Below are 144,179 nucleotides of genomic sequence, written 5' to 3'. Positions count from 1 at the left end.
AAGGAGATGTGAAGTAGATGTCATGGAGCATATTAGGATGTAAGTAGATTAGATTTCATTTTGTAAATATTGCTTTGTAGAATGTAAGATAGATTAGATTTTCATTCATGCAATTTTAAGTTTGCTTTGATTTCATAGGTAGAAGGGGCCCCTGCCTTGTACAGTTTGAATTATTGCATTTTATTTTCTCCCGGGATTTGTTTTTATGTTTATGTATTTGCTTTACAAACTAATGGTATTTGAAGTTGACAGGTTCAAGCTGCTGCCTTTGTTTTTATAGCTGATTTTTAATTTTATTTCTCAAAGAGCTGCTAACACATAAATGATCTTCATCATAAATTGTTATATTTTAAGATCAAAATATCACTAACTTGCAGCTGGCTTTGAGTGCTTTTCAGACTGTTCTTTCACTACTTTCTAACCATACTTTGCATAGTACATATGGCTGAAGTAGAGAGTTAGAAAGAGCAAAATATTATTACTAGTCTTTAAAGTAGATTTTTGGTTTTAAGTGCTTCTTAGACTAATCTTTCACTACTTTCTAATCATACTTTGCATAGTACATATGGCTGAAGTAGAGAATTAGAAAGAGCAAAATATTATCATTAGTCTTTAAAGCAGATTTTTCTCACTTTTCTAATTCAACTTAAGCTACTTTCTATCCGTGCTTTACACAGTACATGTGCTTAGAAGCATCGAGTTAGAGAGAGATAATCTTTATCTTTGGTTTTAAAAGTGACTTTCTTTTCTTTTATTTGCAGCAGCATGAATGGTGTCTAGTGCCATTGGAAGTGGTCATTTACTTTCAAGTCATTTCAAGTTCTTTGCTTTCAGTTTCATTTTAAGTTATTTCTTTCAAGCTCTTTCTTTACAAGTTTAAAAGTTTGATTACTTTCTAGACTTATTTCTAACTACTTCCTAATCGTGCTTTACACAGCACATGTGTTTGAAGCAGAGTTTTAGGAAGAGTTGAACATTATAACTGGTCTTTAAAGTGGTTTTTCTTACTTGTCACCTTAGAGCTTGACTACTTTTTGGACTTATTTCTGACTACTTCTTAATCGTGCTTTACACAGCACATGTGTTTGAAGCAGAGTTTTAAGAAGAGTTTTAGAAGAGTTGAACATAAACTATAAAACAACGAAGTAAGAGAAAGGTTAACTAAGCACATATAGTGCACCACACTTCATCAGTTTACGATACCCGGATTGATAATTTATGTAGAGCAATTTAAGACATTAAATTGACTAAACAATTTGTCACTGACCCTGCATTCCTTGATCCTGGACACTGTCGGTCCGTGTTATTGACATCTGCCTTGTGTCATGTTGCAAATTATGTGTCAATGTCTTCCTTGTCATCTCAGGAAGAATACCTTAGTTCATTACTCCTGGAACAAACCCTTTTTTACCTATGTTTTTGGGTCGTCGTGGGTAAGCAATTGTTCCAACCACGAAGATGGTCAATATTGAACTAGCCCTAGTGAAGTCATCACTCTGTCTTTGTGTTGCACTCACGACAAGCTAGTTTTGGCAAGTTTTTTTAAACAATTCATCAAAGCTTTGAAGTGTAACAGCTTCATGGGTGGTCCTAGGGTTGGTTGTTGGATCAAATGAGCTCGCCTCTCTCCTTTGGGATGGTTGTTCCACCTTTTGTGCAACCTCTCAAAGGGATAAGCTCTTTCTCCCATCTCTTATGGAAGCTCCTCCTCCTATAAATACCTCCTCCATGGCTGAGATCAGCTAGCTTCAGAGTTCAGAGAGTTGGAAAATAGCTTCAGAGTTCAAGAATTCAACAGTAGAGGTAGAGAGTTTTGCTAGAGTGTGGAAGTAGCCTCTTATGTAACTTAGCTTGGGATAGTTTTGAGTGGAGTTGGCTTGATTGTAAGAGTGTTCTAGCATCAACCTTTTGGGTAAGAGAGAGAGTTATTCGTCCTTTTGGGAGACATTTCATGTGTGAATACTTGCAGAGACATGCTGACAGGACCCTTCGAGGAGACTTACGACATCAAGGCGTGGTTGTAAGTTTTACTTCAATTTATATTAATACAAATCAATGGCTTATTTCCTATATCTTATGTCGAATTGCATATTGATAGCATGAAGCTCCTTGACTCTTTAAGTAGATAGTTTTTGTCATATTCTATTATGTTCGTTGTTGTTCTCTGTATGTTGTTTTCAGGTACAAGTGATTAGAAGAACGAGAGATGGAGCAACACAACGGGGACTTCATCAAACGAGGATTTGAAGGTAGGCTTTCATGACATCAAATATTTAAGGAAATTTGCTTTGGTATTATCTTTGATGTGACTATACCCACTCTAGGGCTAGAGTGGTTGCCTTTGTCCACAGAGGGAACTTGCCTGCGTCACAGCATTAGCCATCGATCGCTTTCCTTCTTAGTGCGTCATGTCATTCCTTTATTCATGGAAAGTGGCTTTCTTGGTACATATCTGGAACCTTCTTCATATGACTACTTCTTTCTCATCATGCTTCTTCCATCCACCATATGAATGCTAGATGTACTTTTACTTACAACTCTTGTTCGAGTAGCCCTGCGTGAACTCATCGAGATATTATTCAATAAATAAAAACATAGTATTAAATCAAATCATACCTTACGAGATGGATTTTCGTCATGACATTTTCCTGTAGGTATCAGCATCCTGCTTACATGTTGACACATCTCCCAAGACATTCATTGTCAAGGATCTTCATCTTTTCCATCAGAGTTCATATCTTTCCAAGAGATTTCCTAGTCAAGTCTTCTTAGTCTTTTGTATGTTGATCACCTTCATTGGGGTTGCATATCTCGCGATCTCTTCCTTCCTCACACATTCCATTCCAAAGAGATTTCAATCAGAGTTTCTTAATTGTAGTCAACCATCTCACACTTCATATGAGGACATATTATGTTGATTTCATCTTAATGTGATTGTATGTCTTTCTGCATTATTTTAGAGGAGGAGATCATTTTTCTCTTTATCATGCTTCTCAAGATAGAATTAATGATCCATGTTACCTGCAACCATATGACATGACATTCTAATATTAAACATAAGCATACATACCTCATTAGGTCATCTAGGCTTCTTTCAATAGCTTCCTTGATTGAAAAGATCTCCAATCCCTTGATCTGCTTCATGTCATCACACCATCATCTCATGAATTCCATAAGTTGGAGTTCCCAATGAAACACTTTCTTCCTCTATAAATTAGTGAACTCTCTAATGAAGATTCCATCAAAGAATCTTGGGGATCTTGCATATCCCCATCTGGCATATGTTTTCCCTTTTTGATTTGATGTATTATGAGCCTTGTCTTGGATGACTTCTTCCTTTTTTGCAATGTCCAACGAGGTTCCCAAGAGTTATATGCTTCATGTTTGATTGTCATGGATTTTGTCCTTCATGATTCCCATGGTGATGTTCCGAGCTCTTGTTTCTAATGCTTCCATGATTCCACAATGCATCTAATTATCATGGTCATATCTATAACATAATATTATGGTAGGACCCTTTTGTGAGGGATACCATTTTAATCATAGTAGAGATCTATTACTCCCTCTTTCCTTGGCCCTTTTTTTTCATCTTCCTCCAGCTTTCCGTTGATATGATCATCTTTCCATAGCATTGAATCTTAGATATACAATTATGTCTTGTTTGAGGACCAACCTTCCCTTTCCTTTCTGCACATGTTTGAGTCCTTTAATCTTCAACACTTTTTCCCACAACTTGTCCTTTTCTATTTAGCTTAGAGACCACAAGTTGTCGAATGAGGTAACCTTCTTGTTCACGAACATTTGTTACCTTTCTTATTAGTTAATGATGATTATCTTCTTATCATCTCCCCATATCTCCCAATTGAGATCTTATGAAGATATTACTTCATTATTTGATACCATCAATCAAGTCTAAGTGATATGACCTTCTCTACTGCATTTCAAAGAGTATGTCTTCTAGCATTTCATATCTCTCTTTTATGTCACCTCTCCTGCTACATAGGGATGAGAGGACCTAAGACTAATTTCATATGACTTCTCTTCTGGGGACTATATATATCCTCCTTTCTTATGCAAGGAATCTAGATGACCCAATTGATTTATAAATCTCTTTGCAAACACAAAATCATTTAACCAAACTTGATTATAGAATGAAAAGATACTTACTTGACAAGTGAAGATGAACTCTTCCTCTTCATCACTTTGATAATGGTTGAAGAAGATGTATTAGGGCTTCTTCTTGGATGATATTCTTCTAAGGCAAGGAGATGATCCTTGCTTGTTTTTATAACTTTGAAGATGACAATGCCTTCTGTCCTTCAATATGATTTGCCTTCTTTTGTAGTGTAGATCAGACTATTTCTACGGTTTCAACATGTTCCAAGATTATGTGATCTTCATTTTTGAGGTCCATTGAGCTACCTTGCTTTGTAGACAACTTGATGAGGGTCTTGATGGCATTTTGATGATGACTATGGAGACAAAAGCTCTTGATGTTGTAGATTGCTTTTATGGACTGATTTTTGTAGATCTTGATCCCTTTCTTTGATATCATTCTTGAAGCTTGATTTTTGAGTGTCTCTTTTTTTCCCTTCCTTTGACTTCAACACCTTAGCTCTAATACCATGTTGAATATTCTAGGGAAAGTGAAGTTAATGAGATTCTTCTAGTCATGATAAATATTTGTGAGGTATTTTAAACTTTTTCTTCTTAGCACAATCTTCACTTGTTATTATTAGAGTGTTTCGTCTTATATTCATCAAATAGTTACCAAAAACAAAGAGACAAGAACACAAGATGTTGGCTTTCTGCCAGGGCCAAAACCTCTCACTTTTTGATAGGAAAATAGACACAAAATTATTCTTATAGAGATTCGAATTGACGAATACCAAGACCATGACCCTTGACCTATAGGCCACTCCAATACCATGACCCTTGACCTATATGCCACTCCAAGACCAAGACACCAATCCTCTTCTTTGTCACTGTTGAGATCATCATTATCATTGCTCCTTCACCGAGGTCATCTTTACTACACCACAGAGCTCATCATATTTGCACCATTCTTTTTACTTCACCTAGGTCATTTTTGCACTCCTCACTAAGATCGTCATCATGTCTTCATTGATGCACTGAAATCTTCATCGTGACCTTGTCTTCATTAGGATCATTATGCTGAGATCATGATTGTATATAGTATGTTGAGAGACTATTATTGTGGGATCACAATTATACCGAGATAGTGATCAATGTCTAGAGAGTGTATTATCTCCATCTTATTCACAAAAAATATGTCGAGATAGTGATCAGCACTGAGTTCTTTATCATCACATCTATACCAAGATAGTGACTGTGTTCTTTCCTTGTACTCGAGACTGTCACCACCGAGGAGGATAAGACTGTAATTTTCTCACTGAAATTATCCACGAAATTGTAGAGGTATCTGAGATGTGTCCTCCTGTAATGCAGATTTCAGACCTGTACCCATCCGAGAGAATCTGAGGTCCTGTACTTATCTGAAGTTTCAAAGATGTCCGAAAATTATATGCCTGTAATGTTGATCTTACACACCTATTTATAGTGGTTAGCCTTGTATATAAGCCGACATGAGTGAGGGAACTATTGTGTCTTTTATTTAAGCTGACATGACTACTTTTTACATTGTTTTGTTGGTCGACATGACGAAGAGGATTGTGCTTGTCATTTGGAGGGTTCTTGACATTTTGACTTCTTTACAAGTGTAACAATACTTCATATACATGACTCGAAATCATACATTTATGACAAACCCCTAAAGAAATCAAGAAGAAGTCTTTGACCTATAATAAAAACTCCTTGCTCATGAAACCCATGATGCAAGTTTTACAAAATTCTATCATTTTTATTACGCCATCTACATCAGTCATAATTACATGTCATTATGAAGACCGAACCTAGTTACACTTTCTTCAACAATGGGGACTTTATTGTAGATGTATGAATTGATCTATTGTAAGAATGTTGTATATATGCCATATTTTCATCCCATGTATTTGGATGCTTCTGGTTGTATCCCCTTAGAATATGCACCAAAGTCTTGTTGACTACTTTTTTCTTCCCATCTATCTACGGATGGAATGTTGTAGATCTCTTCAACTTTGTGTCCATCTTCTCCCATAGTGTAGTCTAGAATGTAATAAGAAATTTTGTGTCTCTATCTGAAACGGTGCCCCTTAGTATCCTAAAGTGCACCCATACCTGTCTAAAGAAAAATTTTGATGCTTCTTGCCCATTGATGCTCTTTTTACAGCACATCAAAACACACATATTGCTAAACCTGTCAACTACCATGAACAGGTAGTCATGCCCCTTCCTAGTTGTTGGTAAACCTCTCCAAAAGTCCATGGAAATGGTTTCCCAAGGACGAGTGGGTACAGGTAAGGGATAATATAGACCTCACTTCCTATTACTAGGCTTTATAGTACAAAAAAGCATGCATCATCTTATGAACCTAGCTACCTTCTCTTGCATCTTAGGCCAATACACATACCTCTGCAAGTTGGCCATGGTCTTCCTTACACCAAAGTGCCCTGTAACCTTGGAGGTGTGAGCCGTTTTAATCAGTTGCAATCACTTACCTTTAGGAACACATAGCTTATCCATCCTGGAGATGGTAGTCAATGGTGTTGTCACTGTCATGCACATGACTCTGAATCTACAATTGTTGAATAACCTCCTTGAAGTCCTCTTCCTCTAAATATCCCTCTCTATATGTATCTCTGGATGTATTAAATAATTACATGCATAAATTGTAGCTTAACATAGAAATTTAATGTGCACATGAGAGAAGAGGAGAAACACATAAAGCATGAAAGAAGACAACAAGACTTGATAACGAAGTTCGTCTGACTTGGATTACGTCTCCGGGCCCTGCTCGATCAATGGGGAGGCCTTCATTCATTAAGTGGCATGAGAAAGAAGAGTACAATCATCAATTATAAAAAAGGAGTTTTATACCTCCATACTGAAAAATGGCCAAAAAATGCAGAACTCTGATGGAGAAACAGATAGCGCCATTGCATTCGTGGCGTCGAGAAATGCTGAAACCATATAAAATTTGTCAAAATCTGACAAAGTGAAAATTCAACCCTCCCTCAAAAATATGCCTCGAACTGCGTGCACTACCTCCCTTCCTGGGCGCATTGGTGAATTGAGTAGAAATGATAAAAAGGTGGCGGATTTCTCAATAATGTCATTTGGTGAGTTGGTTTCAAATGCGTTTGTTATGGAGGAGGTTGGGCAGTCAAACCCCGCCTCCTCCTTTTTTTACACAACGAATTTCTTAAAATAAAAAAATAGGTTGGGATGGGCCCGCCTTGGGTGGCTTGCCCACCCTACCAACCTCGGCCCATATTCCTTTTTAAGTGGTTGGGTCCGTGCCCCAAGGGCCGGCGCATGCTTAATGTGACGGTTCATTCGCTTTTGTGGGTCGTTGTTTCTTGGATCTGTGCCCCAAGGGCCGACCCACCAAACTCCTCCGCATTTTTATTATGGGTTCCATGGTGTGGGGGAGGGGCCGGGGGTGGTGACCCGCCCCTCCATTAACAACTACCTTGAACAATTGGGGTGGCTGGGTTGGTGGCCCGCCACCCTTTTTTTAATATCTTTTTGTTTATTAAAACAACATGGTCATTTGTAAAAATTCTGATTTTAAGCCGAAGGAGTCATTTTAACGAGGCAACAATTTTGCCCAGAATCTAGCCAGAGTTGGCCAGATTCCGTCTGCCGGAAAAGTTCAAAGCATGTCTTTGTTAATCCTGCCTAGTCAGCAAAAAGTCAACCCAACTTTGACTGCCTCTATCTCCTTCATTTAGACTCGGATTGGAGTGTCATTCGCACCGTTGGAATCAGGGCGACGAGCACTTCGATTTGATGTCAATTTCATTGTCTTTCCACCACTTTGAATTTTGAGCCTTTTCCATGCCACTGGTGTCTGGAGATCCACCTGGATCAATCCTCCCCATTGAGGAGCTTTTGGACCGCCAAAAGCTTTATCATTCAATTGGCAAGTGAGCGAATTATTCCCTCACTCTTTCTTTTTCCAGCCATTTTGCCTTGCTAGGGTGCATCCCCTTGAAACCAACTCGAAGGTATTCCACATCTCCACGTTGTGAAGTCCCGGTTCTTCTGTCAAGGATGATGTCTTCAGGTAACTCATTGAGATACTCTGGTGCAAAGTCATTAACTGTAGGAACTGTGCCCACCTCTTCAGTGTCCATAATCAATGGTGGCTCATACGGCTTTAAGTTCTCCACATTCACTATGGAGTACATTTGCATATGTATCGGCAAATCGAGACGAAAGGCATTGTTTCCAATCTTCTCCAAGATAGTTAATGGACCATACCAGATTGGTTGCAACTTATTCCCTTTTCCCTTCATCCTGTCCTTGCTGATATGGAACCACACTTTGTCGCCCGCTTGAAATTGATGGTCGACTCAGTGTTTGTCATATCGAGCCTTGTACCGGGCTTGACTTTTCTCCAACTGCTCATGTACTGCTCGGTGAATCAACTGGATCTGCTGAATGAACCGTTGCGCTTTGTCCCTGTCATCATGTCCACTAGAGTCATCTTCCCTTCCAAAGACCATATCAAAAGGGTCTTTGGGTAGGTAGCCAAAACACGTCTCAAATGGTGAACGATGCGTAGATGAGTGCACTGCTCGATTGTAGGAATGTTTCACATATGGAAGATGCTCATCCCACAACTTAGGATGTTTCCCACAATAGCCTCACAACAAGTGTACCACGATGCAGTTGACAACCTCTGTTTGACCATCAGTCTGTGGATGGAATTTCATGCTTCTTTTCAACTTGGTGTCTATCATCTTCCACAAGCTGGTCCAAAACTCTCCGAGAAAGTGAGAGTCCTGATATGACACAATCGATGTGGGCAACCCAAAATGGACCCAAACATGCTGAAAGAAAAGATAAGTAGTCTGCTCTGCAGTGATCTGCTTTTTACAAGGCATTAAAATACACATCTTACTAAAACGGCCAACGACGACATACAAATAGTCATGACTTTTCCTAGACAAAGGAAAACCTCCTACAAAATCCATTGACACACTTTCCCATGGACAACTTGAAATAGGGAGTGGTGTGTAGAGCCCGAGTTTTCTATTAGAGGGATTTGAAACAGAACACGTCACACATCCCTTTACATAGTGAGTCACAACATTCTTCATAGGAGACCAAAAACAAAATCTTTGTACATGACACAAAGTTTTTTCAACACCAAAATGACCAGACACAAGGGAGGTGTGGGCCTCCCGGATTACATGTACCCTTTCTCCTATGGGTATGCACAATTTTCCAAGGTGATACAATAGTTTCCTCTGCAAGTGATAGTTTTCCACCTGTGAACCATGGGTTAGTTTTGCATAAATCTCCTTAAAGTCATCATCATTAGCATATTTTTTAGCATAACTTTCAAAAGATAATAAATCATTATGCAAAATAACAGAAGAAGAAATAGGAGGGTGAGATAGAAAATCGGCCACTTTGTTGCTAGTGCCCTTCTTATACTTTATTACCAAATGAAACTGCTGAAGAAATCCCATCCACCTGAAATGACGAGATTGTTGCAACTTGGTTTGTGACTAAAGATACTGCAGGGGCTAATGATCCGTATGGATGATGGTCTCCTTGTCGATCAGGTAGTGTTTCCACTTTTTCACACTCTAGACCAAGGCATATAACTCCTTTTCATAAGTGGGATAGTTTATCACAGCCTGAGAGAACTTCTTTGAATGGTAACATATCGGCTTCTTTTGTTGCATCAGTACACCTCCCATGGCATATCCACTGGCATCTATCTTGATCTCGAATGGCTATTGGAGATCTGGTAAGGCCAAGATCGGTGTGGTGTTGATCTTTTCTTTCAATGTTTCGAAGGACTTCTGCTGCTTTCCTCCCCATTAAAAGACTCGCTTTACACTTGTCAATGCGTGTAAAGGTGTTGCAATAATAGAGAAATTGGCAATAAATCTCCTCCAATACTGTACTGCATCGAAAAAGTTGCGAACCTCGGTTACACTAGTAGGCTTAGGCCAATTCACAATTGCTTCAACTTTAGAAGGATCACTTTTTAGCTAACCATGACCAACGTTTTCCCAAACTCACACTTTGACAATTTTACATAGATTTTTTCTTTTTTCAATACATCAAGCACTTTCTTCACATGGCATACATGTTCATTCCAACTTTGACTAAAGATAAGAATATCATCTAGATATACAAGAACAAATTCATCAATGAAAGGCCTAAAGAGATCATTCATGACCCTCATGAAAGTGGTTGGAGTGTTGCAAAGTCTGAATGCCATCACCATCCATTTGAACAACCCATGTTTGGTCTTGAACGTAGTTTTCCACACATCCTGCTCTGCAATTCAGACCTGGTGATAACCACTATGCAAATCCAATTTGGTGAAATAGATAACATTCTTTAACTGATCTAGTAAGTCATCAATGCAGGGAAGAGGGTAACAATTTTTCACTGTGATTTTGTTTAGTGCTCGATAATCCATGCACATCCTCCATGTGCCATCTTTCTTCGGCACTAAGACAATTGGTGAACCGCATGGAGAATTGATCAGTCTGATGATCCCTTGGTTCAATAGTTCTTACACCTGCTTTTTGATCTCCTCCATTTCAATGGTCAACATCCTGTACATGCCAATATTTGGCAAAGGAGCATCATGCTGCAAATGGATCTCATGTTGGATTTCCCTCTTTGGAGGTAATCCCCTTGGTTCCTGAAACATCTCATCATAGTTAGAAATTAATTCACATAATTCCTTTTTATGCACATGATCACAACCCTGGAAAGCATTGGATAATTTTACATCTTTTCCCCTTACAACCATAAGCATGCAACCCTTACTGGAATTCACCAACCTCTTCATTTGTCCTGCACTTACAAGGCTGGCATTGATTTTAGTTTGGTGAGCCCTTACAATATATTCTACTCCATCTTTTGTGATCTGGTATTTGTTTTCATGACGGAAGAAGATTGCCTTTCTATCATATAGATATGGACTCCCTAACACCATGCCACAGATATCCAATGGTATCACATCAAGTTTTACTTCATCCACTAACTTAGAAGCGATCACAAATTTAACCTTGTACTGCTTAGTTACATTCAGTTTTGCTTTATCATGTATCCATCCAAGTGGGTAAGGTTTTGGATATGGTTTGGTTTCTAAGCATAGCTTCTTTACCAAGGACTCTGAAATTAAGTTTGCTTGGGATCCGGTATCAAATAGAGTTTCCACTTTTGTATGATTTATGATAACTCTAATATGAAATAGCTCAATTCTCTTTCGTTCATTAGGAAGAGACTCATCTATTGAACTAGTGCCTTCATGTGATTCAGAATTAACATGAGGTGTAAGAGTACCTTTTGTTCCTGCTGTTGTGACCAATGCTTCATCTCCGGAATCGGATCCAAGGTCTTGCTGCACAGTTGCCATTGTCTTCTGCTTGCCTTTTCCTCCATACTTCTTTGGTCTCTTTTCCGGGTACAGTTTCCAACAATGATCATCGTCATGACCTTCCTTTTGTAGTGAGTGCAATAAGGTCTTTCTCCTTCATCTTTCTTGGTTGATGTCATCCTCTTCTCCTTTCTGTTTCCTTTCACTTTGGGTTTGCCATTTGGAGGTTTGAAAGGTGGTTTCTTGAAATGATCATCTCTTTCATTTTTGCCCCTGTTCTCAAGATGGATGGCCTTTACACTGGCCGAGTCAATAGTAGTTGGTTCAAACAATAATAATGAATGTCTAAGGTAACTATGTAATGATCCAATATACTTAGTTACTACTTCAGGTGAGTCAAGTGTAATGCCCAAATTAAGTGCCTGTTTTCTAAATTCCTCTATAAAGATTTGAACATCCTGACCTCTACCTTGCCTTAAGTATTTCCAATCCATTAAGGCTTTTTGTTTGTAACCCAAGGGATAAAATTGTTCCTTTAATGCAGAAATGAAACTAGGCCATGAGGAAAGAAGATTACCCACACTCTTACTGCTTCACAATTTTCTCTCCCGCCAAATGAGAGCGGTGCTACTCAGCGGAAGAGAGGCCAGCCGCATCTTTGCCTCGTCCTCTTCAATTTGTTGAATCCTGCAATAGATTTCAATCTGCCTAATCCAGTTATTAAGCTTTTTTGCATTACTTTCACCGTTAAACATGGGAAGTTCAAATTTGACATCTAATTTAAAGAAAGGTTTCTTAGATGCTTCCCTTGAATTTCTATGATGATGGTGATGAGAGGAAGAAGAACTTTCACTCATGGTAGGAGAAGGAGGGGTTTCTTCTCCACCATTTCCATGCACTAAACCTCTTTCTTCTAGATTTCTCTCTTCTGCCTTCTCTAGCCTTGAAAGCAATTGACCAACATTTTCTGCCATTGTATAGAGGGTTTTGCGGAAATTTCACTCCTCTTCATGATGAGCCTCTTCATCTGCCATGTTTCTCCTTCGATGTGCATGCCCCGCTTCGGGATCAAAAGTCTTTAGTTTCCCTTCGCCTCCTCGGAGCCTGTTTCTTTTTAGCATACAAACATGCAATTCACATCTAAAAAGACCTGCTCTGATACCACTTGATCCAAAATATTTTGCTTATAGATGTATTAAAGAATTACATGCATAAATTGTAGCTTAACATAGAAATTTAATGTGCACATGAGAGAAGAGGAGAAACACATAAAGCATGAAAGAAGACAAAAAGACTTGATAACGGAGTTCGTTCGACTTGGACTAATTAGACTTTGGACATATCTTTGTTTCTTGTTCTTCGTGGACCAAATTTGCCCAATTTTCCCTTTCTCTTGGCCATAGTAGCAAATGCTTGCTCCTTTTATCCCACATCATCTTTGGCTTTTAGTTTAGTCTCTTCAATTTTGCATAGAGCCCAATGTTCACTTAGTGGGGTAGCTTCCTTCTTGGCATATATGCTTGATGTGAAGTTGCCCCAATCCTCAGGTAGAGCATTGAGTACAACTATTGTTATTTCTTTGTCAGACATGAGTTCTCATAGTTCTTGAAGTTGATCTCTCATCTCAAATATCTTCATGAAGTAGGGAGCTATTCCTTCCTTTTATATCTTCATCTTGTACAATTCATTGTGTAGTGATATCACTTCTCCAGTTGTGCTAATGAAGAATAGCTCTATCAGTTTATCATAGATTTCTTTTGACGTTTCAAATTTGGAAACATAAGGAATGAGAGAGTCCTTGATGGATTATATTAGAATCCTTTGACCTCTTGTTTCATCCTTATTGTACTTTGCTAAGGCTTGAGTTTGTTCCTTAGTAGGGATAGTGATATCCCCTTTGATGTGGTATAGAAGTTCATTCTCTTTGAGAAGTAAATCAATCTGCTTCTTCCATGCAAGGAAATTAGTAGTCCCAACCAATTTGTTGCTTTCCTTGCAAAAATACATTGAGATATGATAAGAAGGGGACATACAAATACTTACTTGATAGTGTTTTTGATGTAGTGGTCTTGCTTCCTTCTTGAAGATTTGATGACTTTCTTTCTTGGATCTTGATGGTCTTTAAATTTCCTTCTTCAAAGAAACGTGCTTGATGATGAATACTTCTTGAAGAATGAGGCTTGACTCAGAATGTTCTTCCTTTGAAGATGTAGGTCCTTCTTTGAATGGATCTTCTTGTAGGTGTCTTTATATGAAAGGTTTCTCTTCTTGCTTTGTAGTATTCCTTGGTGGATAGTAGATGGTAGACCTCCTTGTCCTTGATGTATTTGAGACTTTTGGCTTGATGCTTCAACCTTGTGAGTCTTCTTGAGATGTATTTCCTTGATGTGTCACCTTATGTGTGTTCTTGAGATACCCTTCTTTGGTGTGTCACCTTAGATCTGATACCATGTTGAACAATCTAGGGCAAAGTAGTTATGATAGGATTCTTCTATGAATGATAACAATTTGTGAAGCACTTTTACTTTTTGTTGTTAGCTTGATCTTCTTCTTGTTATTAGTGTATGTTCTTTTACTTCATCAGATTGCTACCAAAACACAAAAGACAAGAACACAAGATGTTGGCTCTCTACCAGGGCAAAACCTTTCTCTCTTAGAGATGAAAACCCTTTCTCAAATTTCTCTTATTGAAGCCTTCTATTGAACAATGCCAAACCCTAGACCCTTGACAAGAATATCTTCCAAGCACAAGTCAAGCCCTTTTGTTCTCCTTCTTCCAGCACTTCACCTTGCGGTACTTCATTCTTCTTCTAGCAACTAATGATAGTCCTTGTTATTCTAGCTCTAGAAGAGATACTTCTCCTTGGTCCTTAGTAGACTCTTTCACATATGAGGAGGACCTTATCTCTTACCCAATCGCGATCTTTCTTGAGATATAGTTGCAGACTTGATATGACAACATTGCAACCCTATTTCTTCACATGTGTAAGAGGATTCCTTATGTGATTGTCCTCTTCCTTCTTCGCTTAAATGGGAGGCCTTATAGGCCTAGTTATCTAGCCCAAAATTGTGAGATATGGATGATTGCAATAGAGGGTTTCTATGACAGCAGAGAGACCCTGTATATCTTCACACGTGTGGCTATAGTAGGCCTTAGGATAGTCCTCTAATTCTCGATATATTTCCTTCTTTCTTCGCTACACTATAGGCTCCTTTCGATGCTTCTTTTCCACCCTTAACTCGTCTTATTATCTCGCTGATTTCAAAGATGATTTCACTTATTGTTAGAGGAGTGGAAAACCTCTATATATAGAGGTTTGTTCCTCCTTTAGGCCAACTAGTAGACATGAGGTTGACTTGACATTTAAACTTCAAATTAATTCCTTTAATGATTCGTTGCATGGAAGAGACTTGTGACTTTGCTTGGAGGAACATCTTTGACTCTAATACATATATATATACATGGTGTAACATGCCCTTAAGGGCCTTCAACATTTCTTTTGACTCTTTGACTTTCCTATAGAACTTAGACATGTGCTAGACCTATCCAATGAGCAAGAAACTCATTGATATAAATAACAAAAATAATATTTCTTTTATTTTATAAATACAAAGATAAAAATTATATTTATGAAGACCGAACCTAGTTACACTTTCTTCAACAAGGATGAGGGTCAAGATCAGTCAAATGATGAGTTGTCTCAGGGGTTAATCACCTAAAAGGGTTGGTTGTCTCCTAAAGGTTCTGTAGGATGTGTGGAAAGTTAGATTGGTTGTGTTTTGTGGGTTCCACTTCCTTAAGGTGATCTAGGAGGGTTGAATCACATCATAGTAGCCTCTCGTCACATGTTTACCCCAATGGACTGGGTAGCTTGGGTAAATGTGGGAGGAGGGGGTTACAGGGTGGTATCATAGCATGGTTCACCCCTTAGACTGGATGGGTGGTGTGTGTTGGTCTTGCATACATGTCGATTACATATGTGCTCCTTATGATTGTGGTCTATGTGCATGTTTCATATGCATGGCGTGGTCATAGTTGTAGTGGTGTTTCCATGTGAAAGTTGATGGTGTCGTTGATTGGATATGGTTGTCATGAATGTATGTCAGTTATGCATTGGTTATTCATGTCATGGTTTATGTGTTGTTATACATACATTGACAAGGTGATAGTTGTCGTGCATGAGGTCACAGTGCATGGTTGGTATGGTCATGCATTGCTAATTGGATAATAGTTGAAATGACGTTCATGTGTTGTTATGATTATGATTATATATGTATCACGCTAATCTGGTTGATCTTAAAGTCAAGATATCCTTCCTTGAACTAAACTAAGGTACGTTGGTTTGTTTATGATTTGGTTTAGCTGACATAATATACCTTATAGGAAGAGAAGAACAAAGATCACTAGCAGAATGGTAGACTACAGTTCACGAGATTCTCCTTATGGATCAGATGAGAAACATGGTGATGAGTACTCCCCTCACATAGTAGGCATTTTGAGAACCTTGAAGGTAGCTTTAAGGAGTTGCAAAGAAGACAATGACGGAATCGTTCAATCACAAGAGAGACTTGCTAGGGCACAAGAGAAACAAGTAGAAGTCAATGCAGTTATCCTTCAGAGCTTGTCAGACTTGCAGAGATAAGGACCACTTAGGATCACCCATGGGTAGGAGGATATGGTTAATGGGGCATATGGAAGTAGATCTCATGGTGGACATAGGCTGGATAGATATGACATGATCAGAGATGGCAGATTCTTGGATACCCCTGATAGATGAGGCAGTGGACATGGGCGTTACTTTAGTTCTGGTTCAGACATGTATCATGGTCATCATCATTATCATCCTTATAGGAGGAGTAGCAGGGTATATTTTCCAGATGAGTTCAAGAAAGAAATCCACCTACATTTGATGGATAAATGAAGAAGTCATAGGATGCATAATCATGGTTGCTTAGGATGAACAAGTTCTTCAGAATGCATGATTACTTAGAGAACATGAAGGCCAAAATAGCTACAGTCAGTCTTAAAGGTAAATCAGACATTTGGTGGGAAGATGTAAATAATGTCAGAGGTATTCATCAAGAGGATTTGACTTGGAGTGAGTTTGAGAGATTGTTCAGGAAGAAGTACCTATTGGACAGATACTATGACGATAGGGAGAAAGAATTCTACGAGCTAAAGATCAGATCTATGACCGATGAGGAGTACACTAGCAGATTTTTGGAGTTATTGAGGTATGTGCCTTACCTCAAGCAGGAGAAGGCCAAGTTTCAACGATTCATCAGTGGCTTCCTGATAGCATTCAAAGGTAGAATTGAGTTTGATGAGCCTAGATCATTGGAGGAGGACATCCAGAAGCTAAAGCATGTCAAAGCGCATATTCGAGACTAAGCCAGATTGGAAAGGTAATGCAAAAAATAAAGGAAAATGAGACAAGAAGTGAGAAAGGCCTTAAGGCACAGGTAACAAAGAGAATGTAGCACCACCTAAGAATTTCAATGCATTTGACAGAGGACCGAGATTTCAGTATGAGGAGCATAACATGGTTGCAGGGCGAAAGCCTTTACATTGTTGGACATGCGGTAAGGATCATTGTAGGAGATATTGTCCACAACATCAGGGAGGTAGGCTGTAGATTTATAGTGCTCAGGAGGCACAAACAATGGGGGATGTTGGACATAATATTCCTCAGATTTATGCATCATTGGATAAAAGACAAGCAGATCATTAGGCATCTATCATTGAGATGGATGACAATCTTTCTGATCAAGTTGTTTCTATTTTGATTGGTCCTAGATCTAATTATAGTTATGTTAATCTTGACTTGGTGGATAAGTGTGGTTTGAGTAAGGAAGTGCATGCAGAGCCTTGGTTAGTGTAGTTGGATACAAGTACAAATAAGAGAGTTCATCATTGGGTAAGAGCTTGTGCATTTGAGTTGAATGGCATGCCTACATCAGCGCATTTGAATGTAATGTTGTTGGGATCAGATAGTATGCTTTTGGGTATGGATTGGTTGTATCTTCATAGGACCAATGTGGATTTTTATAACAAGGATAGTGAGTGATTGAATGACAATGGAGAGTAGAGAATCTTGCAGGGTAAGAAGAAGGAAATATCAGTTAGAATGGTGATAACTATGCAGGAAAAGCACAGTTGGAGGAAAGGGTGTGTGTTATTTTCAGTGCATATTTCTAGTGACAAAGGTATGGAAGTTGAGGATGTGGATGTCTTGAGCAGGTACCAAATTCTACAACAGTTTCAGGATGTGTTTCCGACAGATATTTAAGAGTTTCCACGTCACAGGGAAGTGGACTTTTCTATTGAGTTGGTACTAGGGGTAGCACCATCATCAAAGGCACCATACGTGATGAGCACTCTAGAGTTAGTAGAGTTGAAGTTACAGTTGAAGGAAATGCTTGACAAAGGATACATTAGGCAAAGTGTAGTTCCTTGGGGTGTACCAATATTATTTGTAAAGAATAAGGATGGTACTCTCAAGTTGTGCATCGATCACAAATAGTTGAACAAGGTAACCACTGAGAACAGGTATCCGTTGTCGAGGATTGATGACTTATTTGACCAGTTGAAGGGAGCAACAATGTTCTCGAAGATTGATTTGAGATCAAGATATCATTAGGTATGCATTAAGAAAGAGGACATATGCAAGACAACTTTCAGTACTAGGTATGGGCATTATGAGTTTGTTGTAGTTCCATTTGGTTTGACTAATGCTCCAACTACCTTTATGTGCTTGATTAATAGTGTGTTGTGTCCTTATTTGGACATGTTCGTTATCGTATTTATTGATAATTATCTGGTATATTTTAAAAATGAAGAAGAGCATGTCGAACACTTAACATCAGTATTGAGATTGCTGAGAGAACATCAATATTGAGATTGCCGAGAGAGCATCAATTGTATGCTAAGCTCAACAAGTGCAATTCCTTTCAAACAGAGGTACATTACTTGGGACATGTGGTTTCCAAGGAAGGAATAGCAGTGGATCTAGAGAAGATAAGGGCTATCATGGAGTGGGCGACTCCTAGGAATGTGGATGAGGTAGATCATTCATGGGGTTAGCAGATTATTATAGGAGGTTCATTAGGAACTTCTCACCGATTGCTTATCCTATTACATCGCTGCAAAAGAAAGGTAAGAAGTTTGAATGGATAGAGGAATGTATAGTTAGTTTTGAGCAGCTGAAGCAGATGTTGACAAATGCTCTAGCTCTAAAGATTGCAGATTCGGACAAAGAGTTTGTGGTATGTACAAATGCTTGCAAGATAGGGCTTGGTGGAGTCCTTATGCAAGAAGGACTAGTAGTGTGCTATGATTCACAGAAACTAAATGAGCACGAACATAATTATTTGACACATGATCTTGAGTTAGCAGTGACCATGCATGCATTGAAGATGTGGAGGCACTATATTTTTGGCAGGAGGTTTGTATTGATGAGTGATCACAGTGGATTGAGGTATCTATTTGACCAACCAAATATGAATGCCAAGAAAGCTAGATGGTTGGCCACGATTAGTGAGTTTGACTTTGAGATCAGGTAAATTAAGGGTAAAGAGAACAAGGTTGTAGATGTTGTTAGCAGGAGGATATAGGTGAATCATATAGCAACTATGAGCTCTTATGGGTGTTAGGTCCCTATACTACTAGTGTAACCCCTTATTGTTATTAGTGCAACCCCATTAATGTATTGTTGTGTCCATGTAGTCCCCATATTATTATTATTGTGCCCCATAAAAGCCCACTATTGTTATTGTTGTGCCCTTACAATATTATTGTTATGTAGGCTCTGATTATATTGTGACACATTAGACTCCTATATATAGAAAGGAGGTATTGTCATTTGTAACATCCAAGAATTGTTAATTTATGTAATGTAAAGGAGGTTTCCCCCTTGACAATACTTATTTTTAAGTCGTTAATCTATCTCTTCTTCTATTTTGTGAGCTAGTTGCATAACATTTGGTATCAGAGATTTGGATTCTAGGTTTTCACTGCTTTAAATAGGCCATCATGGAATTTTCGCTATAATTTTTTTTTATGCGAAGCTGAAATTAAAACCCACTTGAGCCAAAATCTTAGTAAACCTCGTGTATGGATTTCAGATCTTGTCTCTCTACATTTTCGGATATATGATCTGAGGAAGTTAGGGTTTTTGCAGGCTCCAGAATTCGATCTCAAACAGGTGACCTTGGGAAATTCGTCATAACTTTCTCCCTAAGCATAAGATTTAAATTTAATAAAAGGCGACCCAAAGAGGATGAATTTTATTTTGTTGGATACGTTTTCAGGGCCGAATATCAAAGCAGTGAAACATGGCATGTCGTACAAGTTCGCTCTACTGAACTAGTCTATAATCATGCCATCGTGGGAGATTGTGCATAACTCTTCCTTGGAGAATACAATCTAGATCAGACTTGTAGGGTTGGAAAGAGGACTCAGTGGGATACCACAGGACGAAATTTCAGAACTTGGAGATCTGAAATTACAGAGTTACAACCATTTCAAGATAGAGCTCCTAAAAGCAAGAAAAAGAATGACTCGAATCAAGAAAATAGAAATGCCTAGTAAGAAAAATTGGATGGATGATTTGAAGAATGTGATAGAAGCTAAGATAAATGGTTTTATCTATACAATGGAAGCTAATATCGATGATATATAAGCAAAATTTAAAGGCAACATGGATGATTTGAAGAAAGATAGGGAAGGTTTGAAGGAAGGTTGGCCAAAGTTGCTACAAGAAAGGCTTCCTAATGACAAAAAGGTAGTAGAGGAAACTCATGATGAGAACAAAATAAATTTTAATCACGATTTCATAGAATCTGATGTTGAATTGAAGACCCACCATATTCCAAAGATTGATATGAGGAAGTTTGATGGCAAGGACCCCATAACATGGATACTACAGATGGAGCAATATTTTGATATCCATAATGTGCAAAACACACAAAAGGTACGTATTGCATCTTTATATTTAGAACTGAATCAATTTGTATGGTATAGAGGGATTTTTTCTCGTAAACCACTTGTCACCTGGTCAATTTTTATAGAGGAAATGATAATACATTATGAAGATACAAAGAGCAACACCTTCTTTAGCGAAGTGATAAATCTCAAGCAAAAGGGTTCAATGGCAGAGCACATTGAGGACTTCCAAAAAATGAATATAAGGGTAAATGATATTCCAGAGGAGCATAGGATTGATATCTTCATAGAGACTTTAAAGGATAAATCCAACATGAGGTTCATCTTTGGGAACCTAATTCATTGGAGAAGGCATTCAGGTTGGCAAGAAAAGTGGAAAGCAAAATTATGGCAACAAAGAAGTCTACCACTCATAACTATAAAGAAGGAAGTGTTGTTGCTACTAGCCTTCCACAACCTATAATGTTGACACCACAATAGTTGGAGGAAAAAAGAGCAAAAGGACTTTTTTTACAGTTGTGATAAAAAATACACTAAAGGTCATAAGTGTGCTGAGAAGAAATTATTTTACATGGATTGTGAAGAGAAAGAAGAAAAGGATCAAGAAATGTCAAAAGAAGAGGATTTTCACCAGGAAGAAACCCCAGAGAAAGAAGAGACGAATCTAACCATATCTTGTAACGCATTGGCAGGAATTACCACTCCTAAAACTCTCAAGATAGATGGACAAATGAGGATAGTGAACAAATGTTTGGAAGGATATCTTCGTTGCTCTGTATCTGATAAACAAACACAATGGGTCAAGTAGTTAGCTTTGACTGAATGGTTTTATAACACTTCCTTCCATACTGCAGCAAAAATGACCCCATTTATGGCACTTTATGGATATCATCCACCATCCTTCACATCATCTTTAAGAGAAATTTCTAAGGTTTAAGCAGTGTAAGTTCACATCGAGCATCAACAACAAGTTCTCTAACTCTTAAAAGATAACCTCACTTTGGCGCATAATCGAATGAAACAACAGGTATATCAACATCCCAGTGAAATAAGTTTTCATGTAGGCGACTCGGCATTTTTACGGCTACAACCATACAAACAAATGTCCCTCAAGCAAGCTAAGAAGGATAATAAATTACCACCAAAGCATTATGGTCCTTACAAGGTGCTGCAAAAGATTGGTATTATGGCATACAAATTGGAGCTTCCTACATCTTCCCGAGTGCACCCAATTTTCCATGTTTCATGCTTAAAGAAGGTTATAGGTTACAAGCTCTCAGTTCAAACGATATTGCTACAACTTGACGAGGAAGGAAAAATCATATTGGAACCTGAAGTAGTCACAGAATCAAGAATCCGACAGCTACGGAATTGATCAATTTCAGAGTATCTCATCAAGTGGAAGAACTTACTCGCTGAAGATTCCACATGGGAGGATGAGAATTTTATACAAAAGCATCCAAAACTACTCAAGCATTGAGGACAACAGTTTTTTGGAGGAGAGGGGCATGTTAGGTCCCTATACTGCTAGTGTTGGCCTTTATTGTTATCAATGAAACCCCCTTATTGTATTGTTGTGCCCATGTAGTCCCCATATTAGTACTATTATGCCCCATAGAAGCCCACTATTGTTATTGTTGTGCCCTTACAATACTATTGTTATGTAGGCCTTGATATATTTTGACCCCATAGAAGCCCACTATTGTTATTGTTGCGCCCTTACAATACTATTATTAAGTAGGCATGATTATATTGTGACCCCTTAGACTCCTATATATAGGAAGGAGGTATTGTCATTTGTATCATCCAAGAATTGTTCATTTGTGTAATGTAAATGAGGTTGCCCCCTCAAAGAGGCTTATTTCGAAGTCATTGATCTATCTCTTCTTCTATTTTGTGAGCTGGTTGCATAACAATGGGATAGACTTATAGGATCAGATCTTGCAGGTAGGACAATAGGATGACAGGTACATGGAGCTTATGTATAGGTTACAACAGGGTACAAGTGATCAAGATGTGGACTATCGTCTCACACCAAATAGCTTGGTCAGATTTAGGGACATGATCTATGTGTGAGATAACAGTGAGTTCAAGAAGCTTATATTGAAGGAATTTCATGCTAAACCATATTCAGGTCACCTAAGATATTAAAATACATTGACAGCAGTGAAGAAGTTTTATTATTGGTCGAATTTGAAAAAGGAAGTGGTAGAGTTTGTGGCGAGATGCTTAGATTGTCAGCAGGTGAAAGCATAATGTAAGCATCTAGGTGGATTACTTCAGCTGATTCCAATTCCAGAGTGGAAGTGGGAGGTCATTTCCATGGATTTCATCACAGGGTTTCCAAGGACATCTAGATAACATGATTCCATCATGCTTGTGGTAGACAGGTTGACAAAGATATCACACTTCATTCCAGTGAAGTCTGCTTATTCAACTAATGATGTAGCACAAGTCTTCATTAGAGATGTAGTGAGATTGCATGGTGTTCCAAAGAATATTGTGTCAAATAGAGATGCTAAGTTCACTTCCAAAGTTTGGAAAGAGTTGTTTGCAGGTTTGGGGAGAGAGTTTGCCTTTAGCACAACTTATCATTTGCAGATAGGTGAATAAACATAGAGGGTCAACATGATATTGGAGGACATGTTGAGGATGTATGTGATGCATTAGTAGAGGATATGGGAGGAGTACCTTCCATTGGTGGAGTTTGCTTCCAACAATGGGTACCAGGAGTTATTGAGGATGAGTCCATTTGAGGCACTCCATGGGCGGAGTTGTAATACTCCTATCAATTGGAGTGATCTAGTGAACAAGGTGTTGATAGGAGCAAACATGTTGGCAGAGATGGAACATGAAATGCAAGTAATAAAAAATAATATAAAGACGGCACAAGACAGACAAAAAAGTTATGCAGATCATAACAAATTATTTAAGGAGTTTTTGGTTGGGGAACATGTGTACTTGCACATCAAGACCAAGAAGAGATCCTTGAGGATTGGATCATGTGCCAAGTTAACACCTTGGTATTGTGGACCTTTCAAGATTCTTGAGAGGATTGGACCAATATCCCATCGAATTGCACTGCCTCCAATAGTGAAAGTCCATGATGTTTTCCATGATTCATTGCTTAAAAAGTATGCTAAATATGCTAATCATGCGATTGACTAGTCTGTATTGTAGGTGGATCCAGAAGGAGAATTCCAGCCGGAACCCAGTACATTTTGCAGAGAAAGATGCTAATGCTTCATAATCGAGCAATCGAGGAGCTTAAAGTGTAGTGGAAGAAATTTGGGCCTGATGAAGCTACATAGGAGATGACAGATCAAATGCGGGATATGTATCCTACTCTATTCGCTGGTTGAGTGAATGTTTTTTGGCATATGTTTTGATGTGATGTTTTGGTATATGTATATATGTATATGGATGTAAATACTACCACGAGATGTGTTATAAAGCTCCAATAAGCGGTATGGCTGTCATGTCATTATAGTTGTCATGTTTTTATGATGCCATGCTGGTTTACTTTTAAGTAGGTTGATCATTGTAGATACTGCAACGAGCTAAGTTATAAAGCTCCATGGGCAGTATGTTTTGCTTTTCAGTGGTCTTGTTGGTTGTATGTGTCATTGAACACCAGGGATGGTGTTCCCCCAAGGGGGAGGGTTCTGTAACAACCTTGGTCAAAATTCCATGTAAATAAAGTTAATCAAGACAAAATAATAACCAAGGTCATGAGACACTTATTCCAAGCTGAATTTTGGGAAAAACATCGTAATGTGAGTGTTCATATTGTTTATTATGGCTAAGGAAATTAGCAAAGGAAATGACAAAGGCTTTGGAAAGACAAAGTGGCATTAATTGGCATTTTATTTGTGAAAAATGGAAATTAGGAGAAAAGGAAGGTGAAGGGTCACAGGTTGCATGCGAGGAGGAAAATGAAGGAAAATAATGGAAAATGAAGAAAATAGAGGCCTCATTAATAAAAGGCTTATGAGGATTAGTTCACAGCTTTTGTCAGTTCAGTTTTTGGATCTCTCATTCTATTCTCTCTCTCTCTCATATTCTTGGACACTTAGAGTTTTCTTGGAGCACTCTTAGAGGAGTGTGGCATACTTGGGATTTGGAGCAAGAAGGCAAAGGAAGAGTAGGAAAGCGCAAGAGGACATCAAGATCAACAACTACAACAAGTTTTGCTTGCAGGTATTGAGTTGCATGTATGATTTCCTTGCTAGTTTTGGCATGCATGACACATGCATGTGGTTTCTTGGTTATGATCTATCATTGACATGGAGGACTTTCTGGACTGATAGTGATGGTGTTGTGGGTTTCTTCCCTTTTGTTTTTTGGTTGGTTCTCATGTTCCTTTCGCTGTGGGTTGAGTTACTAGTTCTTAGAAGCCTTGGTTGGACAAATGCTATGGAAGCCCTGTAACAACTTGGGTTGAGTTACTAGTGCTGGAAGCCTTGGTTGGAAAAACACTCTGGAATCCCTTGGTGGGTTGAGTTACTAGTCTTGGAATCCCTGGTTGGACAAACGCTTTGGAAGCTTGACAACAACTGTGGGTTGAGTTACTAGTCTTAGAAGCCCTGGTTGGAACAAATGCTTTGGAGCCTTGGATATCTTGGGTAGAGACCGATCTAGTGATGGTTAGTGATGTCCGACCGTGAGGTGGAATCAATGTTTGAGGGTTGAGGTGGTTTGGTCTCTAGAAGCCCTGGTTTGGTTTTGATTGATTTGTTTCATGAGATCCCACATTCATGCTTGGAATATGGCATGGGGGTGATTGGCTGAAAGAAAGATTTGGTTCACCCAATCTATGGTCGAGTGGTTCGTGGAAGTCCCAAACTTGGTTAGCCTTTTCATTCATTAATAATTTTTTTTTATCCTTGGTAATTCATGGGTAAATGTAGTAGTTCATATGTGGATTTTCTTACTATTATATCATGATTATTTCTGTTGTTTATATGCTGGCTATGAGCATGTTTTATGACAATGATGATGTATGGCTCTCATCATGTTTTGATTAACAAATGAATGTACAATGAATATATGACCTAATATATGATAATGCAACTATTGTGATAAGGCATCAATGCTTCTTTGTGAATCTCAGTATGAGACCCTTATGCTCATATATATTATTATGACCTGTAGATTACGTATTTGTGACATGTTTGACGAAATGCATGTCATGGCTAATAGGGGTCAAATCAAGTACTTGTATCAATGTTTGCATTAGTACCTTTGTTTCCATGTTATTTATCATTCCTGAAGTTTTCATGAAAATTCTGGGCAGTGGCCTGAATCCTGGCCCTAAAAAAGGGGCACAGAATCCGGGGTCGCTGGCACAAAACTTGCTGAAAATGTCGACAGTCGCTGGCATGCCTTGTTGTGGGAGCGACTGAAAGGCCTTAGTCGCTTGCAGGGCTTGTCATGGGAGTGGTTGAGGGTCAAGATCAGTCAAATGATGAGTTGTCTCAGGGGTTGATAACCTAGAAGGGTTAGTTGGCACTTGAAGGTTCTGTAAGATGCATGGAAGGTCAGATTGGTTGTGTTCCGTCGGTTCCATTTCCTTAAGGTGACCTAAGATGTTGAATCACATTATAATAGCCTCTCGTCACATGTTTACTTCAATAGACCAAGTAACTTAAATAAATATAAAAAAAGAAATATTACATAAATAATAATTTAATACAATAACTATATCTAAACACACAAATTAAATTAAATTATTAAGATATAACTACTATAACTTTTTTTAATTTTTTAATAATTAATTAAAATAAAAAAAAATTAAAAAAGTGTATGCAATATCCAAAAATTCAATAATGATACACTCCATACATACTTATCCATCCCTACACTCAATTCGTTATTTACCGCAATAACAACCTAAAACCTCAACATCTATGTTGTTGTTACAATTATAATCATTGTTACATGGCCTTACAATGTGAATAAAGATATATGTATCCATGCTTTGAATATATATAAATATTTATAAAGATATATAAATATAATACATACATACCATGTTCATTAAATATTGGGAACCTTTAATTCTCTAAATTTTTTGATTATGGTTATTTTTTTTTTATTTTTATTTTTTAATTTTAGTGTTAACTTTTATTTATTTATTGATATATTTTAAATAATATGTATATATTAATAAAGAATTACTAATCTGGAAAAATAAGATATTTGTCTTTATTATATTAATACAATTTTTTATAAATATTATATTTCATATACAATATTTCCACAAATATGGTATATTTGTTTAAATTTCTTTTAATTTTTTAAACAAATTAAATTATAAACTTTTTTTTAAACTTTTTAAACAAATTATGTTATAAACAATTTTTTAATATTTTTTTAAATATTTTTGAATTTTTCTATTTTGTTAAAAAGACATTTTAAAAGCTATTTATAATTGTAAATTCTTTTCATTGTAATCATGAAAATTTTAAGGATGAAAAATTATCTTCAACTTTAATAACATTGGCAAATCTCACTGGTCCCTAATATGCAAACTATAAAATGTTTATTGATATATTTGTAAAATTACTCAAATTTAGAATAATTTTATATATATTCTTGGCGATTTATAAGGTAAAATAATTTTATATTGTAAAATTTGAATAAATCATTATAAAAAAAATGAAAATTGACGAATCTTTTTTTAAAATTTTTTTGATAGCCGACTGCAAATATCAACCCTTAAACTTTTTATAATTATAATACACAAATATTTATTTAAAAAAGTATAAAAATATATCACGAATGTGTAAAATGTTCATTTAAAAAAATATGAAAATATATCACCAATCTGTAAAAGGACTTATAACACTGCGACTCAATGTTGTTATTATTATTACATGTAGCAAACAACTAGAAATAATTAGGGCCGGGAGAGTCTCTTTTGAAAATTTATAACATTGAGACTATCAATAGTTCAAATAAATTTTCGGAATTCAAATTTTATTAGCTGAAATTTAATTCATGAATATAATATAATAACACTCATTTTAACCCTGAATCATATTCAAACTAAGAACGTCATATTTTTCGTAAAGGAAAAATAAAGGGTTTTTTTTTTTTTTAATTGAAAGTTTTGACCTAGTAAAAAGAAAATCTATCCCAATTAACATAGAGAATTTTCATAAAGGTTAAAATACAGACAAAATTCATGAAACTGTAGATTATGGATTCCGACTCCCACGGAGAATTTGAGTTGGTTTGTTCCACTGCTGGCTGCGGAACTACATTTTCCTTGTTTATTTTAGTATTGTATCTCTTCGATTGCCGATTTCCAGCGAACCCAAATGATAGTTAGCAGGGCAGGGAGATATCACGCATTTTCAACAATGCAGCAGTTGCCTACCTGGAAAGGTAAACTGAACTGCATTTTTTCCTGTGTAATCTAAGCAGTTTTGTTTGGACGAAAATATTGAGGAATTTTCCTGAAATAATTCTATACGCAAATTTGCATTCCTTTTTGAATTACTCTGCAGTGGGATATTTTTTTTTTCTGAAAGTAAAGCCGTGGTTTGCCAATTCGCTCCTATGACCTTAAAGATAGAAGTAAGCCACTGTGTTGATCATTGAATAATTGTGGCATTTTCCTGCACTTATATTTCAAATGGTACATACCACTACAGACCGATCTAAGTCCGATGTGATATGTAGCCAATGCAATATCTGGATTCAATGCACAGTTACACACATATAAACACGAAGTGTTTGATGGATTTCCTATCTCCACTGTGACTGTAGATAGTCATAATATTTACCCACAAGAAAATCCTCAACCAGGAATAAGCCACTTTGGTTCTGTGTAGAACATGCCGTTTCTCTTGGTGCATCCAAAATATGAGTTCTCAAGGGTATTAAGGCCCTATTTCCTTGTACTCAGTTATCATTCACCATTGATATTTGAATCTGCACTGAGGATTGAACAGATGACCACCATTGACATTTGAATCTGCACTGAGGATTGAACAGATGACCACCATTGACATTTGAATCTGCACTGAGGATTGAACAGATGACCACCATTGACATTTGAATGTGCACTGAGGATTGAACAGATGACCACCATTGACATTTGAATCTGCACTGAGGATTGAACAGATGACCATTGGTTGGTTGGCACCCATGATTATTAGGCACCCACATTTCACCATGGTTTTAGCTATTTGCATGCAAATTTTTGATCATGATGTTTTATGTGTATATGATTTTACTTGTAGCGATACAGTGACCCGGGGCATTCTCTGAATCACCCTCACTAAAAGGATCTAATAAAGCCACAAGAATTGGACCAAGCTTCTCGCTGGGAAGGAGGCGGGGTTGGTGGTAAATGTTAAAACCTGATTGTCCTGTGTAATAAATAGCCCACAACCTCTGTCATGTGACCCACGGTATTTGATCCTTCGCTAACCTACAAAAAATCAAGTTATGGTGCCCAAGCCCATCCTGGCAAGGTTCAAGATCCACCTCATGTCACGGCACATAGAGGATATAGTAACACGTTTACGGTTCCACTTACGTGGTGCTTATAGAGATGCGCCATAGTGTCACTTAGAAAAATGGTGCATGCATTTGAAGAATATAGGGGCCAAGGTGGCTGAGGTTAGATCAATGGACCTGTACTGCCACAGTTGTTGATGGAGATGCACCCTCCATAACTTGAAATAGTGGTCATCTGCAATTTGTTGAGTTTCTCAGGTCACCCAGATAGCTATGCCTGAACTGAGAGGTCTAAGAGGCCGTTGCATATCCTTTAAGCCCTGCTAGAATGTGGAATCTAAAAGTTGGCAATACATACGTTTGAACCCTAAGTCTTACCAACTAACAAGTTAAAACTTAAAATTGGAAGCAACTGATAATTTATAGAATTACATTTCGTTTACGATTTTTTGTCTTTTTTTTTTGAAATTGTACCATGATATGAGAGTTCAGTATGGATTTTCTCAGCTTATCATCCGTTGTTGTATGGATTGGCAGAATTGGTAGCTGACACTGCATGCTGTAAAAGTAACAGCCTGAAAGTTGTATCTAGAATTTCAACCCATTCATTGCACTCTCTTGCGCTCTGTCATCAAAGTACCGAAAGTGTAGCGAGTCAAGAGAAGACAATAGTCAGTCTTAATTCCGAATGCTTCATTGGAAAGCTGTTTCAAAGTGCAGTCAAGACTTTTATCAGGTCTCAGGTATGCTATCCATCTCTGCTTCCACCAGAGGGAAATTTGAAATATGAGTCGTTTCTATTATTTCCTCACTATTTGCATGGACTTTGCCTCGGCAAAAGAAGATTAGAACCACCGATTCATGTACATCAATTGCATTCCACCTTTTCCCCGTCAAATTTAAGAGAAAAGATTGGGTCAGTTTTTTCCTTTTTAGCGTTATTTAAGAAGTTTTATTAATGTTGAAGGAATGGGTCAATGGGACTCAAAAGTACATCCAATTTAAGTACAAGAGGCTGAGAGTGTGAAAGCATTTCTCATGGTTACTTAGCCAAAAACAGAAAGGTAGTAAAAGCGCGAAACACCTAGCTAATAAGCTGGAAATAGAGGCAAAAACAGAATGAGGGGAGATAAGATAGGATACTTTCATTAATGTCCGACGAATGACCACAAAAGTAAGTCAATGGGACTGGGGAATACAACCAGTATGAATACAATGTGGGAGTGCAAGTGCAGCTCCTAGAAAATGCTGAAAATAATATAATGAAATATAGTCTTAAAACACATGTATATAAAAATGGCAGTAATTCAGTCTCAAAACACATATATTACTGTGACAAAGTTACAGTGATATAAAATACTGAGTTTGTCCAACACTGAAAAAGTGGACAAATCAAGAGCAGATCAAGAGAGAGAGTGAGAGAGAGATCTGACAATGAAGGCAATGAGAGAGAACTTCTCAGGAGCCATCAATTGCTGTGAAGAATCGTCTGCTGAAATGGATTTATACTCCGAGCTATTTTTGAGTTGTCAAAGCATTAATTTTTGATTTGTTTGTTTTAGTGTTCTATTGATAGCGTGTTAGACTTATTGTATACGTATTTTGATGCTCATGGGTTGTATTGATGAAATATTTGACATTGGTGTTATTTTCAAGATTTAATATCATTGTTAACATACAAGTCTAGATATTGAATTTGTGAGTTTTTCAAGTATAAATGGTTAATTTATCTTTTTGCATGGCAGGAACGTTTTGGTGCCTTCATGTATATGTGCAGAAGCATTCATGTGCTCTTGTTTAGGTCCATTTTAGGCTTTGGCATATTATGGTCCTGTTACTGTTCAATTTAACAGGGGTCCTAGGAGAGCTTCCAAAGGGACTACTACTAGATCAAGTGGCAACAACGGGACAAGGACCCACTGTCACCTTAGTTAATGTCCTCTGCTCTTTACGGACTTTCACCGATGGGAGGAGTCCTGGTATAGGGAAATCGCTAGAATGATGAGGTTAATAACGATGCACAATATGATGTTCAAAGCTCATTCAAAGGAAAGGCTTAGATAATAGGCTGCTTGTTTTAGAAGCAAAAGAAGGGCTTTCCATGAAAGGCTTGAGGAAAGGATGACCTCGGGTTTAGGGATATTAAAAAATGATGAATGCCTAAGATCAAAGCTTCCAAAATATCTCACTTGTGATTGATGTGTTTATACTAGGGTTCAAAGTGAGGCAAGGATGGCTCATTCAATGGAAAGATTCAATTAAAGTGTGAGCTTTGGAAGAAGCTAGGGTGACTTTCCATGAAAAACCCCTTGAGAGAAATACTATAAGAGACCAAGGGTTGAGAGATATACCGTGGTAAAGGCTCATCCAATGATTACCTATAGTTAAGAGAAAATGTTTTGAATGATGAACTACAAAGTGCAAACCTTCAAGAGATCCCCAAGTCAAAGCAACTTCAAGGGTTCCTCTTGGTGTGATAGGTAGGACATCAATTTATTTGAAATTCCACCATTGGAATTCGTTCAACACTGGAGGATGCCTAGAGGAGACATAAATGAAGAAACTTATCTAGACAAAATCCTAAAATTCCTCCTCCCTAAAATTTTGCACCAAGCCCTAGAAAGTCTCCTTATCCTTAGGGACGAACAAAAGAGGAAGAAAAGAGGTGAAAGAATGATATTTCATTAAGTTAATGTGATCACCAAGGATCTAGGACTAGTGCCTAGTCTATTGGGAGAATGGAGTCAAGAATGAGATTGATTTAGGGTTTTGTTCTATCAAGGAGCCTAATTGCAGCTTCACATGCCCTAATGAAGCAACTACCCAACTACAACAAGGATTTATACTTTGACTTGTCAAATAATGGAGTTTTAGGGTTAGGTTTTCAAAGACAACCCCTAGGAACATTCACTTTTTCTTGCCCAATGAATAACGCATGCAATAGATCAAGACTACCAAAGTGATTCAAGATTTTCACCTAATTTAGAGCACAAAGTTCAAACAACATCATGATGCAATATTCCATACATTAAACATATAATGAAAATTTCGCATAAAAGAGAAACCTACATGGCAGAAAAGTGTATCCATCCATCACATTTGCAAAAGAGAATCTCCAAAAATAGAAAAGCATTAACCCAAACATCAAAATGCATTAAAGAATCTCCAATTCGTCCTTCAATAGTGATAGCGAAATTCTAAAAGAAACAATGATCCAAATCCAAGTGATGATGAGTTACAAATGAGGCCTTGTATTTAAAATTTATATGAGCATCTAATAGTTCAATGGGTCTAATTAGCCTAACAAACCCCTAAAAGTGTCTCTAATGTGCAAGGAGGTGAATCAAGGACCCTATTAAGTGGTTTCAACCTCTAAGAGAGGACAGGTCCATGGTACATTCGTTAAGTGGCAAGTGTCATGTGATATAATGATGAAACAGAGTGGGACATCAGGGGAAGGCTTCAAGCCACATGCCACAGTACAAGGGTAGCCATGACGAGGTAATTTCACATTTGAGTGTATGAATGTAGGCGAGAGCAATCGTGGTACATGAGTTACCTCGACCTTTTTTTTCCACCCTTCTTCATATGCCTTTTGCCTTTTATTGATTTTTCTTTTATAACTGCTCGGGGCTCCAGGGGATGAGAGCATGATGTGAATGATGTAGTAGTGAATACCCCCTTAAGGTTGGGCAGTTCATTGCCCACCAGTGGTTGGGACAATCATGGGTTCCTTAATGATGCAGGGGGCTCATATAGGGGCCCTAGGAACCAGGGTGATGGCCATAATGATAGAGGGTAGAGCTCATGTTGGCTTTTTCCCACGTGCTAAATTTGTATGTCCCGACCATATTTTGCATCTTATGGTACATTTCCTGTTGTGAGTGGCCAAATTATGCTTTTTACTTTCTTTTTAGTTGCAAACCTTTGGGGCATCGTTCTAGGCCCGACCCAAAGTGTGGAAAGGCTAAATCCTTTTGGACCCAATGGAAAAATGTGGACCCATATGGGAAATATGGTGAAAGGGGTTATAATAAGTGAAGGGAAGTGATGTATGTGGCGTTGGGAATGTTGATTTGGGGTAGCATCGGATGTGCTCTAGCCACGAAATTTGGTGGAGAGGTTGGGGCACATGAGATCTCCAATACCCAGAAAGAGTTTGGGTAGATTTTAAACATATCAGGAGATATTAAAATAATTAATATTTTTAATGGAGTGTATTAATATGAATCTATGTTAGAGTGGTCCAAAAGACATGGATCAAGCCAAATCTAATCTTAGCCGTTGATTAGGGACTTAATCTCGGCGGTTGAGATGTCAACAGGAAAAGTATAGGAGGAGGCTTGAGGGTCACTTGGAGAAAACACCAAAGTGATCAGTCATTCTATTCTCTAGAGTTGGGTTTGCTAAGAGAGATAGAATCAGTGATCGGGAGAGCCGCTGAGGGGCATTGAGTACAAAGAGACAGAGAGGCAGAGATAGTGCCAGAGAGATGCAGAGCAGCCAGAGAGAGAGATGCAGGAGCAGCTAGTGCTCACGCAGGGCCACGCAGAGGCAGCTAAGCGCTGCGCAGAGCACCAAAGGGGCCAGCGTCGCTGACGTACAGGCTCAGAGAGCTGACGCAGGCCAAGATAGGCTGATGTAGGGCCAGCGCTGGGCTAGGAGAGGCTGACGCAGTCTAGATTGGGCAGACGTTGGGGTTTCAGAGGCAGATTGGTGCTGAATAGCTGTCGGAAGGATTATCTAGGGTTTCAACTAGTAGATTTGTCCGAAACTGAGAGGTGTTACTGCCAAGGAAATTCTTTGTTGGGTAGGCCAGTTTCGACACCCAGATTGTACTTTGATATTGCTTAATAAGAAAACCCTCAGATAGCTGCACCGGTTATCCCACATTGGGTTTTTCCGGGGACATAAGTCCAAAAACAATGGTGTCATATGGTGTGTTTGTTCTTGTTTTTTTTAGTTGCTGATCTGTAATATGTTGAGCATGCATTGGTGCTTATTTTCAGTATTTACATTGTAAATAACTTGTTAAGGAAAAAATAACAAGTAGGTAGGAATAAATCGGATAAAGTGCATGGAGGGTTTCTAACTAAGTAAACTTAGAAACTTCAACAGGGAAACGGGATCACGCAACCAAAATTGGGATTTCCTGTGTAATGCCATTCCTAAGGCTAGTAGCCAATAAAAGAGATCCCACGGGACTAGGATACAAGGTTAACCACCAAGTTGGACAGAGGAGGCAAGAGTACAAACCAAGCCCATTCTTTCCACTGAATCCCCCCACTAATCCATGCCCAAAAGTGTCCATGATAAGTAAGCCTACCCAACTACATAATGAAAGGCTATACCTTTGGGGTTGGAAGGCCCACCTTCAAACATATGATCATAACAAATGGGTGAAGGAGCACAATGGTTGGCTCAGGTGGTGGAGATGGTGGAACATTGAGCTATCTGGTGGCTACAAGGGGTTACTGGTTGCAGGTTGAGGACCATCTAGGAGAAAAAATTCCTCCTATGGATATCACCCACAGGTGGTGGGTAACATTTAGCTCCAACTGGGACATGATCTCTCAGAAGAGTGCAGGGAAATACTCGAACGGGGAGGTCATGAGGACTCCAACAATCTCTTGGGACCGCAGACCTGCTATCTACACATAAAAAAATCAAGCACAAAGGTTAACATGTTTTTGCAGCGTCTCATGATCTCCCATGCTTATATCAGGCCATAAAAATTGACCGGAAATAATATTTATTGTTAAATGCAATTCTAATCTAAATGCATCTAATTTAGCATGATAATATCATATGACATTAGTTCTGATGTTGAAATCAACATGCAATGCATCTTATTCTAACATGCATATGATATTAGCAAGTACCAAGTGTAATCATAGACCCAATGCAACCAACATATCATCCAATCAATATTGGAACACCTGCTCCTTTGCTTACTCATGCAATAGATCCAAAGGTAAGGGTAGGAATGGCCATATGGAAGGTTGCAAGGGCGGGAGGTGGGAAAACGAAATGACCACACATGGGGAATCATGGGTGAAAAGGGAATGAAGGGATGCAACCTACTCCATATGATCATCTTCTTTAACCAAAAGATAGAGATATCAATAATCAAGCTTATAAATCTCTGATGAATGGCAATCTCAGGCATATCATCTTCGTTATGGTCCCTATCATTTATATCGGGCTTTGTGGCCACCAAAAGGTCATGATCAGAAACAAAGGGAGACTGATGGCATGGAGAGATACAACAGGCAAGTTGCTCATGATGATCACACTCAGGAGAGAGAGAATTTCTCCTTATTAGTGATAGCGCATGGAGGGTTGAGGAAAGGGTCCACATAAGACTCAACTATAACCCCAGGATTGTGAGGAAAGACAAAGATCCTATTGATATTGTCATCATTGGTGTCATAGATAGGGTCCTTGTCAAAAGATGCTCATGAACTTCCCATTTCCCCTCTTCAATATTTTAGTACTCATTGATGTCAACGCCCGAGGGGTTAGCAGGGCCATTTTCTTCAAAGGAATCCCCTTCTTCATGATTTTCCTCATGCTTATTGAAGGCATACTCTTGAATGTCATTTACTTGGAAAAATTTGAAATGCTCGAGGAAGCTATCAAAGCTGTCCTCAATAGATGAGATGCTCCGAGGTTTGCAACTATGTAACCATGAATTATGACCATGGAGGGATCTCATGAACAACATCATGAGGACATTGTGATGAACCAACTTAGCTTGTGAGGCATATGTGGCAAATTTTACCACATGATCAACTGCAGATAGTGGATCACCATCAAACTTGGGTACACCATGCATGATAGTCCAGGTAAGACACTTAGGGCGTCCAAGAATGCGAATGATGTCCAAGGCAGGGAATTCATCAAAGAAAGACATCTTATTAAGATATATATGTAAATTATGTGGGAGTTGCCAGGGTGAATTTAGAGATGCCTAAAGAAATGCTTGCCTCACCCTACAAACATTAACCTTAAGGTTCAATGAAGAACTAGGGTTTCGTTCTTCCAATGGAGTCGCCAAGAATGATATGTCAATATGTCATATGGGGAACAAGAAACACGTCTCATTTCCCCGACAACGACGCCAAAAGTGTTACCGCTCAATTTAGCAGGGGTCCTAAGAGGGGTTCCAAAGGGACTACTACTAGATCAAGTGGCAACAATGGGACAAGGACCCATTGTCACCTCAGTCAATGTCCCCTGCTCTTTACGAACTTTCACCAATGGGAGGAGTCCCATATAGGAAATCACTAGAATGATGAGGTCAATAACAATGCATAATGTGATTTCCAAAGCCCATTCAAAGGAGAGGCTTAGATAATAGGCTACTTATTTTAGAAGCAAAAGAAGGGCTCTCCAAGAAAGGCTTGAGGGAAGGATGACCTCGGGTTTAGGAATATTCAAAAATGATGAATGCCTAAGATCAAAACTTCCAAAATCCCTCACTTGTGATTGATGTGTTTATACTAGGGTTCAAAGTGAGGCAAGGATGGCTCATTCAATGGAAAGATTCAATTAAAGTGTGAGCTTTGGGAGAAGCTAGGGTGACTTTCCACGAGAAACCACTTGAGAGAAATACTATAAGAGACTAAGGGTTGAGAGATATACTGTGGTAAAGGCTCATCCAATGATCACCTATAGTTAAGAGAAAAGGTTTTGAATGATGAACTACAAAGTGCAAACCTTCAAGAAATCCCCAAGTCAAAGCAACTTCAAGGGTTCCCTCTTGGTGTGATAGCTAGGGCATCAATTTATTTGAAATTCCACTGTCGGAATTTGTTCAAAACTGGAGGATGCCTAGAGGAGACATAAATGAAGAAACTTGTTTGGACAGAATCCTAAAATTCCTCCTCCCTAAAATTTCGCACCAAGCCCTAGAAAATCTCCTTATCCTTAGGGGACAAAGAAAAGAGGAAGAAAAGAGGTGAAAGAATGATATTTCATTAAGTTAATGTGATCACCAAGGATCTAGGACTAGTGTGTAGTCTATTGGGAGAATGGAGTCAAGAATGCGATTGATTTAGGGTTTTGTTCTATCAAGGAGCCTAATTGCAGTTTCGCATGCCCTAATGAAGCAGCTGCCTAGCTACAACAAGGATTTATACTTCAACTTGTCAAATAATGGAGGTTTAGGGTTAGGTTTTCAAAGACAACCCCTAGGAAGATTCAATTGTTCTTGCCCAATGAATAACACATGCAATAGATCAAGAATACTAAAGTGATTCAAAATTTTTGCATAATTTAGAGCACAAGCAACGTCATGATGCAGTATTCTATACATCAAACATATAATGAAAATTTTGCATAAAAGAGAAACTTACTTGGTAGAAAAAATATATCCATCCATCACATTTGCAAGAGAGAAGCTCCAATATAGAATAGCATTAACGCAAACATCAAAATGCATTAAAGAATCTCCAATTCGTCCTTCAATAGCTATAGCGAAATTCCAAAAGAAACAATGATCCAAACCCAAATGATGATGAGTTACAAATGAGGCCTCACTTGTATTTATACGAGCCTCTATTAGTTCAATGGGCCTAATTAGCCTAACAAACCCCTAAAAGTGTCTCTAATGTGCATGAAGGAGGTTAATCAAGGACCCTCTTAAGTGGTTTCAACCTCCAAGGGAGTGACATGTCCATGGTACATCCCTTAAGTGGCAAGTGTCATGTGATATAATGATGGAATAGAGTGGGACATCAGGGGAAGGCTCCAAGCCACATGCCACCATATATGGGTAGCCATGGTGAGGGAAGCCCACACTTGGGTGTATGAATGTAGGAGGGAGCAATTGTGGTACATGAGTTACCTCGACCTTTGTTTTTCCACCCTTCTTCATATGCCTTTTGCCTTATTTTTATTATATAACTGCTCGGGGCTCTAGGGGATGAGAGCATGATGTGAATGATGTAGTAGTGAATACCCCCTTAAGGTTGCGCAATTCATCGCCCACCAGGGGTTGGGATAATCATGAGTTCCTTATTGATGCAGGTGCCCTAGGAACCAGGGTGATGACCATAATGATAGAGGGTAAAGCTCATGTTGGCTTTCCCCACATGCTAAATTTGTATGTCCCAGCCATCTTTTGCATCTTATGGTACATTTCCTGTTGAGAGTGGCCAAATTATGCTTTTTACTTTTTTTTTAGCTGCATTAACCTCTAGGGCATCATTCCAGACTCGACCAAAAGTGTGGACAAGGGGAGAGGGAGGTTAACTCCTCGTGGTCCCAATGGAAAAATGGTGGGCCCGAATGGGAAATTTGGTGAAAAGGGTTATAATGAGTGCAGGGGAGTGATGTATGTGGTGTTGGGAAACAGGACCACACAACCAAAATTGGGATTTCCCATGTAGTGCCATTCCTAAAGCTAGTAGCCAATAAAGGAGATCCCATGAGACTAGGATACAAGGTTAACCACCAAGTTGGACAAAGGAGACAAGAGTACAAACCAAGCCCATTCTTTCCACCGAATCCCCCCACTAATCCATGCCCAAAAGTGTCCATGATAAGTAAGCAAAAATACCCAACTACATAATGAAAGGCTATACCTTCAGGGTTGGAAGGCCCACCTTCAAACATATGATCATAACAGATGGGCGAGGGAGCATAATGGTTGGCTCAGGTGGTGGAGATGGTGGCACATCGAGCTATCTGGTGGCTACAAGGGGTTGCTGGTTGCCGGTTGAGGATCATCTAGGAAATTTTTTTTCTCCTGTGGATATCACCCACAGTTGGTGGGTAACAGGTCCATAAGGGCGTTGCAAATGGATTCAGTGAGCATAAAGTGACTTCATAGTAATAAAATGGTATAGATGTCTGAATGGCATCAAGAACTTCACAATACCTGGTCTCACAATACATTTGTGTGAGTTTGGAAAAAACCACTTTTAATTGCCTATGTTGATTTAAATTCCCACTTTACCATTTGAATAATTTTTGTACTTTCCATTTATTTTACTTAAATATTAAGAACAATAATTTTTTGAAAATAGTGAATGGGATAAGAGTAGGAGTGTGTCAAATAGACTTTATGGATATGTCATGGGTTAAAAAAAAACCAAACAATCTTTGTCAAATTTGATGTTGATTGGGGTAGAGAAGTAAGGGTTCTGCTTGCCTATGTGCTAAGGCTAGCAGAGGGACCCACAAGACAACCACTTTAGCAGAATAATAATTTAATTAATTATTTCCTAAAGTTGGACTTGGGAAAAATGAAAAATTCCTAAGTTAACTTATGATTTAACCTTAGCTTTTTATCACGATTTAATCTTAGCCATTGAGAGAGATGTTAGGGTTGAGGTCGAAATTATAAGAGGAGATAAAGCAAGTAAGTGGCAAGTTAGTTGAGCACAAACAATATGTTAGACCAGCATGAAGAAAAGGCTAGGGTTTAGCAGATCACAGTGGTTCAACTTCTAGAAGGAAGAGATTGAGTGAGGCTGAATTGCCTCAGCTTAGACATCATTTGCACAGTCTCCAGTTCGTATGTGTGTGCAGGGAGGAGAGATTTGTGCTTGCATGTGTGCGCAAATAGGAAAATCTGTGTGGTCTTTCAGCAAATCAAGTGCGCAAAAGGAAGATCTAGTTATGTTGGAGGTTGATCAGTTGTTTTCCTATGGTGAAAGGGAAGTTCTCCCTTGCTGTAATTTTCTGAAGAAACCCTTTTGCTGAAGATAATAAAAGTCACACAAAGTTGTAGGTTTTCCCTGGAGTTGGGGTTTCATGGGTATATCTTGTGTTTGATGTGTTGAATGTGTTTGTCTTATGATTTATTTATTTTCGGCCGCGCATGCTAAGTTATAAAACTCAATGTATTTGCAGTTTAAGTTTCCAGTGCAACAATTGTTTGTATTTCTGGTTTTACACTTAGAAAATTGCGAATTAGTTAATAGGTTTTAAGGAAATCTAACATGGTATCAGAGCAAAGCCTTTGATTGAATACCAAAAATAGTTTTATCTTTAGGATTAGGTTCTATGATTAAGAGGTAGCGAGTCTATCATATTGATTTGGTAACTAGGGTTTTTGAGCTGTGTGATTTGGCGGTATGACATATTAGGGTCTCAGATTTGAAGACAAATTGGATGGTGTGTGCAACTTCTGTTCATGGCGTGAAAGGATAACAATGGTGTTGGGGGAGCAAGATGTGTAGGAATTTGTTGATAATGTCCCAGTTGCACCCATTGACCCTTAACAGTTGGCTCAGTAGAACAAGAAGGATGCCAAGGTAAGGAGAATCATCTTTGAGGGAGTCAAAGACCATATTATTCCTCACTTGACAGGGAAGAAGACAACCAAAGCCATGTCGACATCAATAATTGGTCTCTCTCAGGGTTTGAGCAAGGCAAAAAAATTGATATAAAAGGACAAGCTCAATAATATTAAAATGTCCAAGTCAGATTTTGTGGTGTCTTATCTCATCAAGTTCACCCAAGTGTGGGAAGAATTGGTTGGTGTGGGTGAGACAATTCTGGATAAAGAGCTAGTGAATTTTGCTCTGTTGGGTTTCACCAAGTCGTGGTAAGCCTTTACGGATGGGATTTGTTCTAGAGAAAAGCTTCCAGATTGGGAGTGATTATGGGGTGACTGTGTCCAAGAGGGGATTCATAGACAAGCTGGGTCTCATGTTAAGACCGAAGAAGATGAAGAAATTTTTTCCCTAGCCAACAAAGGGGTGTTGCTGCCTATCACACACACCTACGTTAGTGAGAAAATCCCTTAACCCCACAAGGTGTGGTTGGTCGCAAATTAAAGAGGTGGGGTTGTCACTTATTCCCAACTCTCTTCGTTTAAGCTCTCTCTTAGGTCAGCTAAGGGGGGTGGTCCCTAAATGGAAAAACTAAGTTTAAAGAATGTGAGGTCTCTAGGAGATGTTAGAGTGAATTGGATTACTTTTAAGATTATGAGCAAATATAATGAGCAATATGAAATGAAATAAATAATCATCAACACATGAATCGAAAATTTGCATACATAAAACCAATGACTTCAAATATTGCTGAAAATAAAATATACTTGCTCAAGAAAAATGAAGTGCCTCAAATTGAAACACTAGTAATCCTGTCATTCAAACACAAGATGTTAGCAAGATATGCAAGATATAAAGTTTTCTTTCAAGAAATGATTTCAAAGTATATAATCATTCATAAATACAAAGCATGTATGGAAGCAATATAAAGTGACTTGCAAATGAAAAAATTGAACTTTACTTGCAAAAGTGAAACATGATGATACTTGCCGAAATAAGGTAATCAACACAAGATATTTGCATCAATGGCAAGTACATAAAATAATTTGCGAGTAAAATAGCAAGATGTGTTAGCATGAAATGCACTTAAACTAAGATTTAATGCAATTATCTTGGTAAATTTTAATTTAAATGCCTAGTCTAAATGTGACCTTTCTATCGACTGTTTTGAAACAAGTCTCTTATGTGAGTTGTGAAAGGGGTCCAAAGAAAGACAACAAGGGTTATATTAATGATACCTCCCTTGGATTACCCAACACACCTATGCCCTCAGCGCTGTAGAGACTGACTCTAATGACTACAAGGTCACCATTTTAACCACATAAGAGGGTATATGTCCCTAAAGTTGATGAAAGGAAGGGGTCCCTAAGAAATGTCTTTCAACCAAGCTTATGCTTGGAGGTAAGTTAAGTTAAAATGCAACTATGCTAATATGCCTAGATGAGATGCAAGTAAATTTATTAGTGCTTGTATAAAGGGAAATGCTTCAATTAAATGGAAATATGCTCAACAAAATAACTTGGATAATTGTTCAAAATAATGCAAGATACAAGAACATAAACTTCATAAACTCAAGATTTCAAGTTACTCAAAGTAAATGCTTTGACAAATGATACATCGATAACCAACTAAAACAAAGAAATGAAATGAAGCTTTTAATGTATGATATGCTTGCAAAATGAGCAAATGACTTAAAAATAAATGAGCATGTAAACAATGAGTCTATTGTGAGACCAACATGAAGCAAATTGTCAAACTAACTAGATCAATTTTGCCACATGAAATGAAATGCTTTGAACGAAATAAAATAAGTTGCTTCAAAGTAAAATTCCAAATTATACTTAAAAACAAAGAAACTTGAAATGCCAAGCATAAAAATGGAAACTAGTAGCAAAATTAAATCTAGAAAATTAGATTGTGATGGTGAGATTGTGTTAATTCTTAAGATATGCAAAATGAAAACTAAAGAGAAACATGCAAGATCAATCCACCCAAAATCCTCTTAAAATAAGGAGCAAAGGATGCCTTGGGTGAAAACCCAGGTTCCCACAAGAAAAACCAAGCTTTTATTAGATGGTTACAAAGATGAGAAACCTTCAAGAGGATCTCAGCTAAAGCTTCAAGAGGGATCTTTACAATATATGAGGTTTCTCAAGCACTAGATCTCTTTCTTGAAAGTCAAAATCAAAAAATAAAATAATAATGCTCTCAATGAAGGTGTTAGGTGTTACTTGATGTCCAAAAGATTAGCCTCCAATGGGTGATGAATTCTTGCAAAGGAAAGGAACTATTTTTCAATGCCCACGACCTTCCCAAGTAGCAACCCTCTCTTTGCCCACAACCTCCTCAAGAAATCAACTTTGAAAAGGGGTTGAAAGGTCTTACAAGAAAATGGTTAGTATTTGAGTAATCTTTCTTGAATCCCCTTGTCACTAACACTCTACCTATGGGCTGTAAAATCAAAAGACAATTAGTGTAGGGAGAATAAGTAAAACAACTAGATACAATACAAATAGTATACAAGTGACCAAATCAAGTGACGAGAGTGAACCCCATCATTTGGTTCAGTGTAGAAAAACTCTCAAATAGCTAATATAAAATCAATGAAACACTATTTCAAAAGATTTAAATTTTAAAATGATTGCTTGTATACAAGCTATGCCGAAACGAATCTTTGCAAGACACTTTTTCGTAAGATAAACTATGAAAAACCAAATAACAAATGAGAGTTCCTTTGAAGGTGTTTCAAGAGTGGATTGGCCTCTTAAAGACTTCTCGTCACACTTGATCCAACAAAAAATCTTCTACAATACTCAAATACATTAGTCCATATATATTTAGATAAATAAACAAAATTGAAGCTTCTAGAAATTTATTTGAAAATAAACTAGAACTTTCAACATTTAGAGCCTAGCTTCAAATCAAATGCTAATACAAGATTGTTAAAATTGGCAACTAGGGCCAAACTCCATGTGGGTCATCTTATTTATGGCAGCTGATATTTTTCTTGGATCCCTCTCATCGAGAGGTGTGGGATTGACCTAAAAATCATCCGATTCCGATAAGTATTCATGGAGTTATGAATTTATTTGTGTTATAAGATAGTTCGTCAAGGTCGGCCAACAACCAAATAAACCCCACATGTACTCAACGTTTTAGTATAAAAAGAGATGACTTGAGAGTCATTATACACACACTTATATCTTGATTTCTCTCCACTTGTCGTGGGTTTTAGTGGAAGAGAAATCTAGGAGTGGAAGCCCTAGATGTTGGAGGAAAAGAGGCTGCCCTAGCCGCAACAAAGAAGACAAGCCAGCGTAGCTATGGAAGGGTTCTATACGCTGCCTAAAGGAGTCAAGCCGCAGTCCATGGATAGAGAAATATCATGTTGGAGGAGGCCCTACTCAATCTGCCCTAACCGCAGGTCTGCCCAGCCCTAACCTAGCTGTCTAAAGCCTAGCCGCAAAAGAAGACTGAGGAGATCTGGACAGCGTGATGTGGAGGAGATTAAGGAGGCCGAGGGAGGCCTTAGCAAGCCCTAGCCGCAGTCCTAGCTAGAGCAAGGAGAGGCCAAGACAACGAGGAGAGTAGGGACCGTTTTAAGGGCTAAAACAAGGCAAGTAACCAGGTCAAGGAGAATAGGAGCAATACGCTGCTGTGGGCATCATTCTGTGAAGGCAACTGCTATAAGATTGCTATTGTACTTGGTCGCAGGCCTAAGCACACAACCGTGATTGCGTTGGGGGTGTTAAGGGTTGACACACATCCTAAGGAGGCAACGTTGCTAGGGAAGAAGCTTGCCAAGGTAGGCCGTAGTCCTTAAGGGGTTGTTTATGGACTGATAGCTAGGTGTGTAAGGGCTGCCAGATGCCCTAACCAGTCACCATATAAGCAGCAGTGAAGGCAACTTTGGAACAACAGTGTTTTGGACAGCAGTGCTAGTAAATAGGACAACAACAAGGTATGCTAAGACATATGGGACAACAACAATGTATGGCAAGGCAAAGTGGGACAACAACTATGACATGGCAGCAAAGGCACATGGGAAAGCAGCAAGCATGGACAACAACAAGCATAGACAACATGGCAAGCATGGTGCAGCATGGCAAGCACGGACAACATGGCAAGCATGGTGCAACATGGCAAGCATGGACAACATGGATAACAATGGCAAGCATGGCGCTGCTAGCACATGAGACATGCTGTATGACAACATGGTTCAACAATGACACATGGAACAACAGTGCAGCATAAGGTGCAGCAGTATGATGTGTTCAACATAGTCATGAGGTTCAACATTGTGATGATAAGTGCAACATGGTGCAACACGGTGAGGTGCAACATGATGACGAGATGCAACACAATGATACGTGAAGGAGTCATGTTGGAGAATCAATTGAAGCATCATGTCTTCAAATAATCTCATGTATCATCTTCTTAGAGATGATCTATGCTCTTATCTAGATAAGTCAAAGTGTTGACTTCTGTTGTAAATGTACTATCTCTCTCTCTCTTTGCTGAACTATTGAAGAACATATAAGAAGAATTGATCAAGGGTTTCCCCACATTAGGATTTGTCCCTGGCTAGCGCTACATCTTGTGTCCTCTTGTCTTGGCTTGTCTTCTGTGATTTATGTTTATGTTCTATTTGTAATTTACTTTCGCTGATGTGATTGCTAATATGGAAAAGATATTGAGCTAACTGTGAAAATTGAAATAAATTGCTCTAAGCATAGAACATACCTAAAATTAACAAAGATAGCTTTGCACTAGTAAGTTTACAAGAATACATGGAAAATGAAATAATTCAAAGCATAGAAAAGATTTTACCAATAGCTCACAATGCACCATCATCCAAAAGAAGAACACCCATGAATAAACTCCCAAAGTTTTTTATTAAAGATTTTGAAAAGTGTACAAAGTAGTAGTGCTCCCACAAGCACAATAACTAGTAACAAAAGATACAAAATGAGAGCTCAAAGCTCTATTATATAGAGAGATGGGAGCAAATCCCAATGTAGCAACCAAGTGACAAATGGCCATGGAGATGATCCCAAGAAGGGAATTGAATTCCAAGTGGAGGGGTGAAGTAGACACCAATGTAAATCGAATTCCATATGTGGCACCATGAAATCCTCAAGCAAAATCGAATTCTTCAAGTGTGAAGATGAGCAAATCCAAGTGTGAATCAATCAAGGAGCTAACTCAAGTCAAACTCCAAGAACAAACCATGTGATGCCACCTCATGTAGATGCTTCCAATGAGCTCAACGTAGATCCCTTGGGGAATTGTGTGGTCCCTCCTTGAGGATAATTCGATGTGCCATGATGATGCCAAGTGTGAAGGAGAGGGAACATAAGTGGAGACAAACTCCCAAGAATATCTCAACCAATATCTTTCAAATATCTCACATGTGCATTAACTCCCCAAATAATTCAATTTTCCATGTCACCAACTGCTGCATTATGCCAAGAAATTCGATTTCCCCGAGTGGGCCATGTATTTATGAAGCAAGGGGCCAAATCATCCTCCAACTTGTCCTCTGACTCATTCCTTTGACTTGAGATAATTTCCAAGTCATTTTCATGTCACATGGAGCTATTTATTTCTAACCATTTAATTTATTTCTGGTTTAATTTATTGCCAAATTTCTCACTAAACTTAAGAAAAGTGGGTTTTGAAGTTCTAGATCAAATTTTTTACCTCTCAAAGTGTGCCATAGTAGAAATTTGAGGGTGAGAGGTCTAATTTTGAGCACATATACCCCATACAACTTCTTTAATAATCACTTAGTACATATTAAATTCAGAATTTATTCCAATTTCCACCCTGCGGGAAATTTTAAAAATTAAGAACTGACCCCCTAGACCTGACTGAATTCCACGAAATTTTACGAGTGATCTAGTATGGTAATATACAATGACTTTAGACACTAAGTCTCACCCAAGGCCTCACCATCAAACTGTACTCCGACTTTGGGGGTATGCTTGGAGGAAAAAGCTCAATTAATTATTAAATTCTTGGAGGAAAATGATAATTAATCAAGTGAAAAAAACCTCCCAGAGTAGAATCACTTCATGACAAGGTCTCAAGCTACCTAGGCCTGTTACATGACTCAAACTTATCATATTAGCATCACTTTACATCATCCCCATACGGCTTGTGGAATCTGAGTACAATAGAAGATGAGAAGAAGAAATAGAGTTGAAAAACTCTAGTGATATGGTGATCTTTGATGGTACAAGCAACCTTTGGTATATCCTTGGGCATGGAGTCTTCAGAAAATCTTCAGGTGCCACTCCAGTGATCAACATTTGGCTCCACATGGGGATGCATGCTAGATAGGAAGTGATAGTATGCAAGAACCTAAAATCTGCATCCACCAACAAAAGACATATATCAGCTGTATCCATCCAAAATATCATCATATGGAATCAAGTACAAAAATGAAGAAATGGAAATTTATTCTAAGAGCATGAATGAAAATTTATTGATGAAATGAAGCTACTTAACCGAAATTACAAGGGATAAGGTTAGAAATATAATACAGAAAATTCCCCATGGCATCATATATTCTCTTTGTAGAACAATTTAAGCAGTTGGCCATTGATAGGTAGCTCTAGTGATTCTCCGTCCAAGGTGCTCAAATGGTAGGAATTCTGTCCAATTGCTTCTCGGATATTGTATGGTCCAAGCCACAAACTATCAAACTTACCATGGTTACCTGCATTAGAAATTTTTTTATTCCTAGATGATTTGTCAAAATTTCTTTTAACCTTCGATTGATTTTGACAACAATTTTCGAAGACTCTTCTCCTAGTTTCATCCTATTCTACAATTTGGTTATTTCTATTTTGCACATCATCTTTATCAGATGCAAAACTTTGTAGAAGTTGGTAAGCTAGTAGCCTCAAGTGCATGGGAAGGGTGACATCCAAGCCATAAACTAACCTAGAGGGACTCTTTCCTGTTGAACTCTTCTTTGTAATCCTATCAGCCCACAAAGCATATTTAATTTTGCTATCCCATGCCCTTTTGTTATCCCCTACTATCTTCTTGATGATGGTGATCAAATTTTTATTGCTAGACTCAGCTAGGCCATTACCCTAAGGATAGTAGTTTTATGAATGGGATAAGACAATACCATACTTAAAGAAAAATGATGAGAATTCAACAGAGCTAATTATTGTCAGTTGTGATCTTGGCAGGGACACCAAAACGAGTGATAATCTTATCTTCAAGGAAATCCATCACTACTTTGTCGGTGGCGTGTCTTGTAGGGATGTCTTCTACCCATTTAGTAAAATAATCAGTAGCAGTCAAAATCTGGGTCTCATCATAATTTTTAAAGATTACTTTTGGAAACAAAGTTTGATTTTGGGCGCATAATTCTGGATAACAATTTGTAAGACACATTACATAGTGAGTTTGGTTTGAATCTAGCAAAGTAAGAAGGGTTTGCATCTTTTGGTACCAATGCCAGAAAGGAGGAATTGATACCACCCCCAACGTAATTATGTTTATAACATAATCAATCATTTTGCAGAGTTCAAATTTGATAGCATCGCAACATTGTTGATAAAGCATGCCAAAAAACTATTCAGACTAGGGGCCTTGCCTTGGTCAGATTAAAGGAATTCATCTTTTGAGATGTGGAGAATAGAATCATTATCTTATGTTACCAAATGAGGAATGTGCTCCAACATATAATGCGTGGCTTTCTCATCCTAGTTACCTGGGTTTTTGTAAAGATTGTTGAAGTGTTGAATTGTCCTTTCTTTGATTTGGGAGAATTAAAAGATGATTTCCCCATTAACTGAAATAGATTTAATGTTATTTCTCCACTGTCTTAGTTTGGCTTGATTATGGAAAAACTTGGTGTTCTTGTCCCCTGTTTGGAGCCATAAGCTACGTGATTTCATTTGCCAGAATTCCTCTTCTTCACGCAAACCTTGTGATATATATCAAATTCATGTTTTTCTTCCTTTAAAATCTTTACTGACATTATTTCTAGTTCCATTCACTATTGTATTGTTTCGAAATTGATTTTGTGTTGAAGAACTATTTTGTGCAAGTCATGTTGATTTTTTTTGGATTGCTTTAGTGCAATCTTTAATTCTTTTATTTTGCTTCCAAATAAAGACTAGGGATCGAAAGGTCCATTTTCCCCATTCTTGAGAGACTACTTCCATACATCCTTGCTTCCACAACTATTGAGGGTTAAAACAAAATGGCAATGAACCATAGTCTACTTTAGGGAAAATAGCCAGTGAGATCAGACAATGATCTGCTTCGCTCTAAGGGAGGATTTGAGAAGAGAATAAGAGATGCTGAGCCAGGAAGGAGTCATTGACAAGAAATTTGTCCAACCTTGCCATAATATGCCTAGGGCCAACTCGCTTATTACTTCATGTAAATTTGTTTGTAATTGGTTTGATATCAGTCACGTCCATATTTGCTATGAGGTCTTCCAACTTCTCCTGAAAGGGATCTCCAATTGGGGAGCCTCCTTTTTTTCCTAGGGATGGAGTGTAGTATTGAGATCTCCTCCAATAATACAATTTTGTTTGAATTCTAAATCTCCAACAAGCACATTTTTCTTGATAAATGATCAACATATGGACATTTAAAAAACAACAAATCTTTTGGCCTAGAATATGAAGAAGAAGAAGAACAATCTAGTGAAGATATCATTGATGGGAGAGAAGCTGAAAACTAGAAGAAGACCACATGATGCACAAAACCTCCTGAGGCACCCTTGATATCTCTGTCTTCAATGCTTTGGTGGAAGGTGGCCCTTGTGTATAACATACCAAGCCAACTCGATTTGCCAAAAAGGTCAATAAAGTCACCAAGATAGCAATGCATGCCAGCTAGTTCTGTGCGATGGCAATAATATTGGTAGGTTAGGGTTTAATAGGGCACTTTATGTTGACTCGGGGTAGCATTGGGTGTGCTCTAGGCCTCAAATTTTGCAGGGAGGCTTGGGCACATGTATTCCAACGAACCCATAAAGAGTTTTGGGAAATTCCACCCAGAGACAATTTTATTAAAATTATTAATATTTTTTAATGGGACCCTAAGTCTAAACTTATGAAATTAAAAATATTAATGGGTATTAATCTAATTGTGGGTGTAACTTTTAGAAGAAGACGAGGATGAAGCTAAAATGATCTTAGCCATTGATCAACTTTTAATTTGGGCTGTTGAATGTCAACGAAAAGATTATTTAAGGAAGCTTGAGGGTCATTTGGAAAACACACCGAGAGACCAAGAGATCGAATTTCTTAAGTGAGAAGTTCTCAAGAGGAAGTTTTGATCGAGGAGATTTCTTGCTGTTGAGGGGCAGAGATAGCATTTGGAGAGAGAGATTTTCTTAGCCGAAGAATCATCAGTAGAGAGAGGCAGAGAGTGATCTAGTAGCCCAGACGCAGAGGCTGACGCAAGGCCACACAGAGGCAGCGCAGAGGGTGAGAGAGAGTCCGAGATTTTGCTGGGGTGAGTCAGTTTCAGAAGCCAGGAGCTAGTCGGGGTGTGAGATTGGGAGGCTGAGAGCAGAGACTCTAAGCAACAAATCGATCAACAAACTAGGTGATTCAATGCCTAGAGAGATTGACGCAGGGACTGCGTGAGGACTGCGTAGAGGCAACGTAGGGCCTGCAAGAGGCACTTCATCCAGAGTCCGGATCAGCCGGGATTTTCTCAGTGATTGTGTGAGGTAATCTCACAAATCTTTTTGCTAGTATTTCTCTTTGTAACTGAATAACCAGAGAGGTAATAAGAGATGTATTCAGAATTTGCTACTGCTTAATAATAATAAACCCTCAGATCCGCTGCATCGGTTTTCCCGCATTGGGTTTTGCCGGGGACATTTGTCCAAAAATAATGGTGTCCATTGTGTTGTATTTTCTTTCTTGCACAGTCTCTTGTTTCTGTATAATATTAATTAAGTGAAGGTTGCAGTGTATGTATTACGATATTTGCTATAGGAAATTGCAAGTAATTTGTTTAAAGGAATTTAACAAATGGGGCAATATGATCAGTTGTTGCAGTAGGGATTCCAGTTGAGGGATTTTCACATGGTTTCAGAGCATTGCAGGTGAAGCAAGAAGAGCAGAGCCGGTAGATCCAGCGCTGAGCAGAAGAGGGAGTTCGAAAAAGTTGCAGGAGGCAGCAGTTCAAAACCCTAGAGGGTTTGCGTAGTCCAAGCCGGGAGGGCAGATTTTCGAGGCAGTCTCGCTTTGAGTGAGTTGACGGAGAGGACTTCCAATTCGAATTTTTGCCAGGGCAGAGGGAGCAGCGTTGAAGCCTCAGCGTGAGGAGAGCTGGTGAGACGCAAATTTTTTTGCAGGCAGTTTGCCAAGCGGAAGTTCGTCAGAAGAAAGTGGAGAAGCACGGTCGAGGGAATTTCTTCCTCACAGAATTCCTAGCCAAGGAATTCAAATTCTCTAGAGCTGAGCAACAACTGTTAGTTTTTGGTAGCATAGGAAGTGCTTTAGCTTTGAAATTTGGTGGAGAGGCTAAGGCACATGAGTTCTAAAGAACCCAGAAACCATTTGGTGAGATTGTATTTTATTAAAATAATTAATATTTGTAATGGGGTTCCTAAGTCTAAACTTAGGAAAATTAAAATATTAATGGATATTAATCAAAATATGGGTGCGAATGATCTAAAAGGTGGATCAAGTCATGTTTTAATCTTAGTTGTTGATTAGAGACTTAATCTCGGTTGTTGAAGAATCAACAAGAAAAGTATAAAATGGAGGCTTGGGGTTCATTTGGAAACACACATGGAGAGAACGAATTGATAAAAAATTTGATTCCTAGGGTAGGGTTTGCTAAGGATTTCGAATTAAGTGATCATTTTGCAGCAGAGGGGCAGTGAGAATCTGGGAGAAGGACTTTTCGGAGTACAGACAGAGAAACAGAGATTGCTAGTAGAGCAGAAAAGTTGCGTGTCACGCAGAAGCCAGGACTGCTAGGAACAACCGGGAAAGCTGATGCAGAGGGCAGAAGCCGGAACTGCCTGAACCACTGAAAACGCTGATGCAGAGGGAAAAAGTCGAAACTGTCGGGAAAGCTGACATAGAGAGCAGAAGCCGAAACTGCTGGGAACTGTCGGAACAACTGGGAAAGCTGACGCAAAGGGCATAAGAGGTGATGTAAAAGTAACTGGGGTTAGCCAGTGTTGTGCCGGATCAGTCGAAATTCTGCCAGGTGAAGTGAGGTAAAACTCACTCATATTTTCCGCCGGTATTTTCACTGTAAAGGATTGCTCGCTGAGCATCCTAGATTTGTATTAAGATATTTCTCCTGCATAATAATAAACCCTTAGAACTGCTGCACCGATTTTCCTGCATTGGGTTTTTCTGGGGATTATTGTGTCCAAAACTAAGTGTGTCCTATGTATCTTGTTTTTTGCTCTGTTTTTTGTTTCATGAGATCAAATATTTAATTAGTGTAGGTTGTAGAAGTAATTTTCTTCAGTATTCAAAAGAATAATTTGATGAATGTAATTTAAAAATCAAGTAGGTGAAGTAGATTCGGATTTTCTACAGTAGGGGTTCCTTCGAGTATAGGAATTTTCACATGGTATCAGAGGATTGATTTTGAAACAGGAAGAGCAGATCCAGTACTGAGCAGTGAGGCGGAAAGCTGCACTTGGCAGCAATTCGAATCCCCCCTTGAAGCGATTGCGCAGTCCTTGTCGGAAGCAGATCTGAGGAAATTTCTCTCTGAGTGAGACAATAGAGAGGTATGATTTCCAGTTTGTGAGTTTGCAGAGGCAGAGGGAGTGATGCAGAGCCTCAACGCAGTGCTTGAAGGGCGCAGTTTCTGCCGGGGTAGAAATCGACTGGAAAAGAATGAAGACACGTAGAAGGGGAATTTTCTTCTTAGAGAACTTTCTGCCAGAAAGTTTGAATTTCTCAAATGCTGAGCAGTGCTAAGCAGTGACTAGAGGAGTCAGTTCGATAGTTGGGTGAGATGGCATTGAATGGGCTCAGAGATCAGGACAGGTTGGAAGGTGCTTCCAACTATGTCATATGGAAGACCAAAATCTTAGTTGTTTGGAGGAATATGATCTCGAGGCCTACGTCAATAGAGTTGTAGTTGTTCCTGCTGACAATGATCAAAAGAAGAAGTACAAGGCCGACCAGGGGAAGGCAAAGAGGCTCATTCTCGATGGAGTTCGAGATCATGTGGTCACACACTTGCAGGGAAAAGATACAACCCGAGAGATGTGGGAAGCCTTGTCTTCTCTGTATGAAGGCTCTTTCGAATAACGAAAGATGTATTTGAAACAGAAGTTGCAACAGACTTTGATGCAGAAAGGAGAAGGGGTGAACCTCTATTTTTAGCGTCCTCAGGACACTAGAGACCAGCTTGCTATAGTGGGGTCTGTTGTTGCACAAAATGTCTAGGCACCGCGACAACGACTCAGATCGGGGGCTGTCACCCTGATCCCCAGTCTCTCCGTTTAAGTTGTCTCCCTATAGCAGGATAAGGGGGGTAGACTCTATGGAAAAGTGGAATGAAGAAAAACTAGTTGGAAACCAACCAGTTCGGGAGACACAGTGAAGCGATCAAGTACTTGATTAAGATTTAGCAAGACTTATAGGATTTGATTAGATTTTAAACGATTGATACCAGTGCCTTATGGAGTCAACGATCTTGCTAGGGAAATTAAGACCAAGTAATCGATTAGCAACTGCTGCTTAGATGAATGACTATTTTATATGAAATGCAGATCCTAAAACTAATGTGAGATGCAAGAATCTTGGTTAATTTTAGTTAAATGCCTATTTAAATGTGAACCCTTCAATCCTTTCTGTGTTGAGCCTGATTTCGTAGTAATTGGCAGAGAGAAGATCAGGAGAAGCACACTAAGGTGTGATTAATGATACCTCTCCTGAAATTCTAACATACCCAGTGCCTCCGGCGCTGCAGAGAACTGTGGCTCTGACAACTGCAAGGTCACCATTTTAAGTACTATTAAAACAGGCTTCTCAAGAAAAGATGGATGGAGATCTATCTGTCTATCGACCAAGCTTATGCTTGGAAGTAAATTTTATCTATGCAGATATGCAAATGCACCGGAAGATGAGATGAAGTTAGACTCGAGAATGGGAAAACACTTATGCCGCAAAAACCCTCAATTACACAAATGAAATGCTCACCTTTTTTTTAGATGAAGACTTAGAAAATAAACTCTTGAAGATACTATAGTTAAAACACCAACTTATTTCAAATTTTCTTGATACAATTTAGCTCAAAGAGAACAAAAACAACTTTGCAATTCGATATCAATGTCAACAAATGCTCAAAAAAAATACTCAGTTTATGAAACAAAGGATATGCCTTTTATCACAATTCCATGACAGAGTATTTAATTTTCAGAAATTATTTTTTAGGACAGTAGTAAGAAAAACTTTGACAACAGAAATATGACAATAAAAATAGTAAGCTATCAATGATATCTTTATGCCAAAAATTTACTGAAATTTTTCCAAATTTGCCCACATGAATTATCAAAATTTTCAACCTGTTGTGATGTGATATCCGGAATTATATCAGATCTGATATTGTTAAATTGGCAACTAGGGCCAAACTCCATGTGGGTCAGCTTATTAGTGGCAGCTGATATTTTTATTGGATCCCTTTTGTCGAGAGGTGTAGGATTGATCCAAAGATCATCCGATTCTGATAAATATTTATGGAGATATGAATTTATTTTGATTATGTAATTATTATCAAGCCGACCAACTCTTATGTAGGCTCTAGAAGCCCAAACGTCATGTCTATTCAACCTATACGTTTTTGGTATAAATAGATGAGGATTTGATGTCATTTGAGATACATTCTCCAGGTGAACTCCTCCTCTCCACGTCTTGGGTTTTTGGAGAAGGAGAAGACACATAAAGAGAATACGTTGGATGCCCTAGCTGTAGATATAGTTGTAGTAGAAAGAGCCACAGTCCATACGCTATGATGAGGGCACATCCATGCAGCAGATGAGGTCTTATCTACGTTGGCAAATGAAGATCTATCTACACGCCGTAATAAGAGATATTTACACGCATTTCATGACAACGTGATGCCCTATACGCAATAATGGAAGACTTCTACTCTCAGTCAACACAAGGCCATATACGCTATTCATGAAACGTGATGAATCTCCTTACACGTAGTTCATGACAACGTGATGTCCTCCATCAACGTAAGACCATATACGCTGTTCATGAAACGTGATAAATCTCCTTGCACGCAGTTCATGACAACTTGATGAATCTCCTTACACGCAGTTCATGACAACGTGATGCCCTCCGTCAACGTAAGACCATATACGCTGTTCATGAAACGTGATGAATCTCCTTACACGCAGTTCATGACAACGTGATGCCCTCCGTCAATGTAAGACCATATATGCTGTTCATGAAACATGCAGTTCATGACAACGTGATGAATCTGCTCCGTTGTGTAATAGAATACGCAAATATACATACGCAACAACATGAAGACTCTATACGTTCCTGGAGACACAGTCTATACGTAGCCATGGAATATGCGGTCTTGGAAATATTGAAACGTAGTCATGAACCAAAGCAGGCTTGAAGACTGATCCCATGCCATCAACACATTGTTATGAAGACTCATTCACAGGTCACATGCAGATACGTTGGAAGACCTTATACATTGCAATAGAAACCAAATGCACAACAATGGAAACAATACGTAGTTATAGAATCTATACGCACAACAAGGACAGTCATGGAATCTATACATTGTCATGGAAACTCTTTATACACAGCCGCAGTTATGAAGAGGAATCACTGTAAATGCATGAAGCCACAAAGAGCTACAGTCAGGCAAAGTCACAGTGAAATGGATTTACAGACAAGGTCATGGAACCGTAGTGAGTTCAGTCTACTCGGATGAATTAAGACATGGCAATCTTAGGAGCAGTTCTGATTTCGGTGGCAGTCCTGTAGCAGACTTGTTACAGTCTTGCTATAAGAATTCAATGAGAAGATCCTTGGCATACATATCATCACTACAATCAGATCTAGCTCGTCATGTTTCAAAGAAGTGACAAAGTAGCATGATGTAAGGGCAGCAACATAATGATAATACAAATCTACACGGGCAACAACATAATGATAATACACATCTGTAAGGACAATGATGCATATTAGTATGGGCAACATGATAAGATCATGAACATGAAGGGCAACATGATAAGATCATGGACATGGGCATCATGATGATTATCATGATTAGTGGAGCATGATGCAGTATGCAGTGGTGCAGCGAGAGGACCAAATGTAGCACGATGATAGGCGAAGGAGTCACCTTGAGAATCAGTTGAAGCAAAATGTCTTCAACTGATCTCATCGTTATACGAAATGATCTATGCTAAATCTAGATAAGTCAAAGTGTTGACTTCTATTGTAAATTTACTATCTCTCTCTCTCTTTCTCTGCTGAACTTTGAAGAACATAAAAGAAGAATTGATCAAAGGTTTCCCCACACATAGTGGGGTTTGTCCCTGGCTAGCGCCACATCTTGTGTCCTCTTGTCTTGGCTTGCCTTCTGTGATTTATATTTATGTTCTATCTGCAGTTTATCTTAATGCTAATGTGATTGCTAACTGTGAAAATTTAAATGAATTGCTCTAGCATAGAACATACCTAAAATTAACAGATATACTTATTACAACCAGCAATTAAAACATGAAATAAGCCTAATGATTAATGCCCAACTCAAGAAATTAATTCCTTAATGTATTAGACAACTTAGGAATTGATTTCAGGCTAACCCACATGAAATTTTTCCACTCTTATATTTCAGACGTCAGAAACAGAATTATTCAGAGATAACAATGACTCAAAATGTAGATCTAGGCCAAATTCTTGATACATATCAAACATAAATGACTTATTAATGTATTTAGCAATTTTTTAGTTAATTTCAAACCACTTAGATGTGTTTTCACCACTATTAGAAAGGTATATGACTGCTGTAGCAAACAGTGAGGAAAATGATGGTTTAGATATCAAACCCTTAGGCCTTAGGCCTTAAAGATCACTTGTCCAAGTTGCCAAAAAAAATTCAATATCTGAAACACAAATTTTTACCAAATTTTCTGCAAAAACCACCAATGATTAGCTTCAGAAAATCAAATATTCAAATAAAAAATGGAGCAAGGGAATCTAGGGCCAATGAGAGCTAGCATTAGGCCCAATAGAACTAGCGTTGGGCTAGGATAAGGTAGATCTGGGCTTAGGAGCTCCAAAACTTGAAATCCTTGTTCTGAAAAAAGATATTTTGCTCCAGATCTTCAGATTTATTGCAAAATCTTTAATGGCTAGCCCTGCAAACAAATTTTGAGCCCAGATCTTGCCCTCCAGGGTCTAGATCTAGCTTAGATCTGAAGATTTTCGTGGCTGATTTCTCTGATCTATTCCTACACACGATCTTTGAGCCCAGATCTTGCCCTCTAGGGTTTAGATCTAGCTCAGATCTGAAGATTTTCTTGACTGATTCTCAGATCTATTTCCGCTAACAATCTTTGAGCCCAGATCTTGCCCTTCAGGGTCTAGATCTAGCTCAAATATGAAGATTTACTTAGCTGATTTCTCAGATCTATTCTTACAAATAATCTTTCAACCTAGATTTTGCCCTCCAGGGTTTAGATCTAACTCAGATCTGAAGATTTTCTTGGCTGCTTTCTCAGATCTTTTTCTGCACAAGTGAAAAGAAAAAAACCCAATACCCAATATGTACAAAAATAGAGAAAATTCAAAAAATCCAAGTGTTAAAATTCAAAATTATGTTACAAAATTTCAGATCTACACAAGTAAATAACAGATCTATACAAATAATTTACAGATCTATACAAATAATTTACAGATCTATCAGATCTGAGGAGTATGAGTCCAACTCCGCTCCCAGATCTGATAATCTAAGGCTCTTAATAGCCAAATCTATCAAAATTTCCACAAAATATCTAAAATATTTTGAAATTTTAGAGAGGTACTAGCCCAAAAACACCCTGCAGAAAAAAATTATCGTTAGATAAATCTTGAGGTTTATATGAAGTAGGCTCTTCAGAAAATATTTGTTGAGAGTTGGTTGGTCCAACCGAATATTATCCCCAAACGCTCAATGAGAACTTGAGAGATGTTCTGCAAACACTAGATCAATGATCAAATCAAGTAGAGAAATAGAACAACAATAAAATTATGAAGAAATAGAGATACCTGCTATTTCAATCAAAATTAAAAATGTTACCCTAGATCCAACAAACTGAATAAGATACCTGTATTCAGATTATTCTAAGAGAGCTATTGATTGATAGTTTTCACATAATATTAAGCAGAAATTAAAACAATGTTACCATAAATTCATGAAGAGGAACACTACAATACGTTGAAACCCCAAAGACTTTTGCATTAATTCAAAAAAGTATACAAGAGAGCTTGAGAGCTTAGTACACGATCCAGAGATCGGATGATACTGACTGACAAATGACCTCCTATTTAAAGATAAATCCTCCAACGGCTAGTTCGAGTGATCCTTGTCAAATCAATCTTGACCGTTGATGAGGATCAAAATTTCTTTTAATCTCATCCGTCGAAATTTTAAATTATCGAAGAAATTCGAAATTTTCAATTAAATGAATTTAATTAATTCAAAAATTAAATTTTTGAATTAATTTCCTCAAAATTTTGACTTTGACTTGACCCCAGGGACCAAAGGTTTAAAATTTAGCAAAATAATTAATTTACCTTAGCCCTGGACCTCTTAAAATTTAATTTTTTTAAGGATCAACGAATTTTGCCTTTGGAGAATTTAAATTTACCTAGGACCTAAAATGAATTAAATTTCTGGCTTAGGATTTTAATTAATTTTGGCCAGAAAATTTAATTAATTAATCTATGAGGGGATAAATCATTTTTCTAATTCTCAAGACATTTTACATCATGAATTTTATATTTTTTACATCTCAAGGGGGAAAACCCATTTGAAAAAGACCCTCACAGAGTACCCAATTCTGCGACACATATATAATCCAGCAGACCAAATAATTTGTAATAAAATAACCTAACCAAATGGTTATGATTATTCCCAAATCACTTTTACATAGACTCGATCTAGAACACTAGGACTCCCCTAAGATCTTAGTGACAAAATCCATTTCGGCTTTGGGGTAAGGCTAAAGGAAAACTCTGCTGACCATCTAAGAATGGATCGGTGAGACAAAAAACCTCCCGGAATGTAGATCATCACTAGAAAAATAGGTTTACCTAGGTAATTACATACACGACATAGATTTGCTGAGATTATTTACATTATAAACATGCAGAATGGGTTTACATTATAACATGATCCTTAGGCTGACGATGATAGCTGGATGGCAGGAACACATTGATCATCTCTGAAAAAGGGGGTATACTGCTATGGGTCGTTGACGCATAGTGGTCAACAAGGTCCACTCCTCAGCCAACCATGATGGTGAGGATAGCCCTGAATGGAGTCTCAGATGAATAACAAGTTTTCATCCAAAGCATATTAGGCAGAGAAAAACTACCCTCATGGGAGGAGATGTGGGCGACTCTTCAATAGGAGGAGTTAAGGAGGGGCCTAGTTGTTGATTTGCGGTAGCATCGGATGTGCTATAGCCATGAAAATTGGTGGAGAGGCTAAAGCACATGAGATCTCCAAGACTTAGAAATGGTTTGGTGAAATTCTGCTCGGTGGAGGAGATATTAAAATAATTAATATTTTTAATAGGTTCTGAAGTTTAAACTTAGGAAAATAAAAATATTAATGGGTATTAATATAAAACTGGGTTAGAAGGTTCTAAATGACATGGATCAAGCCAAATCTAATCTTAGTCGTTGATTATAGATGTAATCTCAGCCGTTGAAGACTCAACAAGAAAAGTATAAGAGGAGGCTTGAGGGTCAGTTGGAGAGACACCAGAGTGATCAGTCAGTTCGATTTTCTAGAGTGGGGTTTGCTAAGAGAAATTGAACCAGTGAGTAGAGTTGCAGCGAGGGGTAGTGAGTACGAGGTAGAGGCAGGGATAGTGCTGGAAGACCAGCGCAGAGGCAAAGAGGCAGACACAGAGCTAGAGGGAGCCACGCAGAGGCCAACAATGATTGCACAGAGGCCAAAAGGGCCTACATGACCCACACAGAATCTGTAGAAGTGACGCAGAGGGCCAGAGAGGTTGCGCAAAGCCTCAAAAAACTGACGCAGAGGGTTTCAGGCTGATGCTGAGGCCAGGAGGGTTGACGCAGTGCTTTAGATTGTGCTGGAGAGGGTTTCGTGGGGCAGAGTTTTAGAATATCTACTTCCGAAGAGAGGTATTACTGCCAGATTTTTTAATCTCTGTCGGGTGAGCTAGTTTGGCACACAGTGTACTAAGGAAAAGCTGCTTAATAATAAAACCCTCAAAACCATTGCACCGATTTTCTCAAGTTGGGTTTTTCCGTGGACGATTGTCCAAAAATAACGGTGTCCTTTGTGTGTTTGTCTATTTCTTTCAGCTATTGATCTGTAAATGGTTGAGATTGTATTGTGTTTATTTCAGTGTTTATATGGTTAAATAACTTGTTAGTAATTAAACAAGTAGGCAAAATAAACCAGATTATATAGATAAAATTTCTAACGGGTAATACTTAGAAATTTCAACATGCTATCGGAGCATTGCAGATCACAGGAGAGCTGAAGGCGCCAGCTGAATCAGAGAATTTGTAGTAGAAACAACTGTCCCGAGTGACAGAAGTTGTTCCTAGGTAGAAAGCAACAGTGAAGGGTTGACGCAGAGGGCCTGTGTCATTAGTTCGATTCAGAGAGAGGCCAGTGCAGAGGCAGAGGAAGGCAGAAAAGGCTCACGAAGAGCCACACAGAGACTAGGAGGGTTGACGCAGTTGGCCAGGGGAGCAAATCAGCCTTGCCAGGATTGCGTAGAGCCTAAAGGCTCAGTTCTTCAGTTGCTAGGGCATAGGAAGCTGTGGGCAGATTGTGGAGTGTGAAGCTAGTGGGCTGTTGTAGCTGTTGAGGCAGAACAATATCTAACGTGACAGAACCAAGGTAGAAGTGAGTCACTACCTAGGCGGACTTCTAGCTAAGAAATCCAAGTCAGTGTTCCAGGAGCAAAGGGGATTGGAGAGGTGTGATTCGACTGTTTGCAGGCGGATTTTCAAGAGGGAAATCAAGACTCAGAGGGGGTCTAGTAGAGAACTTCCAGGAGGGAAGTAGAGACTCAGAGGAGTCGAAAAGAAGAGCAGAGATGGCCATGAATGGACTGAGAGATCAGGACAGGCTGGACGGGGCGTCCCACTTTGTCATCTAGAAGGCCAGGATCCTCTCTGTTCTAGATAGGCATCGCATCAAGGCCTTTGCCTTGAAAACCGTGGCTATCCCAGTCGACCCAACTGATAACGAAAAGTATGAGGATGCGATGGCCAAGGCTAAGTGCATAATCCTTGATGGGGTCAAAGATCATGTAGTCCAGCATATTGCCGAGAAGAATATGACAAAGGAGATGTGGGACACCTTGACGACATTGTATCAGGGCACTTCTGTGCAGAGGAAAATGCTACTAGAGAATCAACTGCAGTCGTATCAGATGCAGAAGGGGGAGCAATAGATCACTTCCTCAGCAGGTTGCAGGAGATTCAAAACCAACTGACTTCCATAGGGGCCATGCCGGATCAAGAGTTAAGGTGAGGACCGCCCTGAACGCAGTCTCCAAGGATTGGGAGACATTCGTCCAAAGCATTTTGGGCAGAGCAAATCTTCCAGATTGGGGAGAACTGTGGGTAGCTCTTCGCCAAGAAGAGATCAGATGACTGACCAAGGTGAGGAGTAGTGGCAAAAAAGCTCGGGTCAAGAAAGAGGAGGAAAAGGATGCAACTCTGGCATCTGCAGGGCAGCAGGGGAAGAGGAAGAAAAAGGACCTCTCCAAGATAAAGTGCTTCAACTGTGGGGAACTGGGCCATTATGCAAAACAGTGTCCAAGGAAGAAGAATAAGGGAGAGGTGTCTAACTCCAAGGCAGCGCGAGCGAAGGCGGAAAAGGAGGTAGAGGATGACGACTGTGCCATGAGTGCTCATGTACTTGTAGAGAAGAGGTGGGGAGACATCGAGCTGTAGTTAGGAGGACTACAGGAGATGAGGGGTAGGATCCTTGAGGTACCCAAACTCTTGGATCATACCTGGCTATGGGAGCAGCGAAGTGACAATAGCAGGATGGCAGATGTCGGTAGAAGAGGATGCAGATGGAGCGACAAAGAGTGCTAGAGTGCACTAGTCCCAGGCAGCGCAGAGAGGGTTGCAGTAGTGCAAGAGGCACATAGGAGGTTGCAGCAGTGTAGGATGGCACATAGAGGTTTGCAACGGTGCAAGAGGCACATAGTTGTTGCAACAGCGCAGAGGTAGCAGAATGAGCACAGGATAACCACAGAGAGAGCTTCAACATCGAGAGGGTTTCTAGCCTGACAAAGATGTCAAAAGTTGGGTAGATCAGTTACTTACTTCTCTGTAACTGAGTTGCAGTGCAGCAGTAGCAGTGGTGGAGCTATGGGCAACACGATGCAGCATGATGAGAGAGAACTGCAGTGCAGATGCAGTGTTGGGAAGAAGGACCAACAACAACATGGATGCAAAGGGAGCTTTCGTACAGATGTAGCAGTGGCAGTGGTATGGCCATGGGCAGCAGTACATGATAAACAATGCAGAGGATGTTGGGCATGGAGGCTTAGCATTAGCACAGGTACCGGTGCCGTATAATAAGGGTGATGCTCAGTGGTGGAGTATTACTAGAGCACATTCCTCACTAAAAGGGAGTATTGATTTGGGGTAGCATCGGATGTGCTCTAGCCATGAAAATTGGTGGAGAGGCTAAAGCACATGAGATCTCCAAGACCCAAAAATGGTTTGATGAAATTCTGCCTGGTGAAGGAGATATTAAAATAATTCATATTTTTAATGGCTTCCTAAGTCTAAACTTAGGAAAAAAAATATTAATGGGTATTAATATAAAATTGGGTTAGAAGGTTTTAAATGACATGGATCAAGCCAAATCTAATCTTAGCCGTTGATTAGAGATGCAATCTCGGCCATTGAAGACTCAACAGAAAATGTATAAGAGTTGGCTTGAGGGTCAGTTGGAGATACATCAGAGTGATTAGTCAGTTCGATTTTCTAGAATAGCATTTGCTAAGAGAAATCAAACTAGTGATCAGAGTTCCAACGAGGGGCAGTGAGTACGAGGCATAGATAGTGCCAGAAGACTAGCGCAAAAGCGAAGAGGCAGACGCAGAGCCAGAGGGACCCACGCAGAGGCCAACAGTGATTGCATAGAGGCCAAAAGGGCTTGCTTGACCCACGCAGAGGCTGTAGAAGTGACGTAGAGGGCCAGAGAGGCTGCGTAGAGCCTCAGAGGGCTGATGCAGAGGGTTTCAGGCTGACGCTGAGGCCAGGAGGGCTGATGCAGTGCTTCATATTGTGTTGGAGAGGGTTTCGTGGGGCAGACTTTCAGAATATCTGCTTCCGAAGGGAGGTATTACTATCGGATTTTTTTATCTTTGTCGGGTGAGCCAGTGTCGCATCCAGTGTACTCAAGAAAAGCTGTTTGATAATAAAACCCTCAGAACTGTTGCACCGATTTTACCAAGTTGGGTTTTTCCGGGGACGATTGTCCAAAAATAATGGTGTCCCTTTTGTGTTTGTCTATTTCTTTCAGATGTTGAGCTGTAGATGGTTGAGACTGTATTGTGTTTATTTTAGTGTTTATATGGTTAAATAACTTGTTAGTAATTAAACACGTAGGCGAAATAAACCAGAGAATACTGATAAAATTTCTAACGGGTAATACTTAGAAATTTCAACACTAGTGAAGGTCAACCCTAGTGACAATAGTGGGAGTGGCACAAAGACGAAGGAGGAGGAGGAGAACACAACTCTAGGATCGAAGGGATTGCAGAAGCCGAAGCGAAAGGAGGACATTTTGAAGTTGAAATGTTTCAGATGTGGTGAGATGGGCCACTATGCATCCCAGTGTCCTTTGAAGAAAAAGGACAAAGATGAGAAACATGATCCTAAGGCTGCTTCAGCAAAGATTGACGAGGATGAATTTTCCATGAGTGCCCACGCATCTCCAGGAAGCAGGTGGGGCGATAGTGAGTTGTAGTCGGGAGGACTACATGTGGGCAAGATCCTTAAGGAGCCCACCTATTGGATCAATTCCTTGCTACAGGAGCCCAAGATTCAACAATAGCGAGATGGACTTAGTGTCAGATGATGCAGTGGATTGTTTGGAGGACAGATGCAGTAGCTTGGGACTAGAGACTGATCAACGCAGAGCAATGTTGGCAGCAGTGCAGTTGGCACAGCACAGAAATCAGCAGCAGTGCAGAAGAATCAGAGGGTCAGAGACTAGTAGCAGACAAATTCCAACATTCATGGTATTATGTTGAACACAATTAAGTTCAACTAATTTTGGATGTTTTTTAGTTGCTTATCTTAGCAACTGAGTTGCATTACGAATGCAGTGTTAGCAGTGGCAGTGCTAACAGCATAGCAGATGCAACATTTGAGAGGGAGATGTAGTACAGATGCAGCATTGGCAGTGGCAGTGTCATGGGCAGCAGTATAGTAGTAGCAATAACACAGTGTTGGTGGCAACAACAGTGTAGAAAGGAGGTGCTTCAGAAACAAAGCAGCATTCAAGTGGACATTGTTGCTAGAGCACTTTCCTCAATAAGAGGGAGTGTTAGTTTTTGGTACCATCGAAAGTGCTCTAGCCTTGAAAATTGGTGGAGAGGCTAAGGCACATGAGTTCTAAAGAACCCCAGAAACTGTTTGGTGAAATTCCACCCAGATTGTATTTTATTAAAATAATTAATATTTTCAATGGGGTTCCTAAGTCTAAACTTAAGAAAATTAAAATATTAATGGGTATTAATCAAAATATGGGTGAGAATGATCTAGAAGGTTGATCAAGTCATGTTTTAATCTTAGCTGTTGATTAGAGACTTAATTTTGGCCATTGAAGACTCAATAGGAAAACTATAAAATGGAGCTTTGGAGTTCATTTGGAAACAAATATAGAGAGAACGAATTGATCAAGAATTCGATTCCTAGGGCAGGGTTTGCTAAGGATTTCAAATTAATCGATCATTTTGCAGCAGAGGGGTAGTGAGAATCCGAGAAAAGGACTTTTGGAGAATATAGACAGAGAGGTGGAGAGAGCTAGCAAAGCAGAAAAGTTGCCTGTCACGCAGAAGCCATAATTGCCAGGAATAGCCGGAACTGCCAGGAAAGGTGACGCAGAGGGCAGAAGCCAGAACTGCTGGGAACAGTCGGGAAAGGTGACGCAAAGGGCAAAAGCCAAAACTGCCAGGAACAATTGGGAACAGTGGGGAACTGCTGAAACAGTCGGGAAAGCTTACGTAGAGGGTAGAAGTCGGAACTGTCAGGAACTGTCGGGAACTATCGGAACTGCTGGGAACTGCCAGAACAGCCGGGAAAGCTGACTCAGAGGGTAGAAGGGGTGACATAGAAATAGCTGGGGTTAGCCAGTCTTGTGCCAGATCAGACAGAATTCTGCCGGGTGAAGTGAGGTAAAACTCACTTAGATTTTCTGCCAGTATTTTCTCTATAAAGGATTGCTAGTTGAGCATCCTAGATTTGTATTCATATATTTCTCCTGCATAATAATAAACACTCAGAACTGCTACACCGATTTTTCTGCATTGGGTTTTTCTGGGGACTATTGTATCCAAAAATAAGTGTGTCCTATGTATCTTGTTCTTTGCTCTGTTTTCTGTTTCATGAGTTCAAATATTAAATTAGTGTAGGCTGCAGAAGTAATTTGCTTCAGTATTCAGAAGAATAACTTGATGAATGTAGTTTAAAAATCAAGTAGGTGAAGTAGATTCAGATTTGTTGCAGTAGGGGTTCCTTCGAGTGTAGGAATTTTCACAGCAGCAAGGGGCAACAATTTTACTAGCTCCAGCAGGGAGTGCGTAGGCTAGCCTAGCAACAACATAGAGGAGAGAGGAGGTCATTTGACTTTCTATTTTTGGCAGATATGGCAACTAGTGTCTTGAGGGATCAGGATAGGTTGGACGGAGCATCCAACTATGTCATCTGGAAGGCAAGGATGTCATTCTTTCTAGATGAGCATGCCCTCAAGACATATGTTGATAGTGTGGTGGCTATTCTTGCAGATCCAGATCCACTGCAGAAATACGGAGTTGAGATGGTGAAGGCCAAGAGGATGATCCTGGATGGAGTCAAGGATCACGTGGTGTGTCACGTTGCTCGCAGAGTGACTGCTAATGAGATGTGGGATGCTTTGGCCACGTTATATCAGGGAGCTTCCGAGCAGCGGAAGATGTACTTGGAGCAAAAGCTGAGATTTGCTCAAATGCAGAAGGGAGAGCGTGTGGATCTATTTCTCACGACGCTGAAGGAAACACGTGATGAGTTGTCTGCTGCGGGGCATGCACCTCAAGATTCAGAGTTGGTTAGACTGGCCCTCAATTCTATCTCAGATGAGTGGCAAGTCTTTGTTCAGAGTATCCTGGGCAGAGGAGCATTGCCGAATTGGGATGAGATATTGGTAGCTCTTAAACAAGAGGAGTTGAGGAGAGACTTAGTCAAGGTCAAACTTGACGGAAGCAACAACAGTGGGTCGAAGCCCAAGGAGGAGGAGGATAATGCATCCTTTGCATCGAAGGGACAATAGGAGCAGCGAAGATGTAAGAAGGACGTCTCGAAGATCAAGTGTTTCAGGTGTGGTGAGATGGGTCACTACACTACACAATGTCCTCTCAAGAAGAAGGACAAGGGAAACACGATCCAAAGGCTGCACCCGTGAAGATCGAAGAAAAGTTCACCATGACAGTCGAGATACCTCCAGGAGGGAAGTGAGGCTGATTTGGAGCTGTAGTTTGGAAGAGCTACAGATGGGCAAGATCCTTGAGGAGTCAACTTCTTGGATCAATACCTTGCTACGAGAGCCCAGTTTCGTGGTAGCAGGATGGACTAGTGTCGGATGGTGCCGAGGAGTGTCAGAGAGACAGTTGTAGTCGCTAGGAGCGCCAGAGACTGAATAATGCAGAGCAAAGTTGGAAGCAATGCAGATGGCATAGAGTAGAGGTCAGCAACAACGTAGTAGATTCAGAGGGTCAGTGCAGAGACTAGCAGTAGTCAGACTCCAGTATTCATGTGGTATCATACTGAACACAACTTGTTCAGTAATTTTGGTTTTTTTTTTTCTCCGTTGATGATAGAGTAGCAACAACAGTTTGTAATGCAGTGGCAGTTGGCAGTGGTAGTGCTAGCAGCAACATAGACGCAACACTTGAGAGGGAGCTGTAGTACGAATGCAATGTTGACAATTGCAGTGTCAGCAATAGTACAGTTACAACAACATCGCAGTAGTTGGTGGACAGAATGTCAGACATCAGCAAAGTAGAGGACGATGCTTCAGAGTCAGAGCAGTATGCAGCAGCGTATATTGCTATAGCACATTCCTCGCTAAGAGGGAGTGTTGATTTGGGGTAGCATCGGATGTGCTCTAGGCCTCAAATTTTGCAGGTAGGTTTGGGCACATGTATTCCAAAGAACTCAGAAAGCGTTTTGGGAAATTCCACCCAGAGACAATTTTGTTAAAATAATTAATATTTTTTAATGGGACCCTAAGTCTAAACTTATGAAATTAAAAATATTAATGGGTATTAATCGAATTGTGGGTGTAAATTCTAGAAGAAGATGAGGATCAAGCTAAAATGATCTTAGCCATTGATTAGCTTTTAATCTGGGCCGTTGAATGTCAACGAGAAGATTATTTAAGGAAGCTTGAGGGTCATTTGGAAAACACATCGAGAGATCAAGAGATCAAATTTTTGAAGTGACAAGTTCTCAGGAGGAAGTTCTGATCGAGGAGATTTCTTGCAGTTGAGGGGCAGAGATAGCATCCGGAGAGAGAGATTTTCTCAGTTTGAGAATCATCAGTAGAGAGAGGCAGAAAGTGATCCAGCAGCCCAGACACAGAGGCTGATGCAGGGCCACGAAGGGCCATGAAGAGGCAGCGCAGAGGGTGAGAGAGAGTATGAGATTTTGCTGGGGTGAGTCAGTTTCAGAAGCCAGGAGTCAGGGTGTGAGATTGGGGGGCTGAGAGCAGAGACTCTAGGCAACAAAACGATCAGCGAACTGGGCGACACAGTGCCTAGAGAGGTTGACACAGAGACTTCGTAAGGACCGCGCAGAGGCATCGTAGGGCCTGCCAGAGACAGTTCATCCAGAGTTCGAATTAGCTAGGATTTTCTCAGTGATTGTGTGAGGTAATCTCACAAATATTTCTGCCAGTATTTCTCTCTGTAACTGAATAACCAGTGAGGTATTCAGAGATGTATTCAAAATTTGCTACTGCTTAATAATAATAAACCCTCAGATCTGCTGCATTGGTTTCCCTGCATTGGGTTTTTCCGGGGACATTTGTCCAAAAATAATGGTGTCCATTGTGTTGTATTTTCTTTCTTGCTCAGTCTCTTGTTTCCGTATAATATTTAATTAAGTGAAGGTTGCAATGTATGTATTATGATATCGTTGTAGGAAAATGCAAGTAATTTGTTTAAAGAAATTTAACAAATAGGTGTAATATCATCAATTGCTATAGTAGGGATTCTGGTTGAGGAATTTTCACAATTTACAGATATCTAGCACTCCCCCAAGTTGTTGAATCTTTGGACAGAGAAGAATTGGCAACCCCTTATCAAAGGGAAACTTTCAGTTTCCTTTTGTGGATTGGGTTTTTCTACCTTTTTATTTGAAGACAAGGCAAATTGGGATCTTATGTTTAGAAGAGAATCATAATTCACGGGGCCACAGGGCCTTTGTTTGGATTGTTAGAGCCCAAATTTTAATCCGGAGAATGATGTTCCCTCTGCAACCCTTTTATTGGCCAAATTACCCTATTTTCCCCTTCATTGTAGGGGTGAAGAGACCTTTTGAAACATAGGTAATGATTTGGGGCATTATATCGATCGGGCCAAGCCATGGAAAAGGATTTTTGCTTATGTATGAATTTGTGTTGATGTAGATATAGACAAGGGTTTACTTGCAACGATTAATTTGAACTTGGACAACTTGACTTTTCTTTAGGAAACTGATTACGATCAACTCTCTAAGTGCAAATCATGTGATGAGTATGGGCATTTTGCTTGAGACTATAAGAAATGAGAGGAAATGTAGAAGCAAGCTGAAGAGGGAGACCAATGCAACAACTAAAGCGCAGAAGAGGTCCCCCTTATCAAAATGGAGGAATGAAAATTTTGGAAACAAATGGCTCCGCCCCAAAAACCCCTCAATCCCCCCAAAAAATTGCCTTTGCTGTAGCCCAATGATTTTCTTCCAGCAAAATTAAAGGCCCTGGCTATCAATGCAACGACTTTGACATTATGGAGCAATTGAATGAAGATGGGGAGATCCATGTGCAAGAATCCTTTGAAAACCCTTGTGAAGGTTTGCAACACAAGAGTGTGGAAGGCCAAAACAAATATATGCTGCCTGAAAAGATGTCCCAACGTTGAAAGGAACGATGAAGAAGTTGATTTGGATGAAGATGAAGTCTTCATTTCTCCTATGTACTCGAGGAATCATCAAGGGTAGAAAGGCCAATAGGAACATATAGAATGAACAGGTGAACAAGAATAAATAATTGGGCGCTCTATAATCCATCAAGGTCGCTTTTCAAAAAGCCCCAAGAATAACCAGAAAAGGACACCATTCCTTTCCAACAAACAAACGCTGTCATAATGAATGTGTCCAAATCTAGCATGCCATAAGAGACTAAATGACATTGTACCTTCATTGTTGTGAGAGAGGTATGTAGAAGTCTGTGCTCGAGCAAATGTCCCTTTCAACTTCATAATGACCATGTTTTAGGGAGCCTTCCTTTTTTCAACTTTGCCATTGAAGATATGAATAGAGTGGCCTTGCTGTGTAATGTGCACAAGAGGCAACAAGTTCCTTTGCATCTCAGGAAGCACATCATGTAGAAGAAAATCCAGGAATCTAGGAAAATTAAACCCGACAATGCCAATTCTTGAAGGTTTAAAACTTTATTTATCTATAAAATAGACTATACCATCTATATTGTCATTGAAATCTTCAAAGAAGTCTCTTTGAAAGGTCATGTGCCATATTACACCTATGTCAAGTAGCAATGTATCTCTCCAAGAAGCAAATGAGGTGTTAGATAAATCTTCATTTACTCCAATTTTGCAATGGTCAACAATATAATAAGTAGATTCAGGTGCTTTAGCTTTCGCCAGATTTGACACTTTACCTTTGTCTTCTATCTCATCCTGTTTGTCTTTGATCTTCTCCCATGGGATTCTACATGTCTTTGCCTTGTCCATTCTTGCCGCAATGGACATAGTGAAGATCATATTTCTCACCTTGATTGTGCCTACCTTCCCTACCGAGGAAATTCTTTCTTCCACGTCCTATTTTATTGCCTTCTCCTCTAGAAGAATCACATGCTTGATTCTTCCCTTTCTAAGCAAGGCACATAGTCTATCTAATGGGCTAAGTTGTCTTCTTTCCAAAAGCTTTCTCATGTTCTGCAACATTCTCTACCAAAGGGTCAAATGTGAGGGACTTCATTTCATCCCTAGCTTGCAAGGATTCAAGGTAGTGAGGATATATAGGGTAGAGGGCTGTGATGAAGATTGTGAGAGGAATGTCTATCTTCACTCCAATGGCATTGAGGTCATGCATTATGGCGTTGATCCCAAAATCTAAAGCGATGTGATTGTCATCCTTCAACTTTGGGTTGAAGAGCTTTGCCAATAATTGTACGAGTTCTAATTCTGAGTGTAAGTTTACAAATCCTTTAATATATTTAAAGCACCACAAGTGTCTTTAGTAGAAATAATATAGTGTCTCACCTCTTCATTTACTTTGCAAGAATCAAGGTGTAATGACCCACCTATAAATAAAATACGAGTATTAGCATACATAGGAGACCTCCATATGATAGCTACGTATGCATGGACCCGCATGTATCACACTATATATAAGCTAGTTACTACAGGAGGAGATATAAATTAAGGTAATGAATTAATACCTCACTAGAGTATCATATATATGATAAATCCTTAAAGTCAACAGAAAATGTTAATTTTAATTTACAAATTTAAATTTAAAATTTAAAATTAATAAAATAATAATATAAATTAATATTGACACGGAGATGGGAGGAAGGCGGTGGATGGGGAATTAAAAGGAGGAAGGAAATCTTGAGAAGGGGAGGAGGAAAAACAGAGAACCATTTAACACAAAGATACAGATGCTCTTGAGTTTTGATTGCACTGGAGTTTTTGGGCACGGGGATCAGGTTGCTTCGATTGGAAAGCATTCTGAGATTGTGTACCCAGGTTGTACCCAGTTCGGCGGGGTGGTTTTGGCCGTTTTGGTAACTGTTGACCACTACTGGTCAACTACCCATGCAGTACACCTCCCTTTTCTTTGCAAAAAGGGGCAGCACCTGATCAGCGTTTCCGTACCATCCTGCAGTCATCAGCAACTTGATCATTTTGATTGTAAACCCAGTCTGCATGTATGAATTGTAAATAATCTTAGCAGACATGAGTCGTGTATGTGTATTGCCTAGGTGGACCTAACTTTCTAGTGGTAATCTACGTACCGGAAGGTTTTTCGTCTCACCGATCCATCGATCGGCAGAGTTTTCCTTCAAACCTGACCCCAAAGCCGGGATGGATTTTGTCATTAGAACTTTAGGAGAATCCTAGTGTGTTGATCTGCTAGATTATAGTTGTGTCGCAGAACTGAGTGTTTTGTGGAAATTTTTTTAGATCCAGTTTTTTTTCGGAAATAGTCATATTTTTCATGCTGAGATCTAAATTTTCAAGTCGAGATGCGAAATTGATATCTGGTTAATGGTTTATGATTCATGGTGGTTTAAAGCATTCATCTTTATCTTTTTCGAAATTCTCAGTTGCTGGATATCGTTTTCATCATTCTAAGAGCATTGTGATTTAGCTGATGATAGATGACTGCTGTTCATGGTCCATATTTTTATATCATTTAACAAGCAATCGTTTTAAACACAATCTCTTAAGGCACTGGTCTGCTAAATTAATCAAATCCATCGAGTGCTTTTTATATCGTATCTCGTGTCTCCCAACCAACTGGTCGACAGTTGGCCTCATCATCTCACAGGGACTACCCCCCTTAGCCGCGGGAGACAGGCTTAAATGGAGGGATCGGGGATCAAAGTGACAGCCCCGGTCTGAGCGTTGTCGTGTCAATCCGCGCGACAACATTTTTTGGCGCCGTTGTCGGGGACATTTTGTTCTCGGTGTTTCAACGACTTTCATCATTCATCGTTCATCTTCCTATCGTTCGTTTGAGCCGGCAACGCCAACATTTTTTGGCGCCGTTGCCGGGGACATTTTGTTCTCGGTGTTTCAACGACAATCTTCCTTCTCTTTTTTATCTTTTCATCTGGCCCGGCAACGCCAACATTTTTTGGCGCCGTTGCCGGGGACAGAGTTTTCCTGTTCCTGGAGTTTCATCGACATTCACCTTCTCATCTCTCATCTCTCAGTTGAGCTGGCAAATTCAATATTTTTGGCATCTTTTCATCCCATATCAGCAACATCTCTTGGGTTTGTTTCTTGTTTGGGTGGCGACTCCATTTTCTCATTTTTCCCAGACAAGAAGCCTCCTGCATATCTGTTTGTTGATTACTTCTTGGATCTTAGAATCAGATTTATTGTTCAAGTGGCGACTCCACTTCTTTCATCTCTTGATTTTCTTGAGCAAAGATCTAGTTCTATCATTCATCTAATCCCTTATCATTCATCATGGATTATTCATTTAAGCCATGTCGTTTTACTGAACGTCTCCATGATTTTCTGGAAGATGCCATTCCTAAGTTACCTATTTTCTCGGGTGGTGATCCAATCGCTGTTAGAAGGCATCTAGTCTTGTTTACTCGCATCATGATCATATACTGTAGATCCCCTCAGTTTAATCATGAAGATATCAAAATGCGCCTATTTGTCCTTTCTTTAGAAGATGATGCTTTGAATTGGTTTAACAATTTTCCAAAGGAATCTTTCACCTCTTTAGAAGACATTGTCGATGCTTTTAAAAATAGATATGGTTATCCAAACAGCTTGCCTTCTGCCTCTAAAATTGTGCAACAAAATGAAAGTAATTTGATAAGCGGTCCAGCTGAAAGATCCCAACACGATTCATCATGTCAGAATGTGTCATCCACTGGAAATATTGCAGATCAAGTTCATGATAGTGAAAAATCAGGGACAAATGACAATGAAAGGGAAGAGCAAAAGCAAATTTTACGAGATCTAATGATGCTGGTCAGAAATATGGAAATCAATCAAACTAATTATGTCAATGATGTGAAAACTTTATACACCCACTTGGAAAAACGTAATAGGGAGATTGAGGTCACGCAAAATCAGCATGCTAAAGAAATGGAGGCCATGAAAACTAAATATGAAACAGAAATTGGAAACGTGCATAGCAAGATGTCAGTCTTAGAGGAAAATATGGTGACCATGAAAGCTGATCATGATAGGGAAATTGACTCTATGCAAAACAAGTTACTAACTATGGAAGAGGAAATGACTATCATGACGTTCAATCATAATAATCAGTTCGCTGACATGCAAGCGAATCATAAAGAATAAATAAATTTCATGCAGCATTACTTGATGGACATAAAGGAAAAGAACAATAAAATGGAAGAACATCATGCCAGACAAATCGGTGATATAAAGGTTGAACACTCTAGACAGATGGATTCCATTAGAATACAGGTTCAAAGGTTTCAGCAATTGGAAGATGAAAGAAACCAGGTGACATCAATAGATCAGGAGCCTTCTCATTTGTTGCGACAAGCTCCATCTTATTATGAGGAGGTCATTGGTTCAATTGAAAGATGGTTGATTGAAGGTGATCCAGATAGACTTAAGAATGATAAAGATCAGATGCGGGCTAAAGAAAGACATATCACACATACTTCATCTGATAGTTTTGAAACAGAAAGTTCCAGGTCATCAGTAATTCAACCTGCCAGAAAGAAAAAGCGCAAGAGAAAGAAAATAAGGAGAAGATTTGACGCATCAGACGGCCGTGAGCAGCTTGATTTTCGGATAGGAAAAAGTCCTACCTTATGTAGAATTGGACATGGTACATCCGACAAGCAGCCGACAGATTTGCCTGAAAGCAGGCAAATGCTCAGTATGCACTATATTGAACACATCTGATGCCGTAGGGCATCCTTTGTATCGTATTTCTAACCCTACTCCTTGTTTTTTCCGCATTTTCGTTTCTGCTTTAGATAGTTAATAAATGAAGAGCTTTTATCTTTATTGTGCTTAATGTATATGATGATTTTGGAATGGACGCTACTTATTTTTATCTGTGTGTTGTATGGGTGCAGATTCTGGATTCTCACATTCCTACAGTGCAGCAACGTGTCCCCAAGTAGAGCCAGATGTTGACCACTACTGGTCAACTACCCATGCAGTACACCTCCCTTTTCTTTGCAAAAAGGGGCAGCACCTGATCAGCGTTTCCGTACCATCCTGCAGTCATCAACAGCTTGATCATTTTGATTGTAAACCCAGTCTGCATGTATGAATTGTAAATAATCTTAGCAGACATGAGTCGTGTATGTGTATTGCCTAGGTGGACCTAACTTTCTAGTGGTAATCTACGTCCCGGAAGGTTTTTCGTCTCACTGATCCATGGATCGGCAGAGTTTTCCTTCAAACCTGACCCCAAAGCCGGGATGGATTTTGTCATTAGAACTTTAGGAGAATCCTAGTGTGTTGATCTGCTAGATTATAGTTGTGTCGCAGAACTGGGTGTTTTGTGAGGGTCTGTATTAAGTGGGTTTGTCCCCTTGAGATGTAAATTGTAAAAAGTCATCATGAAATGTGTCTTGAGGGTTGAAAATGTTTTAAATCCCCTCGTGAGTCCTAAGTCCTAGGTCCTAGGTGATGTTTCCAAAGGCTTAGTTCGATGATCCATTTAAAAAATGAAATAAAATAATAAAATAAATAAAAATTAAGAAATTTAAAAATTTAAAAATTTAATAATAAATAATAAAAAATTTAAAAATTTAAAAAAAAAAATGAAATAAATAAAAAATTCAAAAAAATTTAAAAATTTAAAAAATGAAATAAATAAAAATAATAAAAAATTAAAAAATTAAAAAATTAAAAAAATAAAATATAATAATATTTTAAGTGAATAAATCGACGGATGAGATCAAGAGATGTCTTGATCCTCATCAACGGTCGAGATCATTTCTACATGGATCACTCGAACTAGCCGTTGGGATCATTTTCTTTATATAGGGTCTTAGGTGGTCATTTCAGATCATTCGATCTGTGAGTCTGATACTGAAGAAGCTCTCTTGTAAATTTGTTTCTGGTTAATAAAAGAAGACTTTGGGGTCCATATCTTGCTGGTGTTACTCTCTTGAAATGTTGTGAGATTGTTTAATTTTCTGCATATGTTATTTTCAGCCGTTAATAATAGCTTTTTGTAGAGTATTGTGAGCACAGGTATCTTGTTCACTTGCTAGGGTTTGAGTGTTGTTAGGGTTTCTGAAGTAATGGCAGGTATCTCCATTATTTCCTGAGATCTAACAGCATTTTTGCCCTCTTTATTGACAGTTGTTTTGAGCTGTGCAGAAAATATCATTGAAGGAAATTTTGTGGGCGTTCGGGGAAGTTCTCGGCTGAACCAGCCAACTCCCGCAAGCATTTTTTGCTGAGCCCAGTTGGATTTGATCCTGGGTCTATCATTCGGTTTATTTTTCTATGTTGCATGAGAAATTTTCTGAAGTTTTTCACAGTGACGATCTGAAATTTCTTTTCTTTAAAATATTTATGTGCTTACTGCTAAATCTGGCTGCTAAGGGGCCAAATTTGTAAAATAATCAGCTGTCTTAGAGTTTCAAATTTTTTCATTAGGGTTTCATTTTTTTTGCAGTTTTTATTAGGGTTTAGGGTTTTTAGGTTTTATTTTATCACATAAAAAAAAAATTGAAATTGTTTTTGACAGGGAAATCAGATTTCATTCGTGGCCCCATGCCCTGTCAGCAGCTATCACTCCATACTCCTGCTGCCTATCGACTACACGCCTATCTTTCAGTTTTCACATGTGCTCAGGTTCTCACGTGACTATCACCATCGACTGAGAGTACTGTGAGCGAATTCATAGAGTGCTGAGAGCGTAAGAGTTCGTCGATTTCAATCCAAATCGAAAGTTTTCAAACGCTGGATTGCTTAAGGCCGTGCGTGGAGGGTTTCATTTCGTTTTAAATCTCTGTCCGCTGCCAAATCGAATTTTTTTTTATCTGCGTGGCTCAGCTCATCATAGTTAGGCATCGATCTGAGCTTCCCACGGTTTAAAATGGCGGGATCATACATCATGTGATTCGAACTCATTTGCAGCATTCTCCGGGGTGGCTTTAATGAAACGCTTCCACAAATCCTTGCTGTCTACAGGAGGAAAACCTGTGAAGTCACCTCTGCTCATTGAAAACAACTGCAAAACTGCGTGTGACTGCAGCTGCTGAAGATTCCGTGGCCCTGCATTACAGAAAAAATCAGTTGAAGTCTGCGTCGGATGCTTCAGGAGTATGGCATGATATGGTGATAACGAGAATTTACTGAGAGGTATCGCGTGCCAGGTAAAAATCGATTCATTCCACGTCGTCAAAATAACCTGCAAAAAAAAAACTCATTTCCGCCGCCAAATCGTGGAAACCAGGAAAGAAGATCCGATCTTAATAGAACTCCTTCAACGCAGCATCCTCAGGTACACTCCAAAGCAGTTTGTTGAATTGTTGATCTCCGTGAAAATACGTGTTAATTTCATCATTTTTTCTGAGCTCGAGGCTATCAAAACGCCGTCATCTGGTGTCTGAGTCTGCAAACCCTGCGGATTCAGTAAATGAACATTTCAATTCTTTATAACGTTTATGATCTTCCGCCTAGCATCATTGTGGTTTTGATTTGAGTCTCAGTTTCCGTTAGATCTATCGTGTTGTATGACCGCATTCTGCGTTTCTCCATCCTCCGTAAATCTCAAATTTGATTACCATTGCCGCCGTTATCTGTGCATTTTCCTGTTCACGCATTTGAGAACGTTATGCTCTTACACACCCGGGTCACGCCGTCTTCTCTTGAAAATCTTTTCCGCCTGCAAATAGTCGTTTTTCCTTTTCTTTCGTGTGTGTTTTAGAGTGGTTACGTAGGTTAGCTTTAGACAGGGTTTAGTATAGTTTTTTTTTTTTAATTCGATTTCATTTTGATTTAGATTTGCTTTATAGTTTTGTTTTGATATATATGAAAATAAAAAGAAATGCGATTTTGCTTTAGGATTATTAAATCTCCTTTTTTATTTTTTGACTTAGGTTATATGTATATACCTTTAGATTTAGATTTTAGATTTTTTTTTTTTTTTTTTTTTTTTAATTTTGATTTTAGGAATAGTCTTAATCATTTAGTTTAGATTTAGTAGATTTTAGTTTTGTATAGTTAAATTTTTTTTAGATTTTAGTTTTAGAATAGATTTTAAATTTTAAATTTTTAGATTTTTTAATTTCCTTTTTTTATAATATTGAAAAAAAAAATTAAAAAAGAAAAAAAAAAAAAATTTCGAAAAAATATAAAAATTTTGTGGAAATTTTTTTAGATCCAGTTATTTTTCGGAAATAGTCATATTTTTCATGCTGAGATCTAAATTTTCAAGTCGAGATGCGAAATTGATATCTGGTTAATGGTTTATGATTCATGGTGGTTTAAAGCATTCATCTTTATCTTTTTCGAAATTCTCAGTTGCTGGATATCGTTTTCATCATTCTAAGAGCATTGTGATTTAGCTGATGATAGATGACTGCTGTTCATGGTCCATATTTTTATATCATTTAACAAGCAATCGTTTTAAACACAATCTCTTAAGGCACTGGTCTGCTAAATTAATCAAATCCATCGAGTGCTTTTTATATCGTATCTCGTGTCTCCCAACCAACTGGTCGACAGTTGGCCTCATCATCTCACAGGGACTACCCCCCTTAGCCGCGGGAGACAGGCTTAAACGGAGGGATCGGGGATCAGAGTGACAGCCCCCGGTCTGAGCGTTGTCGTGTCAATCCGCGCGACAACAGGTAACATAGCCGGGACAAGAACTGCAGCTAGGACAAAATTACAACAGAACAATTGCAGTAGAGCTTCGCAGCAGAGCAGGCAGGTTGGTATTCATTAGTTAAATTATTTAAATTGTGTGTTAAATTACATATTCTGATATTTGAATTTAAGGTCCTTACACAAGGCATATGCTTTCTTGTCTTTGTTATTCAACATGGCAAGTTCCTTATCTATTGTAGTTCTGATAGGTCCACCGTCATCCTCTTCTTCACAAATGCCATCCCACAAATCATAAAAAATCAAGAGTGTGTTTGATCTTTGTGGACCATTTTGGATAATTTTCTTTACCAGCCAGCACTACACAAAAATGGAGATGACAGACAGCATTTTTATAAACAAAATCATTACAATAACAAGGGCGACAGATGTTGATGCACCACATCTATAGAAACCATTCTCAGGTTGTGGAATCTTCTAATACTAGAAATGTTTCTTTCTCCAAGCCTAGTGAGTTTAACTCACTGATTGTTTAGAGTCCAGACAACTCTTGTTACAAGTGATGAAATCAAATTTTGCTGAAGATCCGTTTGAGGTATCGAAGAAATCTTTCCATTTACTTGATTTGTCGTGGCCCATGGAGAGAGAAAATTCTTCCTGGAATGCAAGGTACATGTGGCTGCACTGTTTTATATACTTTTGAGACTTCAAACAATGATATCTTATAAACTAGATAACAAAATGAAATTTTGTAAAAAGCCCATTTGAGCCAATAGTAAATCCTTTATACACACTCTGAAATGCTCTATAGAGGTCATGGCACCTGGATAAACTTTGTAGAAGTTGGCTGCCCTACATTCCATCCATTATTGTGCTTCTATGTGGCCATACAATTATGAGTAAGTTGAGAAAGGGCCGAAATGAGGTAGTGACAAGATTGATGAGTTGAAAATCAGAGGTCAACCACAACGACGAATGAGAATGAAGATCTGGTGAACTTTTCAACCCTCATTCTCACCAAGCGGAGAGAGGACGGGCGGTAATGACAAAGTGAAAGGGAGTAGCAACACTAGATCTGCTCGCGGCAGAAGTAACGTCGGACGTTACTGAGAGAGATTTGACACCAAATTATGGGGGGCATTTCTGCACATGGTGAAGAGAATGAGCCATCCCATGGTTAGCAATGGGAAGGAGGGAATCATGGAGTTAAAATAGCCTGCTCTGATAGCATTGGCAGGTAGAGGAGTAACTCCATAGTTGAATGATGTTCATTAACTCATATCATGCATATACACGAGAGGAAGTTGCCTTTGGTTTCATCTTGCAAGAGGTCTGGATCACTCTTCTTTTTCACCTATGACTCTTCATATTTCTCCTAACTTAATATTTATAAAAATATTTACAAGATACCTGAATCCATAAGGATTAGGTAAGGATTGAGGTATCTAACATCCTAAGGTTTTTTATGATCTTAACCTTGTAAATTTTCATCCTTGAGGCTGTTATTATGAAATAAAAATAGCAGTGACATTGGACAATATTTCAATCCTTAACAACCCCAAGCTTCCAGGAAATCCAAGAGAAAAACATCGAAGTGTTTTGATAAATTTTAATCCCCTAAGGCAATGTGACCATATATAAACCAGATTTGAAACCTGTTATTTACAGCAGTAAATACAACATCAAAATAACCTTTATCTTCTTCAATTATAAATTATAATGTTAAATCACTTAACACAATTATCTTTACTTTATGTCAAATCAGCAAGACATATATAGTTGGAAATTACAAACCATGAAGAACATGGATGGCTAAAAATCAAATCTGCAATCTACACAAGTATTGGACAGCTGAAAATTTCATTAATATGCATAAGACGAAGTTCATTTATATACCATAGCCTAGTGGAAAACCCTAGCTCCACCCAGTATGAATCACTCAAGGTCCTCCAAGGCAAGATGTCTCCTCTTCTTCCTCTTCACCAAGTACAACCTACAATTTCATCAAAATATCCTTATCTCCAAATCTCCAAAGGATGAAACACTAACCCTAATTTTCAAGATACTCCAAGAAGTTCAAGAAACCTAGCAACTCCGAGAGAGAGAGAGAGAGAGAGAGAGAGAGAGAGAGATCAAATACAATTGAAGCTATAAGAGAGAGAGGATGACTAGTGCACTCCTCTAGTCACATCTCTAACTCGAGATGAACAAGAATGAAAGAGTATTAAGCAATCATCATCTCCAACGTCTTCTTCACAAGGGTAAACCCTAGTCACAGACTCACAATAGCAATTTCCCAAAAAAGACGTCCTCTTTTCCTTCCATAGCTTCTCATGGAGCTTCCTCATAAATTGTAGTGAATCACTCCAAGAAGACAAGTATGGAGAGAAGAGTATGATGATGATGAATGAAAGGACTTTCTCCTTCTTCTATATATATGAGAAGTAAGGGAGTACATATATGACCGATACTTTAAAAGGAACCTATAATAACACATGTAGATTGACACATGTGGAAAGCTACACTCCAGGGTACACATGTAAAGCTTCAAGGTGATGTCATCGACAAGCAAGGCTCCAAATGCAAGGGTGCTCCATGAGGTGAGTCCAACACTCCTACAAACCTCCAAAGGCTCCATCAATCCTCCTAAGCCATGTACTCTTGTAGGCCCACTCCCTTTGTATCAACATTATTGCAATCTAGAGATTCTTGAGCCAACTCAAAGCCTCCATACAAGAATCCAGGCTGCCCCGTGTTATCTAGGGCTTGATATCCTTCTCCAAGATGCACAACACTCCTAAGTAGGGCGTTCTCCAAGCAAAAAAACATCTCCATGTGGCCATTGCGAAAGACGTCAACCAGATTTTCAAGAAAACTCCACTGCTCTAGGGAAGAAGGTCAAACAAGCACACAAATGAGGTCAAGTAATCATTGCTGAAGCCATCTGCAATGCGCAAATCCATCATAAACCATCGCTCATGTGCGAATCCATCATGGAACATCTAAGGGACCAAACATACACCATGTTCCCAAATCACATGAAGCACCCCCATACACAGTGTAAGCACTTTCAGAGTAATCCAAAAGCTAACACTACAGGTCTTATATCTACTGTACATAGTGATGTTCTAGTTACCTAATTTTATGTGCCCGCTTTTATTTTTACAATTGTATCTCTTCCTTTGTGTATGTCTGCCTTTGGGTGGAGTGTGAGTTTGTGTGCAAGAGAGAAAGAGAGAGCTAAAATGGAAGAGTGATGAGTAAAACCTATATTTTAATTTTCTCAAGGCTACAGAAGTGGTCAATGGGAAGACAAGTCATATTAGAGAAGACTGACAACTTGTTTTCACCCTGTTACAGATTGAACATTGTAGTGAGCTGAAGGTGTCCATTTCTGGAAACAATTCTGATCTATTTCAAGGAAGAGTTAGAAGTTTAAAGATCTCAGCAAAAGGAGCGGTGTACAAGGTTTTTATGTTGCAGAACTTTACTCAAATTGAATGCATGCATTTGTTTTTATTTTGGGGCGAAGAATACTTCTCATACTTTTCTTGAAATACCAGAAGTTTGCCATTTTCTTTTTGTCATTGAGCATTGTCATGAAACGTTATTCTCATTTAACTTGCTGAACTCAACTTTTTGCACCCATTTTTAAATCTTGAAACGATTTCTGCAGATACCAAATTTTGAGGTAATCATAACAGCATGATCTTTGCTTATGAATGCCACTCATAAATTTACATTCTGTTTCATTTTTTATGGATATCACATTGTAGAATGTTTTGACATACAAATTACAATGAAGTTCTAGAGGGTTTATTTGCTTGTGAGTGTTCTATGTCTTGAAAGTGCATTACAGCTATCACCTTTTTTATAGTAGTGGGATAGGTTGTGTTACCGCTCAAACTAGCAGGGATCCTAGGAGGGGTTTTCTATAGAGCAATTACTAGGTCAAGTGGCAACAATGGAGCAATAGCCCACTGTCACCTCAGCTAAAACTCCCTGCTATTTACAGACTTTCATCGTTGGGAAGAGTCCCGGTATGAGAAGAATCACTAGGAAAGATAGATCAATGATTGGATGCAAAGTGATTCCAAAGCCTATTCACAAGAGAGGTTTAGATGACAAGCTTACTTTCTTTAGAAGCAAGATGTATGGCTCTCTAACAAGTGCTAAGAGGATACTAGGGTCTAGAGTTGAGAGGTATGTCTTGATAAGGGGTGCCCTAAACCAAAGAATCCTAGAAGAATAGGGTTTCTAAGCAATCCTTGTGAAGTTGGAATTACAATGTTGCGGACCACAAAGAAGCCCTAGTGGGCCCAGACAAGGTCAAGGGTTTGGGGTTGAGCAACAAACTGATGGACTTGACCAAGTTAGGGAGGAGAAAAGGTTCAAAGGAATTAGATTTCTCTTGAAATTTGAATGCAATATCCTGTTAAATTTGGCAACTAGGGGCAAAGTTCACCTTGGACAACTCATATGATGCCGCTGATATTTTTATTGGATTCCTCTCTCCCAGAGGTGTAGAATTGATCTAAAGATCATCTTATTCTAACATGTACAAATGGAATTATGAATATATTTTGATTATGGACAAATTGTCAAGGTTGGCCAGCCATCTAATTTGCACACTCAAGCCCACAACGTTGCATATAAATACAAGGAATTGAGGAATTTGACTAGTCAGATTTCACTTTGATTGGGCAAGTGAAAATTGTATATTGTACTCTCTCTCTCTGCTGAACTTTTGAAGAATTATAAGAAGAATTGATCAAGGGTTTCCCCACATTGGGGTTTGTCCCTGGCTGGTGCCATATCTTGTGTCCTCTTGTCTTGGCTTGTCTTCTACTGTTATTGTTTATGTTCTAGCTGCGTTTTACTGTCATGTTGATGTGATTGCTAAACTGGATATTGATATTGAGCTAATAAGAAAATTGAAGTAAAATTGCTCTTAAGCATATAACATACCATTGTTATCTAAAATTAACATGGTATCAGAGTTGAGGTGAAGACAAAGCCCAAGCAAGAGTGAGAAGAGCAATCACTAAGAGGAGCAATCACTGATCAAGGACAAGATTCAATGGCCTCCACATCCTACTTCAAGTCTGATGATAAGCTTCATGATAAGTCTGATTATAATGCATGGAAGATGTCTCTTGATTTGACTTTAGAAGAGCAAGATGTTATGGATTATGTGCAAGGACAAATTTCAGAAGCTCCTTCAAATGCATTGGCTACTGCTAAGACAAAGTACAAGAAAGGTGAAGTCAATGCCAAGAAGATCATTAGGGATTCCATTCATAAGCATTTAGTTGCTTACATCTCCGATTTGAACACATTAAAGGAGATATATGACAGGTTGGTTGGCGTGTTCAAATCTAGCAATGCAAACCAAGTTCTTTTCCTCAAGAACAAGCTGAAGGATATAAAGAAGGGAAGAAATGAAGACATTCAATCCTACAGAAGGGAAGAAATGAAGACATTCAATCCTACTTCATGAGGATTACTAAGATAAAAAATGATCTTCTTTCGATTGGAGAAGCTATTGCCGATAGGGAGCTTACTCTCATTGCCCTTGGAGGACTCGCTCGTGAATGGCACGTGTTCAACACCACTATTCTTAACAATGACATGATTCAATGTTTTGAAGAAATGTTGACTAGATGTTCTCAAGAAGAAACAAGGATGATGGAACTAGATATGCCTTCAAATAGGAATGATCCTACTGCAATTTCCGCTCATGCTAAGAAGAAGAACAATGCAAGTTCAAACAAGTAATGTCAACGAAGGCCGGGTTTAAAAAATGGACGGAAGGGAAGATGCTTCATTTGCAACAAGTTTGGCCACTATGCTAGGGAGTGTCCTAATAAAAGGGATATGTAAAAATCTCTGTTTTCCCACCCCGGTTTTCAGTTTCTCCTTATTTCTCCCATGTAGTTAAATGCCCATTCCCATAACCATACATTTAACAGATTGAAAAAAATAAATATTGCTGAAAACACAAATTCTGGAAATTTTTCAGAATGCTGGAAATTGCAGAATTAAAAATCAGCAATCAAAAACAGCCATTAAAACACATTAAAACACTGATATTTTTGGTCAACTTGACCCTGGAAAAACCCCCTACAACTCTTGGGGAAAACCAGTTTGAGAGCTCTTCTTTATTTCTGAAAATTGCCTTTTTACAGTGAGAATTATTCAGCAAAAAATCAGCAAGCAAATTTACGACTTATCTCCTTTCCCGTGCCTCACAGCAATCTGGAAATTACAGCAAACAGGAAAGCAATAAATGCTGTACGACCTCCGTTTTGTGTGCAGAAAAATCAGCAAACTGCTCCTCGATTTTTGTGCAAAAATCTGCCTTTCACTATGTGTTGAATCAGCTGTACAAATCTGCTCAACTGCTGCCTTGGAATGTGTGCCAAGTTGCTGTCTCCTTCTCCTCCCCGCTCAGAAATCTCTCTTGCTCTCCTTCTCCCAATCTGCTCATGAAAGAATGAATGACCTTTTCCTCCTTTAATATAACTCCAAGTGACTTTTGGGTGATTTCTAAATCCAATGGCTGAAATAGATTTAGATCAATGGTTGAGATTAAATGCTCATTTAAATCTCACTTTCTATTTTTTAATTCACTCCACTTTAATAAAGACCCACTTAGTCATTTATTTCCAAAGTCACTTTTCCTTTCTAATTTTTCATTTACTTTATAAAAGTTACTTTAAAATTAGACTTAGTAACTTTATCACTTAAAGTCACTTTTAAATTAGATTTAACTTTATAAAATTATAAAGTCACTTTAGGAGAAAAATTAAATTCTTTTGGACACTTTTCCCTAGGCCAAAGATCAAAGCCTAAGGGAACCACCTGTCCTCCGGTACCAAATTTCAACACTCCCTCTTACCGAGGAAGGTGTTCCTCACCACACCCATCTTGTCTCTGAAGTAGACATGCTTGCCCCGTGGTAAGGCTTTGGTAAGGATATCTGCAACCTGCTCATCAGTGGAAATATACTCAAGCTTCACAACTCCCTTCTGAACATAGTCTCTGATGAAATGATATATGATCCCGATATGCTTTGACCTGTCATGAAATACTGGATTCTCCGTGAGTTTAATGCAACTCTGATTATCACAGTAAATCACTGAAGGTCTCAACGGCTGACCAAATAAGCCAAACAACATCTTGCGAAGCCAGATGGCCTCACAACTAGCTAGACTGGCTGCCATATACTCTGCTTCCGCTGAACTCAGTGCTACTGACTGCTGCTTCCGGCTGAACCATGACACTACTGCTGAACCCAACCCAAAACAACACCCTGAAGTGCTCTTCCTATCAGAAGCACAACCTGCCCAATCAAAATCAGTGTATCCTGCCAATCTCACTCCATCTCCTTGCCTGTAGTCCAGACCATAATCCACTGTCCCCTGCAAGTACCGCAAAATGTGTTTTGCAGCCACCCAGTGAACCTTCCTCGGCTCACACATAAACTGACTCATCGTGTTGACTGCAAAACAAATATCTGGTCTAGTGTTGACCAAATACATCAAGGAACCAATCAACTGCCTGTACAATGTGGGATCCACCAACTCGGAATCCGAAGCATGAAGCTTCTTCCAGTTGGTGATCATCGGTGTCGACATGGGTCTACAATCCTCCATGTGGAATCTGCTAAGGATGTCCACAATATACTTCCCCTGCCCCAGGAAGAAATGCCCCTCCTCCTGCCACACCTCCAAACCCAAAAAGTAATGCATCAAGCCGATGTCCTTCATCTCAAACTCCGCCGCAAGATCTCTCTTGCAGTGCTCTATGAGTCTCTCTGCACCTGTAATGATCAAGTCATCCACATACAACACCAGAATGAGAGGCTCCTCACCAATCACAATAAAGTAAAGGTTCGGATTTGCCTCACTCTTTGTGAAACCCATCCCCTGCAAGTATGCATCTATCCTGGAGTACCAAGCTCTGGGAGCTTGCTTCAGGCCATAAAGGGCCTTCTTCAATCTGCACACATGGGACTCCTTCCCATGCACCTCAAAGCCCTGTGGCTGCTCAATGTACACCTCCTCCTGTATGAAGCCATTGAGAAATGCGGTCTTCACATCCATCTGGTGGATCTTCCAACCCATCTCTGCTGCTATCGATATAATGGAGCGGATCGAAGTATATCGAGCCACGGGAGCGAAGGTCTCCTCATAATCAACTCCCTCTACCTGGGAGAACCCTCTAGCCACAAACCTCGCTTTGAATTTCTCAATGCTGCCATCTGCAGCATGCTTTACCTTGTAAAGCCATCTGGAAGTAACCACGGATTTGCCCTCAGGCCTCAGCACCACCTCCCAAACATCATTCTTCATGATAGAAGAATACTCCTCCTGCATGGCCTCTCTCCAGACCTGCTGGCTAGCTGCCTCCTCATAGCTAGAAGGCTCAGAGTCAAGGATGCTGGTAACCATCGCCATATAGCTACAAAACCTCTCAGGTGGTCTACTCTCTCTGACCGGCCTCTTCGGCTCAGCAACAGATGTGGCATCTCTCAAGGTGTCCTGAAGCCACTTGGGCTTCCTCTTCCCTGAGCATGCTTCTCCCATAGGAGAATGAAACTCCTCCTCCTCATCACCATCAGTAGCCTGAACTCCTGACTGTCTGTCTGTTGTCCTCCTGCCTGCACCTGAACTTGTAGAGGCTGAGGTACCGTGTGAACTGTCCATCAGTGGACTCCCTAGTGAACTGCTCTGTGAACTGCTCTGCATGCTGCCCGGAGCACCACCCCTCTGGCTCGATGAGCCACTGCTCACTGACGGACCTGACATCCTCATAGATGTACCTCCTGATCCTTCTGATCCCTGCCCACTGGATCCCTGTGACTGACTCAACTGCTGCTGAGGGTCTGGCTGATCCAGGTACTCTAACTCCCGTGACCTCCTAAAGGCCCTGTCCTCCTCGAACTTCACATCCCGTCTGACAACAACTCTCCTCTGTGCAGGGATGTAAATCCGAAAGGCCTTTGAGGTCTCACTGTAGCCCACAAAGATACCCTTCTCTGCGGTGGGCTCTAGTTTGGTCCTCTTCTCCTTGGGTATATAGGAGTATGTAATGCATCCAAAGATATGAAGATGACCAAGATCAGGCTTCTTCCCAGAGAAAGCCTCCTCCGGAGTCATGTGCCCCAAGGCACGATGCGGACTCCTGTTCTGCAAGTAAACAGCTGTGTTGCAGGCCTCTGCCCATAAGAACAATGGCAACCCCTGATCATGTAACATGGCTTTGGCAGCCCCTATGATGGATCTGTTCTTCCTCTCCGCAACCCCGTTCTGCTGGGGGTTGTAAGGAACAGTGAACTCCCTCCTAATGCCTGCCTCCGCACAATAGTCAACAAACTCTCCAAGGGTGTACTCTCCTCCATTGTCCGACCTCAAGGACTTGATCTTTCGACCTGTCTGAGTCTCCACAAGAGCTCTGAACTCCTGAAACCGTTTGAAGACCTCACTCTTGGTCTTCAAAAAATAAATCCAGGTCCTCCTGGAGTGATCATCAATGAATAAGACATAGTACTCATATCCACTCAAGGAAACATGAGACATCCGACCGCTCACATCGGAATGAATCAAATCAAGTATCCCAGTCGCTCTGCTGTCACTGCTGGGAAAAGGGGATTTGGCAAACTTGCCCATCGCACAACCTCTGCAAGTATCAAAGTGATCAGTACTGAAATCTGGCACTCCTGTAGTGATCTCCCGCAATGTCCTCAAGGCTCCATGATACATATGTCCCATCCTGCGGTGCCAAATCTCACACAGCTCAGAACTGCTAGCTCTGCTATCGGTACTACTGCTCAATGCCAAAAGGGGCTGGAATGCAAACTTGTACACCTTTGCATGGCGTACACCTATCACTCTAGCTGAATCAGCTGGAGTGCCCCTGGGATACATCAACACCTGTCCTCCCCTGAACAGTACCTCATATCCTCTGTCCTCCAAAGCTGAGACGGATATGAGGTCCTTCCTCATCCCTGGCACATAAAGAACCTCTGACACCTTCAAGGGAGGTTTGGACTCCCTCTGAAATGTCACTGTCCCCACCCCGACTGCTCTAACAACTCTGTCATCACCGAGTACTACCTCGATATCAGTGCCACTCTCTGAAAGCTCTGAGAAGTACTCACGGACTCCTGTCATATGACGTGAAGCCCCACTGTCCACATACCAGATACCTGAAGATGCTCCGCTAATCGAGGGAAAAGCATGCTCCCTCTGAACCTGTGTGGCAGGTGATCCTGCACTAGAGGACTCACACGTAGTGAACGCAAACTCCCGGTCAAAACGACCTGCAAAGTCCTCAATCTCTGCTGAAGCTGCCATGTCCTGGTTCTTCCCCTTCTTCTTCTTCTTCTCCGGACACACAACTGCATAGTGTCCCATCTTTTGACAATTCCAACACTTCACCTTGGAATAGTCCTTCTGTGTGTTCCCCTGTTTACCTTTACCTTTGTCTTTGCCCCCACCATTGCTTGTGAAAGCCTGCTTCTTCCCTTTGCCTTTCTTGCCTCCTGCCACCAATTCTACGTCCTCATCCTGCTCAACTGGCTTGGCTGCCCCAAGCTGTCCTTTCCTGATCTCTGTCTGAATACAATCATCCCAAAACCTCTCCCATGTGGGAAGGGTCTCACGTGCACAAACCCCATCAGCAAAGTTCAACCATGAACGGGGGAGGCCATTCACTGCAATCCGCACCAACTCAGTGGATGGAATGGCCTCTCCAATCGCTGCCAACTCATCTCTCACATTGGTAATCTTTGTGAGATATCCAGCTGCACTATCATTCCCCATTTTAATGTTCTTCAGCTTTTCCTTCAGGACCATCTTCCGGTTCTCATTGGTACTCTGGTAGAGATTGGACAATGCTGTCCACATCTCATGGGCATTGCTCTTTCCTCTCACATGAGGAATGAGGACTTATCTCATGGGCATTGCTCCACCCTCAATCTCAATGACATCCTGCTGTCCTAAAACTGAAAAATAGCACTGCTGTAGTAAAGATAAAACTGTTGTTTATGGAAAAATCAGCTTGCTGGAATTTTCTGAGTGAAAAATCAGCAACTCTAATTTTTCCTTTTGCTGTCTCAAACTGCCCTTCAGCACTCAAGCTCCGATACCATGTAAAAATCTCTGTTTTCCCACCCCGGTTTTCAGTTTCTCCTTATTTCTCCCATGTACTTAAATGCCCATTCCCATAACCATACATTTAACAGATTGAAAAAAATAAATATTGTTGAAAACACAAATTCTGGAAATTTTTCAGAATGCTGGAAATTGCAGAATTAAAAATCAGCAATAAAAAACAGCCATTAAAACACTGATATTTTTGGTCAACTTGACCCTGGAAAAACCCCCTACAACTCTTGGGGAAAACCAGTTTGAGAGCTCTTCTTTATTTCTGAAAATTGCCTTTTTACAGTGAGAATTATTCAACAAAAAATTAGCAAGCAAATTTACAACTTATCTCCTTTCCTGTGCCTCACAGCAATCTGGAAATTACAACAAACAGGACAGCAATAAACGCTGTACGACCTCCGTTTTGTGTACAGAAAAATCAGCAAACTGCTCCTCGATTTTTGTGCAAAAATCTGCCTTTCACTATGTGCTGATCAGCTGTACAAATCTGCTCAACTGCTGCCTTGGAATGTGTGCCAAGCTGCTGTCTCCTTCTCCTCCCTGCTCAGAAATCTCTCTTGCTCTCTTGCTCTCCTTCTCCCAATCTGCTCATGAAAGAATGAATGACCTTTTCCTCCTTTACTATAACTCCAAGTGACTTTTGGGTGATTTCTAAATCCAATGGCTGAAATAGATTTAGATCAATGGTTGAGATTAAATGCTCATTTAAATCTCACTTTCTATTTTTTAATTCACCCCACTTTAATAAAGACCCACTTAGTCATTTATTTCCAAAGTCACTTTTCCTTTCTAATTTTTCATTTACTTTATAAAAGTTACTTTAAAATTAGACTTAGTAACTTTATCACTTAAAGTCACTTTTAAATTAGATTTAACTTTATAAAATTATAAAGTCACTTTAGGAGAAAAATTAAATTCTTTTGGACACTTTTCCCTAGGCCAAAGATCAAAGCCTAAGGGAACCACCTGTCCTCCGGTACCAAATTTCAACAGGATACACCTCATGATGATGACAACCACAACAACAACAATTTCAGGGGCAACAACAATCAAAGGAATGGCAGATTCAACAACCGAGGAAAAAGGAATGCTCCCGCTCCTCATCAAGGAAATGGTCGCCCTCCCAAGAGATCTAGAAACACTAGGTATGATGAATCTAATGTTGTTGATAACAAGAAAAAGGAATTTTATCTTATATCTGCCCTCTCTACTGCATCTCCTCTGAACACTTTGGGAAATTGGTTGATTGATAGTGGTGCCTCAAGGCACTTCACTGGGTATAAGGAAGCTTTTTCAAATCTGATTGAAAATGATACAAATTTGGAAATTATCCTTGGAGACAATGCCACCTATCCTGTGAAGGATGTTGGGAATGTTACTCTTCATCTATAAGAAGTACTATATGTACTCGATCTAAAGAAGAACCTGGTATCTATCTCGACGATGGAGGACAAAGGATTCAAGGTGGCATTGTTATGAAACCAGCTCACAAAAAGATAGAAAAGAGAGATCCATGCCTTAGAATTCAGCCTCTTCGAGGGGGCAACCTCCTTTACATTACATAAATGAACAATTCTTGGATGATACAAATGAAAATACCTACTTTCTATATATAGGAGTCTAAGTGGTCCCAATACAATCAAAGCCTACATAACAATAATATTGTAGGGCACAACAATAACAATAGTGGGATTCTATGTGGCACAATAGTAACAATATGGGCACTACATGGGTACATCAATATAAATAAGGGGTATAACTACAATAGTAATGGGGTAATCACTAGTATTATAGGGACCCAACATGCCCCTCTCCTTCAAAAAAGTGTTGTCCTCAACGCTTGAGTAGTTCTGGATACTTCTGCATAAAATTCTCATCCTCCCATGTGGAATCTTCAGCGGATAAGTTCTTCCACTTGATAAGATACTCTGAAATTGATCGATTTCGTAGCTGTCGAGTTCTTGTTTCTATGACTGCTTCCGGTTCCAATATAATTTTTCCTTCCTCGTCAAGTTCTGGCAATATTGTTTGAACTGGGAGCTTGTCGCCTATAACCTTCTTTAAGCATGAAACATGGAAAACTGGGTGCAATCGAGAAGCTGCAGGAAGCTCCAATTTGTATGCCATAGTACCAATCTTTTGCAACACCTTGTACGGACCATAATACTTTGGTGATAATTTATTATCCTTCTTAGCTTGCTTGAGGGACATTTGCTTATATGGTTGTAGCCGTAGGAATACCCAATCACCTACATCAAAACTTCTTTCACTGCGATGTTGATCTGCCTGTTGTTTCATTCTATTCTGTGCCAACACAAGGTTATCCTTTAAGAGTTGGAGGACTTGTTGTTGATGTTCGATGTGATGTTCCACTGCCTGAACCTTAGAATTTTCTCTTAAATATGATGTGATGGATGGTGGTTGATACCCATAAAGTGCCATAAATGGGGTCATTTTTGTTGCTGTATGGAAGGAAGTGTTATACCACCATTCAGCCAGAGGCAACCATTTGACCCATTGTGTCTGTTTATCAGATACAAAGCAACGAAGATATCCTTCCAAACATTTGTTTACTATCTCAGTTTGCCCATCAGATTGAGGATGATAAGATGAGCTATGAGCTAACTGAGTACCAAGACAAGAAAATAATTCTGTCCAAAAATTTCCAGTGAAAATGGGATCTCTGTCACTTACAATAATCTTTGGGTTTCCATGTAGCTTTTGAATTGTTTCCATAAATGCAGTAGAAACTGTACTGGCTTTAAATGGATGTGATAATGCACAAAAGTGTGCATACTTGGTAAGTCTGTCAACTACCACCATGATGACACTCTTTCCCTCAGACTTGGGTAAACCTGTGATAAAATCCATTGAAACCTCCTCCCAACGTTGGCTTGGAATGGATAAAGGTTGTAATAGACCCGGTGTCTTAATTGTTTCAACTTTATTTTGTTGGCAAACCAAACATTCTGCCACAAACTTTTGAATATCTGATTTAAGGCCATCCCAAAAAAATTCCTTCTTAACCCTGTGGTAAGTTTTTAAAAATCCTGAGTGCCCTCCTAAGGGAGAAGTGTGCAATTCCATAAGAATCTTTTGTTTTAGCTGGGAATTCTTACAGAGGTATAAGCGATCTTTGTACCATAACGAATCATTTTTCCAGCTAAATGTATCAGACGTACTGGAATCTTGTTGTAGCTTTCGAATAAGTGCCCACACTTCTTCGTCATTCTTCCATTCCTCCCTTGCTTCATTTATCCAATCTGGTTGGATAATAGAAATAGCGCACAACAATGCTTCCACATCCTCATCCTTTCTTGAGAGTGCATCTGCCACCACATTTTGCTTCCCTTTTTTGTAGATGATTTCAAAGTCATAACCCAACATCTTTGTGACCCACTTTTGTTGCTCTTCAGAGGATAATCTTTGTTCTAAAAAGTATTTAAGGCTATCATGATCTGTTTTTACCTTGAAGTGTCTTCCCATTAGGTAGGGTCGCCATTTCTTAAGTGCATGGAGTATTGCCAACATTTCCTTCTCATAAATAGCTTTGCTTAAAAACTTTCCCTTGATTGGACGACTTTCAAAAGCAATGGGTCTTTCATCTTGCATTAGAACAGCACCAATTCCATTTCCTGAAGCATCACATTCCACAATAAAGGTTTTTGTGAAGTCCGGTGTAGCTAAGACCGGTGCTTGGCACATTGCCTCTTTAAGATGTTCAAAGGCCTTTGTTGCTTCCGGAGTCCATGAAAATGCATCTTTCTTCAATAATGTTGTTAGAGGTGCTGCTATTCTCCCATAATTCTTAACAAACTTGCGATAATACCCTGTCAACCCAAGAAATCCTCGCAGATGCTTTATGGATGTGGGGATTTTCCATTCCTTAATGGCTTTAATTTTGCTAGGGTCTACCTTAACTCCTTCATGAGATACAATATGACCCAAATATTCCACCTCCTGGACTCCAAAGAAACATTTGGATCTTTTTGCATATAATTGTTTCTCCTCCAATAGTTGTAGCACCCTGTCAACATGTTCAACATGATCCTTCCAAGACTTGCTGTAGATAGTATATCATCAAAAAATACTAACACAAATTTTCTAAGGAATGGTTTGAAAATTGAATTCATCAAACCTTGAAATGTTGAAGGTGCATTGGTAAGGCCAAAAGGCATGACCAAAAATTCATAATGACCCTCATGAGTTCTAAATGCCGTTTTCGGAATGTCTTCAATCTTCATTCTGATTTGATGATATCCTGAACGAAGATCCAACTTGGTGAAGTAAATTGATCCATGCAATTCATCCAGTAATTCATCAATGACAGGAATGGGGAACTTATCTTTAATAGTGAGCTTGTTGAGCTCCCTATAATCCGGACACATGCGCCATGATCCATCCTTCTTGTGCACCAATACTACTGGAGCAGAGAAAGAACTTTGACTCGGTTGAATTATACCAGCCTCTAGCATTTCTGCAACCATACGTTCAATTTCACTTTTTTGGACATAGGGATATCTGTACGGCCTGATGTTTGGAGGAACACTTCCTGGAATCAGATGAATAGCATGATCATGATCACGCATAGGTGGGAGACCTTTGGGAGTCTCAAATACCTTGGAATGATTGTCCAGGACTTTTTGGAGATCTGGAGAAATAGATGATTCTAATGTGGAAACATCTAGCGAACATAATTGTGCAATTACACCCCTTTGCTCCTTTTTTAGAAGCTTTGTCATACCATTAGAGCTGATTATCTTTCCTGGTTTCCCTGCAATACCCCTTAATTCAACTTCCTTTCCTTCCACAGAAAATTTCATGAAAAGTTCTTGAAAATTAAAAGCTATTGTACCCAAGGATTGTAGCCATTGGACTCCTAGTACAACATCAGCACCTCCCATTGGAATGGAAAGCATTGGGCTAGTCAATACATATTCTCCCATGGATAGCTTGATATTATGGCACTTTCCAGAGCAATTTATTGTTCCTCCATTTGCAATCATCACTTGACACTCTGGTGCTGGATATAGGAAGCAATTCAATTCTTTTGCTACCCTACAATGAATAAAATTGTGGGTGCTTCCTGAATCAATCAACACTATTACCTTTTTCTTCTTGATTTGTCCTTCTATCTTGATGGTTTGAGGAGTGGTAATTCCCGCCAATGCATTACAAGATATGGTTGGATTTATTTGTTCTTCATCTAGGCTTTGTTCCTGGAGTATATCTTCTTCTTTTGACCTTTCTTGCTCCTTTTCTTCTTCCTCTTCACAATCTATGTAGAATAATTTCTTCTCAGCACACTTATGACCCTTTGTGTATTTGCTATCACAATTGTAACAAAGCCCTTTTGCTCTTTTTTCTTCCAATTGTTGTGGTGTCAACCTTGTAGGTTGTGGAAGACTATGGGCAACAACACCTCCATCTTTATAGTTGTGAATGGTATGCTTCCTAGTTGCCATAATTTTGCTTTCCATTTTTCTTGCTAACCTGAATGCCTTCTCTAATGAATCAGGTTCCCAAAGGCGAACATCATGTTGGATATTATCCTTTAAAGACCCTATGAACACATCAATCCTATGCTGCTCTGGAATATCTTTTACCCTTATGTTCAATTTTTGGAACTCCTCAATGTGCTCCATTATTGAACCCTTTTGTTTGAGACTTATCAATTGGCTAAAAAAAGTGTTGTTTTTTGTATCCTCATAATGTGCTATCAATTCTTCCGTAAAAATTGCCCAAGTGATAAATTGTTTACGAGAGCAAAGCCATTGATACCATACAAACTGATTTGGTTCCAAATATAAAGTTGCCATACGTACCTTTTGTGTGTTTTGCACATTATTGAGATCAAAGAATTGCTCCATCTGTAATATCCATGTGGCGGGATCCTTGCCATCAAACTTCCTCATATCGATTTTTGGAATATGGTGGGTCTTCGATCCAACATTAGAATCTATGGAATCATGATTAACATTACTTTTGTTCACATCATGAGTTTCCTTTACAACCTTTTCACCATTAGTAAGTATCTCTTGTAGAAAATTTGTCAAATCTGTCTTCAAATCTGCCATGTCTGTCTTCAAATCTGTCTTCAAACTTGCCATGTCGTTCTTCAAATCTGTCTTCAAATCAGTCTTCAAATCATCCATCTTAGCTTCCATGCCCTTTATCTTAGCATCTGTTAGCTTTTGTGAGCGTGACATTTGTTGCACTTGTTCTTGTAATTTTGATATATCATGTAGCATTTCTTCCTCTTCTTCATGAGTCATGCTAGAGCTTTCAGGTTTCTTACTAGGTGTTTGCATTTTCTTTCCTCGGGGCATCAGTTACCGATAATAATGCTTTACTATGCCCTTTGAATTCCTTCAAACCAAGCTTATGCAAAAATAAAAAATAAAAACTACACACCTTTTTTTTACTTTGTAGAAGCCTGATATTGAATCTGATGTACCTCTGTAATTTCGAATCATCCAATTCTGAAATTGTGATCTGTAGTAGATTTCTGTGTCCTCTTTCCAATGCCACTAGTCTGAACCAAATTGGATTCTCCAAGAAAGAGTTATGCACAATCTCCCGCAGTGACCTGATTATAGACTGTTTCAGTAGAGCGAACTTGTATGAAGTGCCACGTGTCACTGTTTCAACCTTTGACTCTGAAAAATATATAAACGAAAACTATAGTTCGTCCTCTTTCTGTAACTTCTTACGAAATTTCAATCCGATGCTCAGAAAGAAAGTTATGACGATTTTCCCCAGGTCACCTGTTTTGAGTGTAATTCAGGAGTCTGCAAAAAGACCAACTTCCGCAGATCATATCTCCGAAAATATTGCGCAAAACGATCTGAAATTCGGACCCAAGGTTCAGCGCCAATTCTTCTCAAATGGGTTTTTTTTTCGACTTCTGAAACATCACAGAAAAAAAGTTATAGTGAAAATTCCACGATGACCTGTTTGGAGCAGCGAAACCCTAGAATCCAAAGCTCTGATACCAAATGTTATGAAACCAGCTCACAAAAAGATAGAAAAGAGAGATCCACGCCTTAGAATTAAGCCTCTTCGAGGGGGCAACCTCCTTTACATTACATAAATGAACAATTCTTGGATGATACAAATGAAAATACCTCCTTTCTATATATAGGAGTCTAAGTGGTCCCAATACAATCAAAGCCTACATAACAATAATATTGCAGGGCACAACAATAACAATAGTGGGCTTCTATGTGGCACAATAGTAACAATATGGGCACTACATGGGTACATCAATATAAATAAGGGGTATAACTACAATAGTAATGGGGTAATCACTAGTATTAGAGGGACCCAACAGGCATTCATCGATGGAAAGGTACGTGTGTGGAATAAAAATTTCAAAGATGCATTTACAGTTGGATTCAGGGTTTATAGCCTATATCAAGTTGGAGGAAGTCCATTGGGAGATATGTCTTGCGACACATCACTTCAATCCCAATTATGGCATCAGAGGTTTGCTCATCTACATTATAAGGCTCTACCCAATGTGAGGACAATGGTGACAGGTATGCCCGAATTTAAAGTAGAATATGAAGTTGTTTGTCAGGGGTGTGCCGAAGGAAAGCATACAAGGGGACCATTCCCCTCAAGTGATAACAAGATTACTGACATATTGCAATTGGTTCATTCTTCTATCTAGTATGATGCCTGTGAAATCATTGGGAGGATATTTATATTATGCTACGTTTATGGATGATTTCTCTCGCAAAACTTGGATATATTTCTTAAAGAAGAAGGATGATGTATTCTCATGGTCCCCTTGTATGCTTTCCATTATCAAGTGTTGGACTCCAGAATTCCTGAAGAAGTTTTCACCGTTAAGAAACCTGATGTTTCTCATTTTAGAATTTTTTGGTAGTCTTGTATATTTTCATGTGCCAAAAGAAAAGAGAAGCAAATTGGATGCTTCTAGGAAGAAAGGAACATTTGTGGGCTATAGTGAAACTTCTAAGACATATAGAATGTATGTGCTTGGTCAAAGAGAAGTGGAGATAAGTCATGATGTCACCTTCGATGATGATGCTACCCTTGCGAAGATTAGTAGCCTTCCTCTTCCATGGAAGGACAAAGATGCAGATTTAAGAAAGAAGGGAGAATTGCAAGATGAGCCGATGCCCGATGCTGAAGGACCAATGGATCCCATTGATCCACCCCCTCATGAGCCCTCCTCCTAAAAAAGGAGACCCTCATGGCTTAGGGAGATTCTCGAAGATGCCGAGAGACATGTTGCACCTAGGGGGACGTTTCATGAAAGCAAGAAGCCGAATAGGTACCAAGGGTACTTAATTGCAATGAGCACCATTGTTCAATCTGAGCCTTGCACATTTGAAGAAGTGACAAAGCACCAAGTTTGGAAGGATGCAATGAATGAAGAGTATGAGTTGATTATGAAGAATGATGTCTAGGATGTGGTCCTTAGACCCAAGGATAAATACGTTGTCACTTCGAAATGGCTCTACAAGATCAAGCAGGGTGCTGATGGAAGTGCTGAAAAGTTCAAGGCCAGATTTATTGCTCGAGGCTTCTCTTAAAAGGAAGGTGTAGATTATGATGAGATATTTGCACCGGTTGCCCGCTACACCAATGCTGCACGAAGCGGGGACGAAACGGGGACCTTTTTTGGAAGCGGGGACGCGGAAGCATCATTTTCCAAAAATATAGGAAGCGAAGCGTCTGCTATATATATATATATATATATATATATATTTGCATTTATACTCAAAACAAACATCCCAAATACCAAATTAGTTGTAGAAGACATGAAAACATGCATATTTTTGCATAAATCAAGATAGATATGGCATCCATGATTCCATTGTAGTTACTAGTATGTACATCAACCATCTATATTCTAGCAATTACAAACATACATCAAATTTTTAAGCATATTATAAAACATAAAACATTTAAGCATATTATAAAACATAAAACATAGAGCATATTATGGTTTGTCTAGCAAGTGAGAAACTGTCAACATTTGTCATGTCCAAAATTCAAATAATAATGTTTACAAAATATGTCACTTGGTCACCACCAAGACAAAAAAGGTTCAAATTCACAAGCCTACAAGTCTAATGATTAACCTATGACAAAAGTAGTAAATTGTGAATATATCTACTAATCTCTCCTCCTTCCACCACGAAGAGAACGTGGCGGCGGGCCTCCACGTGGTGGCAATGAAGAAGATGTTGTCTGTGGAAGTTGTGGCAGTGGCACTAAAACTGATGAAGACGAACCCCTTGCTGTTGGTGTTGAACCATGGAACCTAGGAACCAAGGGACCAGATGGGGGTGGCTTCTCAACACGATCATCATCCTCCTAGAATCACTCAAAAAATTCATGCAAAAAAAAAACACTAGTTAACAAAAAAATTAAAAACATGAATTAGAGAAATGCTTTATAAGGAAAATTCATACCACAATGGACATACCTAGATAAGAGCATCCTCTAATTGCTCTAATCGCAACACTCCATCCTCCAAGTTGGGCTCCTCTGGATTCTTGTCCCAAATCGACAGGTCTTTATTAGTCTTTGCGTCTTCACAGTAATGGGACAACAATCGCAAGTTGTAATGAACATAAACCAAGCTCTCTGCCCGGTCTAAACTCAACCTGTTCCTTTTAACACTGTGGATGAAAGAATAAGAGCTCCAACACCTATTTGCAGAAGAAGTGCTTACCACCTATGATAGCACCCACAATGCCAAAGTCTATAGAAGTGGAGTAGCCCTTCCATGCATGTTCCACCACTCAAGAGAAGAAAAAGTCTCTCGATCTCTAATTGCATGCATGCTCCAAAATGGACCAGTGTTAAGCGTATAGTTGCTCAACTGTCTCCGTACCATGGCAGCCTCCTCCTCATTAGGGATTAATTTACTCAATGCAGCTATATATTTTTTGTGAACCTCTTGATCTTGGTGTGGTTTTCTCCTGCTTCCCTCCCCAGGTGCTGGTGTTGAAAGCCATGATGGATGATAGTATTTAGGTGTCAAAACATATGCTAATGCATGCAATGGAACATTTAGCATTTCCCATCGGTTTTCCACCTCTGCACGAATATAATTGTACAAGGTGATATCTCTAGGCTCAACAATGTCTTTAATCTGCCCCAACATGCTATCCATTTGCACATACACCTCCCCAATTATTGGTCGATTTGAATCTCCAAACTTGATCATGTAATAAATTGGTTTGGTGAATTGCAAAACATATTTAACCTGTGACCAAAAGTACATGTCAAGAATAGTGTCCTTGGCTACATTAGCACCATCTCTGTCAATGTTAATTTCATCCCATGTTTCAGCACACACCAAATTAGTTAAAGCTTGTCTCACCTTCACTAGCCGCCTAAAGGTGAGGTAATAACTGGCAAATCTTGTCTTTGCAAGTTTAAGCAATTGCAACTTGGAGCAAGTGCCATAGAAGTAGTTTACCCTTGTATGCCCTATGATGAATTTAATGAGTTGCTTCCCTCTCCTGTAAAGCTCAGTAATCCACCCACATTCTTTATGCTTCACAATATCATGCATCAAAAGGTTCAATGTGTGAACCAAGCACCTAGACCAAAAGATGTGTGGATGAGCACACTCAATAATTTTTACTGCTGCCTTACAATTTGCTGCATTATCTGTGATCACTTGAACCACATTATTCGGACCAGCATCTTTGATTGATTGCAATAGGAGATCTGCAATGTTTTGTGTAGATGCACTGATGGAGGAGGAGTCATGACATGTAATAAATACTGCACCACTAGTAGAAACACCAAGAGAATTTATCAAATGTTGGTTTCTAATATTTGTCCACCCATCTGATACAATGGATACCCCAGAATCTACCCACTCATTTGTAAAACGTGTCAAAGCTCTTTGAACCTTAGCTTTTTCTCTTTCTAATAACACTGTTCTAGCTTTCTCATAGTTGGGGGCCTTGTATCCTTTTGGGGCTTCATTGATGGCCTTTACCATTTCATGCCAATAGGGAGAGCGAAGCACATTGAATGGTACACCGCAAGCACAAAGAAACCGGACTATCTTTCCATCCACATCATCCCTCCCAGCAACATTAAGGAAATCCCCTATTGTTCATCTACCTCCAGAGCTTCTAGAAGTACCATGAGGAGATGACCTACCAAATCTAGAGGTTGCACTTGATTGAGAATGAGTTTTTTGTTTCTTGTTTTTTTGTTGTGCAACCTCCTCTATTTGGATGTATTTTCTTCTTTGTTCAGATGAAATGTTTGGGCAAATTTGTATCCCCATAGGACCCTTTTTATCATCACTGTCCAGCACCCCACAAAGATGCCTCCTCACACGGGTATATGAACCACTAAATGGTTTTCCTCCATGACAACCATGAGGGCACAAAAATTTGTAGCTTCCACCACCCTTTCCCCCTTCAACTTTGGTCACATAGTTCCACAAGGGTGTTAATGCAACTTTCCCCTCTACTGTTTCAGTTTCCCCTTCAAGTTCAACATCATCCCTTTCCTCTTCAAACACATTGGGTCACTCATATTGGGACCACTGTCCTCTTGTGCTTTTTCCCTTCTATTCCTACTCCCCCTTGCCATCATTAAAACCAAAAGTGGAATGAATATGATACATAGAAGCCAAAAGAACACCATCTTGGAATATGGATATAGGTGGTGGATAACCTGCAAGTAAAGGAGCAAGTAGAAACAATGGGAAAGAGTAGGAGAGGGAGGAGAAAAATACAAAAAAAATGTCAAAAAAATAATGAAGTTTGGGGTTTTCACTTACCTTTGTAGCTCTTGTAGATGAAGTCCTCCAAGCTCCTCCTTCTTCTCCTAGCTTCTCCTCCTTCAGTCCTCCAAGCTCTCTTCTCCTCTCCTCTCTTCTCTTCTCCAACTCTCTTAAACTCAAAGTGAGTAAATGAGGGATTAATGGGGGTTTTATTTCCTTCATTCCTCACTCTAACCCAAGGTGGAACCACCCCAACAAGCAAACTCACCAAAAAATAAAAATAAAAAATAAAAAAATAACCGATTTTTTAGGCCGCACGACGCACTTTTCCGAAGCACGTATGGAATCGTAAGGGAACCGCACGATTTGGCCTTCGAAGCGCCGTGCTTCGTACGACCAAAGCGCCGGACGAAACGCGCTTCGGAGATTCCGAAACGCGTTTCAGAGGGATGCTTTCGAAATTTCCAAGAAGCATCATTATCAGTCCGAAACACGTTTCGGAATTTCGGAAGTGCGTTTCGGGAGGCGCTTCCTAGACGCATCTGTACGGACCACGCTTCGGGGGTTAGATTCGGGGGGGGGGGGCGGGGAGGCGTTTCCTGCAACATTGTGCTACACTACTGTCCACTCGATTATAGCCCTCGCTGCCTCGCAAGGATGGAATCTACACCAGATGGATGTCAAGACTGCCTTCTTGCATGGTTCACTTAAGGAGGAAGTCTATATAGAACAACCTAAGGGGTTCGAAGCTCAAGATCGTCAAACACATGTATGCAGGTTGAAGAAAGCCCTCTATGGGTTGAAGTAAGCACCCCGGGTTTGGTATGAGAGGACCGATAGCTGTCTAATGAAGTTGGGATTTACAAGAGGTAAAGCTGATTTGAACCTTTACTTTAAGGTTGAGAATGATAGACCTCTCATCGTGGTACTCTATGTGGACGATCTCTTTTTGATAGGTGCAGACCCTATTATTCATCAATGTAAGAGGGAGTTGGCTTCCAAATTTGAAATGAAGGACCTAGGATTGATGCATTATTTCCTAGGGTTGGAGGTCTGGAAAAAGCCAGGTGAGATTTTCCTTTCTCAAGGAAAATATATTGTGAAGCTACTTGAAAGATTTGGGATGGTGGACTGCAAGTCTGTGACTACTCCGATGGAACTTAAGCTGTTGGGCCCAACTTGGGAAATCCTTTTGAGTATTGTCAACTCATGGGGGCCTGATGTTCTTGGTGAACTCCCGTCTAGACATATGTTTTGCAGTGAATACATTGAGTCGGTTTATGGTCGAACCTCATCACATACATTGGACTGCTACCAAGAATCTCTTGAGATATCTTTGGGGCACAATCACTTATGGACTGAGATACACTGTTGGGAATGTGAGGCTCCATGGTTACTTTGATGCTAACTGGGCTGACAGTGTGGTGGATCATAAAAGCACATCTGGATGTTGCTTCTCTCTAGGTTTTTCTTCGATATCATGGATGAGCAGGAAGCAGAATTCCACTGCCTTGAGCACCGCTGAGGCTGAATACATTTTGCTAGTATGGCCTCCTATGAAGCTGTTTGGTTGAGGAAGCTCTTTAGTGAGCTGTTTGGAGATGTGTTGGATACTACTGTGATCTTCTACGACGACCAGAGTGGGATTCGTCTTTCTGAGAACCTCGTGTTTCATGACTGCTCCAAGCATATTGATATCAGGTACCACTTTATTCGAGATATGGTAAACTGGGGAGCAATAAGGCTCCAACACATTGGAATTGATGATCAGGTCGTTGATATTCTTACGAAGCCCCTGGGGAGGTCAAATTCTTAACCTTTTGTGAACGACTCTGAGTCATGGAGAGACCCTCTTATGAGGGTCTGTATGAGATGGATGTTGAGCTTTGGGAGCTCCAGGGGGCTTGGGGTACTTCTTGGAGCGTTGAACGACCATAGGGTGAGTGGTTCACCTTCCCCTAATGGTGCACGATGTATAGGGTGAGTGGTTCACCTCTCCCTGTGATACTGCATGGTGACATCTGCATAGGTTGAGTGGTTCAGCTTCTCCTATGGCATATGAGCAAGATGAGTGGTTCACCTTCTCCTGTCAGCACATCCTACGCATGTAGTACGGGACTCATGGGAAGTACCTCTCATTTGGCCAATGAGTAGCGAAATGAGGATAGGGACCATAGTATTATTAATGGACGCATCGTGTACTACTGTACTCCCTATGCTAGGATGTTGATATTGATCCGGGATCCATGGAAATTGACTTCAGGTCAGTTAAGAGTGGTATGACACACTCTCTATTATTGGAGACTGACTTCGGGTCAGTGGAGAATGGTATGTTACATTCTCGATCATTTCTTCTTTCTTCATGGTTCAGCAGAGCAGAGCAAAGACGGGGATGGTACATATTGTCAAATAGTTTGGTAGGTGAAGTTCTCCCTGGTTGAGACTTGAGAGGGAGTGCTAAATTTGGCAACTAGTGCCAATCTTCACCTTGGACAACTCATATGATGCAACTGATATTTTTATTGGATTCCTCTCTTCGAGAGGTGTAGGATTGATCTAAAGATCATCTCATTTTGACATGTACAAATGGAATTATGAATTTATTTTGATTATGGACAAATTGTCTAGGTCGGTCAACCATCTAATTTCCACCCTCAATCCCACAACATTGCATATAAATACAAGGAGCCTCCTCCTCATTTTGTCATCTCGTCTCACACTCATTCTTCTCTCTCCTTCATTGATTAGGTATGAATTTCAGAGGCAACTCTCCACACGTGCGAAGAAGAGAAGGGTTTTCTGTCCCTGTGTTGGCCAGCGTATTTCATAAGCAACTTTCCACATGTGCGAAGAAGAGAAGGGTTTTCTGTCCGTGTTGGCCAGCATTGACCGAAATTGCAGGAGGGCTTTTTTGACTTGCGTTGACGAACGTTGAACTATTTTGACTGCGGTTTGTGTGGGGGATCTCTGTTTGAGTAGGCTGCATTTCTGAGCACAGAAATCAAGGCTGTTTGATCACTGTTTGACCAACGTTGACTGCAGAAGGCTTGCTGCAGCATTGACTTTTGTTGACTAGACTTTTTCAGACTTTTTTGGGCTGATTTGACTAGTTGTTGGAGGCCGAGTTGACCGAGTTTGACTGAGCTGTTTTGGAGGTCAAAATCTGCCCTATTGACTAGCATTGACTTTCTGGTTAGGGCTTTCTATTACTGCTGTTTGATTGGTCAGATTTGACTTTGATTGGGCAAGTGAAAATTGTATATTGTACTCTCTCTCTCTTTTGAGCTTTTGAAGAATTATAAGAAGAATTGATCAAGGGTTTCCCCACATTGGGGTTTGTCCCTGGTTGGTGCCATATCTTGTGTCCTCTTGTCTTCTACTGTTATTGTTTATGTTCTATCTACATTTTACTGTCATGTTGATGTGGTTGCTAAACTGGATATTGATATCGGGCTAATAAGAAAATTGAAGTAAAATTGCTCTTAAACATAGAACATACTATTGTTATCTAAAATTAACAAATCCTAATGAAGGCACTAACCCATGGAAACCTAGGGAGAAAAACAGTCTTTGAGCTAGGGTTTGCAATATCTTGAGATTCCATTGTCGGGGTGGCCTCAAATTTGGAGGACCTTGCAAGAAGATCCCAACGCAGTGCTTGACCAAGTTTCAATGATTTTTGAAGGCTATAAACAATTTTGTGTAATGCCCTAGGAAGCTTACTAGGATTAGACCTTAGAAAAGAAGAAGAGGTGAATAAGAGTTTTCTTTTGATGATCACCTAGGACTAGACTAGTGCCTAGCCTATTGGGAGAATGGAGTCTAATGAAATCAATGTTTAGAGATGCTTATTCCCAACCAAGGAGTTCCCAGCAACTTCGTATGGCCTTAGCAACAACTAGGTCACTTAGGGAAATTTATACTTCTTTATGCTGCAATTGATGACTTATCAAGGCAAATCATGAACAATCATGTACCCCTAGGACAATAATTCACCATACTTCACAATAATCATATGAAAAATCCCTCACAAAGACAAGATTAGCAACTTCGCATTAGCATTAGGGCAACTACACCAGCTTCATGAACGAAAATATTTCATAGATCATTACATGAGACAAAGTACAAGATAAAACATGAAAAAGAGTACTCACAAGTATAGCGAAATTATTCCAATCATCAAAGTGCAAGAAAATTGAAGCTCCAAGACAAGAATTAAGCTCTTCCAAACATCGAAATGCATTAAGAAACCAATTCGTCCATCAAAAGGCTTAGCAAAAATCTCAGAAGAAACAATGATCCAAATCCAAGTGATGATCAAATGAAATGATCAACACATCAATATCTTTCCTCCCTAAAGGGTTCGATTTGCCTAATTAGGCCTAATAATGCCCCAACTAATAAAATAATGTGCAAATATAACATGACTTGGTGACAAGCCCACCAAGATAGCTCCATAATATAGAAATAAGCCTCTCAAGAGGGGAAAATGAACAATACAATAGGTCGAAGGGCCATCAAGGAGGCCTAATGGAGACTTAGTGTGCCAAAATGAATGAATGAGCTCCAAACATAGTGATCAAGGGGTTGGCCCCTTGATATCCAAGCAAATGACCCGTGGTTCCCCAAATTGTTGTAGAATCTAGGGCAAATGGGGTTAATGAGATTCTTCTTGTCATGATAACTATTTGTGAGGTTCTTTTAACTTTTCCTTATTAGTACAATCTTCTCTTATTATTAGAGTGTGTCTTCTTAGTTCATCAAATAGTTACCTAAAACAAAAGAGACAAGAACCCAAGATGTTGGCTTTTTGCTAGGGCCAAAACCTCTCACTCTTTGAGAGGGAAACTCGCACAAAATTCTTCTTATAGAGATTCCAATTGACGAATACCAAGACCATGACCCTTGACCTATTAAGCCACTCCAAGACCAAGACACCAACCCTCTTCTTTGTCACTGCTGTGATCATCATCATCATTGCTGCTAGACCAAGGTCATTATTATTGCACCGTTGAGGTCATCATAGCTGCACCATCGCCGGAATCAAGACACCAACCCTCTTCTTTGTCACTGCTGTGATCATCATCATCACTGCTGCTAGACCAAGGTCATTATTATTGCATCATTGAGGTCATCATAGCTGCACCATCATCGGAATCATTATTGTACATTCAATGAGATCATCACCGTGCATTCACTGAGATCATCACTGTACATTCACTGAGATCATCACCATAATATTGAGATATGTATATGTATATGAGAGCTACACCGAGATCCTTTTCCTGATCAAGACTTTGTAACTTTGTCTTCATCAAACTCATGATTGAGACCGAGATCATGACTGCGTCCAGATTGTATGCTGAGCCAAAGCGTGTCACTGTGAGATCTTTTCATCACAGATATGCTGAAACTGAGTGTGCTATTGTGGGATTATCGAGATCCTCTTCATCATAAATATGCCGATATTGTAACTATTGCTAGATAGTATACCGAGAGTGTATTACTGAGAGATCAACGAGACAGTGACTGTGTTTAGTTTGCCGAGACAGTGATCATGAGGAGGCCGAGGCACAAAGATACTTGTCACTATAATTACCTATCTCAATTGCAGAGACATCTGAGATCTATACTCCTGTAATGCGGGTCTCAGACCTTGTATACATCTGAAGATTGCAAAGAATTTGAGCTCTGTAGCTTGTCCTTTTGTGAAGACCCTAGGTGGGTATTTATAGCAATGTTGTTAAAAGCGCGAGCGGGATTTAATCGGCGCCGGGAAAAAAGCGGAAAAAATCGGCAAAAGCGGGAAAAAAGCGGAAAAAAGCGGGAAAAAGCGTTTGGCACAAAAATATTCATTTTTTTTTCATTTTTTTTAATATCTAAACCATCTACAACATAAAATAAATACATTGACACATAAATATGATAAAAAAACTAATATATAAGATGTTTAATATCATTTCTAGCGCTAAAATCACACATAACATTGAATCATGTCCTGAATAGTAAGTCCTGAGTCCCAACTCAGCCTCAAAATATCAACAAAAAATATGATAATGTATCTCATCATGTCATAATGTCATATACAATAAAATGAAAGTCTAATCCTATTGATTTCCTCTGCCCCTCTTGCGAGAAAATGGCACAACTTTCTCTTTCCCTCTAGATGTAGAAGCTGGTGCCTGTGCTGGTGGAAATGGCAGTGGAGTCTGACGTGCTCTAGAAGCTGAAGAACTAGTAGTAGCAGCTACAGGAGGCTGAGGTAGACGGAGACCACGTCCTCTACTGGTGGTAGTGGTAGCCCGGGTAGTCGGTGTCACCTCCTCCTCCTGCTCCTCCTCCTCCACCTGCTCCTCCTCCTCCTCCTGCTCCTGCTCCTGCTCCTCCTGCTCCTCCTCCTCCCCCTCCTCCTCCCCCTCATCCTGCACTAACCAATCATCAGTGGGATCCATGAGAGGCCTCTCGGTCTCAACCCTCCATTCAGCAGTGGTGTCAATCCCATCCAATGAGATGGCTATCAGGTGTCCTCTCTAGTTGTCTCACCCACAATCGAAGATTGTAGTAGACATAGACCATGTCATTAAGTCTATGGGACTCCAACCTGTACAAAGTTCATGAAATAATAATTAATAATTAATATTATAAAAAAAATATTGTTTAAAACTTTAATGAATTCAAAAATTTATTTGGAAATTTGCAATATTTTAAATGTTTAAGTGTTAACCTATTGCACTTCTTGTTGTGTATTTTTTCAAATACACTCCAATTGCGCTCACATCCTGAGGAGCTGCATGTTTGGCTGAGGATGCGTACGGCAAGCTTTTGCAAAAGGGGTACTCTGCCACCATACATCTTCCACCATGCGTCTACAACAAAATTACAAATAAAATTTTAAATAAACATAAGAAAAAAATGGAATTTGAAGAGACAATGAAATTTGAAACAAAGTTACAAAGTACAAACTAAAAAATACCTGGCATTTTAATCGTCCTATCAGTGACAGCCATCTCAAAGCCAAAAGTGCCACCTGACATCTTATATGTCTCAATTTGTCTAGAGATCTCTATACGTTGTTCTGGAGATCTCACCATCTTCTGGACACAGGTTAATAATCCTTCCATGACCTCAGCATCAAAATCAAACCCACATGCATAAGAAAATGCAGGGTTCAGGAAAAGCCCAGCAGCATGAATGGGACGATGGAGTGTGTTGTTCCATCGCTCATCAATCACTTCCCATAGAAGGAGTTGTCTCTGAAACCCATCATCTCCCTTATCATCATAGTAGGACCGAATGGCTTCTTTGGCCCTGTCCATGGCTTCATACAAATAGCCCATTGCGGGCTTGTCACCATCAACCAACCGAAGAACCTTTACCAAAGGTTCAGTAACAGCGCACACCTCCTGCACTCCCGCCCAGAAGTCTTCCTGGTATGAAACTAGTCTGCACACGGCCTCTCCTTCTGGTTTGCGGCTCATTGACGAAGCACGCCACTCCTCTGAAAGAAACATTCTCTTCAAATCCCACATAGAATTCAAGAGGGATTGAAGAGATATGAAACTCGTCGCAAACCGTGTAATGGCGGGGCGCACCAACTCTTTGTTGTTGGTGCATTTTCTCATCAAGCTAAGCACAGATGTGTTGTTAAATTTGGACAACTAGGTCCAAACTCCATGTTCTGATGCTCAGATTAAGAGGCTAATATTTTTGTTGGATTCCTCTTTCTGAGAGGTGTAAAATCCATATAAAAATAGTCTTAATCCGATGAGCAGAACTTATATTTTGAATTTATTATTCTTAATAAATTATATGTGCAAAGGTCAGCCAGTTTTGTAATGTAGGCTCACATGCCCAACAGATGTGTCACACACCCTCATTGATGGATATATATATACAGGAAAAGTTGGAGAGAATTTGATCACACAAACAACTCACATCTTCCTCTCTCATCCTAAAAGTACGAGCTACCTGGAGGACGAATTTCAGCCACACGTGGGAAGGACGAAGAGGATTTTTTCTGCTGCTAGGGTTTCTGCTGCTAGGGTTTCGCAGAAGTTTGACCAGCGTTGACTTTGGTCAACGCTTGGTCCAAACAAGCTGAAAACTTGTGGGAGGTTCGATTTTTGAAGGCCATACTACCTGGCACAAAAATCGAGGTCAAAGGGTTGACCGTTTTGCTGCTGCGTTGACTTTTAGCTTGCTGCCCCTGCGTTGACTTTTCAGGACAGCGTTGACTTTTGTAGAACTGACTTGGGTTGACTCATCTACTGGTTGGAGGGTTGTTGTGACACATGCTGGGCTGGCTGACCAAAGGAGACTTTGCTGGTTGAAGCATCCTGTTGACCGCCGAAACAAACACATACATTTTTCTTGTTTCTGATTTGTCTTCTGTAAGATCTGCTTATATGTTCTATTTGCATTTTGCTTATCTACTTGTATGATTGCTGTGAGAAAAGTGAAATTGCTCTTAGCATAGAACATCTACAAAACTTTACATGGTATCGGAGCTGAGGTGAAGACAAACTCTATCTATAGCAATCATCATCGAAGGAAATGGATTCCTCTAAGCTTGAATTCAGGGAGAATGACAAGCTGACTGGAAGTGATGACTTCCATGCCTGGAAGATGTTATTAGATCTCAAATTAGAAGATCATGATCTCCTAGATCATGTGACAGGGAAGATTCAAGAACCTCCATCAAATGCCTCTGCTGCTGTTAAACACAAGTATAAGAAGGGAGAAATCAGAGCAAAACTGCTGATCAGGGAATCCATAAATAAGAGTCTGGTTGCCTACATATCTGAACTAGGCACATCCAAGGAGATGTATGACAAACTGATACTTATGTTCCGAGTAAACAATGTGAACCAAGTGCTATTCCTCAAGAACAAGTTGAAGAATATGAAGAAGGGCCGAGACGAGTCTATTCAAACTTTCTTTATGAAGTTGACCGAAACCAGGAACAATCTGCTAGCTATTGGGGAGACAATAGCTGATCGTGAGATGGTTCTCACCGCACTTGGAGGACTTCCATATGAATGGCAAGTATTCACAACTACCATTCTCAACAATAATACCATCCCTAACTTTGATGAGCTTCTGTCTAGATGTATGCAAGAAGAAACAAGGATGAAGGAATTTGATAATGAAAGAAATGCTGCCTATGTTGCTCATTCCCGAAAGAAGAACTCTGGTGGTTCCAAGGACAAAGGAAGGACTAAGACTCAAAAGAAGAAGGGTAAATGTTTCACCTACCATAGGACTGGACACTATGCTAGAGAATGCCCCTTCCAGAAGAATTCTCCCGATAGTGACGACAACAACAACAACCGAAGGAATGGGAATCAAAGAAATGACAAATCCAAAGGAAAGAGGAAGGCTCACTTTGAAGGAAACCATCCACCTTCTAAAAGGACCAGAAATACCAGGTATGAGGAGTCTAATGTTGTTGATAAAAGAAATGAGTATATTCTAATATCTGCTCTCTCAGCTGCATCTCCGCCCGACACTATGGATGTCTGGCTAATCGATAGTGGTGCCTCAAGACACATCACCGGATTCAAGGAAGCACTTTCTGACATGGTTGAAAGGGATACTAATCTAGAAATTACCCTTGGGGATAATGCCACTTATCCTGTGAAAGGGACCGGGACTGTGACCCTCCACTTGTCTCAAGGACAAGTCCTCCATCTACAAGATGTACTCTATGTACCCAAATTGAAGAAGAACCTTGTGTCTGTATCTGCCATGGAAGACAAAGGATTCAATGTAACTTTCTCTGATGGAAAGGTACTCATGTGGAAGAAGAGCTTCAAGGAAGCTATCTCAATTGGTTTTAGAGTTGGTACACTCTACCAGGTTGGAGGGAGTCCGTTGGGAGCTATGACTTGTGATACTATCCGTCAAACCGAACTATGGCACCGAAGATTTGGACACCTTCATTACAAGGCTCTTCCCGAAGCAAGGAAGGTGGTGACAGGGATGCCTGATTTTGGAAATAATCATAAAGGTGTATGTAAGGGCTGTGCTGAAGGAAAACATACAAGGGGACCTTTCCCCTCAAGTGTCACAAAGACATCTGAGATATTGCAACTGGTCCATTCTGATCTTTCCGGTATGTTGCCTGTAACATCCCTGGGGGGATGTTCTTACTATATGACATTTACTGATGACTTCTCTCGCAAAACCTGGATATACTTCTTGAAGAAGAAGGATGAGGCTTTCATGTGGTTCCGTACCTTCAAAGCCTTGGTGGAAAATATGACCGGAAAGAAGATCAAGATTTTGAGGACTGACAATGGCACTGAATATGAGTCAAATGAGTTCAAAGACTTTTGCAGAGAAGCTGGCATTAAGAGGGAAACTACCACTGCATATACTCCTGAGCAGAATGGTGTTGCTGAACGCAAGAATAGGACTATTGTGGAAGCTGCCCGTGCCATGCTATGTGACCAGGGTCTTCCAAAGTTTCTGTGGGGAGAAGCTACAAATACTGTTGTGTACATTCAAAACCGATGCCCTCATTCCGCTTTGGACTCCAAAACTCCCGAAGAGGTTTTCTCTGGTAAGAAACCTGATGTCTCACATTTTAGAATTTTTGGATGTCCTGTCTATTTTCATGTGCCAAAAGAAAAGAGAAGTAAGCTGGACGCTACTGGGAAGAAAGGAATGTTTGTGGGCTACAGTGAGACTTCTAAGGCATATAGAGTCTATGTACCTGGTCAAAGGGAAGTAGAGATAAGCCATGATGTCACTTTTGACGAAGATGCTTCCCTGAAGAAAGTAGTAGATCTTCCTAGATCTGAAGAAAACCATGAAGAAAGACCTGGAAATCTGGAAGAACCCCAGGATGAGACTATGCCTGATGTTGAAGAGCCAATGGACCCTATTGATCCTTCCCCTTCTCTAGGAAAGAGGCCATCATGGCTCAGGGACACCCTCGAAGATGCTGAGGGTCATGCTGCCCCAAGGGGAACATTCCGAGAAAGCAAGAAGCCGTGTAGATACCAAGGGTATCTAGCTGCCATGAGTACTATTATACAATCTGAACCTGGATCTTTTGAAGAAGCCATCAAGCATCAAGTCTGGAAGGATGCTATGCATGAAGAATATGAGGCTATTATGAAGAATGATGTCTGGGATGTGGTCCCGAGACCGAAGGACAAATCTGTTGTCACCGCTAAATGGCTCTACAAGATTAAACATGGATCTGATGGGAGTGCTGAAAAGTTTAAGGCAAGATTTGTTGCCCGTGGCTTCTCTCAAAAGGAAGGAATTGACTATGACGATATATTTGCACCTGTGGCTCGATATACCACCATCCGATCCATCATAGCCCTTGCTGCTACGCAAGGATGGAGTCTTCATCAGATGGATGTCAAGACTGCTTTTCTGCATGGTGCAATAAAGGAAGAGGTGTATGTAGAACAACCTCTGGGATTTGAAGTTCAAGATCGAGACACTTATGTCTGCAGGTTGAAGAAAGCCCTCTATGGGTTAAAGCAAGCACCCAGAGCTTGGTATGAGAGGATGGATAGTTACTTGATGAAGCTGGGCTTCACTCGAAGCAATGCTGATCCAAACCTTTACTTTAAGGTTGAGGAAGGAAAGCCTCTCATTCTAGTGCTGTATGTGGACGACCTCTTCCTGACAGGTGATGACCCTCTCATTCATCAATGTAAGAGGGAGCTTGCTGCTGAGTTCGAGATGAAAGACCTAGGACTGATGCACTATTTCCTAGGCCTGGAGGTCTGGCAGAGACCTGGAGTGATTTTCCTTTCTCAAGGAAAGTATATTGTGAAGCTTCTGGAAAGATTTGGGATGGTGGACTGTAAGTCCGTGTCGACACCAATGGAACTCAACTTTAAGAAGTTGAGTGGCAGCGCTGCAGGGCCTATCTTGGCCAATCCTACTGAGTATCGTCAACTCATAGGAGCTTTGATGTTCTTAGTGAACACCCGTCCGGACATATGTTTTGCAGTGAATACTTTGAGTCAACAGATGGTTGAGCCTCATCATTTTCACTGGGTTGGTGCCAAGAATCTTTTGAGATATCTTCGGGGCACGATAAACCATGGGCTGAGATACACTGCCGGGAGTGTGATACTCCGGGGATATACTGATGCCGATTGGGCTGGCAGTGTGGTGGATCGTAAGAGCACATCTGGATGCTGTTTCAATCTTGGTTCTGCTTCGATCTCATGGATGAGCAGGAAGCAGAAGTCGGTGGCTTTGAGCACCGCGGAGGCCGAATACATTGCTGCTAGTATGGCCTGTTGTGAAGCAGTTTGGTTGAGGAAGCTCTTTAGTGAGCTGTTCCAACATGTGCTAGATACCACTGTAATACTCTGTGATAATCAGAGTGGGATTCGTATGACTGAGAATCCTGTGTTCCACGACCGATCCAAGCATATTGATATCAGGTACCACTTTATCCGGGATATGGTACAGTGAGGCGCCGTAAGGCGCGATCATATAGGAACTGATGAGCAGGTCGCGGATATTCTCACTAAGCCCCTGGGGAAGGTCAAGTTCCTAACCTTCCGTGAGAGTCTTGGTGTCGTGGAAAGACCCTATGATGTGGGTCCTGTTGGACAATGAGCTCTGGGAGCTCTGGGGGGCTTTGGGGATAGCTTCTCGGAGCTATAAGCACTCATAATGCTTCTGCCCCACCCTTGTGATTATTGAGCTGGTTCGCCACTCATTTAATCTGTGCCCCGTATGCATCCTACCCATTGAGTTCAGGGCTCATGGGAAGTACCTCTCATTTGGCCAATGAGGTGTGGAAAAGCTAGAGACTATTAGCAAAGACTGATGGACGCATCAGAGATTGCCGTACTCTCTATCTAGGATGGCATGGTCCAACCACTTGATCTGGGATCAAGATTTGTGAGGTCTGGGACCTCTGGACTGATTATGTCAGTCGGGGAATGATGTCTTTGTGACTGACCCACTTCTGTTCTGAAATAAAGAAGCTAGCAAAGCAAGTTTCGGCGGGATGACTCACGATGTTAATTGCACTAATAGATGGAGTTCTCCCTAGTTGAGAGGGAGTGTTAAATTTGGACAACTAGGTCCAAACTCCATGTTCTGATGCTCAGATTAAGAGGCTAATATTTTTGTTGGATTCCTCTTTCTGAGAGGTGTAAAATCCATATAAAAATAGTCTTAATCCGATGAGCAGAACTTATATTTTGAATTTATTATTCTTAATAAATTATATGTGCAAAGGTCAGCCAGTTTTGTAATGTAGGCTCACATGCCCAACAGATGTGTCACACACCCTCATTGATGGATATATATATACAGGAAAAGTTGGAGAGAATTTGATCACACAAACAACTCACATCTTCCTCTCTCATCCTAAAAGTACGAGCTACCTGGAGGACGAATTTCAGCCACACGTGGGAAGGACGAAGAGGATTTTTTCTGCTGCTAGGGTTTCTGCTGCTAGGGTTTCGCAGAAGTTTGACCAGCGTTGACTTTGGTCAACGCTTGGTCCAAACAAGCTGAAAACTTGTGGGAGGTTCGATTTTTGAAGGCCATACTACCTGGCACAAAAATCGAGGTCAAAGGGTTGACCGTTTTGCTGCTGCGTTGACTTTTAGCTTGCTGCCCCTGCGTTGACTTTTCAGGACAGCGTTGACTTTTGTAGAACTGACTTGGGTTGACTCATCTACTGGTTGGAGGGTTGTTGTGACACATGCTGGGCTGGCTGACCAAAGGAGACTTTGCTGGTTGAAGCATCCTGTTGACCGCCGAAACAAACACATACATTTTTCTTGTTTCTGATTTGTCTTCTGTAAGATCTGCTTATATGTTCTATCTGCATTTTGCTTATCTACTTGTATGATTGCTGTGAGAAAAGTGAAATTGCTCTTAGCATAGAACATCTACAAAACTTTACATGTGTGATTGTAAATAAATTTTGTGATGCTTTTTGATGAGTCAACAATATCTTTGACAAAGGGAATTTTCCCTATGTCCTCTAACATCAAATCAATACAATGGGCAGCACAAGGTGTCCAAAATAAAGTAGGATGCCTGTCCATAAGCATTCTACCAGCAGCAACATAATTTGCAGCATTGTCCGTTATGACTTGGACAACATTTTCTGCACCCACCTCCAAAATAAACACATCCAGCGAATCACATAAAGTTCTTGCATCTTTGATTTGATGAGTTGCATCAATAGATTTGATAAACATAGTCCCCTTGGGACAACTAACCAAGAAGTTTATAAGGGTTCTCCCCTTTTGGTCAGTCCAACCATCTGACATAACAGTGCATCCTGTTTGTGCCCATGATGCCCTAAAATCCTCCAATCTTTGGGTGCAGTCACGCTTTTCATCTTGAAGAAGCCGGCCTCTGAAATCATGAAGAGAAGGGATTTTGTACCCCGGGCCAACACTGGCAATAGCATCAACAGTAGGTTGGAAAAATGGATTATTCCTTACAATGCTGAAAGGAATATCACTCCAGAGGAGAAATTTTGTCATCAACCTGTCAGCTTGTTCTTTTTCAGTTCTTTTTAGCATTGAACCGATAGTTGGTTGTGAACCAGGTGTGGTTCGAGGAACAAAATATGATGATGCAGCTACCGGATTGACTGACGCTGCAGTAGAACCAGTGCCACTTGGCCCACTTCCTTCAGCTGACCTTTTTAGTTGCCTTTTGAGTTCTTCTTTGGCCTCTCTAGTGTGCTCTAATTCTCCCAATGCTCTCATGGCTCTTTGGATAATTTCAGGATTTGTATTTAGACAGGGCCCCACATCATGTCCAGGGATTTGTGCAAGGTGGAACTTCAACCTGTACACCCCCCCGAATATCTCCTTTCCACACAACTTGCAATACAAGTTTTGTCTATCATTCGGAGTTTTAGGTTCACCATATTCCCAGAAAGGATCCAATTTCCTTGGCATGTTTGTTTTTGAATTTTGAATTTGCAAACCTATGGAAAAATAAGGATTAGGAAATAGGAATTTAGGATTACATAATACAAATTACAATTTAGCATTTACAAAATTACAAGTTAATTATTTCCAAAATCCCAATTTCCAAACCCAAGTTACCCAACCAAATGCCAATGGCAAATGCCAAAAAACAATGAAAATTAAAAAAAAATAAACAATGTTTAAAAAAATGAGAAAATAAAAATAAAAAATTGGTTCTCATAGTCATAACAAATTACCCATCCCAAATCAATGAAAAATTACAAAAAATTCTTTAAAAACAATGAAAAACAAAGTTTTTATAGAAGCAAAACAAAAAAAAATTAATCTACATACCTTTTTTATGGACAAATTGGTGATCTTGTCTTGGATTTCTCCTAAAAACACTTGGATTCGCTCCCAAATTCGACGGAAACCCTTCAGCTCCTCTCCCTCACCTCTTCTCCTCCTCCTCCGCGCGGCGACAGCATAATGACATAAAAAAAAAATCGTTTTTGCCTATTAAAAGCCCGCTGCCCCGCGCCTCTGCGATTTTTATGGAAAAAATCGCGATTTTTTCGAAAAAATCCTGATTTTTATGGAAAAAATCGCGATTTTTTCAAAAAAACGCGATTTTTTTTTCCGAAAAAATCGGTATAAAAAAAAAGCCGCGATTTTTTGGGATAAAAATCGCGATTTTTTGAAAAAATCGCGATTTTATCGCGATTTTAACAACACTGATTTATAGTAGTTCGACCCACATATTGAGCCGTCATGACAGTGTGAAGAGATGTGTCCTTTTATGCAAGCTGACATGAGTGTATTTAATTCGATTTGCTAGCCGACTTCTTCAAGAGGGATTGTGCTTGTCTTTGGAGGGTTGTTAGACATTTCTATAGACTTGTATACATCGAACATAGGCTCAAGAAAAGCTCTTCATACATGACATTGACTCTTTGACTTACTAATAAATCCTCAGGCTCTTAATGGGAGCCACTAATAAATAAACCTCTTGCTCATGAAACTCATATAGCAAGGCATACAAAAAATATTTTTTGTTCTATTTATTACACGATACATCATTTACATCAGTCTAAATTACATGTCATTATGAAGACCGAACCTAGTTACACTTTCTTCAACACTCCCTCTTAATTAGGGAGGTATTCATAATGGTACTTGGTCATTCTCAATCTGTAGAATTTCTCATAAGAAGAATCAGATTGTTAACCCATTTGTATAACATCATAATAACCAACATGTTTTCCAGTGTCCACAGCAAGGCCTTGACTGACAACTCCATCTCTCATTAGATCAGAGCACAGTGTTGGCTAGACCAATGATTGTAGACACCTTCATCATTGTCTCTCAAGGTACATACCCACTTGGGTTTTCACTGAGTATGACCTTCTAGAACTATTCTTATCTTGGGTTCCCAACCCTCAAAGAATATCGGTCCTCTTGCCTACTCTTGTCTTGGATGCCCTACACATTCTCAAAGAGCATCAGATGCCAGATGATTACCCAATCCTCCATTCTTTTTTCCAAAGTGAAGACAAGAATGTTGTGTCTATCTCTCCCTCTCAACTAGGGAAGATATGCCCATTCCGGTAAAGGAATGTACCCAAGTTCCCTCTGACTAGGAACTTGCCCAAGCTCCCTCTTAATTATGGACTTGTCAGAGCTCTTTCTTAACTAGGGACTCTCCTTTTTCATCAGCAGCTTCTTCTTCGTGGGTCCTTCAGTTGCTTGATCAACTTCTTTCCTTGATGTCATGAAATTCAGTTGAGCTTCTTCCTTGTAGGGCATCAACCATCGATCACTTTCCTTCTTGGTTCATCATGTCATTCCTTTCTTCATGGAAAGTGGCCTTCTTCATATTTGGAACCTTCGTCATATGGTTACTTCTTCCTTATCATGTTTCTTTCAGGAATTTCCATCCACCACATGAATGCTAGTTGTACTTATACTTACAACTCTTGTGTGAGTAGCCCTGCATGAACTCATCCATATATTATTCAAGAAATCCAAACATACCATTAAATCAAATCGTACCTTTCGAGATGGCTCTTCATCATAACATCTTTCTGTGGGTATCAACATCCTGCATACATGTCGACACATCTCCCAAAGATATCCATTGTTAAGGGTCTCTATATTTTTCAGACTTTCATTAGAGTCTTCATATATTTTTGCGAGATTTCCTAGTCAAATCTTCTGGGTCTTTTGGATGTTGGTTGCCTTCATCATGGTTGCATATGGTTGCATATCTCACGATCTCTTCCTTCCTTACACATTCCATTCCCAGGAGATTCTAATCAGAGTTCATTAATTCTAGTCAACCACCTCATACTTCATATGAGGACATATTATGTTGATTTCATCTAGTGTGACTTATGCCTTCCAACATCCTTTCAAAGGAGGAGATCCATTTTCTTTGATCATGCTTCTCAAGATAGAAAGTGTGATCCATGTACCTGCAACCATATGTCATGACATTATAATATTAAACACAAGCATGCATACGTCATTTTACCTTTAGGTCATCTAGGCTTCTTCCTGCAGCTTCCTTGATTGAAGTGTCTTCAATGCCTTGATTTGCTTCTTCTCTTATGTCATCATAACATCATCCATGAATTCCACAAGTTGGAGTTTCTGATGAAACACTTGCTTCCTCTCTAGATTAGTGAACTCTCCGATGAGGATTCCATTAGAGAATCTTCAGGATCTTGCATATACCCATTTGGTAGATGTTTCCTTTTTGACTTGATGTATGATGAGCCTTGTCCTGGATGGCTTCTTTCTTTTCTTCAATATTCAGTGAGGATCCCAAGAGTTATATCCTTCATGTTTGACTGCCATGGATTTTGCCTTTCATGATACCCATGGTGATGTCATGAGCTCTTGTTTCTAATGCTCCCATGATGCCACGATGCATCTTATTATCATGGTCATATCTATAACAAAATATTTAGGAGCTTATGATAGGACCCTTTTGTGAGGGATACCATCTCAATCATAGTAGAGATCTGTTACTCCCTCTTTCCTGGGCCCTTTTCTTCAGCGTCCTCCATCTATCCGATGATATGAGCTTCCTAATCTTTTCATAATCTTAGCTATACTATTTGAGGACCAAACTTCCCTCTCCTTTCTGCACATTCTTTAGTCCTTTAACCTTCAATACTTTTGCCATCAACTTTTCTCTATCTAGCATAGAGACCACAAATTGTCGAATGAGGTAGCCTTCTTGTTCATGGACATTTCTTACCTTGTCTACTAGTTAGAACAATGATGATTATCTTCATCTCCCAATTGAGATCTTATGAAGGTATTTCTTCATTCTTTGATACCTTCAATCAGGTCTAAGTGATATGACCTTCTTCACTACATTTTAGAGAGTATATCTTCTAGCATTTCATATCTCTCTTTTATGTCACCTCTCCTGCTATATAGGGATGAGAGGACCTAGGACTGATTTCATACAACTTCTTTTCCGGGGCTTATATCTGTACTCCTTTCTTATGCAAGGAATCTTGATGACCCAACTGATTTATAGACCTCCTTGCAAACATGTAGTCATTTAACCAAACTTGATTATAGAATGGTAAGATACTTACTTGACAAATGAAGATGAACTCTTCCACTTGATCACTTTGATGATGGTTGAAGAAGATGTATTAGGGCTTCTTCTTGGATGATCTTCTTTCAAATGAGAGAGCCTTTCCTCAATAGAAAAGGTTGCTCCTTTTGATGAGGATGATTTGCTGCTTCTTCGGATGATCTTCTTCTAAGGCAAGGAGATGATTCTTTCTTGAAGATGACCATGCCTTATTGCCTTCAATATGCTTTGCCTTCTTTTGTAGTGTAGATCAAGACTGCTTCTATGGTTTCAACCTGTTCCAAGATGATGTGATCTTCATTTTTGAGGTCCTTTGAGTTACCTTGCTTTGTAGACAACTTGATGGGGGTCTTGGTGGCCTTTTGATGATGACTATGGAAACAAAAGCTCTTGCTGTGGTAGACTACTTCTTTGATCTAAGGCTTGATCCTTCAATGTAGATCTTGATCCTTTTGATATCCTTCAACTTGCTTTGATGCCCTTCTTGAAACTTGATTCTTGAATGTCTCTTTGCTGCCCTTCCTTTGACTTCAACACCTTAACTCTAATACCATGTTGAAGGATCTAGGGCAAATGGGGTTAATGAGATTTTTCTCGTCATGATAACTATTTGTGACGTTCTTTAAAATTTTCCTTATTAGTACAATCTTCTCTTATTATTAGAGTGTGTTTGCTTAGTTCATCAAATAGTTACCAAAAACAAAAGAGACAAGAACACAAGATGTTGGCTTTTTGCCAGGGCCAAAACCTCTCACTCTTTGAGAGGAAAACCCGCACAAAATTCTTCTTATAGAGATTCCAATTGACGAATATCAAGATCATGACCCTTGACCTACTAAGCCACTCCAAGACCAAGACAACAACCCTCTTCTTTGTCACCGTTGTGATCATCATCAGCACTGCTGCTACACCAAGGTCATTATTATTGCATCGTTGAGGTCATCATAGCTGCACCATCATCGAAATCATTATTGTACATTCACTGAGATCATCATTGTGCATTCGATGAGATCATCACTGTACATTCACTGAGATTATCTCTACACCTTCACTGAGATCATCACTGTACATTCACTAAGATTATCTCTGCACCTTCACTGAGATCATCACCATAATATTGAGATATGTATATGAAAGCAACACCGAGATCCTTTTCCTGATCAAGACTTTGTAACTTTGTCTTTATCAAACTCACGACTAAGATCGAGATCATGATTGCGTCCAGATTGTATGCCGAGCCAAAGTGTGTCACTGTGAGATCTGTCATCACAGATATGTCGAGACGAAGTGTGCTACTGTGGGATCATCGAGATCCTCTTCATCATAATTATGTTGAGACTGTAACTGTGCCTAGATAGTATGCCGAGAGTGTATTACTGAGAGATCACCAAGACAATGACTGCGTTTAGTCTGCTGAGATAGTGATCATGAGGAGGCCGAGACACAAAGATACTTGTCACTGTAATTACCTATCTCAGTGGTAGAGACATTTGAGATATATACTCCTGTAATGTGGATCTCAGACCTTGTATCCATCCGAAGATTGCAGAGAATCCGAGCTTTGTAGCTTGTCCTTTTGCGAAGACCCTAGGTGGGTATTTATAGTAGTTCGACCCACATATTGAGCTGACATGACAGTGTGAAGAGATGTGTCCTGTTGTGCAAGCCGACATGAGTGTATTTAATTTAATTTGCTAGCCGACTTCTTCAAGAGGGATTGTGCTTGTCTTTGGAGCGCTGTTAGACATTTCTATAGACTTGTATACATCTAACATAGGCTCAAGCAGAGCTCTTCATATATGACATTGGCTCTTTGACTTACTAATAAATCCTAAGGCTCTTAATGGGAGCCATTAATAAATAAACCTTTTGCTCATGAAACCCATGTAGCGAAGCATACAAAAAATATTTTTTGTTCTATTTATTACATCATTTACATCTGTTATAATTACATGTCATTATGAGGACTGAACATAGTTACACTTTCTTCAACACAAAGTTGCTGTGGGGACACAATAACATCCTCATGGTTCTCCAAATTGATCGATCAAGCCTATATCCCATTTGAAATGGTTGGAGGAATGATGCAAGCCCTCCCATTGTCTCCCATGGCGAGACACATCCTCATTTGGGTCTTGGTTCAATTGCCAAGTGTGTGGTGCAAGAGTGTAGCCGGCTGGGCAAGGTGGTCCAGGTGCATCATCATCGTCAAATAAATGGAACACGAGAAATAAATGGAAAGTGCTGAAGGATCCCATGAAGTGGCAATCTGCTCTCTGTTATTGTGGAGGCCCATGGCTCTCGACGCTCACCGTACAAGTGCCAATATGACCCTCTAGAAGGCTTTGGCCCCATATAGGGAGACCAAATCCCAAATGGAGACCCACCTGCAATCCTGTATAAGGTCCAATGCGTCCCCTCTCCTTCCAGTACAACAAATCATTAATGTAATTGAGTAAAAGAGCTTACAAATCATGGAACCAAGTGGACACTTCATAGTGGCATGCCCTTCCATAGTGGGCTTTAGTATGTACAAGTGTGTCCAAGTTCAAGAAGAAGGTTAACCAAGGACCCTATTAGGTGTTTTCAACCTCTAACGGGGTGACATGTCCATGGTACATCCATTAGATCGTAGGGGGCATGTGATATAATGATGAAATGGAGTGGAGTATCAGGGGAAGGCTACATGCCACTGTACAAGGGTAGCTATAAGAAGGGAAGCCTGGAAGGTTACATGCCACAGTACAAGGGTAGCTATAATAAGGGAAGCTCACACTTGGGTATATGAATGCAAGAGGGCGCAATTGTGGTACATGAGCTACATGATCAAGGTAGATGACCGTCCTTTCTACCTTGATCTCCTTCGCTTGAGGTGGAGGATTCTTCTTTGGCAAATCGACCTTCCTTATAACTTCAATTTGGTTACCTTTGAAACTCGACTTTACTGCAGTAGATGGTTTCCTCTTTCTTCACACATGTGACAGCTACAACACCCTAAAACAGACCCAAAACTTGAAGTGTAGACCTTCTCTGAACTTCCTTCTCCTTTCGCTGATCTTTTGGCCTCCTTACTGTACTTCGCACTTCAGATTGTGATGACCGAAAATCTGCTTCTGAAATGATGTCGAACACTCCTATTTATAGTTGTTTCCTGTCAAAATAAGCCGACTTGTAGGAGGCTGAACCGACGTGTCATTTGTAGGAGATATAATTATCCTTCTTGAATCCGACTTGAGGAGGATACTTTGCTTGGTCTTGGAGGGCCTTCCTATACATTAAATGAATCATACACAAGTGTAATATGCCCAAGAAGGGTCCTTCGTACATGACATAGACTCAAATTGACTTTTATGACTAGATGACAAATCCTAAAGGCTCACAATGGGAGCCATCACTAAAGTAAAATTCCTTGCTCATGAAACCCATGAGATAAGCATAATAATTTTTTTTTTCTTTTCATCAATAACATAAAATCACAGTTACACAAGTCATTATGAAGACCGAACCTCGTTACACTTTTCATCGAGAGTACATTAATGCAAAGTCAAAGAGAAAATTGACTTGCCGATTTGATGATCCAATACCATTGTCCAAACGCCAAACAAACAACCGAGTCAAATTTGCAATTTCTGCACTCTATCAACAATAGTCAAACCAGTGTTGTTAAAATCGCGATAAAATCGCGATTTTTTCCTCTGCCCGATCAAATCGCGATTTTTATCCGTAAAAATCGCCACTTTTTTTTTATACCGATTTTTATCGAAAAAATCGCGATTTTTTGAAAATATCGCGATTTTTTCGAAAAAATCGCGATTTTTTGCGTAAAAATCGTGGGAGGCGCGGGCAGCGGGGTTTTATATGGCAAATTCGATTTTTTTTTAATTCATTGTGCTGTCGCCGCGCGGAGGAGGAGGAGAAGAGGTGAGGGAGAGGAGCTGAAGGGTTTCCGTCGGATTTGGGAGCGAATCCAAGCGTTTTTAGGAGGAATCCAAGCCAAGATCACCAATTTGTCCATAAAAGAGGTATGTAGATTAATTTTTTTTGGTTTTGCTTCTATAAAAACTTTGGTTTTCATTGTTTTTAAAGAATTTTTTGAAATTTTTCATTGATTTGGGATGGGTAATTTGTTATGACTATGAGAACCAATTTTTTATTTTTATTTTCTCATTTTTTTTAAACATTGTTTATTTTTTTTGAATTTTCATTGTTTTTTGGCATTTGCCATTGGCATTTGGTTGGGTAACTTGGGTTTAGAAATTGGGATTTTGGAAATAATTAACTTGTAATTTTGCAAATGCTAAATTGTAATTTGTATTATGTAATCCTAAATTCCTATTTCCTAATCCTTATTTTTCCATAGGTTTGCAAATTCAAAATTCAAAAACAAACATGCCAAGGAAATTGGATCCTTTCTGGGAATATGGTGACCCTAAAACTCCGAATGATAGACAAAACTTGTATTGCAAGTTGTGTGGAAAGGAAATATTCGGGGGGGTGTACAGGTTGAAGTTCCACCTTGCACAAATCCCTGGACATGATGTGGGGCCTTGTCTAAATACAAATGCTGAAATTATCCAAAAAGCCATGAGAGCATTGGGAGAATTAGAGCACACTAGAGATGCCAAAGAAGAACTCAAAAGGCAACTAAAAAGGTCAGTTGAAGGAAGTGGGCCAAGTGGCACTGGTTCTACTGCAGCGTCAGTCAATCCGGTAGCTGCATCATCATATTTTGTTCCTCGAACCACACCTGGTTCACAACCAACTATTGGTTCAATGCTAAAAAGAACTGAAAAAGAACAAGCTGACAAGTTGATGACAAAATTTCTCCTCTGGAGTGATATTCCTTTCAGCATTGTAAGGAGTAATCCATTTTTCCAACCTACTGTTGATGCTATTGCCAGTGTTGGCCCGGGGTACAAAATCCCTTCTCTTCATGATTTCAGAGGCCGGCTTCTTCAAGATGAAAAGCGTGACTGCACCCAAAGATTGGAGGATTTTAGGGCATCATGGGCACAAACAGGATGCACTGTTATGTCAGATGGTTGGACTGACCAAAAGGGGAGAACCCTTATAAACTTCTTGGTTAGTTGTCCCAAGGGGACTATGTTTATCAAATCTGTTGATGCAACTCATCAAATCAAAGATGCAAGAACTTTATGTGATTTGCTGGATGTGTTTATTTTGGAGGTGGGTGCAGAAAATGTTGTCCAAGTCATAACGGACAATGCTGCAAATTATGTTGCTGCTGGTAGAATGCTTATGGACAGGCATCCTGCTTTATTTTGGACACCTTGTGCTGCCCATTGCATTGATTTGATGTTAGAGGACATAGGGAAAATTCCCTTTGTCAAAGAGGTTGTTGACTCATCAAAAAGCATCACAAAATTTATTTACAATCACACATCTGTGCTTAGCTTGATGAGAAAATGCACCAACAACAAAGAGTTGGTGCGCCCCGCCATTACACGGTTTGCGACGAGTTTCATATCTCTTCAATCCCTCTTGAATTCTATGTGGGATTTGAAGAGAATGTTTCTTTCAGAGGAGTGGCGTGCTTCGTCAATGAGCCGCAAACCAGAAGGAGAGGCCGTCTGCAGACTAGTTTCATACCAGGAAGACTTCTGGGCGGGAGTGCAGGAGGTGTGCGCTGTTACAGAACCTTTGGTAAAGGTTCTTCGGTTGGTTGATGGTGAGAAGCCCGCAATGGGCTATTTGTATGAAGCCATGGACAGGGCCAAAGAAGCCATTCGGTCCTACTATGATGATAAGGGAGATGATGGGTTTCAGAGACAACTCCTTCTATGGGAAGTCATTGATGAGCGATGGAACAACACACTCCATCGTCCCATTCATGCTGCTGGGCTTTTCCTGAACCCTGCATTTTCTTATGCATGTGGGTTTAATTTTGATGTTGAGGTCGTGGAAGGATTATTAACCTGTGTCCAGAAGATGGTGAGATCTCCAGAAGAACGTATGGAGATCTCTAGACAAATTGAGCAATATAAGTTGTCAGGTGGCACATTTGGCTTTGAGATGGCTGTCATTGATAGGACGATTAAAATGCCAGGTATTTTTTAGTTTGTAGTATGTACTTTGTAACTTTGTTTCAACTTTCAAATTTCATTGTTTCTTCAAATTCCATTTTTTTCTTATGTTTATTTAAAATTTTATTTGTAATTTTGTTGTAGACGCATGGTGGAAGATGTATGGTGGCAGAGTACCCCGTTTGCAAAATCTTCCCGTACGCATCCTCAGCCAAACATGCAGCTCCTCGGGATGTGAGTGCAATTGGAGTGTATTTGAAAAAATACACAACAAGAAGCGCAATAGGTTAACACTTAAACATTTAAAATATTGCAAATTTCCAAATAAATTTTTGAATTCATTAAAGTTTTAAACAATTTTTTTTTTATAATATTAATTATTAATTATTATTTCATGAACTTTGTACAGGTTGGAGTCCCATAGACTTAATGACATGGTCTATGTCTACTACAATCTTCGATTGTGGGTGAGACAACTAGAGAAGAGTAAGACACCTGATACGGAAGCCATCTCATTGGATGGGATTGACACCACTGCTGAATGGAGGGTTGAGACCGAGAGGCCTCCCATGGATCCCACTGAGGATTGGTTAGTGCAGGATGAGGGGGAGGAGGAGGAGGAGCAGGAGGAGGAGCAGGAGCAGGAGCAGGAGGAGGAGTTGGAGGAGCAGGAGGAGGAGGTGACACCGCCTACCCGGGCTACCCGGGCTACCACTACCACCAGTAGAGGACGTGGTCTCCGTCCACCTAAGCCTCCTGTAGCTGCTACTACTAGTTCTTCAGCTTCTAGAGCACGTCAGACTCCACTGCCATTTCCACCAGCACAGGCACCAGCTTCTACATCTAGAGGGAAAGAGAAAGCTGTGCCATTTTCTCGCAAGAGGGGCAGAGGAAATCAATAGGATTAGACTTTCATTTTATTGTATATGACATTATGACATGATGAGATACATTATCATATTTTTTGTTGATATTTTGAGGCTGAGTTGGACTTGGGACTCAGGACTTACTATTCAGGACATGATTCAATGTTATGTGTGATTTTAGCGCTAGAAATGATATTAAACATCTTATATATTAGTTTTTTTATCATATTTATGTGTCAATGTATTTATTTTATGTTGTAGATGGTTTAGATATTAAAAAAATTGAAAAAAAATGAAAAAAAATGAATATTTTTGTGCCAAACGCTTTTTTCCCGCTTTTGTCGATTTTTTCCGCTTTTTTCCCGGCGCCGATTAAATCCCGATCGCGCTTTGTGCAACATTGAGTCAAACTACCCTAACCAGTGGTCAACTCAGCAACAAAATAGTCCCTCTTGAGCTCTGTCAAAGTCAGAGTAGCTCGACCTTCTTTGGATGTTAAACACCAGTAGAAACAATCAACTTTAGAGCTATCAAACCCAGTCAAACAAAGGATCAACTTTGCGGTCAAACAATCACTTCAAGCATGCGGTCAACACAGGTCAACCTGCCTAGAAATCCTCGTAAATTGTGCCAATAAATGCGGTCTGGTCCAATAGAATTAATCATCTGAAAATTGCAATCAAAATAGGTCAAAGGAGCCTCAGTGAACACTGATCAAATATGGCTGAAACAAAATGTCAACGCCCAGTCAAAATGTCCTTCAAAAGCTTGCACATGTGAGATGAAACAGGTTTCCTGTGATTTGTAAGACCGAATCAAATGAGGGGAGGGAAGAATGATGTGCTGTGAATTTGCCAAATGAGGTTGGAGGTCTCTTCTATTTATATGTGATGGAGGGTCAATTTGTCGAACTTGACCCCAAGCTGACCATGACAATTGTTTATGTGTGGGCTTGACTTCAAAACATATTTCTCCTTGTCCAAGTTTAGTGATCTTTAGGACAATTTTGGTCCTCTCAAAAAGAGGAATTCAATCCAACAATCAACTTCTTCAAATGAGCTGCCAAAAGTGGAATTTGGCCCTAGTTGCACATTTTAACATTGCCTCTCAACTAGGGAGAATTCCCCCTGCCAATATCCATCCATCATCATGCTATCCTGATCATCATGTACTATCTTTTTATCTGGTCTCGTCTTTGTTGAAGGTTGATATAGATAATAAGAAGGATCGATTGAGAGTGAGTCACAAGACCTTACCACTCTCCACTTACGAAAGTTAGTCCATATAACCAGGGGTAGAACCCCATTCAGACTTGATCTTGGGTGATCAAGTTGTTGAACATCATGCATCCTAGACATATGGAGTATGACAGTACACAATACATCCATCTGTAGTGCTATGGTCCCTAATCACTTTTCCCAATTCATTGGCCCAATGAGAGGTACTTCCCAAGAGTCCCAGACTACAAGGGTAGGATGTACGCTGGGGCATCTGTAGGAGAAGGTGAACCACTCATCCTACTCATATGCCACAGGAGAAGGTAACCACTCATCCTATGCATATGTCATCAACCATAGGGGAAGGTGAATCACTCACCCTATGCTCACATAGATCATAATAGGGTATCGCAGGGGAAGGTGAGCCACTCACCCTGTACACAACGTACCTATAGGGGAAGGTGAACCACTCGCCCTATGGTCGCACATTGCTCCAAGAAGTACCCCATGCCCCCAAGAGCTCCCAGAGCTCAATGTCCAACTCAGGTAGGACCCTCATGGGAGGATCCTTCCACGACTCTAAGTCTCTCTGGGAAGGCTAAGAACTTGACCTTCCCTAAAGGCTTTGTGAGGATGTCCGCATCCTGTTCGTTTGTCTTGATGTGATGGAGCCTTATTGCTCCTCGTTGTACCCTATCCTGGATAAAGTGGTACCTGATATCAATATGCTTGGATCCGTCGTGGAACACGAGATTCTCTAAAAGGCAAATCCCACTTTGGTTATCACAATAAATGATGGTGGTATCCAACACATGCTCAAATAGCTCACTAAAGAGCTTCCTCAACCAAATAGCTTCACAACATACCATACTAGCCGCAATATATTTGACCTCAACGGTGCTTAGAACTACTGATTTCTACTTCCTGATCATCCAAGAAATTGAAGCAAATCCCAAAGAGAAACAACATCATGGCGTGCTCTTTTTATCCACCACATTGCCAACCCAATCAACGTTAGAATATCCATGTAGCCTCAAATTCCCAACAGTGTATCTCAATCCATAGTTGATAGTGTTATGAAGATATCTTAAGAGATTCTTAGCAGCAATCCAATGTACGTGATGAGGCTCAACCATAAATTGACTCAAAGTATTTACAACAAAGCATATGTCCAATCGGGAGTTTACCAAGAACACCAGGGCCCCAGAAGTTGTCTATATTCAGAAGGATTTGCCAATTTGGGACCAACAACACTTCCACATAGCTTCTTGAAGTTTAGTTCCATTGGAGTATACATAGACTTGCATTCCACCATCCCACATCTTTCTAACAACTTCAGAATGTATTTCCCTTGAGAAAGGAAAATCTCTCTTGGATTTTGCCAGACCTCCAAGCCTAGGAAGTAATGCATTAGTCCTAGGTCCTTCATCTCGAACTCGGAAGTCAATTCTCTCTTGCATTGATAAATGAGAGGGTCTACACCAATTAGAAAGAGATCATCAACATAAAGGACCAAAATAAGTGGCATGTCCTTTTCAACCTTGAAGTATAGGTTTGGATTAATCCATAGAGGTCTTTCTTCAACCTGCATACATGAGATCTTTGACCTTGTACTTCAAATCCCTACGATTGTTCCAAATAGACTTCCATTTGATGTAGGCTCCATCCTTGATTAGCAACAAGAGTAATTATGGATCAGATAGTGGTGTATTGAGACACTGGTACAAATATTTCATCATAGTCCACTCCTTCCTTTTGAGAGAAACCACGAGCCACGAACCTTGCTTTATATTTTTCAGCACTTCCATAAGCTCCATGTTTTATCTTGTAGATCCATTTAGAAATGACCACAGACTTGTCCTTGGGTCTAGACACCACTTCCCAGACATCATTCTTCATGATTGATTCATATTCGTCATTGATCGCATCTTTCCATACCTGGTGTTTTACAACTTCTTCAAACGTGCAAGGTTCAACTTGAATAATAGTACTCATGACTGCCAAGTACCCTTGATACTTGTTAGGCTTCTTACTTTCCCAAAATGTCCCTCTTGGAGCACCATGCTTTTCAACATCTTGAAGTGTATCCTTGAGCCATAGAGGTCTTTTCCTTGAGGTTGACGGATCACTAGGAGGTGGATCAAGATGATCCATCGAGCCATCAACATCAGGCATAGGCTCATCCATTGAAGGTTCTTCTTGTTTTTTGGCAGCATCATCATCATCCTTCCTTGAGATGGGGAAACCTATGGCTTTCCCGAGGGTAGTGTCTTCATCGAAGGTAACAACATCTCTGCTCACTTCCACATCTCTTTGACCAGATACATAAATTCTATATGCCTTTGAATTTTCACTATATCCAACAAATATACCTTTCTTTCTGGAAGCTTCCAACTTATTCCTTTTCTCTTTAGGCACATGAAAATACACAGGGCAACCAAGGATTCTAAAATGAGAAACATCAGGTTTCTTACCTGTGAAGACTTCCTTGGGTGTCTTAAAATCCAAGGCTTGATGAAGGCTCCTATTTTGAACATATACGGTAGTGTTGGAAACTTCTCCCCACAAGAATTTTGGTAGACCTTGATCATAGATCATGGCACGGGTGGCTTCCATGATTGTTCGATTCTTTCTTTCAACAACACCATTCTGCTCTGGAGTGTATGGAACAATTGTCTCCCTCTTAATGCCAGCCTCTCTGCAAAAGTCATTGAATTCATTGGATTCATATTCGGTCTCATTGTCAATCCTTAATGTTTTAATCTTTTTCCCTGTTTGATTCTCCTCTAGTGCTTTGAAAGAACAAAACCATTTGAACACTCCATCCTTCTTTCATAAATAAATCTATCTTTTGCGTGAGAAGTCATCCACAAAGATTGCATAATATGTGTATCCTCCTAATGAGGTTACGAGCAAGGCACCAGACAGGTCATAATGAACCAATTGAAGAATATCAGTTGTTTTGCTTTCACTAGAAGGGAATGGTTCCTTTGTATGTTTCCTAGCTGCACATCCCTGATAGAATCCTTCATGGTTCATGTTAAACTCAGGCATCCATGTGACCATCTTTCCATCAATTAATGCTACCTTGAATCCTTTGTCTTCCATCTTCAAATCAGGCACATACTACACTTCTTGAAGATGTATGGTTTGACCATAATTTAAGTGAATTGTGATAGTCCCTCTCATTTTCACGAGGTATGTGGCATTATCTCCAAGTATAATATTCAGATTAGTTTTCTTCTCAACTAAATTTGAGAGGGCCTCCTTGTATCCAGTGAAGAGCCTTGAGGCTCCACTATCAATTAACCAATGATCCAAAGTATTCGAAGGAGAGGTAGTAGATAGAGCAGAAATAAGAGATAACTCATCTTGTTTTTCTACACCATTACTTTCATCATCCCTGGCATATCTTGTTCTTTTGGGAGGTTGACTATTTCCTTCTCGAGCAGTGGGAGCATTCCTTTTTCCTTTGTTATAACTGTTGTTTCTTTGATTGCCATTGCTTTTGAAATTGTTGTTGTTGTTATTGTCATCCCTTGGAGGGTTTTTCTTGTGACGACACTCTCTAGCATAGCTGCCCAACCTGTTGCAATTGTAGCATCTTCCTTTGCCTCTTCCTTTGAATCCCTTTTTAGATCCTTGACCATGTCTCCTTGGACTAGCATCATTCTTCCTCTTAGCATGTGCAGAGAAAGTAGGCCATTCTTGATTCGAGTTATTCTCATGAAGTAGGATTGGATAGGCTCCCCTTTATCCATCTTAATATCCTTCAACTTGTTCTTGAGAAAGAGAGAAAGTAGGCCATTCTTGATTTGAGTTATTCTCATGAAGTAGGATTGGATAGACTCCCCTTTATCTATCTTAATATCCTTCAACTTGTTCTTGAGAAAGAGGATTTGACTTGCATTGTTCACTTTGAACATCCCAACCAATTTATCATACATTTCCTTAGAAGTTCCCAAATCAAAAATATAGGCAACCAAATTCTTTTGAATGGAGTCAATTATAATTTTCTTAGCTTTGAGCTCACCTTTTCTATACTTCGTCTTAGCAATATTAGGTGCATTTGAAGGAGGCTCCACCACTTTCCCTTGCACATAATCCAATACTTCATGCTTTTCCAAAGTCAGGTCCAAGGTCATCTTCCATGCATGATAGTCAAAATCGTCATTGAGCTTGCCCTCCATCTTGAAGTAAGATGTAGAGGCCATGGAGACTTGTCCAATAAACTTTGTCCAACATATATCTTAGTGATTTCTTTTCTCTCTTGCTTGGGCTTGTCCTCACCTGGGCTTTGATACCATGTTAATTTTAGATAGCAATGGTATGATCTATGCTTGCAACAATTACTTCAATGCCCTTTTATAAGTCCAATGATAATTTGCACTTATTTTCCAATAGAAACCACATTAACCATTAATCACATTGACAGTAACTATAGATAGAACATAAACAATAAATGTAGAAGACAAGCCAGAACAAGAGAACACAAGAATTTGGCTTAAGCTAGGAAAAAACCCAAAGATGGGGAAATCCTTGATCAATTCTTCTTATTATAAATATCAAATGTTCAACTGGGTGAGAGAGTACAATAATGCAAAGTCAAAGACGAAATTGACTTGCCAATTTGGTGATCCAAAACCACTATCCAAACCCAATGAAATTAGCAATTTCTTCCTCTCTCAACAACAGTCAAACTGCCTTAACTAGTGGTCAATGATGGTCAACACATCAAAAAAACAATCCCTCTTGTGCTCGGTCAAAGTCAGAGTAGTTCGATCTTCTTTGGATGTCAAACAACAACAGAAACAATCAACTTTGTAGCGGTGAAACCCAGTCAAACAAAAGATCAGCTCTGTGATCAAATAATCAGTTTAGGCCTGCGTTCAACGGAGGTCAACTTGCCAAGAAATCCTCGTAAATTGTGCCAATAAATGCGGGCTTGTCAAATAGAATTAATCCTCCAAAAATTGCAGTCGAAACAGGTTCAAAGGAGCCTTAGTCAACTCTAGTCAAATTTGGCTGAAACAGAAAGTCAATGCCTAGTCAAATTGTCCTTCAAAAGCTCGCATGTGTGAGATGAAACAAGCTGCCTGTTATTTGTACAACCCAATCATATGATGAGAGAGAAGAATGATGTGTTGTGAATGTGCCAAATGAGGTTGGAGGTCTCTTCTATTTATATGTGATGGAGGGTCAATTTGTCCAACTTGACCCCAAGCCGACCATGACAATTGTTCATGTGTGGGTTTGACTTCAAAAACATATTCTCCTTGTCCAAATTTAGTGATCTTTAGGTCAATTTTGGTCCTCTCGAAAAGAGGAATTCAATCCAATAATCAACTTCTTCAAATGAGCTGCCCAAAGTGGAATTTGGCCCTAGTTCATATCTTAACAAAACTGCTATGAGTAGCTTATGGAAATTATAGATTTCCTCTTGAATCTGGAAATCCTCTAAGAAATTTTGGAAATTTTCCTTTAGTGTGCTTTCTTTCCTCTTTTTATCCCTGCATAGATCTACAGCTGAAACCCTCGCTGCAAAACTTCTACGCCTAGATCTACTCAAAGAATCAACTGATCTGCTCACTAGAACCCTCTATTCGATAAATCCACTGCTTGCAAATTTTGCTTTTGAGGCTATTTGAATTTTCCTTCACCTGGAACTAAAAATTGAACCCCACTGCCTCTACAATTCACACCTCTTGCTTGACTACACAGATCTAGAGAGATTGTGCCCAGATCTCACTCTGAAGCTGCACAATTTTCTCCTCTCGCTTCTAAGTCTCTGATATGATCTTCAAAACTACGATACCATGTGAAAATTCCTTGATTGCAATTACTGTATATTATTCTCCTAACTGCTAGCAGTTTAATTTTTATGACTATTAACGAATAATTCCCAATTGCAATCTTCACCATAAAATACATTGCAGAAAATGAAATACAGGAACTTAGAAATAGATGCACACACAATAAAAATTGACACCAATATTTTTGGACTTAAAGTCCCCAGAAAAACCCCGAAGAAAAAACTGGTGTGGCAGATGAGGGATTATTTTATTATTATGCAGTAAATTCTGGGAGTACAATAATCTGGATGCTTAATTGGAAATCCTCCGATAAATATACTAGAAAGATAATTAGGAGGGAATTTTCTCCCTCTGCAAACTAACTGGCCTCCCTTTGGCTTGCTCGCACTACCTTATGGAAATATGCATTGCTGGCCTGGAAACAATTCACATTGCCTACTAGTTGGCTCCTAGTGAGCCGTCCTGCCTTCCCCTACCCTTGGAAAAATTTTCCTCCACCTTGTGGATGACTTTCCCAGCGTCCGTCAATTGAGACGACCTCTCTTTGACAACTTGCACTGGGGTTTCTGGCTCCTTGGCCTCTTTGCAAAATAATTTCAACCTCCCTTCTCCTGCCTCTCTAACACTAGAACACTGTTGGGAAACTCTCCAGAATTCTCCTCTGCTTCTTTCTCAATCACTAATGCTCTCTTTCTCTCGCTTGAACTCACTTCCTTGCTGAATCTTTGCAACTAGATAGCTTAATCTACCAAGGAACTCGCTCCCCTCTTGTTTCACACTATATCTATTTGCATCCCATTGATTTGCTTTTATAGTTTCTTGCTGGAGCTTTAACAACCATGATTAGATCCTCATCAATGACTAAGATCATCTTAGAATCGATCCATGCGAGCCTCTAGAGCATTCTCGATCATCCTTAATTAATTCTCATTGATTAACCAATTTTCTTAAGTTAGACTTAGAAAAAATTTAAATAATGGTTAATTAATTTAATTAAGGCATTTTGCAAGCTTATCTCGCAAAACCGTTTCTGCATTTTGGAGATCTTGTGTTCCTTAGCCTCTTCGATACAACTTGAGACTAGAACACTTGTCCAATGCTACCAAAATCTAACAAGTGTTGTAATGATGATGAATGAGGAGGACTGTATCCTTTATTTATTTAATGAGAGGTAAGGAAGGCCAACAATACAATGTGGACCCAAACCCTTACAAGCAACCTACAATGAACACTTGTAGGCCAACACAAGTAAAGTGCTCCACTCCAAAATACACATGTCATGTTCCAAGGTGATGTCATACACAATAAAGGCTCTAAAATGATGTAGCTACACAAGGTATGTCCATGCCCCTCCATCACAAGTCTCCATGGACTCCATCAATCCTCCTAAGCAATGTACTTCAATGGGTTAGCTAACCCATGCAAGAATACTATCGTAGCCTATGTGTCCTCGAGCCAACCCTCCAAATGGAAATCCAAGCTATCATGTGCTATCTAGGGCCTGATACTATGTCCCAAGATGCATAACACTTCTCCTCCCAGGTAGTCCAGTTTCCAAGCAAGTGAATTCTTGATATGGCCACAATGAAGGGTGCTGACCTAACTATGAAGAGTACTCCAATGCCTAAGGGAGGAAGACCAATTCAACAGCTAATTGAGGTCAAACATTCATTGAGAAAACTGTCTCCACCATGCAAATCCATCATGGACCATCTCCCATGTGCCAATCCATTTCAGACAATCCATCAGGGTTGAACATACACCATGTACACCAAAGTTCATGAAGGACCTCAGACACAGATTAAACACTTTCGAAGTAACCATAAAAACTAACACATTATTGAATATAAAACTTCTAAGTAGCTGTTTTTTGTTTGTTGTACATAACCATGCCCTTCCACGACAAGAGGTCAGCAATCACCTAAAGAAATTACACAAAGGAAACCAACTAGTTCTTCCTACACACCACATGCTTTGAGATGCTTAAGTCAAAATAGCACTGGCCACCTTAAGCCCAGAAATATTTGTGTGCTTCCACTGACCATTAAAGTTTTGAGAATCTAAAACTCTTCTACTTTGCAGGCCCATCATTTAAAAAAAAATTCCTTTTAAAAACAAACCAAACTCGAAAAACATGAACCCCTGCCTCCTTTCTCACTTGGAAACCACCTTACTGCCCTAAGCTACTTCTTGCTAGCCAAAAATGCCAACAAAACTATTGCTTTGTTGTCCCACCAAAATATTTACTTTTTCTGTCCTTACCTCTCTCCTTACCTAACCTGGTTATCTTTCTCCTAGTTTCAATGCTTGTGCACATCCAAGCTAAAATTCTTCCTTCCAACAGTAAATGTTTTCCCAACAGTGTCACTGTATTGAGCACTTCCGTTATGCTGAATACTTCTGCTGCCATGACATAATTTTTTTTAATATTATTCCAACATCAATGCTTCCTATTCAATCCGCCTCAATTTTCTGCAGATGACTTGTCATTGCCACCGACCACTTCAATTTTTCTGTAGATGATTTCTCATTGTCACTGACCATAAATAATTTTTCTGTTGCTGTCAAGTATGTTTTCTCTGACAGCACCCATTTCTGTCTGTTAAATTATCCTGCCTATTGTTGTCAAACAACCCACTGTCATGTTGTTGCTCTCCATTTTTACTATTTGTTTTGTCAACTGTATTCCTCTTGTCATGTAACAAAAAGTAAAAACATAACATTCTCTTGTTTATGACTGTTGTAGGTTTGCCTGCAAATACGACCTACACATTTATTTTCTCAGACCCAACAAATTTTATTTTCGTAGATGTGCCAGACCTCTTCCAACTTGTTATGCTGTAAACCACCACCCTCTGAGAGCCATTTTTTTAACTTGTCAAATAGTAGTATGAGAAACACCCTTTACAAGTTGTTGCCAGATTCCCAAAGGCGTCAAACAATTCCCATCTGCCAGTTTCTCTTTACCACTACTGCAGCCGCCAATTCCACTGATGAATAATTTCATTGAATGGAGCATGAATTTTTTCAATTTGATTTTTATTTTCTAAGTTTCCAATGTCGGGATTGATTAATATTTTAAACCATCAATATGTCAGTTAAATAAGTCAAATGCTAAACTTTCCTCTTTAAATTATATATATTGTTTACCCTACCTGTGCGATTGCCATGGGCTGTCTGTTCCTTCCTCTGCTGGGTGCCTCCACCTGCCTCTGCTTAGTGTAGTTTTCCTTCTCACACACTGTCTCTCGTGTTTCAAAATCACTTTTGTTTTCATTAATTTTAAATCTCGCAACATAAAATACCATACGAGGTATATTACACTATTATATGAACATTATAAAACATAAACTCCATACACCTCCAAAATTTCAGTATGTGGTTACATCTCCCTAGTTCCTTTCATGTGGTGCACTCGAGCAAAAATATCAATGGTCTTATTAAAGGATGTCTTAGTTGCAGATCCATGCTTTTCCTATTTGCTTTAGAAAATAATGTGTTATCAAATGTCTGATAATTCACTCAAAGCTTTATGTCTGTCTTAAATATGTTCTCACTGTAAGTGATATGGTATATCCACACTTTGGCAGCATAGTAGATTTTCAGAGAGGCTTTTTTCATAACTCAGTATCCTTGTAGGACTTGGACTTTTTTTTTTTTTTTGCTAAATTGGAAGAAATTCTACTTACATGAATAGACGTATATCTATTTTGCCCACTTACACGTATTTATGTATCTTTATATGATTTAAATGGAGCATTTCACACAATAGAGAGTTACACAAAATATACTGTTTTAAGGAATCAGGGTTCAAGGGACTGACTCTTGTTGAAATTGGGTAATTTTTGGGTGAATATTTGCCTCCAGAATTTTCCAAAAAGATCATACTTGTCCCTTGAAAATCATTGAATCTGACAGCAGGGGTTGGAAACTAACCTTTTGCATTATTTACTAAGTAAACTGTAATATCTATTGAAGGGGTTTTAATCTTGGCAGGGAATCTACCTTACAGATGTACAATTAGCAGCTTCAGACATCAAGCTGAAACTGAGGGCTTCAAGGTTCAGTAATTCATACCCCATTGCTCAAGGATGTCTCTGTATCAATAATTCATACTGCGTTGCTCAAGGATGTCTGTAAATTTATAAATTTTTTTGTATTTAATTTTGTCACTGTTAGATGGTTTTTGGTTCTTATGTAAAGGTTCAATATGTCTGATTTTCATGATCTCAAAGGTCATATCATTTGTAGTGGAAATAATGTAGCATAGAAGAAGATAACCTGTGAAATGAATAGGATAGGTTGAATAAGTGAGAGCGTGCATTCTGTGCTACTGCTAATATAATCATGCTGCCATTTTTTTCCATTGGCACTATGATAAAAATAATAGCTGTCTGGTTATTGTTTTCAGGATTTTACAAGAGCCATCTAATGTAAGGGCCTCCATTAGAGTCGACGAAGAAGATTTATCATCCAGGTTTGCAATTTTTTAATATAGGAAATATATATGAGCAAATAAGAACTGAAATCCCTTTTCAATATAATGTCCAATAAACCCATGAAAATAACCATTATTTGAAAAATGAAGAGTGCATGTACTCTTGTGTGTCAGAACATTAATGATTATTAGTCTTGAGGGCTGATTTTATGTTATGTCATCAGTCCAGACGATTTTGCAGAAATTTATGTCATGTCAGAAGTCCATGTCAGGATGTTTTGTGTCATGTAAATAGCATTAGTAAGTAAAATATAAGTTAATGCAAGCATCCTCCTCAAATGCAATCAATCTCCTTGATAAAGCAGCCCCTTGGTGAAAAGGATGTTGTTTGATCACATCAGCAGATTCTAAAAAAGTCAATTCTAGAGGAATGTAAGACTGTTTTTTTAACAAAATCATCATCAAAGTTAATGAAAGAATCAATCTACTCAACATGGTTCTTCATTAACACTTCCTGTGGAGATCAGACAGCCTTATATGCTATTGCTATAATGATCTGATTTAAATTTTGCATGACAATAGCTGGCTATCAGCTCATGTTCTATGAGGATCATCACCGGCAAGGTTTGAGGCTATGGACAAGGTAGGGGACAGGGTTGAACTTGAATGTGTGAATGGCCCCCTGCCTTTCCGACCAGTGTCCGCACCTGCACTATTATAGTACTCTCAATATAAGCATGGCGTTAATTTTAGGTGTGTTCTATGCTAGAGCAATTTATTTCAATTTCTTTTCCACATTAGTAATCACATCAGCATAAAGTAAACTGCAGATAGAACATAAATATAAATCGCAGAAGACAAGCCAAGACAAGAGGACACAAGATGTGGCACTAGCCAGGGACAAACCCCAATGTGGGGAAACCCTTGATCAATTCTTCTTTTATGTTCTTCAAAGTTCAGCAGAGAAAGTGAGAGAGATAGTACATTTACAATAGAAGTCAATCACTTTGACTTTTGATATCTGCAGAGATCAATTGAAGACATATTACTTCAACTGATTCTCCAAGGTGACTCCTTCACCTATCATAGTGCTGCATCTCGTCCATTTGCTACACCTTACCGTGAGGTACCATCATGCTGCATCATGCATCATCATGTTGTTCATGCTTTCATCACTATGCTGCCCATACATCATGTTGCCCATGATCTATATCATGTTTGTGGTCCTATGACTCCTAAATCTCTTGGAGGTCATCTATATTATGTCACATTTATAAGTGATCATTCAAGGAAAACTTGGATTTTCTTAATGAAATCCAATGATGAAGTATTTACCAAATTTCAAGAATTCAAAGCTGAAGTAGAGAACCTTACAGAATGAAGAATCAAGATATTAAGATCCAATAATGGAGGAGAATATACATCCAAGGAAATCATAGCTTTCTGTAAGGAGTCTAGGATTAAAAGGGCACTGATAGTCCCATATAATCCTGAACAAAATGAAGTTGTAGAATAAAATAATCGATCCATTGAATAAAGTGTAAAAGCAATGTTACATGATCAAGATTTACCTAAATTTTTGTGGGGTGAAGCTACAAAGACCACTGTGTACATTCAAAATCGAAGTCCCCATAGGTCACTAAATAACGTAACTCCTGAAGAAATATTCACTGGAAAGAAACCAAATGTGGATCATCTCTAAACTTTTGGTTGTCCTGTCTATATTCATATACCTAAGGACAAGAGAAAGTAGCTAGATCCGTTAGGCATGAAGGGAACATTTGTTGGATATGTCGAAGTTTCTAAGTCTGACACATTAGAAATCCTTACTGCATTATCTGGTTTATTATCTCCTACTTGTTCATTCCATTAACAAGTTATTTATTAATATAAATACTGAAATAAACACAAATGCAACCTTCACACATATACAGATCAACAATTGAAATAACTGAGACAATCACACAAGGGACACCGTTATTTTTTACAATCGTCCTCGGAAAAACCCAATGTGGGAAAACCAGTGTAGCAGATTTGAGGGTTTTATTATTATGCAGTTTCTGAATACAACTAGGGTGCCAGAAATGGCTCACCCTTTAGATATTTTCCTTGGCAGAAGTACATCTCTTCGGAGACAGATATTCCGGCTGATCAACAACCAAATGATTGATCCCACAACAACTTCGACAGTTCCTTAGCTAGACAGCAAAAGCTACTCCAAGCTTCCTTCCGGAACTGCGTCACCCTCTACGGCTCTACGTCTGCCTCTCAGCTCCCAGTCTGCCCCGCGAAATTCCTCAACGCTGCCTCTTCAGCCCAACGTCACCTCTACAGCCCTCTGCGTTAGCCTCTGCTGCCTCTGCATCACCTGCACTGGCCTCTTCAGCCTCTGCGTCAATCCTAGTTGCCTCTGTGTCAACCTTCCAAGGCTCTGCATTGTCTCTCCGGCACTTTCTCTGCCTTTTTGATATGTATTCTCGGCCTTCTACCGCACTGCCCCTCACTGCAACAGATCACTAACTCGATTTATCAACAAACCCTGCCCTAGAAAATCGAATTCTTGATCAACTTGGTGTCTTGGTGTGTCTCTAACTAACCCTCAAGCCTCCTCTTATACTTTTCATGTTGACGATTCAATGGTCGAGATTAAGTCTCTAATCAACTGCTAAGATTAGATCTGGCTTGATCCTCGTTACTTAGAACTTTCTTACCCATATTATATTAATACACATTAATATTTTAATTTTCTTAAGTTTAGACTGAGGGTATAATTAAAAATATTAATTATTTTAATATCTCTCCATCCGGGTGGAATTTCCCCAAATGATTTTTGGGTCTTGGAGATCTCATGTGCCTTAGCCTCTCCACCAATTTTCATGGCTAGAGCATATCGGATGCTACCAAAAATCAACAGGATACAGTAACTATTCTAAGTCCTATAGGATCTACATAAAGGAAGGACACTAAATAGAAGTTAGCCGAGATGTGATATTTGATGAAAGTATTACATTGAAGAAATTAAAGGATCTCTATATGGACTCTCATGATGAAGAACTTATGGTATTTGAAGAGGAGACTAGGGAAGAAGAATCAAACCATGAAGATGAAGGTCCCTCTGAACCTATACAACCTGCGATAATCCCTGAAACTAGAAAAATACATAATTGGATGAAGTTTACACTACTTGATGCAGAAGGTCATGGAGCAGCTCAAGGCACATTTAGGGAAAGCAGGAAGCCCAAACGATATTTTGGGTATGGAACCTACATGACAAAACTAATTGAAGCAGAGCCATCCACTTTTGAAGAAGCTGTCAATCACCAAGAATAGAAGGATGCCATGAATGAAGAATATCAATCTATAATAAAGAATGGAGTCTGGGAGATCATACCTAGGCTTGAAGACAATTCTGTTGTAACTTCTAAATGGATTTACAAGATCAAACATGCAACAGATGGAAGTATTGACAAGTATAAGGCAAGATTCGTGGCTAGGGGTTTCTCTCAACAGGAAGACATCGACTATGAAGAGACATTTGCTCCAACAACAAGGTATACAACTATTCGTTTGTTGGTCTCTTTGGCAACACTAATGGGATAGAACATCCACCAAATGGATGTCAAGGTTGCATTCATGAATGGCACAATTGATGAGGAAGTCTATATAGAACAACCCTTGGGATTTGAAGTTAAAGATAGAAAGGCATATGTTTGTAGATTGAAGAAGGCATTATACGGCCTCAAGCAAGCACCAAGGGCATGGTATGCTAGGATGGATGCATACCTACAGAGATTAGGCTTCACCAAGAGTTATGTTGATGCAAACCTTTATATTAAGGTTGTGAAGGGAGAGCCAGTGATCATTCTTCTGTATGTAGATGATCTTCTCTTGACAGGTGTGGCAGGTCGAATTTAAGAATTTAAGAAGCATCTAGCAACAGAATTTGACATGAAGGATCTAGGGTTGATGCACTACTATTTGGGATTGGAAGTTTGGAAAGGACTTCATGAAATCTATCTAGGTCAAGGAAAGTATGTGATTGAGATGTTGAAGAGGTTTGACATGATGGATTGCAAACCAATGACAACCCCAATGATCACAAACTTGAAAAGACTAAGGAGTTTCGAATCAAGCCCTGTGGATCCTTCTAGGTATAGGCAATTGATTGGCTCACTGATGTACTTAGTGAATACTCGACCAAACATATGTTTTGCAGTAAATATTCTCAATCAGTTCCAAGTGGAGCCAAAGCATGATCATTGGATAGCAACGAAACACATATTGAGATATCTGCAAGGAACATTCTACGGCTGCCTAAAATGTGATTGGAGGAATGATGTCCACTTAATTGGATATATAGATTCCGATTGGGGAGGCAGTGAGCAGGATGGAAGAAGCACTACAAGAGGATGTTTTAGTTTGGGATCCTCCATGATCTCATGGATGAGCAGAAAGCAAGATACGATTGCTTTGAGTAGTGTTGAGGCTGAATACATTGCAGCCTGTGAAGTAAGAAAAGAAGTTGTCTGGTTAAGAAAGCTGCTATCAGACCTATTTGAAGGACCAATGGACCCTATAGTGATACATTGTGATAACACCAGTTGTATACGATTGGCTGAAGACGCAATATTTCATGGAAAGACAAAACATATCACTACATTTGAAAGCTAGTACAAGATGGTGTGTTGCAGCTATATTATATCTCCACCGATGAGCAGGTAGCTAACACATTGACGAAATCTCTTCCTAATAAGAAGCTTGTGTATTTGAGAGACAAACTTGGTTTGGTTGATGTATCCCCCCTAGTTGAGAGGGAGAGATAAGCACATCATTCTTGTGTTCACTTGGGAAGACAAAATGGAGGATTGGGTAAGCATCTGGCATCTGATACTCTTTGAGGATGAGGTGGGGCATCCAAGATAAGAGTAGTTGTGGACCGATATTCTTGAAGGACTAGCTACCCAAGATAAGGATATTTCAAAGGAGGTCATACTCTGTGAACATCTGGGTGGGGTATGTACCTTGAGAGACATTGATGATGGTGTTTATAAATCATTGTTGTCGCCAACATTGTGCTCTAATATTGTGGAGAGATAGAGCTGTTAGTCAAGGCCTTGCTATGTTATAATGTTGGTTGATATAATGCTAAACAAATGGGTTACCAATCCGACTCTTCTTATGAGATCTTTTCAGTTTGAGAATCTCCATGTACCATTTATGAATACCTCCCTAGTTAAGAGGGAGTGTTGAAAAATGTGTAACTAGGTTTGGTCTTCATAAATATGAAATGTATTTTTGATTCTTGTAAAGTGTAAAATGAAAGAAAAATTATTATTATTATTTTTGGAGCATGGGTTTCATGCTCAAGGTCTTTTATTTTATAGGTCAAGCATGCATTGAGTGCTTCAAGGGTTTGTCTTAAGTCAAGAAGTCAAAAGAGTCATTGTCATAAGTTGAAGACCCCTTTGGGCACATTGTAACTTGTAAAGAAAATTATTTTTGTCCTTAAAAGTGTCAAAATACCCTCCAAGATCAAGTCGGCCTAATTTTAGGAGCCACACCCACCTTTGAGAAGCCTATATAAAGGAGGAAACTCGACCTCCTTGAAGCACATTCATCTCTCTCTCATTCAAGCGAAGGAAGAAGGAGAAGAAGAAGAAAAAGGCAACGAAGAAGGAAGAGGAAGAAGAAGACTTGGTTTTGGGCTATTTCTCTCTCACATGTGCGAAGTAAGGCTAGGGTTTCTGCAATAGATCTAGGGTTTTTCTCTACAAGTTCGATCTTGAAGAACAGAAGACAAGAAGGTCAAGTGAAGATCACAAGAAGTCATCCTCAAGCTCCAAAAGTTAGAAAAAGGCAAGTGAAGGTCCAAGAAAGCCCTGGGAGGCTAAAAGAACCTCACACGTGTGGCAACAACAACTGCTGGAGAGCCAAAAATTTCAGGTCTGCAGTAGAGGCCGAAATTCTGCAATTGGAGGTCGAAGTTGTGCTACTGGAAGAGATTTGATTGGGTTTGACTTGGACAAGGAAAGCACATCATCTGGAAAGGTTGGACTTGGTATTGGAGGGTATTGATCGTGATCTAAATGTCTTGGAACTCGTCAATTGAAGAATCTATAAGGAAGAGGAGATTTGTGTGTTTTCCTCTCAAGTGGTGAGGTTTTGGCCCTCGCTTGTAGCCTATATTTCGTGTTCTTGTTATTCTTGTTTTTTGTAGTTGTTTGATGATATATAAACATAATAATAAGTACAAATGATTAGTTTGGAAGTGACATTGGATGAAAATGATGTTTTGGAATATGTGGAAGGAAAATTACATGAGCCCCCAAAAAATGCTCTTGTTGCTGCCAAGGCCAAATATACTAAAGGTGAGATCAAAGCCAAGAAAATACTTATTGATTCTTTGAAAGATCATTTGCTTACTTACATTGGAAAATTGAAGAAGTCCAAGGATATCTATGAAAAGCTGGTTGGGATGTATGAGGTGACCAATTTGAATCACATTCTTTCCTTGAAGAAACAACTCAAGGACATTAAGGTGAACAAGGGGGAACCTATGCAATCATTGTCATGAGGATATCCTATCTAGTGGATCAATTGCAGACTGTTGGATAACCTATATCTTTTAGAGAGTTGGTGCTTGTTACTCTTTAAGGCCTTCCTCCTATTTGGGAAACCTTCATTACTACTATAAGCAACAATAACAAATTTCCAACATTTAATGATTTGGTTGGCAAATGTTCTCAAGCAGAAACAAGGATGATCTCTAGAGGGAGGATCCAAAAGCATGAAGAAGGAGATCCCTCTACATTTGTTGTTTGAGACAAGAAAAGGAAAGGAAGAGGAGGTCCATCTAATTCAAGGAAGCTTTCTCCAACATCCAAGGACTCTATTAGAATATCAAGAAGG

At 39.6% G+C, this 144,179-nt stretch overlaps 1 protein-coding gene across 1 annotated transcript; it reads left to right on the top strand.

Annotated features, from left to right (window-relative positions):
• The first annotated feature begins 27,508 nt into the window (after positions 1-27,508).
• LOC149149331 (uncharacterized) lies at positions 27,509-137,340 on the top strand. The gene is made up of 5 exons (XM_089441375.1): positions 27,509-27,815; positions 29,433-29,638; positions 80,790-80,897; positions 136,829-136,893; positions 137,244-137,340. Exons 1-5 carry the CDS (start codon positions 27,749-27,751, stop codon positions 137,323-137,325), a joined length of 528 nt encoding a protein of 175 aa, XP_089297501.1. The 5' UTR covers positions 27,509-27,748; the 3' UTR covers positions 137,326-137,340.
• The last annotated feature ends 6,839 nt before the right edge of the window (positions 137,341-144,179 follow it).

This window comes from Pinus tabuliformis, chromosome 9 (genome assembly GCF_031772625.1).
Source record: "Pinus tabuliformis cultivar Carrire ecotype Pingquan chromosome 9, CPIR1, whole genome shotgun sequence".
NCBI classification, from domain to species: Eukaryota; Viridiplantae; Streptophyta; class Pinopsida; order Pinales; family Pinaceae; genus Pinus; species Pinus tabuliformis.
The sequence above is the reverse complement of the archived record's forward strand: the minus strand, read 5'-3'. Positions and strand labels throughout refer to the sequence as shown.

Excerpts from the sequence above, each read along its gene's own strand:
- LOC149149331 (XM_089441375.1), top strand. The coding sequence starts at position 27,749 with ATGATAGTTAGCAGGGCAGGGAGATATCACGCATTTTCAACAATGCAG. Across the intron at positions 29,639-80,789 it reads AGACTTTTATCAGGTCTCAG|ATTGAACATTGTAGTGAGCT; the intron begins GTATGCTATCCA and ends ACCCTGTTACAG. Across the intron at positions 80,898-136,828 it reads CAAAAGGAGCGGTGTACAAG|GGAATCTACCTTACAGATGT; the intron begins GTTTTTATGTTG and ends TAATCTTGGCAG.